Here is a 116,463-nt window from a genome sequence, read left to right as displayed (position 1 = left end):
TATTATTAAAAAAATTTCATTCCACTAGCTTCCAGTATATTGCATACCACCCCACACTGGTTAGCCAGCTAATCTTTTAAACAGTAATAATCACTGATTTTAGTTCACATTGTCCAGCCAGTGTGTGTTCCAGACATTACAGTTTCACATGAAATGTTTCTTTATATTAAGTGTGAAAATTAATTGTCCAGTTTTTTAGTTCTACATATGGTGTGTCTCGCTTCTTATCATGTCTTTGTCTAGACTCTAGACGTCAGTTCAAGATTCAGATGCAGGTGAGCAGCCGAGTTCAGGCACGCTGTGATCAGACTCACCCTGTTGTGCCTTGAAGCCCACCATTGATTGTCTGGGTGATTGTGGTCTTTTCATATTGATACCTACACTGATGGCAGAGCTGGCAAAAGATGCACTATTGATCATTTGAAAGTAAGATTGTCAAATTGATGAATGTCTTTATAAAGGGGTTTAACACACAGCTGCTGAAGCCATAAGTGGGTACAGCCTAAGCCATGATTTTAAATGAGGACCTGAAGACATGGGGTGTGTGTGTGTGTGTGAGTGTGTCTGGGGCGTATGAGTCAAGGTTATTTATTTAAAAAATCCCAAATTTTGAAGATGTTGGTTTCGCATGATTATATCACATTTCTTCAGGATGTTAACAGACATGACTATGCCTTGTGAAGGCCATCCACCAAACTGGTAAACAGGGCATTAGTTAGAGAAGCAATGAAGTGCTCAAGTGTAACCCTGAAGGAGCTGGAGAGATCCACAGCTCAGATGCAGGAAGCTGTTCAATTGACAACCCTAGACCAGATGCTGCACAAACCCAGGCTTTATAGAGAAGTGTGGAGCCATAAAGTCATGAAGTCCAATTGGGAGTTTACCAAAAGCCATGATTGAGACTCGCTAAACATGTGGAAAGAAGCTTCTCTAGAGTAAAGAGAACAAAATTGAACTTTTTAAACGTGGCTCAAAACATTTAGTGGAAACCCAACACTGCTCATCACCATGAGGACATCGGTGAAGTGAAGAATGAAGTGTTGGTAGCATCATGTTGAGGCTTGTGTTTTCAGTGACTTTAAAATAAACAATTATTTATTTAAAATAAATAAGGTTTTCCTTAGTACAGAGAAACACGTCAAAATTACTGAGCATTGTAATCGCACCTATGCTACAGAGGAAGTAGATAAAGATTAGCCTGGAAAACCGCTGGAGTATTCCTTTAATGGTTTCTTCTTTCAAAAGCCCAGTGTCAGTTTCCACATAGTCTGTACAAGTGATCTGAATCACATGATTTTTAGTGTATTGCCAGATTTAAGAAAAACAGAGGAATAACTTTTAATTAAATGAGCTTATACCGAAACATTCTCACTTCTCGCTTTGATATGCATCGTTTAATAGAATATGTCTTCAGGTCAGTAGTTTTTTGCCACCTGATTGGCCTACCAGCTGTGTGGCACAGATTACTCAGTCTGCTAATATGTTAACTGATTGCATTTCCTGATGTGGAAAAGAAATGCAATTATTAGTAAGTGTATGAGCAATGTGCTTGTTTCTTAGCATGATTAATTATGCTGTTTAATTCTGAGATCCACCGCAGCTCTGCTGTAATTTCCCAGTGGTCTTCTCATACTTATTTATTTATTTATTTCACTCTCATTTTGTAATGAGCCATGAATCCGAGCGCCAAGTTCACTCTTGGGACTTGGGAGTAGAAATGATTGCAATGACCAGATATTCAAAACACCAATATGGATGCCTGGCACATACTGTAGGATGCTATACTAAGAAGCACGGAGCAAAGAGAGCACACCTAGTCTTCTCTGAGACAGCTTCTTCTTCGAGTTCTGATTCTCGCACTTCTGTGCCTTCCATAGAATATTGAATAAGGTTGCCATGCTGTTTTGAGCTTATGCAAGCAGCGCCGCGCATTGAAGCGGTCCCTGCAAATGTCCTGCCTGGATTTCCAAAGCCCTTTGCACGCATGCACTTGACAGTTCCAGGTTAGCTTTTCTTTCCCCTCCTCTGGTCCCAGGGCTCCTGAGGAGGATAGAGGCGAGATCCAGGCCTTTGAGCCCCAAAGCCTGGCCTTAATCCCTACCATCGATCGCCCTGAGAATTTCCTCCAGGGCACAGTGCGCTGCCCATAGCTCCAAGCTGCACTGTACCTATGCACTTCTTATCTGGCTGACTTCTGATATAGTCTATGGACTTTTGCTCATCGAGCAGATTTTCTTTTCACAGCAACCTTTTCTCCTACACTGAGAGTGATCAGAATTTTACAGTCTGTTACAGTTTTACTGACTAGAAGGTATAAGATTGCACCAGCAGGCAAAGAACATTGTACATAGAATGTACAGTTGCAATTATCGTGTGTGAGTATTCATGTCATTTTAGAAAGCATTGTCAGTTTAAGTAACAATGTACCAGATGCGTTAGGAGCTTTCTTTTTCACAGTGCACTCACTGCATGCAGAAAAGACTTTATGTTACTTGCATGCCTAACACTAGCCTCTGCCTTGCTCAGAGATAGACGGTTAATAGTGTTTGTTCTATACTATATCCTGTCTCCATTACAACAAATGAGATGTATAAAGATATCAAGGGAAGTAACCCTCCTTGATATTTGATATTATCTTTACAGTTTAGGATGTTTTACCACACTGTTTTTCTTGTAGCAAGAACCAGCCCAAATGGGAGACAGTGGACCTGCATTGTATGCATCATGTGATTATATTGAGTTAAGTTGCCTTTATTTGTCACATATACATTACAGCACAGTGAAATTCTTTCTTCGCATCCTTGGAGGTTGGGGTCAGAGCGCAGGGTCAGCCATGATACAGCGCCCCTGGAGCAGAGAGGATTAAGGGCCTTGCTCAAGGGCCCAACAGTGGCAGCTTGGTAGTGCTGGGGCTTGAACCCCGATCTTCCAGTCAACGACCCAGAGCCTTAACCACTTGAGCCACCACCGCTCATATTCTGAAATGCATGTGAATAGTGTTCATATATAAATACAAAATAAAATCATGTAGATGAATAATGTGAAAATATTATGTGAAAAACATAGCATAATGTGAAGGAATATGTGTGGAACATAATATCATTACTCTGTGTTAAGTCTGTCAGGGAGAGAATGCTTCGATTAATCTGCTCTGATTAGTGATCTCTATATTGGGCTGTTAGAAAGGCCTCCTGCTATCAGTAAGTGATTCTTAGACATATTTAGAAACAAAAGGCTTTTAAGACTACCTGCATCTGCATTTCCTCATTGATCCACAGCCACTAAAGATCCACAGTCTGAAATATTTGATTCACTGTTGGTATGTGTTGTTGGTATTCGATATGGCATGTGTGGTGCAGTGTGGGTAACCAGTCAGCGCTGAAAGTTGCAAAGTTTTAAAATCATGTATGAAAAATTCTTTCATGTGGTATCATTACTGGTCAGCAGAATGCAGTAAATAAACTGGGCAGAATGATGATGCATAAGACTGCAGTGCTCTAAAAAACATACACTTTCTCCCATAACATTTTAATAATTCATTATCACACCAGAGTGCAAGGTTATGCTGGGAGAGTTTGAACTTAGAGAAACATACACATTCACCTCCAGATATGTTACACGCAAGAACCTGTACTCAGTGAAAAATAATGCAGTATCTAATCATAAAACTTCTTAACTTATTTACTTTTAACACATTTCAGTCCAAACTAGAGAGAACTAATCTACTGAGTCTGACATACCTGATTGTGAGTTTTGCAAATATACCTGGTCCAATTAGATGCTGTATCCCCCTCCCTCTTGCATCTACCTTATTCATTTATGCTGCTGTTATGCAGGCAGTGTGGCGGCGCTAATGAAGGCTTGTATGCAAATGAGGGTCTGAGGTCGTCTCCCGGGCAACGCTGCACTGTCTGACCTGACGACCTCCACCGCTGCTCTCTGACAGCCACAGGTCAGTGGCAGCTGTCAATCACCTGACAGGTGGAAATACACACACTCACACACACACACACTAAGCAAGATGCATTTTTTGCATACAGTATATGCTTAAACACACACACACAAATAGATGGTATATTAAAGACATCTTGCGGTTTCCTAAAGGATCACAAAGGTAAATGTGATTAACATTGTTCAAATAAACACATTAAGTATACAAAAGCAAATACACGTGCCTACACACGTCTTTCCAGTGGCACACAGGCTGTCAGAATCCTTTAAAATTGCATTTTAATTACTTAAGTGGTTTAGTATTTGAATGCATTTGAATATTAATCACCCTGTAATTTTATACTGCCAAAGACAAACATTAGCAGCACTACACTATGCATTCATATTGAATAAACCACGGAAGGTGAAGATTATGGTGCCTTTAGAAGGAAAGAAAATCACACTGAGGCAGCATCACGTTTTAAAAAATTTATGCTAGTTCAATTTTCATACACCACATTAGAACCACAAATTCGCCAGCTTTAATTTGGCTTACATTGGAATCATTTCTAAGCCCCACTGCAGCACAGAATTAGCAACATTAGGTTGTCCAAATGGTTTCCTATTCACTTTATGTGCTCACTGCATAGGGTGCAACATAAAGGTGTTGTAGATCCTACATACTGCCCAATGTGCATTTGATAATCAGCCAGCTATTATGATTCAGGTAAATATTTGTTGGAAATTGTTACCTTCTAACATGAAATATCACTTTTGCAACACGTTCTTTCATTTTGTTTTATTTAATTATTTTGATATTTTATTCTATAGCAAAGCCATTAACAATAATGTCACATGATATTTTGCCATTTTGTGTACAAATGCTTCAACAATTGTTAAGCAAATAAAAGTGGAACATGAAATCAGAACTATAGATTCGCTGACCTTTGTAAAAGTTAATAATGTGAATATTTGAATAGTATTTGAACAGTAAACTTCATTCTGCCAGACCTAACACACACAGGCACTAATAATTGAGAGCACGCTCATACAGACACAGAGTTCAGTAACACTCTTTGTCCTCTGCCTCTGCCCTAGACCTGCTTTCTTTAATGTCCCTAACAGGCCACTGTAGGGTTCTTAGAGTCTCACCCTGCCATTGTGAATTTGGCCACACTCAACGTCTAGCTGCCTTTAAGGTCATGGACCCACATTTCACTCACTGTGCATGTATTCTAATGCATTTGTGTGCTCCAAAGAGCTGTGTGTGTGTGTGTGTGTGACTGAGAGAGAGAGAACACATATCACCTCCTGTATCTCTATTAGCAGTACAGTGGGCACCCTACTCTTCATCTGCCGCTCATATCTATGCAAAGCCGGGGTCCTGCCAATCAGTGGCCCTGTGACACAGGGCTCCACCTCTCCAATTAGACCTGACAGGGCAGGATTAGGAGCAGGGCGACCTGCCTGCGTGTCAATCACGCGCAAAGCATCCGCCTGGCTGTTTACTGTCAGATCCCATCTCCGTCTGTCAGCCCGAGAGAGCTGCCTGGGGAGGGGGGTGTAGGGGGGAGGAAAAGATCTGATCGGAATTAACTATGCCTCTCCCTGCAGACCTTTTAATTCATGAAAGAGGGTGAGAAGAGAGGGTGGGAGAAAGGAAATAAGAAGGGGAGGAGAGCGACTAAAATCTTAAGCAGGCTCAGCCCCGCTTTTAAAAATTTGGGATCTGCTGTTTGAAGGATTTGGGTTCTTCGTGGGAAGAGCGAGGGGAAAAGTTAGTACTGTATGAGAGTAATTGAAGGTCACAAATCAACAGCTGCAAAATTTAACTTCTGACAGTGTACAATGGCCCTGCACATATATCTTGAAATCTTGTAATATGTAAGCACTCTGAATTCTTATATTTTATTTGAATCTGTGCCAGAGGAAGTCTCGCTTAGTAGTAACCAAATCAGAGAGCAAAAAAGTAAAACCGTGTTGTTAGTACAGCAATAAACAGGACTTTCATTACAGAAAATAGCACACAGAATCAACTTCTACTGAACAACCAGGCCCAGGTACACTGTATTGCCAAATGTCTCGGAACGTCTGCCTTTACATGCACATGAATGTAATATGGAGTTGTCCTGTCATTTGCAGCTATAATGGCTCCAGCTCTTCTGGGAAGGATGTCCACAAGGTTTAGGAGTGTGTTTATGGGAATTTTTGGCCATTCCTCCAGAAGCGCATTTGTGAGGTCAGGCACTGATGTTGGGTGAGAAGGTCTGGCTCACAGTCTCCGCTTTTAATTCATCCCAAAGGTGTTCTATCAAGTTGAGGTCAGGACTCTGTGCAGGCCAGTCCAGTTCCTCCATACCAAACTCACTCATCCATGTCTTTATGGACCTTGCTTTGTGCACTGGTGTGTAGTCATGTTGGAACAGGAAGGGGTCATCCCCAAACTGTTCCCACAAAATTGAGAGCATGAACTTGTCCAAAATGAGTTTCCTTCACTGGAACTAAGGAGCCAAGCCCAACCCCTGAAAAACAAAATGAACATGAATGATGTGGAGGGGTGTTACAAAACTTTTGGCAATTAATGTGCCAAATTCAAGGAAGAGGATGATGAGTGATGAGGAGGACCAGGTTGATATTGTGGCTTTGCTTTATTTGGGCCATTTTATGAAAGTTAACTTAGAAGGTAAGAGCAGAACTAGTGGAAATGGTTAAGGAAAAAAATGTCCTAAGGCCGCTGGTAATAAGGTGCAGGCTGCTGATGAAAAATTCCAGAGGTGTAGAAGTCCAGAATCCTGAAGGCCAGAAATGTTGTTAGTTTTTGCAAAAGTGTGTCTAATGATATTATGTTAGTCCACCTGAAGGGGAGCAACATCAGCATCCTAATAAAACTCACTCTTAACTCTTAAATCTACTACAGATTCTCCGTTAGCACAGGTTGTGATTACATATTGCCAGCCCCCTTGTAAGAACCTGTAAGAAAATGAAGTGATTCAGCATAATCTCAACATACTGTCTGATTAATTTGCTTTTGATGCCAAAACTGAAACACATTCCCAAGCAGTTGCTAGCTTTTCACATGGTCCTCTAAAATCACTCAGACGAGTATGTTATATTCAAAATGCCTTTTGGAGCATTAATAACATACATTAATTGTGTCTGATTACCATCTGATAATCTATTCCTCTTTCAGTATCAATTTGAATAATTATAAGGGTTTAAAAATCCATTAAATGTTCATTATAAATATAAGGTTAAACATACCCAACTAGTGAGTGTTGTAAAAGTTGCTTGTTGTTGTACCACTAGTTTTGGAGTTACTTTTCTAGTGATATGTTCTAATTCATTCTCAGATATCAAGCTAGGCAGTATATCTTTGTTGGGGAGTAGCTTCATTCTACTGAGTATTCTACTGAAAAGACAGGAACACTTTTTACACATTTTAGTATATTAGGAGAAGATATTCTACTACATCTAAATCATTTGGCTTTCCTGTGAAATGTAACCTTACAATAGTTTGTTGGTCCATATATGAACTATTGACCAGAAGGCACAATGCCACCACGTTAGCTGAATCAAAACTCACATGATAAATGTGGTCTAAATAAAATCAGTAAAATAATACAAAGGCGAGTCCTTACATTTTAGACGTTATGCTGCTGTATGATCACTTGACTAAAAACCTAAATATTTATTTATTACCTGTTCAGGTACCAGCCATGCTTCTGGCCTTATACTTAGTTTTCCTTTTCTTTTAAGGATATTAAATATATATGAGATATTTTGCCTTGAACTTTCAATTTTCTTGAACTTTCCAGATTTTCTGCCTAGACAGATGTTAAGCCTAAGTGGATAACTATATGTTACACACTGAGATTAGACAGAAGCACTTAAACCATCTGGATAAACTTGTTGTTGTTGTCCTTCAGATGCTCCCGGTCCAGGGTCACCGCAGCGGACAATCTTATCCGCATATTTTGATTTGGCACAGGTTTTACCCTCTCGTTTTATCCGAGTTTGGGACTGGCACTGAGAGTAAACCCCTCATTGGGTGAGTTCCCTGTTCTTTAATTGAACCAGGCTATGGCAATGAGAGGGCTGGATTCTGCCACTGGGCCACCAGGGAGTGACCACCTGGATAAAGTACTTTTTAAAATGTTTGACACGACGTGACATTTGTGGGCAACAGCTTTTCCCGGGGGTGGGGGGTGGGGGGGATTTAACAACCTACCGTGGAAGTCTTTGGACATCTTACTAGATGACCAGCAAACATGCTCCTCATCATAATTTGATTTTCATATTTTTACGGTACAAACCCTCTTTAAGCAGTATTGAAAGAACATCCATCAAGCAAAGACAATCAGTTTTCTCTGCAGCACTGATCCAGCAAAGTAATGATGTGCTTCAAAACTTCTGGCCTTACTTTCTGATGTCATGTCATCACTGGAGCAAGTCTATACATAATGCCTGCACATGACATCTGCAGTATAGTGGACAACCCAACAATTTGCTCATGTAACTGTATCTGACAAGACCATTTTGCTTTTACCACACACATGAGAGCAAAATATAACGAAAAGGTTTTGAAATAGGCGAAGGAATACAAGTTCCCATGTGGTACCTTCTCTCACATAACAACTTTCAATGTGGGAGAGAGGAGAATTTCTGTGTTAGGCCAAATTGATGCTCTGAGATTTATTTTCTCTTTGATATGTCAGATGAGGAGAGCACATCATAAACCTGCATCTCTTCTAAAGGTGTAACACAACGCCACTATGTGTATCTCAATATGGATTTAAACCTGTGGGCGTGGCTAAAACATGAAACATCAACTAAATGCCCTGTAAACCTTTCTTTCAAGCTTTCTAAAAAAAGAACCCAAACTCCTATTCATATCAATATTTGTATATATTTTTAGGACAAATTATCTGTTTATTCTGAATAATGTACATTATACAGCCAATAGTTTATGGACACCTAATCATTATACCAATGTGTCTCTCTTAACCCAACTGTTGCCACAAAGTTGGAAGCACACAACTGTCTAGAATGTCCTTGTATGCTTTAACATTATAATTTCACACTACAGGAACTAAGAGCTCCATGTTCCAACACAACAATGCCCCTGTGCACAATGCGAGCTCTGAGGTTGGTATGGAAGAACTTGAGTGGCTGTACAGAACCCTGACCTCAACTCCAATGAACACCTTTGGGATTAATGTCCAATAATGTCTTCTTGTCCAACATCAGTGTTCAGCCTCATATAAATAATAGAGATTATTATAATAGAAAAAAGTGCATGCATATTAAGTCCCATGTTTTTAAAAAGGTATATTCAAAAAAAGCACATCTGGTTGTGATGGTCTGGTGTCCATTTACATCATTAATGAAGAACATTCGAAGTGTTATTAGAATCTCTGTTTAATGAACTACGTAAAACATTAAAATCCTGGGAATAAAGCAGAAATAGCATGTAGCCTACCATTCACAGTTATCACAGAGTTGTGGAAAGCTGAACTGAAGCAATAACACCAGCTTAGAAAAGGACCTAACCTGGTGGTGCATGTTCCTAAGTTGCTAGCTCCAGCCTTTGTGGATTTATGACAACAGATAGCACACCTATCGCATCTTCTTTAAAATACTGGATTTTGATAAGACATCGAGAAATTCAAATTGCAACTACTGTGAGCAAACAGCAAAATAACAGGCTGTACTACATATAAAGTCTATATATGTAGTTCTCAGCCTGGATAAAAGTTAATGCTTAAGTAGGTCTGTGGGAAGCAAATTGGGCACCACTTTTTTCATATAATAGCTAAAGGCAGTTCTATCTCTATATAGAGTAAAATTACAAATGAGGAAGAGCAAAAAAGCAGGATAAGTGGGTTTATGCTTCTGCCCGTGCCTCTTTGTTCCCAACCTAAGAATAACTACCAGACAAGACATCAAGAGATTGAGAGACGTGATAGTAATTGCTTCTTTATTCACTGTTTCACAAAATAATAAATCAATTTTTAAAACTTTGGTCTGATTATTCATCTCATTTGGTTAGCTTCTGCTTATGTTGTCAAACTGCTGTGTTAATTGTTGCTAGACGTTATCTCAAGACAAGTGGGAAACAACATGCCACATCAGAAATTAGTCTTCTTAATTAGCCTGATTAATTTTGCAGCAGTTAAGTGCTTAAGAAACAAACTAAAGTGAATGAATCAGCAGGCATACTTTTTTAAAATGTTAATTTATTATCTCTTATAACCTTTTATCTTTTTATACTTGTAATTATATTGTTTGTAAATGTCTCCTTTACTCCAAAGGGACATGCAAGAATAAGCAATTCCATGCAAACTATTATATTCTCATCTTTCTTTTCTTGTGTTGTTTACATATGTTTTGTTTTATTTCTTTAATGCCATTCATCAGAATCTGATTCTTTTTGAGACCACCACCTGTCTTGAATATAGTGTATTTCTTTCAGACTATTCACAATAGATGATACACCCAGGGAGAATTGAAAAACAGTGAATTATGTTCTCAGATACCGTGCAGTTGCACAATATTTCTTTAACCTCAATTACTGAATGTGTTAAATGTAAAATAACAGAAACTCTGCTCTTCAGGCAACTTCCAGTATGGGCTTGAATATTCTGGTTATGTTCTGCTGTAACCTGGCAATATGTATATGTATGTAGGAATGCTGTGATCTCAGAAGGATTTTGAAACACCAAGAGGAATTTAAATTTTTTGCCTGCTCGGAGCCACAACATAGTAGGGTAAAGAACGGAATAAAAAATCAGACACCCCTCCTCCCCTTGATTTTATTTTTAATAATTTTAGCTTCACTTGAAGTGAGGATGAGAAATTACCCTCTTTCCCTCTTGTGTGATTCATAAGTCTATATGAATATGTATAATTATTTTAGATCATTATAAGCAACTATTCTCTAATGGCTATATAATATTTGACTATTTACTTTGACTATGTACTATTGGTTTATATACTAATGGCAAAATACAGAGGTTTCTATACACGTTTTAAACATCTTTACATTCCCCATAGAAAATTAATTAGCGATTTCTCTTAATTGTCTAGCTGCGGAGATAATGTAGTAGCCACTATTTGGAGGTGAACCATTACCACTAAGAACAGTTTACATATTAGCAGATAGATTAGATAGATTAATATCAGTACTGTTTTGATATTGTGGAAACATTCATTCTTGGGATAACTTCAAACTTCTTACAGGTTCCACTTAATTTTGATGTATTATAAGCATTTTGTGTTGCAAGGTTGTGGGTTAATATTGCTTAGTTGCTTCACTACACAAATCTCTTTCAGTCAACATTTCACAGACCCCCTGCCCCATGCCCTCTGTGGGTCAATGGGTAACCCTGGAGACTTGGTCCTATGCCCCCTACCCCTTTTCCTAATCTAGGAGCAGACCTGCATCAGTGGGGATTAGAGAGTGATCAGCCTCCAGCAGAGCCAAAGAACCACCAGGGACCAGTAGCACTATAACCTCCGATCTGACACACACACACAATGGGTGAGGAAAATGGGGGCGGGGGTAAGGAAGTAAGAGCCTGTATGGATATATTTTACAGTGAATGGGTTAGTGTATCTGTGGCAATACCATATATATATATATATAACTGAGGGCATGAAGCCTTTATTATCGCCACACATACACTATATTGCCAAAAGTATTCGCTCACCCATCCAAATAATCAGAATCAGGTGTTCCAATCACTTGCATGGCCACAGGTGTATAAAATCAAGCACCTAGGCATGCAGACTGTTTTTACAAACATTTGTGAAAGAATGGGTCGCTCTCAGGAGCTCAGTGAATTCCAGCGTGGAACTGTGATAGGATGCCACCTGTGCAACAAATCCAGTCGTGAAATTTCCTCGCTCCTAAATATTCCACAGTCAACTGTCAGCTGTATTATAAGAACGTGGAAGTGTTTGGGAACAACAGCAACTCAGCCACGAAGTGGTAGGCCACGTAAACTGATGGAGCGGGGTCAGCGGATGCTGAGGCGCATAGTGCGAAGAGGTCGCCAACTTTCTGCAGAGTCAATCGCTACAGACCTCCAAACTTCATATGGCCTTCAGATTAGCTCAAGAACAGTGCGCAGAGAGCTTCATGGAATGGGTTTCCATGGCCGAGCAGCTGCATCCAAGCCATACATCACCAAGTGCAATGCAAAGCGTCGGATGCAGTGGTGTAAAGCAAGCCACCACTGGACTCTAGAGCAGTGGAGACGCATCCTCTGGAGTGACGAATCGCGCTTCTCCATCTAGCAATCTGATGGACGAGTCTGGGTTTGGCGGTTGCCAGGAGAACGGTACTTGTCTGACTGCATTGTGCCAAGTGTAAAGTTTGGTGGAGGGGGGATTATGGTGTGGGGTTGTTTTTCAGGAGCTGGGATTGGCCCCTTAGTTCCAGTGAAAGGAACTCTGAATGCTTCAGCATACCAAGACATTTTGGACAATTCCATGCTCCCAACTTTGTGGGAACAGTTTGGAGCTGGCCCCTTCCTCTTCCAACATGACTGTGCACCAGTGCACAAAGCAAGGTCCATAAAGACATGGATGACAGAGTCTGGTGTGGATGAACTTGACTGGCCTGCACAGAGTCCTGACCTCAACCCGATAGAACACCTTTGGGATGAATTAGAGTGGAGACTGAGAGCCAGGCCTTCTCGTCCAACATCAGTGTGTGACCTCACAAATGCGCTTCTGGAAGAATGGTCAAAAATTCCCATAAACACACTCCTAAACCTTGTGGACAGTCTTCCCAGAAGAGTTGAAGCTGTTATAGCTGCAAAGGGTGGACCGACATCATATTGAACCCTATGGATTAGGAATGGGATGTCACTTAAGTTCATATGCGAGTCAAGGCAGGTGAGCAAATACTTTTGGCAATATAGTGTACATTACACCACAGTGGAATTCTTTTCTTCGCATATCCCAGCTGAGAAAGTTGGGGTCAGAGCGCAGGGACAGCTATGATACAGCGCCCCTGGAGCAGAGAGGGTTAAGGGCCTTTTTCAATTGCCCAACAGTGGAGCTTAGTGGTGCTGGGGCTTGAACCCCAATCAACAATCCAGAGCCTTAACCACTTGAGTCACCACTGCCCCAATATATAGTTCTGGAAAAAAATAAGAGACCACTGCCCAATCTCCAGATTTGAACCCTTATTGAAAACCTCTGGAATGTCATCAAGAGGAAGATGGATGGTCACAAACCATCAAGCAAAGCTGAGCTGTTTGCTTTTTTGCAAAAAGAGTGGTATAAAGTTCCCCAACAGCAATGTGAAAAACTGGTGGAGAGCATGGAGCCAAAGCCCAATCAAATCAGGGTTATTCCACCAAATACTGATTTCTTAATGTTATTTAGCCAAGGCATTAACACAATTTGTTTATAAATTATTTGCATTTTGTTTTATTTGAGTTATTAAAGCTCTGCAAATACTGCATGATCTTGGGTTATTTTGATGTGTTTTCATTTCCTTTAAATATACACTCTAAATAACAATAGTTATATTTTGAATGGAGGAGAAATATTATCAGCAGTTCACAAAAAAATGAAACAAAACTGTTCATCTCACCAATACATGAACCTGGAAGAAAATAACATAAGAAACTGATTATTTTGCAGTGGTCTCTTTATATATATATATATATATATATATATATATATATATATACAGTATATATAAAATATACTGTAGGTGAAATATGGTTGTATTTTTTATTAAAACCTCAGTAAATGAGTCATTCTTGTTATGCCATTTGGACCTCAAGATATTAGAATAAAATGTTTAATTCATTTATGCTATTATTATAATTTCTGATTTGAGAAGAACATGTTATGTGTTACGGAAGCACAGGCTAATAGAGTGGAATATAACAAGGAGAAATACAAAGGCATAATTAAGCCTGGTATCAGCAAAATTGGTCATTGTGGTAGAATAAAGCTTGACGTTCATCGTGGTTTTAAATATCCATATCTCGCATATTTAAGAATTTAAATGATTTTCTGTGATTTTGTATAAAATCTGTAAAAATTTCAGGGTTGAACACATGCAAAAGGAACCATTTTTATAATATTTTAGGCAAGTACAAATAAACATAGTGACTGGAAGAACTGGATTAAAAGAAACTGTAATCTATAATAATGAAAACTAGTAATACTAATAATGATATTTTATTCATATTCATTTAATTGTTTTCTTTATGAACACACAACTAAACAAATTTCAGAAAAAATAGAAATTATGCTTTACCATTCAAACCAGATGTTTATGTATTAGAATGATTGACCAGGAATGACCTGAATATCAGATATTAGAAGACATTTATGAGGCGGTAAATGGTTTCCCACATAATGGTTTGCATAAAATAAAAGATAAAAAATCGCTCAACACAAACACACAGCTAAAAACAAAAGGGGGAAAACAGTTGGGAAAACTTAAAGGCTCGAAAGATGATGGCATCTGTGGGTTACAGTGGAGTTACATCATGCAAGATATGCACAACCTCAATGCTTAGTATTTTATACCGAACATTTATATTTATGTAATGTACATTTAAATACACTAAAAGGATAAATTCAAATACTTCAGCCCTTATTCATCTTTTGATATTAATTCCAGTTAAAATAATGTTTTTACTCCCTTAATCCTCACTTTTACAGTAAATCCATCCAATCAAAATAACAAGTAATGGTTTTTAAATGAAAACATTTATATTGTTTTTGTATTGCCACAAAATCAATGCTGAACTATGGGCTGTGTAATGGAGCCAGAAACCCATTCTCACTGGCACGTTAAGAGAATGAATATCAGAGACGCGGATCTGTGGTTTCTTCCACGAAAGATGTTAACAAGTCACCACTTTAGAGTAGAGGGCAGAAAACAGGTCACATCTCTCAGGAACATTATTCTTCTTCTGTTTGTTTATCATTTGTTTGTCAGCTCTTTTTTAATCTAGCTGTGTGTTTTGCATGTAATTGGTCTCCCTTTGCAACAATTTGCTTACTTTATTATTGAACAAGACAGCCTTGGCCTAAAGGGCTTGGCTGAGTTCTTGTACAAATTAAAGTGTGCTTAGCTGTGTGATGTTGACATTTGATTGTACCGTAAAATGGCTGACTTAAATCAAATTTCACTCCCTCTGCTGGAATCAACCTTGAGATCATTTTCTGCAAATTAATGTTTTTTTGGGTTGTTGTTTTTTGTTTTTTTTTTTGCAAGAGCTTTCCTCTCTTTTGTGATGGCCTAATAATAGCTCCTTCATGTGCGCTGTCTGAATGTGTATTCTGTGTATGAGTCACTGCTCCAGTCAGGCTGGTAGCATTAGCCTGAGATAGGGACATCAAGTTAATTGCTTTGTATATTGCTAAGCAGTCAGCCATGTCAATTCGCATTCGCTGCATATAACATACAATCAAAGCAGCATCCCGGCCAGACACAATACAGCACGCAATGCTAATAATGACTCACGCAATGTCCTGTCCCCCTTTCTGTTTGGTATAATGTCTCTCCATGCTTATTGTGGGTCTGATTCATCAGTGTGTGAGTAAATATGCACGCATTTCAACATCTGTATACAAGGACACCTGGTCTATAGAGGCTATAAACGATAAGCCCCCTTTATAATCCCCTTTAAAAAAAAAGACATTGGTGTAAGGTTTTAATTTTTTTTGCCATTCCAGTACAGTTAGATTTCATTACAGTGTGGCATTATTATTTATTTGCTTTTTTGGTTTATTTGTTTATTTTTATTTTATTTTTAATTTTGTTTGCAACAGCACCACTAAATATATAAATGGTATGAAGAAGTTGGAGCTGATGTCTGACAAGCCCAGATTGTAAATTCATGCAGCCTATCAGTGACAGGTCAGGTATCAGAAAATTACACAGAGTGAAACGACTCCTAGATTCGTTATTTAAACAGATACTAACATTTACATTTACAGCATTTAACAGACACTCATAACAAGTGTGACTTAACTGCTGAGCTACCACTTCCTTACTCATATTATATAAATACAGACATTATTAAATATATATATATAAATATATAGAGAGTATATATCATGAAACATGATATATGAGAGCATGAAACATATATTTTTCAGCCCATTTTGCTAATACATTGGTAACTCAGTGATTGAGAATCCTTTTTTCCACAAAATACATAGCATTTTGTATAGCAATTTCCAGCAAGCATACATCGACCAAACAAAGTACACAAAGTACAAAGTACAATTTTTATGTTTACCATCTACCCATTTTCTGTACCGCTTTCCTACACAGGGTCATAGTGGATAGTGGGTCATAACCTGGATCCTATCCCAAGGACTCAGGGCACAAGGATCCTAGACAAGCTGCCAACCCATCACAAGGCACAATCTCAAACATGCTCACACACTCATTCACACCTATTCATACCCTTCAGACAATTTAGTGATGCCAGTCAGTCTACAGCATCTGTTTTTGGATTGGAGAAGGAAGCAGGAGTACCCAGAGGAAACCCCGAAACACAGAGAACCTAACAGTTTCTTTGCTTAGCTATTGATATATCTAATATCACAAGCAGCTGTCACTGTATATCACTGTATACCAACAAACGTCATAATCAACACTGCAACAACATCTCAGCTTTGTCAGTCATCTAGTCTAGATCCATCTCAGTGCTATACCAGAAGATATGGTAGTTTGGGGAATCACACAGCCAAAATGCTTGCTTGACATTTGGTTGAAGAGGACAGGCTATTGAATGAGGAATGATCTCCACAGGAGCAGTTAGATGGCTTTAGTTTAATGGTTCTGGCAGAAGTGAGGAAAGCTAAAGGAAGTTGTCATCCATCATGGTTTCAGATGTACTCTTTCTGATGGCACTCAGACTCTGTGATTGATGTGCAGAGAAAAGGGGGGAAAGAGGAGTGGAGGAGGATGGACTGAGAAAGACAGCGCTTTTTTCCCAACAGGTTAAGTGTAAACCCTTGATAATCAATTTTAATCTTGAATCTGCTCACCGTATAGAAGTTTTCAATTTTAGTATAAAACATTTAGTTTGCATAAATATATTTAACACATTGTATGCTGTTGTACACTTTCAAGTGCATACACTTGTCACAGGCTAGTTCAGACACAGCCTACATCATTGCACCTGAAAGAAGTACAGCCAAAATACATGCGCCCAAATTTCCGGTACAACCTTGAACAGAGCCAGGGGCATTATAAAACAGAGGAGCCTTTCACTTCAACAAGACTGTCTTTTAGCTGGCTAGCTAATGTTAAGCAAATTGCTTGTGATAATCAGTATCAAAGACAAAGAGACCCACTTAGAGCTTGTAAATTCACTCCTCAGGCCTGTTTGAGCAGCACACTGACTGATTTTTCCCTTCAGTGGACCTTGTTTTTTTTTTTTAGATGACTGGCTAGCATTAGCAGGCCAGTTGCTCCATGTTGTGTTCTTATCTCATATGAAAATGGAGTTAAATCAGCATCGGCAGCCAGGTCAGTGATTCACAAACAATGCTCTGGGACCTATTACACACAAAACAGCCGATGGTAGTGAGCTAGTGAGCTATCTCTAGTACTAAGTAACTGTGACAGTCACATTGTACTACCATAAATCAGTACACAATTGTGTCTATACTTGTTAGGAATCCTTTTAGAAAGGATAGAATTCCCAAATCTGAAATTTTATCGATGTTTGGAGTTGACATTAAAATTTATGACATGTTTTATTATCTTATCAGAGAAAAGGGATGTGTTTAGTGCTGGCTTCTTCATAGATGCATGTTTCTAATTGTATTTCTTTGAGCTGAAGCATTTGTCTGTGTCATTGTCTTTCCTTTCAGGCTAAACATGCACCCAAGTTAATTCTTCAATTAACGTGAGCTAGATATTCAAAAGAGATTGGAGGGTCTTGACAATCGATGTCTAATTAGCTAGGGCCTTTTAGCGTATGTGCATGGGGGTTGGGTGTAAGGCTGTGCCTCTAGTGGAATCTTCTCCAGCAGATGTTATGGATGTTGTGTTCTTCCAACAGACCTGGCTTGGAGGGAGCCATTAATCCAATGCAAATGCCAGATTGTAGATAGGCTCAGCCTCAGATGCTCCGCCCATGGGATAAGAAGCGCCTGAAACCTTTTGTACACTTTTCTGTCCACAACCTTCAGAATGTTCAACCTTCAGGCGATCTCACTTCAGTAGTTTCTGCACTTTTGTGTGCTGCATGTTTCTGTGTGAAGTAAAATCTTATGTTTGCTGACAGGCTATGGAAAAATATCTGTGATTGGTCATGTGCCATGTCAGGCAAATGGTCTCTTTCTGCCAAAGTAGGTGGGTCTTAAGCGTGTTTATTGATTAAGTGTAAAAGATTCTCTAGTGAATGCTAGAGATCTGACTTTTAAAAGAAGATAGTAGCTGACTTTGGGAATATAAGTGCATATGTGGAGAGAGAGAGAGAGAGCATGCTAAAATACTCCCATTTTCAGTTAGCAGAAACATCATTCATGCCTGGTATTTTTGCTGTAAATGAAGTGTGCCCATTTAGTTTCTGGTAAAATGTCTGATGATATTATGTAATCAACAAATATTGTTTTTACAGTGTAATGTATGCTAAAGTTTAATTTGGTTACAGTTCTTGAAAACAGAGAATTTCTCAGAATTTCTCTTGAGGGGTTACGGAGATGGTAGACCTTATAGTAATAGTATAGTAATGAGGTACCTGGTAACTCGTAGAGCCTAGTGAGCTAAAGTTGTGTGCTACATTTGACTGGCAGCCATACCTTGTGCCTAATTCCTGACCTCCAATCAAGAAAAGCCTAGAATACACCCCCCTCAGAGTTCCTCTGAGTTCAACAAGTGAGTTCAAATCAACATGAGATCAACATCACTTCTTACTTTTGAATTAATTATGCTTTATTTCCAAGCATTTGCTTTAGATTATTCAGCATAGATGTATATTTGCTTGCCAAATCTATAAAAATCTTCTACATTGATTGCTGATTTGAGGAGAAAAATATACATCATTTCAGTGAGCTGGCTAGCTTTTTGCTAACGAAAGAGGAACATGGAGGTATCTATGTTTTTTCCCACTTTGTAACCCAAATGAATGGAGACCAAAAATTACAAGATTCCCAGCATCGATTTCCCTTTTCTGAGGTAAGACAAATGCAGAATAAGACTCAGATACTGATATTTACTGTACACTTACATTCGATGCACTTCTGTGTCATTTTTTAACCCTCTCTACAAATAAATATATATTTGTTGGATTGAAAAAATGTTTAGACGTCTTTAAAAGTTAGATCAGAGAGAGTTTTATTCGAACCATTGACAGCGGCTGTTCATTTGGTTAAACATTTCATGACACAAAGTTCCAAGGCTAATAGATGTTAAGGTTTATATTTGTGTCTGCTGTGCGATGGTGGGGAACTAGCTATTGGGTGTGAACTGCCACTGACCAAAATTTGGAAGAAAACAAAGGTATTCACACTAGTTCTTTTGGACCTTAAACACATATTTAAAAATGTATTATGTTATGCAGATTATCTTCAATAGTGTGGCATTACATATTTCAAATGAAATAATTGTGGCATCTGTGTACAGTATATAGATACACACACATACAGATTTAGATAAAAAAGAGGTGGGTTTACTGTTTGACAGCTGGATTGTATAAATGTTTTCAGTAATAAAATAATATGAAGTTGTCCAGTGTTTAGCCATAGACACAGTGTCACTGGCAATCTCTGTAGCTGTCTGACGTATTCAGAGTGGCTGTCCCATTTATGTGGGAATGACATTGGCAGAGAGAGAGAGAGAGAGAGAGAGAGAGATTTTGTTTGTCTCTCACTCTTTCTCTACTGCCATAGGCACCCAGACAGCTCTTGCGTTCTGGGAATGCTAATTCTTTTGTTTCAGCTTCTGTTTTTTTATTCCTGTCTGGGAAGTTGAGGCCATCACAGGACATGTTAAAGGCACAGGCAGGGCGGTCAGTGGCGGACACAGCCCTGACACATCTCTCCAGCCTGACTGTGTGTGTGTGTGTGTGTGTGTGTGTGTATGGCCGAGCTGTCCTCCCCATCCGACCCCTCCCCCAGCCCCTTATTGCCTGCTCCTTTCTCCTCCGTCCTCATGGATGACATCATACATGTTTGTGAGTAAGTATCCATGGTGACAGTCAGGGCACTTAGGGCAGGTCAGCAGGGAGCAGACACTGGTGACCTTTTTGACCTATGCTGTCTGTGTCACTGGTTGTCACCTCTGACCTCTGACCTCTCTCCTCGGAAGTAGCAACAGCACAAATCAGGTTTTTAATATACACATATATGTTAATAGTTTTGATTATATAAAAGCAACATCATGCATTGCTTATAGATATTAATACCAACCATTTGTTTTTCCTCTCCATTTATTTTCGCTGACATAAGATCAGAAATAGAACAGCAGGATGGGTTTCTGTAGACGGGTTTTTTGCGCTTTGGTTTATTGGTTCTGTGAACATGTGAATGTGGAGAGAAATGGTTGCAGAGGCCTGAAGTGTGATCTATTTAGATAGCACCAAGTCTCCCTCTCTCTGTCTGTCTCTCTTCCCTGATAAGCATGAGTGACAGAAAGTAAATATTTGACAATGACAGTGGCTTTGGCCAAAACACTCCCTTTCTATTACTGTGTTTAGATAAACCCTGATTTTCATGTTTAAATAATAGCATTGCATTATTGTTTATTATACTGTATCTACTCACATCTGAGGGCCTGCCATTTATACTCAGTAATGTGTGCTTTGTCATGGAATTATGTGGAATTACAGTTTTTCCCTCAAAATACCATTACATTTCGTCCCTGCAGCCTGCTCGGGCTCAGACATTTTATTTTGTTCTTGTGTGAACTTAATTATTTTATGTGTGGTTAGTATTGTGCATTCATAGCTTTTTATTAGCTATTCCAGTCTTGTTTACTGTCTCTCTCATATTCCAGGCCCGTGGCTCCCGTGTCCCATCCTCCTGCTTTCTTATCTGTTTTCTTTTCCTCCCTGTTTTCCTTTCACCCCCACCCCTCTCCCTTCCTCCTCCACCTCTCTCTCTCTCTTCCATTCTCTCTCATTCATTCTCCCACTCCTCTCCCTGTCCCCCTGTGGCACACCGTGTCATGTCCCTAATTTATTTATAATTAGTGCTCTTTGTCAGAATGCAGGGGGAATGTTAAAGTACATGCTGCTTCTGCCTGAGTACAAATGGCCTAGTCTTCTCTCTCTCTCTCTCTCTCTCTCTCTCTTTCTCTCTCTCTCTCTCTCTCTCTCTCTCAGAGTATTTTCTTTTTGCACCTCAAGCGCAGCACACTTAAGTTTCTTTCTCCTCTTCTATCTCTTTCTAATCTTCTTTTTCACCTCAGTATTTCTTTTCTTGTCTCTCTCTCTCTCTCTCTCTCATATGCCCTCAGAATGTTGCTTCCATTTAAGGACGCAATTGAAACTCATCTTTCTTTCTTGCTGTTGTTGTCACGTTAAATATCAGCCGTTTCAAATGTGCACAATAATGTAGCATGTTGACTCTTGGTGTGATGGCAGTGCAACTACATGCTTAAAGGACAAAAATGTTAAGCTTCAAAAGGCTTTGGATAAAATACAAAAGCCGGGAGCCCATTACCTCATAGGCGAGTGTTCAAGGACAAAAACCTTTCATGAAGTACTCATTGATAAGTCATACCCTTTTCACTTTAATTTACTATGATGTTAAGTGTGGTGGAATGCCATTCAATGTCATAGCAAGTTCATCATCAGTGTACTAAAATACACATGACCAATTCTACCTTGGATTCTGTAACTATTAAAGTTTGGATGTGACTACATTGTATGTAAACCAGAATGAAATAAACCTGGGAGGGACTGTTACAGGAGGGCTTTTTTTTATAAATAAAAGATGGCACTTAATAAGGCAAGTGGCAGCTCAGTAGTTAAGACATTGGACTACTGATCAGAAGGTTGTGAGTTCAACCACCAATTTGCCATTCCTGGGCCATTGAGCAAGGACATTAACCCTCAACTTCTCAGTTGTATGAATGTTATTTGCATTAAGAATAGTCTGTGTTACGTTCAACTCAGCTTGAAGCGTTTTACAAACAGTGGAAAGAGCCTGTAAGGGAGAACCAATTTGTTGATATTTCTGGTGATACTCTACTTAACAGCAGGCAAATTTGATGCGGTGAAATTGTTCAGGTGACAATGAGAAAAGAAAATTGGCTATGGACAATTTGGCTTAAGAGCAGTGTATATGGCAGTCCTATATAAAAGCCTAAGCTCTTTATGAGGAATGAGAGAAACCTACATAAACATTTCTGAAGGCTTATTCCAACAGTTTTCAGCTGTCATAGACTTTTTTTTGACATTCCTGATGTTACACCTGATGCAAACGACAGATCTGTAGCATAATCGGCATATGGTTGTGTAATGACATGTTTGTAGTTTAATGTTTGGCCTTACGGCATTGTCAGTAATATTTTATTACAGAGGGGTGTTCATATGTGAGTCCTACATAAGCCATTCATAACAACATATCTAAGCCTACATAAACATCCATAAAGACTGAATCCAATGGGAATCAGCTATTTTTAAGACTGGTGTTATCAGTTTATTCTCATCCTTAACTATTAATATCCCAGAATATGTTTGTGGTTTACAGGAAATGGGGTTAAAACCATGTGCCCCATATTCTTGCACAAATGGACTTAAACACTGACTTGCTATACATTGGTCTTTGAACTATTAGTGTCTTATAAGCTACAGGTTATAAGAAGATGTGTGCTGTAAAACTCCAGAGAATCCATAAGTAAGATTCAAAGCATGTATGTTGTGCATCCAATTACCAATCAGTGGCTTGACTAACTGAAATCATCTCTTTGCCCTTGGAGTGAGGAATCACCTGGGTCTTCGCTCTGCTCTCCTTGTGATCTCTCTATTCGTTCTTGTGTGCTGCATCCCCCTGCCTACCCCTCTCTTCCTCTACTCCTTCACCATCGATCCCTTCATCCCTCGCTCCCGCTCTCCACTGCCCACGGCAATGCCGTCCTGCAAGCTTTGATCACAGGGCCAGGGAGGAAATAGGAAGTGGGTCAGAAAGTTGGGCTGGAGACTGCAGGAGAACAAGGCTGGCATATCGAGTAGGTGAACAGAGAGAAGGATGGAGGGAGGGATGAAAGGGAGGGAGGAAGGAGGAAAGAACGATGGAGGAGAAGGAGGGACAGGAGACACCAATCGTCAGAACACATGAAATGACAAAAATAATAAAACAACAGGAGACCGTGGAAAAATGTGTATTTATTTGTTTAGTTTCCAAGGTGGCACAAGAAGCATCACACCCAGTATCATGGCTGGCAAATCGATACGGATTTGATAGATGTGCCTCTTATTTAAGCAGTGATGATCTTGCAGGTTATGTATTTGGACTGTTTTCTGCCGCTGTCTGCATGTGCTGCCCGTCTCATTGAATTGCACATGTTATTAGTATTTAAAACAGCTCATTAATATTCAGAGCTCGTTAAACCTCCTGATGTCGTCAGCTAACCTGGGACCAGGTTTATAAGGAAGCAGCTATGGGAGCAGCCTGGTCAGGGAATGGTGAAGGGGGGCATTCGCATGGGAACATGGGGTTTGTGCTTTAGGTGAGAGGGGGATGAAGGGATCGAGATTAAGGGGTTCTGGGTCGGAGGTAATTGGACCAGTGGGAGGTTAGCCAGGTACTATCATGCAATATGAGCACACATTTATATGTGCATTCACACACACATACGCAGCTGGACACAAAATCACATAACACACGGTCTGGCATGTTCACTAAAAGAAGAGAGTAAATTATGGTGGTAATTACTTTTTGTGCTGACAGAGCTGGTGAAGGGTACGAGATGTGGAGCAGGACAGCAATGGGTCAGTGCTGAATAGAGAATGAGAAAGTGCAGGAGGGGTCTAAATTATTCCAAATAAAATGAATCAGAGGGAGAGTTAGCAAAAGTGCTATGTTAACGTGTAGGATTTTGGCTGCTTGGATGTTCTTGCTGTTTAAAGGATGTTCAGTATATTGGGAATAAGATTTCCAGAATAGGCACAGGACAGTATTTATGATTATAGCAGCAGTTGTTAGGTACAAATCTACAGCATCCAGGTGTGAAGGCTTAACAGTTTGCATTAATCACAGAAGACATTTGATTTGACATTCAGGAATACCATTTCACTGCAGTCCAGAACATAAAAAAAGAGTACATGGCGTACATTTTCGGCAGAATTGCCTAGAACATCTGAGTGTGGCTGATGCCAACTGAGCTCAGCTGCTGCAATGCTGGCTCATTAAAGTCTCGTTTGCACATATATGAACAATTGAGATATTGTGATAAGATATGGATCGACTGTTTAGATTATTATATTGTTTGGTTAGTTTGCAATTCTTAGCTTCCTAAATGGGCTTACTTAGAACGCTCTCTGATGAGGAAGCACTAAACGCCAAAAGATAAGGATTCTAGATGAAACCCTATTTACAGTGTAGTGAAAGTGTGTCAGTTTGGAAAGTAAAAATACTTTGAGTAACATTCTTTCTAGAATCTAATGCAGCATGCCTTTTAGTATTGTGCCTTCAAAAAATGCTGAAATAATGAATTCAATTAAAGACAAAAGAACTGTTATACAATATATAAAACCTGCTGAATATCACTTTTTCTTACTTGGCATATATCTTTACTTTTTTGTCTGTCAGTAACTGTTTAATCCTTGTGAGTGTTGCAGTGGAACTGGATCCAGCCATAGAAACACTGAGGGCAAGGAAGCAATACACACTGGATGCTAGTCCATCACTGGGTTACACAAACACACACACACACGCACACAAATGGTTGTCTTAGCACTTAGCCCTGTGAGTTCTATCTGTAGACAGGTATCTGTTATTCATGGGGTTTTGTGCAAAAAGAGAAAAGGAAATAAACCTTAAGGAATATCCTTGTCTCTTCTCTCTCTCTCTCTCTCTCTCTCTAATGCACTCATTCACCAGGTGCTCATCTCTTTTGATCCATCAATTTAAAGTAACTTTTTGAAAGCCCTGCCCATTGAAAGTGATCAGTTTTGTTATACTGGGCTTTCAACTGAACACAGTGTAGATCCTGATGATTACACCATAGTTCCTAGTTCCAAGTATTAAAAGTGTGTTGTTTTGTATTAAAAATGTGTGCAGCTCTGTCTCACAGGTAAAGGCGGAAAGATTACGCAGATGATAATGAGATCTCTAGACAGCAGTGATCCAAGGGCAGTGCTGAAAAAGTGCTGAGAGTATGAGAGTATCTTCTTGTGTCTCCAAAGTAGATGACTTACAGATCACATCGAAAACAAGAAAAAATAAATACAAATGTAAATATCAGCAAAATCCCTGTCCCACACATACATACACATTTTACCTGAATAGATTGGGCAACTTTTTGACAGTTCTTCCTAACCCCTGTGTCCGGTGTGTGATTATCACAGGCACAAATTTCAGTATGATTCTCTATATAGTAAAAAATAAAGTTTGCTCAAAACACACTAAGATCAGTTGTTGAGGCAATAGGTGTTTATGCAAAACCCATATTATGCAACAACTTTTAAACAATGTAATATGTATCTATATTAAAGTGTATCTTTTGAGCTGTTTCATTAATACATTTGGGAATTCAGGCATATACAGGGACAAATTCAGGGCTAAATTTGTAGTTCCACATAAACATGGATGTGTAGCAGTTTCACCCTGATGGCTCATGAATACCACAAAAATTAATTTGTATTGAATTGCTGAAGGGTGGCATGCTGGCACAGCGGGTAGCATTACTGCATCACAGCTTCAGGGTCCCCAGTTTGATCCTGAGTTAATTTATGGGGTTTCATGTGTTCATGTCCTCATGGGTTTCCTTAGAGGTTCTCCAGTTTCTTTTGACCTCCCAGAAGCATGCTATTAGGTGGATTGGCTATTCTAAATTGGCAATTAAAAATTTGTTGTCAATGTGCGTGTGAGTGGTTTCTGGTTCCCTGTGATGAATTCGCACCTTGTGCCCAGTATTCCTGGAATATGCTCCGGATCCACTGAGCAGGATAAAGCAATAATGAAAGCATGCTTATAATTATATAAATGCTTATAAAACTACATTTACTACATAAGATCAGCTTTCTCACATGTCGGTCTCAGCCTGTTTTAGTGAAACAGCTACAGTGAATTTGTGAATTTCCCTTTGGGATGAATAAAGTATCTATCTATCTATCTATCTATCTATCTATCTATCTATCTATCTATCTATCTATCTATCTATCTATCTATCTATCTATCTATCTATCTATCTATCTATCTATCTATCTATCAGTTTTAAATTTGTGTTATATTGTAGATCCATATTCTGAATGCTTATTAATGGAGACATAAAATTTCTCAATTTCTAAATTTATATCTCTGCTCCTTACCCATATACTACAGATTCAGGAGATGAACATTTCCTGGACTAGTGCTGGCCAATATGTTAATATAATATTGATCAGAATTCCTCTGTGAAATATTTTGCAATTCATTTATTTTTTTACAACTTTATGTTTTTATATAACAGTCACAAACTCTGATTGTATATACAGTGCAGACGTCCCTTTTTGTTTTGTACAAAATGTGTTTTAGTTTATGATTGCTTTTTTATATCCGCATTATTGAGTCAGTGCAAAAGAATTTTAGATTTCTAAATATTATTTTTCCAACAACAAAAAAAAAACTGTGACAGAAGAAAAGTGTTTGCATGTCAGTTGAAATAAAGCAAAATATTACATAACAGATCACTTTTCAGACAAAAAAACCATATTGAAGTCTGCTGCGTTTGCATGCAAGAAAGAAACAAGTGTGACAGGCGAAGTCTCCAGAAGAACTGTGACAGATTGTCCAAAATGCTCTGTAAAACTTCCTTATAAAACCACACAGGTTGTCCCTGAGAATACCTGAAGGGTTATCACACCAGATACTGACTTTGTTTAGTTTAAACATCACTGTTTATTATTCATTATAGTCATTCTTTTGCTCTTTTTATGTAAAAAGGTTTCATTTCATTATGTTTAAGACATCTTTGCTTTACAGCCTTTCTTTTATGTGCTTTTAAACTGTACATATAATATAATTGGGGTTTTTTAATTTCATTTTTCCCCTTTTCTCTGTTAAACAGTTTATTTATTTAATAAAACAACAACAACTGTGCCATTACCGGTGCTTTAATAGCAAGCCTATGTAGTATATCATCACACATGTCATGCATCACAGAAACATCTTTAAATATCAAGGTAAGTAAATTTTGTTTATATCACTCACCCCTATCTTAGACTATTACCTGGATGGTATGATATCTTTCTTTATGACCTCTAAAGTCCAAATCCCCACCCTTCCTGCTGTCCCAGTAATCAACAGGGTCTCTTCTTCATACCCCCTTCCTATATGGTTAAACCCATATTAGCTGCCTCTAAATTGAAATGGTACTTAACTGAATTTATGTTGAGCTCAGTGCATTAACTTCTGCTGCGTGTTCCAGTCTTTATGTTTCTTTGGGCCTTTTCATGATTGCAGAGAGAGTACGAAAATGAGAGAGAGAAAATTCGAAACCCAGACCACGAAGTAGACAGCCTATCAGTATTCAGTGGAGAAAGTGAGTGATGGAGAGAGAGAGAGGGAAAGAGAGAGATGGAGAAGGGTAAAAAGGAGGGGGCTGATGTATCAATATTCTGAGTAGTGTTTGAGGGCAAGGGGAACGAACGGGGGAGGAGAGAGAAATAGCTTTCGCAAAAGCCAACTAACTACCCGAGTGAGATTATTTGCTTATATGTGTGAGTGGGATTGGATCTGGAGATCCTCCGATTGATGTGAGAGGATGCTCACTTCTTTGCGTAATGTCTGAGAGATAATGTGAAAGTGGCAAAGGAAATGGTTTACATTGTGGTTCAATGTGATGGAATCCTCTCCTTGTTCTTAGGCAAAGCCCTCCTCTCTCTCTCTCTCTCTCTCTCTCTTTTACTCTGGGTGCTAATCAGCATTTGAAAGGCAGCTTTGACAGTGAGAAAGAAAGTAAGGGCCAGTCAGGAGGAGGAGGAGGGAGGGTAAACGAAAGCGAGTGAGAGACTGAGAAATAGAGGGAGGAGTAGAAGTGAGTGGAAGGGAGAGAGAGAGAGAGAGAGAGAGAGAGAGAGAGAGAGACTGAGGCAGGGGCTGTACAAGCATGCCTTTTATATTTACTAGCAATTGCAGAAGAGAGAGCGAGAGGCACAGAGAGCAACGAGGAGAGAGAGAGAGAGAGAGAGGTGGGGGGAGTAAAGAGACAACTGGTGTGCATAGCTTGCTTTCCCGAGAGGAAATAAAGAGAATAAGCTCCTGCTAGGCTAGGATAGGAAAGAGAGAGAGAGAGAGAGAGAGAGAGAGAGAGAGAGACTTTATCTTTTCCCTCAAGTCATATCTGAGAAGTCTCTGAGCTGTATGGTAGGAGGAAAAGTACAGAAAGAGGGAGAAAAACGACAAGAGTTATAGAGAGGGAGTGAGTGTGAGACGCGCAGGTGTCTCTGCCATTGCTACCGCGCGCACAGATGCAAACACACACGCGCACACACACTCTCTGTGTTGCGCTTGCACTCGTGGTGGATAGCGAAGTCTGAGTGTCTGCCTGGTCTTTTGTGTAAACTGGATTGTTCTCCGTCCAGTCTGACCCCTTGTAACCCCCTAGAGAGCGAGAGAGAGAGAGAGAGAGAGAGAGAGAGCGCGAGCGCGCCTATGCGCGTGAGGGTCCTGGAACGTGTGGGTCGTACGTAAGGTATTCGTCCAAGTCCAGGGGCATCCGAGGAAAAGGAAAGGAAGGAAGCGTGTGCTCCAGCATAGCCGCTCAACACTGGACATGCACATCAGGTTAGTCCACTTTTGGTTTCTGTTCTGGAAAGTGCACACACACACACACACACACAGAATTCAAGCACGTGCTGTTGGTTCAGATTCTGGCAAGTCACTGTTTAATGTGTGTTAAATATAACATTAGAACATTGCGCTCCTGTTCCTGAGTGTTGCTGACTTTGGGTTTCACTGTCTTTTGTGTGAGTCTCTGTGGCTTTGCCGTGCACTTGTTAGTAGCCATGTGCCTGAAGGTTTGATGGTGGGAAAGTTTGGGACTGTCGGCACACACACATACACACTGTTTTCTCTGTCTCAGTGCTGGAGGAAGAAGTGCGCCGGGATGGTGATGATGATGAACGCAGCCCGCTGCTCACGGCTATTCTACATTATGTCTCTGTTAATTAATGGATTTTATAGGATTACCTCATCTATAATGATGCCCCTTTCTGTGTAAGCTACTTACCAAGAGGGAGAGGATAACACGGTTTTGTTATCCGATGCCTGTGGATTTAATCACTTGGATTAAGCGAGACTATTGAACATATTACTCCTTGTAATGAACAAAACTGAACTTAGGTATTAAGCATTAATTAAGCATTTTGACTGTGTGAAGAGATGAAGGATTGCTGTCAGTGGAGAATGAGTGATTGCTGTTATTTTTTAATTAAAAAACTATTCAGATTCAGATCTTTTCAGTCTTCGCTGGTGTTATAAGTGACCTTATCCTTAACAAAAAGAGTGGCATAGTCGACCTTAACAACAAACAAAATGTATTATTATTATTATTATAATTATAATTATTTTTATTCCACTGAAACTGCTCCCAGCATGGGCTTCCTCCAGGTACTCCAGTTTCCTCCAACCTCAACAGCAAATAGGTGTATTGGCTACTCTAATAAATAAATATACATAGGCCATTTGTTTTGATCAGTATTTATCAGAAGCAACTATATTTATCTGTGATGCGTCTACCTTAAACATCAATTTCATCCTAATTTCCTTCTGAAGTGTTTATTGCCAAATTAATCCAGTTTCTTAATAAATATATGAAGATAAGACCTTTTTTTAATTCATCCCGATCAAAGTAATAAAGATGAATACCAGATAAACACTGCCACTTTGGTGAAAAGTTTTGTAAAGCAGCAGGCTGGAGAACAGCTTAGTGATGCGATAAAGACTTAAAAAGCTCAAACAGTTAATCTGAGATTAAAGTGTTTACTGATATGTGTGTGTGTGTGTGTGAGGGAGAGAGAGAGAGAGAGAGAGAGTCGAGACACTCTGTTTTCTTTTCTTTTTGCTGTCCATAGCTCATTTTTGTTTTAGTTTTTTCCTCAAAAAAAAATCTCTGTTTCTCCTAAGGCGTCTGATTTAATCCTAAAATCGTCTGCAAAATATCTCTTTTTAACCATTAAGGCTGCTGTGTTCTAGAGGACCTTAATTTCAGGTTAAATAGACTCATGAGGGTTTAGAATATTTTGCAATGTAATTTCTTCCATGCTTTCCTGTACAGTGAATGAGCGATACATCATATATGTACTTCTCCAACTCTACTGATCATACAGACTTCTCTGGAAATATTAAGTTGAAACTGTAGAATTGGAAAGGAAAATATAAACATACACACAATGATGGGGACTGTTGGAGTCTTAATGCTGTCATAAGCTCCCACACATTTGGAGAGACTGAGGTGAGAGAGCAATAGGACTGTTTACGGTGCAACACACACACACACATACACACACACATACATATGCACAGAACGCGACGGACAGGTTCAGTGACAGACAGTGTCAGTGGAGTGTCAGGAAGAGGCTGTTGGTGTCACACTCGGTTGACCTGATCTGTGGTCAGCCTGTCCACTGGAGCCCGCTGTGGCCCTTACATAACATCTTCTGCCATTCATAACCCACTCTGCAGGGACACACACAGATATTTTTATATACTTCATATACACAGTGCTGCTTCAAAAAAAAGTGGAAGCGTTGTTTTCAGCCTGGGAAATACATAAAAGTGGACTGAGTGCATACAGTGCAAACAGGTGCCTAAAGCTGATCAGTCACTCTCTCTTATAACTTGGTGTATAAAGATAGATAGATGGATGGAAAGATAGATGGATCCACATTGTATATTCAGACATATTTAGACATGGTATATAAATAACATATCTACATGATATATCTATCAAAGATCTAAATCACGTCTAAAATAACCTATTAATATTAAAACCAGTAAAAAAAAAAATCATAATTTATTAATAAATTCTGACTTCAGATTGAGATTCTGCTGTATTAAATAATGGAGCATGTGTACAGTATTAATGCTCGGAAATATACACACCATCCTTTCTGTGCTTCAAGGGAATCTGTTCTGCATGGAGCTGGGTGATCATTGCTATGTGTTGTGTGTAATTTGTGTGTGTGTGTGTGTGTTCTTTTAGTTTTTATTGTGGTTAAGTTCTTCATAACGATGTGTAAGAAAACTAAGTTTATAACCTCATCTACTAAATATTCCTTAATGCCTTAGCGAATATGGAAGGTTTCCATTGAAAGTGTTTCCTTTCATGAATAAAGAAAGAAAGAAAGAAAGAAAGGATCGACTGCATTAAATATATGCATTGTTAGGCAAAGTTTAAAAACATTTGCTTTTCTTTTCCTCTTTCACACGTAAACATCCGCTAATATGCATCTACACACCCTTTTTTTTCTTTGGTAGAGTTACTGTTCATTCATTGTGAGGGAAAAAGACAAGATCAGGAGCTCGACATGCTGATTGGTCTCACTCGCTGTCCATTGCTTCACCCTCATCATATCTGCAGCTGGTCAGGGGCGGGGCAGGGTCATTTTGATCTAATCAAACTGTGTATTGATTCCATTAGATAATTAATGGTGTAGGAAAAGCAAAGCCGTGAGCTCCAGCCCTGGAGAGATGAGGGGAACCTTGGAGGGGGGAATGATTGCGAACCGCCAAGGTCGGGCATGAAAAAACATAGGCGTTTGCTCAGAAAGACAAGAGGACAGACTACTTAAAAAAAGAGAGAGAGGGAGCAAGATGGACAGTGCTGACTGATCAGTAGTCAGAAAATATGAGACTTCACCTGAATTCTGAATGTAATTTAGATGAGGAGAAATTTTTTTTTGGAATATCTACTATATAATATAATAATAATAATAATAATATAATAATAACTGCGTGTGGATATACCTGACCATATAGCGGTTCTCTTTTTCAACTATTTACTACTATTTAGTAAATATGCAATTATGCATAAATCATTTGAAAATATTTGTAATTAAATATTTGTGACGGATCTTGGCAACTTTAGGCTTTACTTAAAGTTCCCTGCTCCTAGGCTCTATATGACAACTACTTTTTTTTGTAGAATTTTTTTATCTACTTAAATACAATTTTTTAACCATACACCTTTATGAAAAATGTGTTGAAGGTGATTAATCTGGCATGTACTTACCTTTGATTGGTAATGAGTATATCTTATATATATATATATAGATCCATATATCTTAATGCGACAGGGTTATTTACATTATTGCAAGCATATCCAACAGATATATAAACTATACAGTATTACCATGGATCATCAGATATACTAAATTTATACTAAATTTCTGTTCCATTTCTGATATGCTTTTCTCTTCTCACAGTCTGACCGTACTTCCTCCAGTCACCCTTATCGCATAGCTGGATAAGAAAATTGTGGTTTCTGTTCTGTCTTCTGTTTATCTGTTTTCACAGCATGGAAATCTAGCTAGAAGAAATTTGGAAAACATAATGTTGGTGTAAAACGTCCAGTTAAATAGTGACAGAACAGACAGCACACAAGAAAATGATGAGGGAAAGTGATAGGTGGCATGAGTATGAAGCGTCAAACAGGGTAATGTTTTGTTAGGGGCAGTGGAGTGAATGGAAACAGATGGGAAAACCATAATTAGTGATTAGTGGACAGTAAACTAAAACAAATATAAAATTAAAAAAAAAACAAAAAAAAAACATGGAGACCATTCAGGCGTTGGCAAGTATACCTGCTGAGTGGCTGCAAAATGTTTTTAATGACCAGTCACAGTGGGTCATGAGCTTAACTTTGCGCCATAGTGCGCTGTGAACAACAGCAGTAGAAGATCAAGAAGTGTTTTATTACAATTTAGCGTAAGCTCCGATGTTCATTACATTCTTTCGATGACTTTAAGTTTTCCGTAAAGTGTATATAGAGTAGCGAGTGAGGTTACTGAGAAACATTTAACAAGTGCCTTACTCCACGTGATCTGCCTGTACTCAATCAGCTTTTAGTGGTGAAATGACCACCTGAAGGTCAAGGTCCTGAAAAAAAAAAAAAAGTTTCCACAGCTGACTAGAAATCTGGTGGTCATCTCCATACAAGTGTGTGTGTGACATTTAAAAACAGAATGGCAACGTAACATCTGGCATGTAAATATGGGGTGAATAACACTGGGATTTGTGTGTGTGTGTGTGTGTTTGAAGCTGGATAGCTGCATTGTGTGCGTGCAAAGTGGCTTTAATGTGTTCATTTCCTTGTTTGGCCTCTCTGAGGGGTGGGGCGGAGCATGCTAACGAAGCTCTGACAGCTGGAGGCCCTAATTAATGATCCCTTCTGAAAACAAACAGCCCAAGCTCTGCCAAACATAAACCCTGGCCTCATCCCCAACCGTTGCCCCGTCCCCAGCGTGCTTCTGTGTTCCAGCCACAGTGCAAACCCACCAGCCACCAGAACCTGCCATTACTTCTCTCAGGGCCAAGAGTTTAAGGCACAGTGGACTTTGTTAGTCTTCAAAAAAAAAAAGAAAAAAGAACAGCTTTACACTTTATTGGACAAATCTCAAAAGAATAGCACAAAAATACCTTGGTATAAATTTATATATATAAAATGTACAGTCTTACAGCCTTAGATGATAATCTGGATCACATTGGTGCACATCAACTTTAGTCATGTATAAATGTTTTTATTATTATTATCATTATTATAATAATTATTAATATTTAAAAATATCAATAGTAACAATTATATAATGTTTCTGAATACCCAGAAATCAACCCTAGACATTTGCATGATGGACAAAATGATAGATTTTTAAAAAAAAAAAATTATATATCAAGTGGTAAAGCAAGAAAAAAACTGCAATGTAAATCATAGACTGAAGAAGCTGCTCAGGTGAGTAGGAAAACGTTTCAATCTAACTAAAAACAAGTCCAGTTGACATGGACACAACTTCCAGATGACAGAGAATCTTCACAGACAATGTAAATCATACACATTTAAAAAAAAAATTATTTTACGCAATGGTACAGAATGGTTTTATCACAACTTGTCAGGATTATATTTAAGTTAAATCATCGGCTGTGTAAATATTTTCTCATCCCACAGAGTGGAATAAAAAAGGGTACAACTGAGTGCAAAGGTTTATATCCTTCTTGTTTTTGAGTGGGAAAAAAAGGCAAATGTACCTTTGTCATTTATCCACAAAAAGAAAAGCAGAAGAAGAAGAAGAAGAAAAGTGCTGCTACATAGCAATACACAAACATAAGACATAATCAACTGGGAAAAAAATGTTTTAAAAGATAATTTGCCTTTTCATGATTTAAAGAAGGAAGACCGGTATAGCATAGGCATACTTATTCTGTAATAGACAATTTATATTAAAACCTTAATATTAACCATCTCCAGACTGATTTACAGGCTCTGACTCTGCAAAAATTAGCTCTCATTATGTTTGATTGGTAGAAATTCATGTTGTTCTAAGGGTGCACAAAATTTTGCACTTGTATTTTGTAAGCCGGCTGCTGAATCAGAATCACATCTAAACACTTGTTTATATTGCTAGTACAGAAGTGACACTTTTGACATCGAATTTGTCTTATCTTAGGTGACGAGCTGCTTCACTCTTTGCTCATGGGTAGGTCTTTGGGTGCGTCCATTTTTAAAGAACATGCATAATGTCACAAACAGCTACGGGTTATAAAGTTAATTAAATGATTATGGTGGACGGCACTCCGCTACGTCTAAAGAGTTAGTGAGGGTGGAGAGAAAGATTCTGATGATTAGATGGAGGAAGAGATAGACTAAATACCAGAGAGGACTTTGATAGGGTTGATAACATGAGAGAGAGAGAGAGAGAGAGAGAGAGATGAGCATTTAGGAGTGTAGCTTATCTTACTTTGATCCTATGAACATTCACAGAAGAGAGATGTCATAGCTGGTATTTTCACAGTGTATGTCTTTGTAGTTTCAGTGACTTTCAGTGAAGAACACTCAGATTTGGCTAGTAAATAGATAATGGTCTATCATCGACTAGCTATAAATTACATGGGGTTGGCCTACACTCTAAAATATGTTTGTTCATTTGTGTCAAAAGACACTTTCTTCACTTATGACACAAGCTCAAGCTGCCTCATTAAATATTCACTCATCGTAATATAATTATCTCAGCAATTATTCGCAAATTAGCTAACTACGTACCTTAAAAATTTAAATAAGAGCCCTGAGAGTGTTTAACACACAAAGGACAGTTACACACAGTTCTATTCTACTCACAGTTACATGTGTAGAAAGTTGCTTGAAGATATGATGCTAGCGAGCCACTAAAATGAACTAGAATGGTATCTTACTAGCAACAGCTAGCATGGTCAGTCCTCTTGTTTGTAGCTAAGCCACGCTTATTCCCCCTTTAGTTTCCATGTTTGTTTTTTGTCAAAGTATGGAATGTTCTTTCTTTCATATTTTCAAAAGAACTTTCTAGCTAGTAAGAAAAATAAGGCCTTTAAATATATTTTAGCTAGTTAGCAAAATGGCATTCACAAAGGTCATTAAATAACACACACTGATTCTATTTAACTTATAACATCTGGCAGATTGTCCGTCCACCCTCATGTATATTCTTTCTCATTGAAACAAAGTTTTGTTTTGTTTTTAACTTGTTTTGTCTAATAATTTTTTGTGCTCCATAAAGTAAATGCAGGATTTAAATCCGAAAATATATTTCTGTCTGATAGATATTTCTTCAGATTGCATTTTGGTCTCACATGCAGCCTCAATCAGGGGCAAGAATTTCTCATCCACAACGATTCAGTGGTCCCCAAGCAACTCTCCTGTGAAAACCTCTGGTCAGTTCTCTATCGGAAGCAGTGTATAAGCTGTTCTCAGGTCTGCTGACATCATTAACCACATCATTTCAAACCACATCATGTATATGTTCTTATTTAGTCCCTAAGCTTTCCTCAGTCACGATGAAGCGGATAGTCCAACGTTAAGCAGCTGCTAATGCAGGTTTAGCTGGGTTGAATGTCAGGTCATAGATTTCATCGACTCACACCAGAGGTCACACGGATGTCGGTGTGTGTCTATGCGTGTGCCAGGTAAGGTCAGAGAGGTGATGTAAGTCCAGGGCTTTATGCCAGAGTGGTTTAGATCAACGATAGTGCTGAGTGGCACCCAGGGCTGGCCAGAGGGTAGCGAACACTGGTGGGGGTGACACCAGGCTGCTGGAGGGCAAGCCAGCCCTTTAAATGTCATACAGACTAGCCAAGCACTGGGGATTCCACTGAAATGGCAATAGAAACTCTGGACACTGGACCAGATGAGTATGTATGGGTGTATTTGCATCATTCAGTGTGATCATTTGAGGGTTGCTGTCATTTTCAATAATTCATATCTATATTACAGACATTATGTTGAGATCATTTTGAGAAAAAGGTCTTTCACACATCATGTAAACCATGTTAAGGTGTTTTGTTTGTCTGATTCTTTAAATATTGTTTGTATTCCAAATAACAGGTAAAATATATATTATATAAAGTAATATAAATAAATTTTTTTGTATATATTTTGCAGTTGTATTTCTACAGAAGAGATTGTTTAGGACAAATTGCCATTTTGAACTAATCAACAAAACATGAGGGTTGTGACTTGATCTGCTAACCTCTCTCTTCATCCCTCTTGTCTTCTATCTCCTCGTCTCTTCAGCCCCTCTGCGGGAGATCTGGGTCTGACATAGCCTCGGCCGATCGCAGCCTGCATTAGAGGCGGCGGCGTGCGTAGTACAGGATGGCGGCCATGCCGTTCGTCAGCGAGGGAAAGTGTGTTAGTGTGGAGTGGGACTTCCTGCAAGGACTCCTCGCCAAGCCGCCCACCCTGCCCTGGTGAGACTGCGTGTTATACATTTCAATAATCATGCATGTGTAGAAACCATGAATATGTATTTATATACATATATCTGTGTCATTTCTGCTCACTATTACAGTTTACATTCACACAAATTACATTACAGCTTGTCCTAAAAATGATCCTTCAAAGAATTGAGAACAAAAGTTAGAGAGTATTTACTTAATTTTACTTTAGTCTTTACTTAACAAAAGTAAAGACTAAATTGGTTAAAGGAGGAGATGTTCCAAAAATATTCTCCTAAATAAACCTGTTATCACAAAAACATATGAAACTATAAAATGAACTAGCACGGGGAATCTCACCGGATTACAAACTCTAACTTTAGTCTTTGTCACTTTATAACTTTTTGTGAACACTGTGTCATGTGAATTGTAATGAATTTAGAAGCCTGAATTTTAATCAGTCCAATTATATTAATAAGAAGGTGAATAAAACAAAATCGCACCTCATCAAAACTGGACAGCAAGGAATGTCCGAAAAATAAATGCTCCAAACAATCAAAAAATCAAAACAAAACTAAATTTCAGCACAAAATGCACATAAATTAATAATCAGGTTTTGCTGCCAATCCTCAGGGGTAAGTTACTTTCAGACCCACACACCTAATAACACAACACAGTCAGGCTGAAATACACTAAGATATAGTGCACGTGCAGGGATAAACTTCCCTCAGTACGTGACGGACCGCGCTTCGTTCCATTTGTGAGACATTAAAGAAATTTCAGTGGAATTATTAACGTCGCCTCGTCTGTAGGTGGATATAAAACTCAGCGTAATCGATGGTGCCGTATTGATCGTGCCTCTCCAGAGACGTTCTGGTGTAATAACGAGATGTTTTAAAGGGCTCTTTCACACACAACACGTCTGTTTTACAGGCAGTGAGAGAACACAGCACAACTGTTATTAGTAAACAGAGAGAAGATTCAAGAGACTCATGTGCAGATTAATAGACACATATTCTTACTCACACACAGTTATGCACTTTACTTAAGGACAACACGACATATTTTTGTTCCCTTGTTAGTTCTTGGATTCGAGCTAACATGCAGAATTGATCAGCATGAGTCTCAGGAAAAACTACATATTGACATTTTCATCCTTCAGAATGTAATGACGTGTAAACCTCTATACATTGTCTACTGTATGTTTGGCGTGAAGTTATAATAAAATAATATAAGCCTTTGAAAACAATTCCTATCGACACTGCTCGGATCTCAAATCGCTTCTGAGAGGATTATTCCTCATGTGCAATTTATATAAGGAATAAAATTGGTGTAGGATAGTAATCAATGACAGGCTGGTGTGTCAATGAAATTTTCCAATAACAACACACCTTATGCAAATAGATAAATTTTAGTCCTTAGTTCTGCGTTGTCTTATGTAGCTCTGCGTCTGTGTAGCACCGGGGTCCAAGAGGATCGTTGTTTTATTCACTATGTACTGCATCAGCTATATGTAGTCGAAATGACAATAAAAACTTCTTTGACTTTTGACTTGACTTGACATCCTGGAGTGTTTTATTCCTCTTATACAGCAGCAATTTGCCAATGCTGAAAATGTATTTACTTAAAAAATGACAGGTCATACATTTTTATTGCTTTATAAAGTTAGTCACCTTACAAAAACACTAAATAAACGTCTTCTATGAACAAATTGCCAAGCAAGTAATAGTGTATCTTGTTACTGTAGAAATTATAACACATTAGAAACAAGTGCATTAATATAAACCGTGCAGCGTCGACTTGTAAGAGCTGCTGTTATAGAAAATTAATCAACCAATCAGCTTTCTGCAGCAATGTGGCATCAGCAGACACAGCAGTTCATATCGATTTAGGGCAATGTAGTATTAAACTCTAAAAGAAAGAACACCAGAAAGGCCTTTGTCCTGTATGTAATTATCAGATACCATACGTTAATGTGCTTTTTACCCGTCCTTTGTTACACGATGCTGTAAAATCTGGACACTCCGCTCACAGGTGAGGAAGAATAAATTTCCTTTCACAATCCAGTCAAATCCCGACTTCATCAAAATCTAACCTATCATTTCTTCCTGCCTGAATCACCTTACAGATCACACATATGCTGTAGCTAAGCTCCTAGCCACTATTTACAAATGAAGCTTTTTTGAAGGCTCATTTATTTTTCCTTTCTTCTCTATAGTCATACTGTGAGACACACGCATGCACACACACTTCTTTTCTCTTCGAATTCCTCCCCTTTCTCTTTGCTGTTACATATCTACAGCCCCCCAGAATGAGAATCAATGTCACAGACATGGGGTGTGTGTGAGGGGGGCATGTCGGCTCTTTCTTCCAGCACAGACACAAATTGTGGAGTCGCCGTGACAACATAATTCCCCCCACTCAGGCCCCACTGAGGGCAGGTCGATACCCAATCAGAGTGACAGGCTACCTGGCCTACCTCTCAGATGCTCCTTCTTCTCCATTGATCCCTCAATCAAGACTTGAGGCTTGCTACCCAGGAGGCAGGCTGTGAAAAGAGCTCAATGTCTGTATTCTTTCAAAGAATTAACCCCCTAGAACTGATCCAAGACCAGCCTTTTCTGCAGCTTCCTGGTGTGACATCAGTAAGCCCTAACTGACTAGACTGATCTCAGTTTAGTGCCTGCCTGGAACCAGGCACAGCTAATGGAAACAGGCAGAGAACAGGCTGATCGCTCCCTCGCTGCCACCGTAGGTTAGCTCTGCTTTCTCAGCCTCGACCTGCTCCTGAGTGCTGTAGTATAGAGGAATTGTAGTGGTGTGATTTGAAAGCACTCTCAAAACAAAGGCTGCAACAGCTGCGGAGAAGTGTGATACCACCTTCATGAGTTTTTGTTGTTGTTCTTCTTGTTATCGTTGACCTACTGAGTGATCTTTGAGTCATTTCGAAATAAAGCCAAGAATTTCTACGAGCAACAGGCTCACATACATTAGGAAACGTAAATTGTAAATATACATCTAGTGTTCTAGTGATGTGGAAAAAGAGATTACATTTCCTTTAAATCAATCCTGAAAAATGTAAGCTGAAAGAGAACATTATCCGAATTCTTAATGAGGTATTTAACAAGATCCGAGAAAGTTAGATTGTAACGTAATATTGTAGAATTATTATTACATTGTTCCTTAAAAACTCATCAGCTGCATTAATGGTTTGTTTCATAATGTACTCAGAATGTTGGTTAGACAAGCCGATCTAAATAGCTGCAAAAAACATTGTAGGAAATTTCTCCGCACACTTTAAAACCTAGTAGAGAGTAAGAGTTCCAAAAACTCAATAATTCCTTGCACCATGCTATTTAAAGAATGTTACTAGCTGCAAAGTCCAGCATGTTTTCTCATTAGCTGGGAAAGTCCAGATAATAGGTGAAAGTCTGACAAGAACTTTTTTTAATGGGCTTGAGGCATCAGTTTGTTTGTTTGTTTGTTTGTTTGTTTGTCTACTTGTAATATTCATTAAATCTGAGATGAATAATGATATTTGAACCATCTGAATTTAATCTTGAACGGCATCTAAAGCCTGTAAACATCACAACTAAGGTTTGTTCAGTCTCGGGTAAATCATAGAAAATGCCCTGGATTATTTGTTATAAGAGTTTTAACATTAGTCTGAAAAAAAAAACAAAAAAACAAATGAATGATTTTATTCTTCTGCCCACCGAAATCGCAAACTAATCATATCCTGTCTTCCACTCTCTCTCCAATCTCCTCTCAGTTTACAAAACCTGCGGAAGGAGAAGTCTCGCAATGCAGCTCGCTCTCGTCGTGGTAAAGAAAACTTTGAGTTTTTTGAGCTGGCCAAAATGTTGCCTCTTCCTGGTGCCATCACCAGCCAGCTTGACAAGGCCTCGGTCATCCGTCTGACCATCAGCTACCTGCATATGAGGCATTTTGCCAGTCAGGGAGACCCGCCCTGGAGCCCCCTGCTGGAGGGGGACAATAACTGCAAGGGTGAGCACTGACTGCAACTCACAGCTCTGATTTTCATTATTAGGAAATTTGTAAATATATATATATATATATATATATATATATATATATATATATATATATATATATATATATATATATATATGACTAGACAGTTTTGACAAGTAAATATGTTATAAAGTTTAAAACACAATTTTTAGTATTAAAATTACAGAAAATTACTTTGTAATAACAATTTATGAACCCTTATTTATACAAAGCTATATTGAAACCTGATTTATTTATTTTTTTAGATTTTATGATGTAATGCCACTTGCTTGTTTCATAATCAATTAAAACTTTTCTGTGAGGTTTTCAGCTTCATCTAATCTTCATTTAATCTTCCTTGATAGAGCTTCATTGCTCAAAGACAAGACTTCTACATCCAAGCTTGGTCATTAATCTCATTTCAACCATGATTTTTTTTTTATATAGCTTTTATTAAACCGTCTCAAATTAGATAAGCTCACTGGCAGCAAATGCTGTTTTTTCGACACAGACCTGCTCAAACCACCCGAAGTCATGTTCAGATGCATTTCATCCTCTGGCATCAATGTAGCTGATTTCCCTGTCAGTCTGAAACTCCATCATCCATCCATCATCCTCAGTGGTCAGAACCTGGCTATGAGCCATTTCTGAACTCTCTTAAGGAATTTATTTTGTCTTTCATCTTTTATCTTTCTTTCAGTTTTTGAAAAGAATAAAGGGTAATGAATCATTTGTATGTGCTGTCTTGCATTAAAATGAAGAAGAAATACTGCTTTCAGTAAAATATGTACATTCAATGCAGATATTTGCATTGAAAAAATCTTTCCGTGTGCCACCGTGTAGGGAAAGAAAGCGAAATGTAAATATTTCAGTGGAATTATTAGAGGAAAATACAAACAGAATTTCAACATATCTTTAAAATTGCCATGTGTATGAGGCCCTTATTGACAATAGCATCAATCAGAGAGCCATTCACATACGAGAGCGCTATTAACAGCGGAGGTGGCTGAGAGCAAGCTCCAGCCAAACTCAATTCTAACATGACAGTGGCAGGCTGTCGATGAATACAAATGCGTTATTAATTTAAATTATGAATTTAAATGGAATAGGCTATTATTGTCTTATAGGTCGCCTGTGTATGTCACCGGGGATACTTTCACTTTAAAAATTGCAGAGAATGTAGAGTGGGGAGATGGAGTTCACACACACACACAGACACACACACACACACACAGTAAGAAAAGTAATTGAGATTGCGCCACAGGAGTAATCACTTGCAGTCATGCGGAGCTAAATACGGCTCATCTGAAATAATGCATTTACTGGTTGACTCGCAACTTTAGGTGGCACAAAAATATATATCTAACTCTGTTTTTTTGGGAACAAAATCTACAGTCACCTTCATGCAGTGTTTTTTGTTTGAGGACTCATTTTTGAGACCATTTGGCATCATGGTCTCATCCGATTCAACTTATTGTTCATTTCATGCTCTGTAAAGCTCATCATAAATGTGAATTGAACAATAGATCTGAGAGCCAATTAGCCGCTTCCTGTGGGCGGATATTTCTCGGAGCCGGCTGAGCCGGACAAAAGAGGGAGAGTCCTTGCTGAAGCTTGTTAACAAGTGGCCGGACCAGAGGAGTCTATTTATGTGCAACATCTCTGTTTTACTCTGTGTGTGATCCTCATTATGTCTGTCGCATTAAAGTTCCACACAGCTGCTACAATAGCCAGGCGTTGCTTTCTGTCTCTGTCTTTCTTACTCACATGCGTCCGATCTATGCAAACAAAATGACTGGAGAAAAAGAGACAGCACTCCAAAGGAGGAGGAAATTATCTGTGCAATTTGTAATTACGGGCATTAACTATGTAACGAGCAGAGCATAATTACAAGGGTTGCTTAATTGCTATTATTACAGAGGTGTAACAGCTTAGCTACAATTAGTAGTCCGCTTGCATGAGTGTATATCCCAGTGTTTCTGAAAGAGGGAAACCCGACTGTGAGTTTCTGTGTGTGTGTGTGTGTGCGCGTGTGTGTGTGTGCATGTGGACGATTGACTAAAAACACAATGTAAGCTAACAGTGGTGGCTCACTTATCCTCATTATCACATACCTACCAACACTTGATCTCACAGTAAAAGGAAGCCATGCTTAAAGAGGCAAAACCCGGATTGCATGTGCTCAGTCACTATTAGAGCACGCTGCGCTTCATGTACACGCAGGGACAGAGGGATGGTTCCAGCACATAGGGGGCAAAATTTCAGCACCAGGCATACTGTCAGAGCTGCACACCACTTGGCCCATTTTAGTTATTCAGTTGAACAAAACAGTAAAATGGCTTATTGTTTACTGCCATAACACCAAACACATTTTCTCCGGTTGGTGTCTGGCTGAAACACAGGCTTATACATAACAGATTCAAGGTCTAGCAAAAGCCAATAATTCAACAGCTGAAAAGATGTAGTCTCCAGCAGACAGTACTCTTCTTAAAGCTTACTTGCTTGCCAATCACATTTGCCCAATTTCTTTGATCAGAACTTTTCTGTGGAGAGCAACTAATGCATTATACTTCTGAATAACAATCTTATACCTATAGTGACACAAAGGTTTATGTGATTTGTCTACACTAAAAAGCAATTGTCATCCCACAGAGTCACTAAAGCAACCTATAACCTATAGCAGACTGTGGTCCAGATGCAGACCCAGCAAAGCATTTCAGCAGAGCGAACTTGGAAAATGACTGTAGCAGAGCCTAATAATGTATGAATAATCTCCACAGCGCTACACATTTTCTAAACATGAACCAGCGCTGCTTCTGTAGCCGATTCTGTGTTGTGGCTTTTTTGTAAATTATTTATCTAAAGACAGCTACAGAGCTTGAGGCATTAGGTCAGTAAGGGGAGAGTTTTCACAGCCTTCCATTGATATTTCATTTTATTTACCCTCTCTGGTCTGATTAGTGAACTGACTGACTGCTTATTTTTAAAAAAAAAAGTTGATGATGAAAACAGAATGCGTGAAGAAGAACGGACAAAAACGTCTCATCTGTCCATGGTGCTGGTCAAAACTGGTAATTTGAAGCACCATTAAGAAAAAAAACTGTCTAATTTATATCATTAACGGTTAAGGTAAATGCTGCTCAGTCATAGTACTTGTTTATGTGGTCTTTGGTAAGAAATGAAACGATTATTTGGCACGTAGATTAACCTTCGTGAAAAATATGCAAATTGTAAAAATCCTTAACTTTTCAAGGTACCCATCCTCTTCTTTCCCTAAACCTGCATTACATGGCCGCATTTGCATATTAGAGCATGATAGGCTCTTTTCTTTTATGATGTAATAACCCTTCTGGGCAGCGCATTATTTTAGTGTTTTGAAATGATGATGCAGTATCTACATATTTCACTAAAATCTTATAAAATTAGTGCTGCAGAGACACCACCTACGACTGCAGCGAGATAAAGGGAATAGGATTTAAGCCGATATGACCTTTACCCCACGCTGTTATGTGCACTTAGGTATTTGCCCTCTGTGGTGATGTATTGTGATGTAGTGCATGGGTTTGCCAACAGTGTAGTGTAGGAGTGTTATAACAAATGGGACACTCCTGATGCATTCTTTTCATTCTCTGACTCAGGTTGATAAATTAATGCGATTGATTTATTGGTCTCTTATACACATTATACACTGATACACTGATTGGTCTCTGATGCACATTTTAGTTATCAAAAGTGTAATATATACATAATATTTTAGAGTGCAAGAAAAGCTCAAATTAGAGGATGCTGATGGGATGCATGCATCAGTCTGGATTTTGGGGCGTTTCTTTACACGTGTATGGTATGAATGTTAACATGGGCCAGTCAGCAGAATAGAGATAAGATTATGAATTATGGTTGTCAGTAAATGTAGGAGTGTTTTCATCACAGGAATCTTTTCAGGAACTTAAGAATTTCAAGCATGTTTCATTAAAGGAAGTAGGACTCATTTCTGGTCTATAGATACTAAAAAACATCCAGCTCCAGAAAAGATACTTTTCTGTGAAGCACTAGAGTAGAGCTTTCTCTATCAGAACATGCTCGGTTTCACAAACAGGCCAATTCTCTAACTCTAGCTAAAATCATAGGAAGCACAGAACAACCAACACCTTGGAACATTTCTGCAATGCTTTTATTAAAGCAGTAGGTTGAAAATATACCAGGGTTTCATAAGGGTATCTGTTTTTAAATAAGGAATTAAACATAATAGGTCATGCTGTTATGGGAAAATAATCAACAGCAAGGTGGTATAACCACTCCTAAAGTTGATTATTTTTCCAATATCAGCAGGTTCAGTTATGTTTTAATGAATCTGCATGTTGTTGCACTTATGGATCACTTGGTTAGACAACTGAACACTTGCTCCTTCATCCAAGACCACGAAAAAAGACCAGGATATGTTTTAAAAATCTTTTTTTTTCTCCATCGTCAGATGTTTGAGTGTTTTTGCTGAGTCTGTGCCCACTGTAACCTCAGATTCTTGTTCTTGCCTGACAGGAGTGGAACCCTGTCTTCTGCTGTTATAAGTCATCCAGCTCAAGGTTTGGTGTGCAATGCATTCTGAGATGCTTTTCTGCTTACCACTATTGTCAAAAGCTTATTTGAAGTTAACAAAGCCCTTCTGTCAACTTGAACCAGTCTCACTCTGATCTCTCTCATCAACAAGGAATGTATGGCTACTGAACTTTTTTTTTTTTTTGCATCATTCTGTGTAACCTCTAGAGAAAGCCCAGGAGATCAGCAGTTACTCAGAACTTGCCCCTCTGGCACTAAATCCATGCCACGGTCAAAATCACTGGGATCACAAACGTTTGATGTGAATGTTAACTGATGCTTAACTGTATCTGCACTGCAATGCTGCCATATGATTAGATATTCTCTGATGCTCGGGATAAGTAATGAGCAGGTGTACAGGTGTTCCTATTAAAGTTGTGAAAACTGAGAATCCAGTGGTGCTCTAATATTTATATTTTAACATCTTAAACAACAATAAAGAACAGCTCTATTTGCAGGCCGTTTTATATTTGTTGTGTTGCTCTGTGTGTTGTTTATTAAAATTATGATTATGATTCCTGCTGTTCATAGTGTAACCGCCTAACTTCAGCCAACCAGAAACTCCTCCAGAAGGCAATGTAGAGCAATGTTGTTCAGAACACTTTTCCATATTCAAAGGTTTAAGGATGTTTTTAGAAATTTACCTTTTCAATGATTTTTAGCTTTCGTAATTTTGGGTGAGGTATTCCTTTAATTTAGCTCATGAGTGTGTAATTGGACTTTCCTCATGGCCTGACACAGTGGAGGACCATGACAAAGCACAGCTGAGAGGGGACTGAGCGTGATGCATGGCTGTAATTCCACTGCAGGAATGTGGAATTGGGTGCAGCATAGCCCCGGTAGTCCCCTGGGGGGGTGATGTGTGTAGTGGTATCCCCCATCAACCTCATCACACCATGCACACACACACACAGACACACACAAACGCACACTGGTGAGGTGGGAGGAGGCAGAAAGAGTGCAGAGGCAGAGAGAGGAGGGGGAGGCGGGTTTGGGACTGGCTTTTGTCTGCTTCCCACGTTTCAAAGCCAGTCTTGAAAAATGAATAGACAGAGGAAAATCAATTGCATGACCTTCACACGAAGTGAGAGAAAGAGCATGAGAGAGAGAGAGAGAGAGAGAAGGAGAGAAAACTGTGGAAAGATAGTTAAGGATGAGATCGGGGGGGAACAATAGATGAGGAAGATAAGAGGGAAAATATTGTCTTAGATGTATAGAATTCTGTTTGTTGACTTCACACATATGTTCATGTTTGTGTGTCTGTAGATAGATAGATAGATAGATAGATAGATAGATAGATAGATAGATAGATAGATAGATAGATAGATAGATAGATAGATAGATAGATAGATATAAGTTTAGGTAATAAGCTTCTGATTCAGGATACAGAATTCCCTTGCAATACTTTGGTAGAAAAACATTTCTGTCTGTCGTTCTCAAACCACAGCTGATCACACGGTTAACTCATGTCACCCTTGCAGAGGACACCCATTCAACCCTTCCTCATCTTCTATTCATTCTTTTCAATCCACCTCTATCTTTAGTTGAATCTCTCTACTGGCTCTACAATATACGGCAGTTAATAAGGTAACCTGTTACCTGTTGTGTGGTAATCTGTGTCTTTTCTTCATGGAAAAAAAAAACAAAACATGAATACCATTGCCTTCTTTAACTAGATCGCATAGGAAGATGAATACAAACCGTTTTGAAAAAAGAAAAAGAAAAGGTTGTTCTGACATTCACACATTTGTAGCAATTTTCACAGATGCATGAAATATTAAAAATGTAAGCTTGGGCTTAGGGCTAGGATTAGCACTCATAACATTTCTACTTACAGTAACTTCTATGAAATTAAACATAAACCCAACTCATTGCCTTGAGATCAAAAAGGCTGATTCATGAGCTGTTATACATCACATTTTATATAGAAAATTACATTTGGAAGATTTTCTCATCTGGTAAAAGTGAAAGAAAAATTGGAAATTCGGAAAAAACTAATAGAAAAACTCAGAAACAGGTCAAAGATCCGATACTGATTTTTACTTATATCCATTTTTTTATTCCCAAAAGAGTTTAGCAGGAAATTTGTGCTTAGACGCTAAGCACTGCGTGAAGTCTTATGAGTTTGTAATGAGAGTGAACTCTAGTAGAATGTTATAAAAGATGAAATGGCTTAAAGCCAAATATTCTGGTTATTGAGAATTGCCTGCCTTCCAGTGAGCATTCATCAATGCTCTTACTTAAACTTACATACATTCTGTCCTTTGAGGGGAGTAAACACTTACTTTTCGCACAATTGTGCACAAAAGTGCAGAGAACAGAAAGCTCTAAAAGGGCCTTAAATTAAACAAACCTGTAGCAAAAACCAACAACCCTCCTTGTTCACACTTTTTTATATTTTCCACAGAAAACCAATAACAGAGCTCTGAATATCTGCTGACAAGGTGACAAGCTGTAACACAATTTCTGTTGTGTGCTAATGTGTGAGATCCATTTCCTGTCAATCAATATGATATGCAGATTGGAAAATATGTCAAACCCATTAACAATCTGATTTCTGATACTTGTACCTATTTAATCATTTGTATTATTAGCTGAAAGGCATTTCAACACTCAGCCATGCATCAGGTGGCAGGTTTGGCCTCACGATTAAGGATCTGATTGAAAGGTTGTGAGTTCAAATCCAAAGACTGTCAGAGAGCCACTGCTGGGCTACTGAGCGATCCTTTACCCCACAGCAGCTTGGATTGTATTATCTCTCCGGGTTTTTTTTCTGCTTTGGATAAAAGTCAGCACTCTAGGAAAACCCATGGACTATGTCAATGACTGAATTCTGGCAAAAAGCACAAAAAACATGTGCTTTAGTGAAACTAATATAAGCCTAATCAGTTCAGCTTATAATTAGGTACTAGGTGTCAAAATGTTTGTAATGCTCCAATCAAAATGGAATCTTCCGAATGCAGTTTTCTCCATTTTGGGGGTTTTACAATGTTATAACATCAGATGTGATACAGAAACATATTTCAGTACGCTATATGGCCAAAAACCTGACCGATCACATCCCATTCCTCCTTTGCTGTTATAGTAACCTCCACTCGTCTGAGGAGGCTTTTCACTAGATTTTGGAGTGTGGCTGCGGGGACTTGAGATTGTTCAGCCCCAGAAAACTTAATGAGATCAGGCACGGATGTTAGGTGAGAAGGCTGAGGGGAGCAGTCAGTGTTGCAGTTCATCACAATGGTGTTCAGTAGGGTTGAGGTCAGGGCTCTGTGGAGGCCACTTGTGTTCTCGGCAAACCAGATGTTTCAAACGTGAAACAGGTCTTCCAGTAGTTCCGGTGATGGGAAATTGTGGTGCTACAACATATACAAAGACATTCTAAACAATTCTGTGCTTCCAACTTTGTGGCAATTGTTTGAGGAAGAAGCAGACACTGTGTGGGTGTGAATGGTTGCATGTCCACAAACATCTGTCCTTATAGTATAGTAGAAAAGCCTGTAATAGGAAAGAGACCCCACCTTGAATGACTACGTAAGTACAGTATGAATGGTTTGTAGAAATCACTCATTTACCACAGCCAGTTGTAGCACCCTCTATCCTGGTGAAGTTTCTTTACTCATAGGCTTGAAGCTGTATACGACTGCCTGAGAAATACTTTGGAATGATCCGCATGGTGAGTGTGAGTTTAATTTTTGAATCTTACTTTGCTCCTTGGATGGACTTCCCCTCTCAGTTTCTCTGTGCTGTTTCTGACTTTCATCCATTCCCTTCTCCACACTCCTCCCCAGCACACACAAACACACACACACACACACACACACGCTTTAGATGCCCGTCTTCCCCTAATGCTCAGCGTTTAAAGTGGCAAAGGCTTTTAAGGGACGTTAATTGCACTCAAATTATGTTCGACCGCATAAGGAGTGAGTTTACGATGGAGAGAGAGAGAAAGCGGGGAGGGCACGAAGGGTGGCTGAATGAAAGCATAATTGCGCCAGAGAAGGACGTTGTGACTAGAGTCTCCCTCTCTCTTTCCCTTTCTCCTTCTGTCAGTCTCTTTTGGTCCCTGTAGTGGGGGTGGGTTGGGGAGGGAGGCGGTGGTGGTGGTGGTGGTGGTGGTTAGGGCATAATGAGCACCTCCCTGTAAAGAAGTTGCCAGGGGATCAGCCTGCGATTCCTATCAGCCAACTAGATTGAGCAAACTTAAGTGAAATAAAAGGCCAGTGTCACAGTTCCCATAGTAACCTCCTAACTTGGTTAATAGGATCTGGGCTAGAGGAAGGGTGAGAGAATGAGAGAGAGAAGACAAAGTCATATGGAACAGAAGAAATGAAAGAAAGAAAAGAAGCGCATGAGGAAAGAGAACATTCGCTATAGTTTACTAGATTTTTTACAATTTTAGGGTAGGTTGTTACAGATTTAGCAAGGATATTGTCATCTTATTGCTAACAATTTTTTAAAGCATGAGATGACCACTTTATTTTAATATTAAAGTTAACTGTTATGGTACTCTCATGACACTAGCACAGTATCTGTATTGCTGAAAATATTGTTTAATATTGAATCAATATTTGATATTGAAGGAAGACAAAACTATATTTTTACTGTTACCTTGGCCTCTTGGTAAAAAACAACAAAAGTTGAATAAAGTCTTTTAATGTGATGTTACTTTGGTTTGGAATTAAAGATACAATAACAAGTTTATCTAAATAAATTACAAAAGCTTATTTAGTGTGTCATATGTGGCATAACCTAATTAATTAAAATGATGATTATTATATAAATTATATGAATAAAAGTACCATAGCTGTGATGCATTATACAGTTCATATTTCATGATCAAACCTTTCTGCAACTCCACCCAAGTTAATCAATTTTGGTTTTGTATTCTATAAAAACAAATCCATGCTTTTCTTTTCTTTTCTTTTTTAAAAAAGGAAAACATTGTTCATTTCATGACTCATTCTAATCTCCTTCCTCCTCATCATCATCATGTTGATTTCCATCATAATCATTGCTCTGTTGTTGGTTGTCCTTTGCTAAACAGAGACTCATCCATCAGACAGCTTTCACGACTTATCCTCACCTCTTTATTTGTTATGTTAAGGCAGCATTGCTCATAGCCACAGCCCAAACTGTGTGTTTAGATCGAGGGTGCCTGAGAGCCAGAATGGGAACAAGTAGTGCTCTGTATAGCTCACCCCTCTGTACACACATCGAGGTTATCCTGGCCTGGGTGTGAAGCCCCTTTTGAGGCCTCTGAAAGGACCAGACTCATTGATATTCCTGTTCTCGGTTGAGGAGGGGGACATCCCACTCTGACACTATGGCTTTGTCCGACAGTCGTCCCTGTGCTGGATTTAAGAGTATAAATGTGCGTCTGTGTATGTGTGTGTGTGTGTGAGACATCCTATCTTGTAGCAAGAAAATATTATAAATGCCAGAGGTATCACGGAAACAGCAACATTGTCACACTGCAGAAGCACACTGTCATCCTGCACTTTGGAATAGACACACACACACACACGTCCCATTACACCACCTGCTGTGAAGACAGAAGCAAAGACAGAGCTTACACTTTGTAAATGAAAGGAGATGCTTGCTCGTAAATGTTACTTGTCTGATTTTCCAATTTGTTTGCAGTGTCATGACAGACACCCCACTGCAGCAGGAGGCTGAATAAGCATGTGTGTTTGTCATCTCAGTTAAACTCACTGACTCCGAAATACATTATCTTAGCTATCCCACTGTGTGTACATGACGTACAATGGAGGTGCTCTGTTATCTAGAACAGTGGTTCTGTTATCTGGGAAGTGGGAATCGAGAACCCCCAGGAGACCGTGACATATAGACAGGGGTTTTGTCATTTTATTATTATTTTTATTATTTTAAATGATGCAACACTGCCAGACATTTTGTATAGTTATAGATGTCATTTAACTCTTAAAGTTTTAATCTTTATTCTGGCAAGAAATCTACATTTTATTCCATTTTGTTTGGTTTCTGCTGCTGAAAAGTTCAGAAATAAAAAGTTCTATAAGGGAAAATCTAAGGAAATACTTCCATGTATTTTTGTAATCAGACATAGTTAAACAACACTATAGTGTAATAACCTCCTCCTCAACCATTACAGTAATTTCTTTCACTTGCTTTTGACTGCTGCATTTCTTAAGAGAAAGCTCTACTTGCACTCTAAACATTTTAAAACACTACATAATATAAAAATCATACAGTATATCTTTTTTAGCATCAGGCAGCTTGAATGAGATTTAAATCTGTTTATTGCTGTAAATCTACACGTAGTTGTATCATTGCTAACACCTAACATTTCTGAGATTATCAATAAAGCTGTTAGTTTAGTGGAGCCCTAATTTAACATCAGTAACAGAAATCAGCCTGTGATTTGAGGCAGATATTTTTTTTCTCCATGTATCTTTACTTTAAGTAAAGTTAAGAATTTCTACTTCTCTACTATATCTTGAGTGCATTTGAAACTGTACTTTAGTGTCTTACTTTTAGTAATTGTACTTTTACTTGAGTAGAGAATTTGGGTATTCAGGTCATCTGTCATTTTAGGCTTTAAAACTGTTGCTGTGATGATAAGCGATGATAAATTTAGTGCCAGAGTAGTTTGTAGCCAGAATGATGTTTTACGGCTCTGCTTAGTCAGGGTTGCGAACGTGTAAGCAAACTTATCAGGACGTATTTCTGTGTCTAGTTTTTGTACTGATCTTTGTCTCTGTCCTGCTGTGTAGTGCGGAGGAACAGTCACTCACTGGCCACTGATATATTTGAGCAGCACCTGGGAGCACATCTATTACAGGTAAACCTTCAACATGTCTGAATCTACTGATGTTTCTATGTGGGTTTATTTACCAACTGTTTAAATCCCACTGGTAGTAAGTCATCAGTCTTTATTTTCTCTTTGAAGGTCAAGAATTTACAAGGACCACTAAGTGTTATGCAGCCTGTTATAGTTATTACTGTGGCAGAAGGGAATATTAATATGTGTAGTAACTGTAAACCCCAGTATTAAAGTGTTCAGTAGATTGCTGTATTTGGATTACGCTAAATTTACGCCAGTTTACATTTTAAAGAAATCGACATTAAATGCCCATGAGCAAGTTCATTTAACTGGTTAAGAAATTCTAAACAAATAAGATAGCCATAGCCATTTCTGAGATAAATCAAGAATTAGGATTATTATTATTTTGACTTATTTCCATCCATCCATTGTCTATACCCACTTTATTCCTAATTAGGGTCACTGGGATCTGCTGGAGCCTATTAGAGGCAGGTGTACACCCTAGGGTCACCAGTATTTTGACCTATTTAAAAAAAATTAAATAAGTCAATAATATATATAATAAGTCAACATTTTAATGTTCTACCTTTTTTTCTCTTTTCTACTTTTACTTGTATTTTTCTTTAAATGTTGGCTTTTAAAAAAATCTCTAAATGATGTACTGCACTTTCAGATATTTTTTCATATAATTAATGATGCAACAATCATTTTGTTTGGCTTATCGAGAAACACACCCGACTTTACACGCCCATTTAACATAGATTCCAATTTCTCTCAAACCTTCATTGATGTTTAAGGCTAATCGTGAAGTAAATAACCTGTAGTTTAAAGAACCTGAAAAAATGTGTTGAAATAAAAACAAAAGCATAGCTCCTGCAAAAAGGACATGCAGCCGAGACCCCACAGAAATCAAATTAACGCTTCAGGGAGCAAAAAAAAGTGTGTCTCTTCCTTTCTCCTCCGTGTCCTCTGTCACTAATAACTACATAATTGCTCTTTATTTTTTTATCGTGCGGTTCAAGGCAGCTCGCCTATCCCACAATTCCTGACCACTCTCATTTGCATAGCGAACGAGTCCTATGCATAAATTACCGCCACTTCAAGAGTCGCCGCCAAAACAGCAGTCATTCTCCAACAAAGTGGCCACCTTCCTTGCTCACTTGTGGATGCTTGTTATTACGATTAATATTATTCTTTGAAGGAGTCTCTTAATGGGGTGGCTGTATACCTTTCAGTTTTTTTTTTTTTATTATTTGAGTCGCACACCGCCGTGCCTACTGCCACTTCTCTGAGCAGATTGCAGTGGGGGGGATTAGTGTCTGATGATTAGTCTGGCAAATGAATCAGACGTATGGGCCTCTGGTGTTTTCCATTAATTATTATATAATATTTAATTATAAAAATGTCTCTATCTTTATTTATATATTCAAGGGAAATAATTTGCTGTAGTAAGAAATGTTTGGTTTTGTGTTTATTCCTGAATGGTATCACGTGGGCAGTGTATGTTTTGGTGTCTGGAAATCTCCCTCTTCTTTTCGTTCTGCAGTCTCTGGATGGGTTTGTGTTCGTGGTCAGTCAAGAAGGACGTTTCCTCTACATTTCTGAGACGGTGTCAATTTACTTGGGCCTCTCACAGGTTAGACACACACATACACACACACACACACAGAAATGGTTGTCTTAACACTTAGCCCTGTGAGTTCTTTCTATAGACAGGTTTCTGTTTGGGTTTTGTGCAAAACAGAAAAGGAAATAAACCTTAAGGAATATCCTTGTCTCTGCATGCTCTCTCTCTCTCTCTCTCTCTCTCTGTTATGCGCTCATTCACCAGGTGCTCACCTCCTTTGATTGCCTGTGGCCTCTTGTACAGGGAATGTTAAGTCCTGCCATTTCGCCCAGATGCATAAATAATAACAGTAATTACTCGCACAGCAATCAAAGTGTTGCCCTAGCGAGCCGGGGTCTGTCTCGGGAGCAAATCGATAGGCATCTTAAAAGCTGCATTGATTGTAAGATGTAGAAACACACACACACACAGTCTGTGAGGGGGATGGGAAGACAGATAGTGAGAAATGTGGAGAGCCAGCGAGGGAAAACAGATATGTTTAGGAGGAGGGATTGAATAGCGTAGAGGGGAAAGAAAATAAGTGATTGCTCAGAGAGAACTTATTGAGTGGGCGTAAAAGGAGGAATGGCTCACTGATTTGGCTTTTCTCCTGTGCTTTTGTTTTAGTAATATGTGTAGGTCATCTAGTTGATAGCAGATTACTCAGCTGGGTTTTAGGGCCATGGCAGTTTATAGCTTTGCCATGCTTTGGCTCGTTTGGTTATGTTTCAAACAGCACTGTGAGTCTGGACATCTGCGAGAGCAGAATGCATTAATAGAATAAGCTTTTTTTCCCCTATTATCCATGTGCAGATGGCTCAAAATGAATGCGCCACTTTTCTCAAACATGGCAATCCCTCATCGGTATTTTCGCCTTACGCGTCGGGATGAGACAGAATGACAAACAAGCTCAGACATCAATCCATGTTGGATCTGTTTGAGTTGGAGACCTAAATTGATCATCAGTAAGCCAGGAACCTTGTATACTTCCCCCACTCATGGTTAATCCCTGTTGACCTTTTACTAGCCTGTAGGGTTCCTTAGGCAGATTAGGCCGGGTCAGGCACCTTCAGCTCTGGGCCACGTCCTCTGCTGCCTGTGGAGATAATTTGGCTGCACTTGGAGCCCAAAGAATGAGGTGCATAGGTGGATGAGCTCCAAGAAAGAGGTTCAGAGGTATAAAGTGGGGGAGGTGGAGGTCTGGGGCTGAGCTACTGCTCTTTTCGCATCTCCTCTCAGCCGTGCCAGGGAGGTGGAGCAGGCTGGACAGGGTGGGGAATTGATCCGGGCCTGGTTAGTATGCGGCACCTTCTCCCTCTTCTCCTCTCCTCTTCCTCTCCTCTTCCTCTCCACTCTCTCTCTCACTCCCTGTCTTTCTATCTCTCTCTCACCCTCCATCTCTCCCCCATCAGTCAGCGCCAAACTGAAAGTGTGTTGTGGACGACTGCCCGGACGCCTCATACATATTAAAGACACTGCTATTATTTATATCATGTCCCCCCCCATTCTAACCCAACCCCATCACCACCGCCGCCTTCTCTTTTCTCTCCTTATTCCTCTTACACTAACTAAAGCCTTTTCTCTCATCCTTTATTTCCTATTGTGTCTGTTACACCACCCTGTTTTCCTCTCATCCCCACTCATTCTCTGCTGCTCCATCTGTGAACGGCAGATTTTTTAACTGCCCCGTTGAGACACAGAACCTTCTACACCTAAACCACCTTCTCAAAGGCTGAGCAGGCCAGATTAAGTCCTCCAAATCAGCTCTCTCATGCCCACTGTCTCTATGAAGTACCTCCACCGTTTTACCTCTCAATTAGTGAACACACGCTTCCACAACTGTTATCCCTCTCAGACGCCCACTCCCCCATCACTTTTTTCTCTTTCTCTCTTTCTTTCTTTTTCCTTGTCCGATTTCACCCAACCGGCTCCTTTTTTTCGCGGGCATTAGTGTCCTTGAAGGCCGGCGGAAAATCCTATAAAATCCTTCAGTAAATGGATCTAATCCTGTAATAAATGGGTATGTCCCGCAGACAAGGGTGTGAGGGAGAGACTGGCTTTTTATCAAGATGGAATGAAATCTGACCCATGCCATTAGTTTTTTTTTTTTTTTCTTGATCCGGAAAGGAAAAGGGATCAACAAAAGTATGACTTTTATCATAATCTTACTCTTATCTTAAACTTTTGAAGCATTGCACTTTGCAATAGACAGAAAGTGGATGGAAGAATGCTTTAGATTTTATTTCAAGTGTTGGCTTTAGTTCAGTTCTTTCGAGCTGATATTATAGGAAATGTGGCAGGAGGTTCTATAACCCTGAGTTATTATGCGCTTTGACTTTCCTTATACATTTTGTAATGTGCAGCAAATAGAATATTACATGGAGGTCATGCTATGGTGTGGTTAATGATTTATGTGAGAGGTTGCTTTTATCTCTGATGTTAGTTGTCACTCCAGCTTAACCATGTGAGTGTGTGTGTGTGTGTGTGTATGTATTTTAGAAAATTTCTGTTTAAGGAACACAAACTAAACATGTTAATCTTATATTAATCATATACTAGAGAAGGCATTCTATGAAAACATTTTTTGAGGCTCAAGACACTGTAACTTGGCAAATGAGTAAGATTTATGTGTCTCGGAATGGTGTGTGATAGGCTGTGCCAGGTGCCATGGTCTCCGGTTATTAAGAACAGCAAAACTGATGGGATTTTCAAACTCAGCAGTCTCTCATACTCTTACTAAAAATATAAAATGCAACGACCTCAACGAGAGTTCATAAGAAATCCAGCCAGTGCAAGATAAGTGGTCTTAAAACAGGTCGCTGTTAAATGGTGTGAAAGAGGACTGACATTAATTGACAGGAAAGAGGTGTACAGTAAAAGGCTGGCAATGTGAACATATACACTGATCAGCCATATCATTAAAAACCACCTGCCCTCTCGTGCTGCCAAAACAGTTCTGACCCATCGAGGCATGAACTCCACAAGACCTCTGCAGGTGTTCTGTGGTATCTGTTACCAAGTTGTTAGCAGTCCTATAAATTGAAATCTCCGTGGATTACACTTGTTTGTCCAGCACATATTCAGAAAACTCTACAAGACCTGCTGGTTTAGATGCCCACTGACTCTGGTGTCTAGCCATTACAGTTGGCCCTCCTCCAAGTCGTTCAGATCCGTACACATGCCCATTTCCTGCTTCCAGCACATCAACTTTGAGACCTGACTGTTCACTTACTGCCTAATATATCCCACCCCTTCAAGGGTGCCATTGTAATGAACCTGTTACTGTTATGGCTGATCAGTGTAATGTTATAAAGCTCTGTGAACTCACTGTGTGTGTTTGTGTTTTTAGGTGGAATTAACAGGCAGTAGTGTGTTTGACTACATCCATCCTGCAGACCATGTGGAGATGGCAGAGCGGTTGGGAATTAAGCCACACCTCCGCACAGAGGCGGGCTGCCAGACTGCCCAGGAAAGTGCTTCAAGTTCCGCCTCTACATCCTCATTGGCTGGCACACCTGAACCAGGTAACCTTATCATTAGTGAGTTAGGTATTTTTTTGTTTGTTTGTTACTTTTCACTCACGTTGTGAACATATGGTATTTATGTGAGATGATATACTCTTCTGTCATTTCTCCCACAGCCCCCTCCAGTCCGCTATCATCCGGAGATGAACCAACAGAGCGAGGTTTCTTTGTTCGGATGAAATCCACTCTTACTAAGCGCGGCCTACATGTCAAATCCTCTGGTTATAAGGTGAGTCTAAGCTCTCATACAGCCCCAGTTTCCCAGAGCCACTATAGTCATTAAGAAATATACTGCCTTAACTCACAGTGGCTTTCTGTTTAAGTCCATACATTGCTCTTTATGTGTTTTTTGTTATCCAGCTTTTCCCAGATAATAATTCAATCCTTCTTAAGCCAGGTGAGGTAGAAGTGTAAAAGGGACAGGTGAAGGATCAAATATTTATAACAGATAACAGGAACATTAATGAAAAAATGCACACTATGTCATTTAAATAATTAAAAATAGGATATTTGTAGGTTATAGGAAAATTTTGGGTGGAAACACTCACTCCACTTCAAGTTAGGTCACATCACACCACCTTGCTGCTGAGTATTAAGAGTGTTCCTGTTGTATTTTAATCCTGACGTAGCATTGCTGAATTACTATTAGTAATTTTATCTAATGAAACACTGCCTTTTGTCCTAGTGTAGTAGTGTCCTCCATTTTAATATAATTAGTTATATTAAATGTCATTTTGAATTAACTTCCTGTCAGGTGATCCATGTTACTGGCCGGATTCGCTGTCGGCCAGCCCTGGTCCCAGGCTCTTCACGCTCACTCCATCGGCCAATGGGACTGGTGGCTCTTGCTCATACCCTCCCGCCCTCCACTCTCAACGAGGTGCGCATGGAGAGTCACATGTTTGTGTTTCGGGTCAACATGGACCTCCAGATCACCTACTGTGAGAACAGGTAATGTCTCACCACACAACACTGATCTGTCTTTGCTCTAAATGGCTGTGAAATATTAGATTAGATAATATACATGTAATGCATTGATTTTTCTTTACAAGCGCTTTTACAAGCACAAAGCCTGAAATCATGACTTAAATTAGCAAAACTAACTCTTTTAATGAGATTTTTGCTTATTTGAATGCAAAAATACCCATGAGGTACATAACCTTAACCTTGATATCTGCACAATCGACAACGTATTCATTCTTAAAAATATTTCTCACAGGTTCAACAAATTCATCAAATGAATTTCCCAGTAATTTATTTCTTATGTTACAATAAATGCACAGTGAAATCTTGTGCCAAACTTAAACCTGTAACCCTTAACCTTGCTAACCAGAGATTCCTTTACATTTATTTATTCTGCATCATATTAATGGCATTTTCCATGAAAATGTAAATTGCGGATAGATTCAAATTGACCTTTTTTGCTTGTTTTTAAGCTATACTCACACAACTATAAAACAGTAGGTTGTATAATAAAGATGTAAAAGATTTTCGGTTTTGTACCTCTAGGGTAACCTTAAAATTTAAGGGAGAACTTTAAGGGCTTCCTTTTAAAAGAGTGATCCAACATAGGAACATAAGCACACTATGAACTTTTACCTAAAACCTTTTTTGTAGAAACCATTTTGTAAATAGTGTAGTTAATGTAGATAGATAGCAGTAAATTGTGATAGAAATTATTAAAGAAAATAATAAAACTGAAGACCTCCTGGTTATATTATGCATCCCTGGGGGTTCCTGGACCCTGCTTGTAGAACTGCTGACATAGAATGTTAATAAAAGTCATCCTGCAGAAAATACACTTTTACAGTTAATTCAGCACCTGGGATTTTGCTGTGTGGACGATCATCATTGACTCAGCTTGGATCTAACCACAATTTGCTCAGGGAGTAGAGATTAGTCAGTTGCTAGTTGGCTAAAATCTGATTATTGTTTGCTTGGTTCAAGCCTTTGTCCTTATGGCATGTGTTAGCAATACAGACGGTTGATAAATGAACGGAAAACCCGACATACAGTCTTAGTAAGGTGTTGGGCTACCACAAGCCCCCAGAAGAGCTCTAGTGTGCCTTGGCATATTTTCTACACACCTCCGAAGTGTACTAGATGGATGAAGAGAGCTCTTCTAAAAGATATTCCCTTTAGTTAGAGTTCTGATAATGATGGCCATCTAACACGCCACACCAAAATCCCCTATAAGAGTTCAGTCGGCTTGAGATTTGGTGACTGTGAAGCCCATAGCATAGGCTTTAAATCATTTATGTGCTCATCAAACCATTAAGTGAACTTTGTGTCCTGTGGATGGGGGCAGGGTCATCCTGGAAGTGACCACAGCCATCAGTACAGAAATGTTCCAGTCCACCCTTCAATAGAAAGAAGATCAGTCAGAAGAACTTTGTATTGATTTGCAGTTACTGTAAGGGGAGAAGTGGACCCAATCCTTGGCAGCAAAACAAAATGCCCCCAAAGGATACATTTTACACCCTTGTGCTGCCCCTCTCATTTATCCCTGGTTTCCTTTCATTTGTCACCTGTTTGTATGTGTTTAATGCAGGATCTCAGAATACATGGACCTGAGCCCAGCTGAGGTGGTAGGACACACCTGCTACCACTTCATCCATGTGGAAGACCTAGATCTCATCCGGCAAAGCCACGAAGACCGTGAGCCTTTCTTTCTTTCTGTTTTCCCTTTCCTTTTCCCTTTTTTATTGTTTGTACATTTGCCAGAGTCTCAACAGCTTATAATTAGAAACTAATAAAAATACAGGGAAAGCAGAAAGCAAACACAAAGATCAATGAAAGTCTTTGTGAAGCCCGGTGTGGGATTTAACAGATGGGAAACGAAAGTTATTACAGCAAAGCAAAAACCGAAAAAAAAGTAGACAGATCACAGAAGATGAAGAAAAAGCTGACAGTTTGATTATACAAAGGCCAGATGCTCTCAGTCTCACTCGTTATCCAAAGCAATCCAAAGAGAAAGCGTCCAACAGCAGTTTTGTCAACAGCGCCCCCTAGCCATTATGAGTTGCATGTAATTTTCAGTCAGGTGCCTGAATTCTGTAATCCTGGGATGATTTCTGTGGCCATACCCTTTTTGTTAATGTGTGTGTTTCATCAGTGCTGAGGAAGGGTCAGGTTGTGACTGGTTACTACCGCTGGCTGCAGAGGAGAGGCGGGTATTTGTGGGTCCAGTCATGTGCCACTGTGTCCATCAACCACAAAGCACCCCATGAACGCAACGTCATCTGGGTCAACTACATACTCAGGTCAGCTCTCTAATGGCTTCATGGGAGATTTTTGTCTGCCCCTGCGTCCATTTTATTTAAGAAGAGGGTCACTGATTGCCCTCTCATTGCGTTTGTGCTTGTGTGGGTGGGTGGGTCTGTGTGTGTACGCTTGAATGTGTAAAAAAAAAATGCTAATAAGCTCAAACAACTCTTAGTCAGTTCCTCTGTCTCTGTGAGTGTATGTGTGCATCACAAACGCACACACACGCATACACATAAAGCAGACAATAACCAGACGAGCAGGCTGAATTACAATGATAATTGGGCTGGCGATATATAATTACACCAAATGGATGTCAAGATTTTCTGGCTGAATGGTGTTTTAGTTAATTAACACTGTAATTATGAGAGCTAATTAACTTCTACAGCACCCTGTTGGAGCAGCACTCTTAACAAGGGCTTTAAGTGTGTTTCTGCATGGAAAGGAGGTGTGTGTACAGTGTGCATGAGAGACAGGGTGGGGGAGTAACATGATTCAATCCCCTGTCATTTGCGTATACTGTGGAGAAAAATACACGTTGTCTATTAATTGCTCATAGCTGTAAATGAGTCAGTTAAGCATATTTAATCGAGTGGGAGCAAAATAGCACCTGTGCTGTAGCCTGATGTTCACATCTAACAAAATAATAATTCAACGCAGACTGTAAACAAAATGTACAGTTTGTGTGAATATAATCTTTCTCTTTATATTTCTCCTCGCTCAGTCGGACAGAGATGCCCGACATGCCACTGGATTTACTACAACTCCCAGAAAGCCTGAAAGCCGAGCGTCTTCGGGCAAGCTCTTCCACTCGAGAGATCTCTCCAAAGGCACACGGTATGGCATGTAGTTACAAATACATACATTTCTTTACTTCTGAGGCGTCCATTACCAGCATTTAATAATCTAAATGACAAACATTTACACACTTCAAGACCTTGGAATTATACAGTTTTACCTTCTATCTATTCATACTGTCTTTCACTGAGGTGAAAAGGTTTGGTATTTAGTAATGTTGTAGCAGATACAGATTTTCAAATTTATTTATTTATTAGTTTGTTTGTTTATTTATTTAACATTATAATTATAATAATAATAATAATAATAATAATTATTATTATTATTATTATTATTATTATTATTATTATTATTATAACACAAATATATTGCTCAAAATGTGTAGTAATAATTATTATTATTGTTATTATTATTATTATTATTACACATTTTGAGCAGTATATTTGTGTACATTTGTGTGAACATATATTTATAACATGTTTGTAACAAATATAACTAACTTATTTTTCTCAAAGCAATGCATGTATATATATATATTGATTATATATCACTTTTGTATGGAATGATTTTAACAGGCTTTTTGTGAGTACACTGGTGATATATTTATTTCACTGCATGAAACGTTGCAGTTTGTTTATTAAATAGTTAATGTGCAGTGAACGATTTAGTAGTCACATGTTTAGTTCATGAATAAACAATATATTACACATATAACTCTTATCATAACAGTATCATAATCACACTGTTACCAAACTGTTGAGTTTTTGTTCCTCTTATTTGTTTCTTTCCTAAATTCACTTGCTGGCTACTAAAACCAGTACCAGTTTTTTTGTATTATTATTATTATATATATATATATTTAAAAAGATATATACTGTACATCAACACTGCATTTTGTCTTTATTATGTAAATTCTCTCTACTTTCCAGGCCCGAATGGTGCCCACCCGACGAAAGGGGGAGTTGGACGAAATGAGTCTGAGCGCAAAGGGAGAGACTCTTTCACTCACCCTGCTCCTAACCAATCAGAAAACAGGAGGAAGAGGCCTCACCACTCCAGCCCTGAAAATACACCTCCACAAACAAGAAGACAACTCGAGGTGTTCCGGCATAGAGAGGACAGCCTGTCTGGCTCCTCAGACTCAGCCAGTGACAGTGAAGCTGATGAAGAGGAAGAGGAGGACAAGGAAGAGGAGTGGGAGCACAATGGCAACAGCAAGAGACTGAAGACCGATGTGGGAGCTTCTAAGAAGAACAGCGAGACGGGGAAAGTCCGTAACGGTCGTGCTGTAATCCAGCAGCTGAAGAGTGTAGTAACCAGCACTGCCAGCTCTAGCGTTAAAACTGAACAGGAGATGTTGAATGTTGGAGTTTGTTCAGTCACTGGAGGGCGTTGGAGTAACACTCAGTCCAATAGGGGTATAAATGGCAGCAGCCCCCCATCCCAAGATTCTGAGTCAGTCACCACAGAAGCTCCAGTTAAGGGTCTTTTCAGCCCTCCCTCACCCATTTCAGCTTCACCCCTGCCTAGGGAAGATCGTTCCCTCCACGGAGGCCGCACGCCTGATTACGAGCTTCTTCAGAGACTAGCTGCGGGTGGAGCAGCCGGGCGTGTACTGTTCCACCCTCTCGCTCTCGGCCCTCCAGGGCCTCAGAGTCTTTACGCTCCGAGCACCATCCGCTACGCGCCTCCGGAGCTGCCCACCGGCCATGCCGAGGGGCCACGTCTGGACCATGCCCCCAAATCACCCACTTTCTTTCCACACCTGCAGAGAATCGCCGCTCTACCACCCTTCAGCGGCTTCTCTCCTTCCGAGCCTCCCTTCGCTCCCTCTCTTCCCTTCTGCATGAACGGACTAAGAGGAGCAGCAGGGACAGATGAGGACTGAGAAAAACATAGACTGTAAATAAGAGAGAGAAGAAAGAGATCGGTAGCACAACACTGGAAAATAAAAACTAAAGGAAATGATAGGGAAGGGGTGCAGGCTTGTCATACAGTCTTCCCAGCATCCTTTCCGGGTAGCTCATGCGTTTGCACAGGTCTTCCTCTCTCTGGATATGCAGGAAAAGCCATACTGTACAAATGGAGCTCATCATAACAGACAGACACATTCATATAAAACTCCAGAAGGGAATATTTACATGAACTAAAAGAACCTTGGAGTGCATTGGAATATCAGGACATTTGCCAAACAAGAAAAAAAAAAAAAAATCAAGGCTGAAATACGAAAGCACAGTCCCTTCATGGAGTAATCACAACTAAGCCTCTTTTACAGATTTAAACACTAGTATTTTTTTTCTACAAAACCATGCAGTATTAGTCTCTTATTCTCATGAGCATACAGGAAATGAATAACTCCAGACAGTGCAACCATATTTAAAATATTTGGTATTTAAAGACTGCATACATGCAAGGCTCCAAAGCCCTATACACATATTGTGAACAAATTTACTGTCATGAACTTTAACTAACCTCTTATAGGGATTTAGGGTCAGTTGGGTGGGAGGGTGAAAACAACGTCTTTCATCATCATCTATCACGTCCAAGCACTTACGTTCAAGCGTCTGGCTTTGAATATATAGCACTTCATTAATGACCACACTTTCCATTTTTCTCTAGCGTATGAAAAGAAAAAAAAAGAAGTTGATAAGACTGTGGTCAATAAAAAAGTACTTTTTATAACAAAATGAAAAAAAAAAAGGAAATGTAAGAACACAGATGCGATCACTGAAAAGGGAGCATACCCAAGTGGTCCTTACAGTCAAAACATTCAGATAAAGGCATACTACACTGCTCAACTGATATTCTGTGTGCTGATTCTTTGTTAACAAAAGGGGTTACATGAGAAATCCTACCATTTTTATGTGTCTGTGCCAAAAGAATCATTTTTAAATGTAAATGGCCATAAGTTTTCACTCTAAATGATGCGCCTTTTGTGTTTTACTTATTAGTGCACATATGTTGTGAAGAGGTGAGTGAATGAATCACTGAGTGAGTAAATGAATCACTGAGCTAGTGAGACAGTGAGTGAGAATGAGTGAGAGTGAGAGAATGAGTCAGTGAATCACTGGGTGAGTGAATGCTTTAGTGAGTCAGTGAGTGAGTGAATGAATCAGTGAATGACTGTGAAAGTGAGTGAATGAGTTAGTGAATCACTGAGTGAGTAAAGGAATCAGTGAGCCAGTGAATCAGTGAGTCAATGAGTGCTTGAATGACTGAGAGAGTGAGTGAATGAGTCAGTGAATCACTGAGTGAGTGAATGAATCAGTGAGTCAATGAGTGCTTGAATGGGTGAGAGAATGAGTCAGTGAATCACTGGGTGAGTGAATGATTTAGTGAGTCAATGAGTGAGTGAATGAATCAGTGAATGACTGTGAGTGACTGAGCTAATGAATCACTGAGTGAGTGAAGGAATCAGTGTAGGAGCCAGTGAAACAGTGAGTTTCAACAATGAGTCACTGAGTGAGTGAGTGATTGAGTCAGTTAGTCAATGAGTGAGTGAATTAATGAGTGATTGAATGACTGTGAATGTGAGTGAATGAGTCAGTGAATCACTGATTAAAAAAGAAAGTGTGATTGAATGAATCAGTAAGTCTATGAGTGAGTGAGTCTGTGTGTGTGTGTGTGTGTATTATTGGGAGGACACACACGTTTTGTTCTATGTTTCATGAGATTGTGGTCTCTCTAACTTTTTCCATCACTGTGAATCTAACCTTTTTATGTTGAAATGTTTGTGAAAACACAATGGTATCAACAATAAATAAAAATGAAAATCTGTAAAGATTATTGTAATGATAATACAGATGACAGATAATAAACTCTATTCCTGTAGTGGAGTGGTTTTTTTTTCCTTGTTATGTTTCAATAAGTTTATAATTCCCATGTTCACATAAGAATAAACTCCAAGTTTCAGGAAAGATTTTTTTATAGACATCTGTACTCAGATTCTTACCAGAAATTTAGTCTTTACACTTTAACGACTTACCTGAAAGGAAAAGAAAGTATATTAAATGAACTAGTAGGAACACAAAATACCTAATTGTGATGAACATACTGTCTGATATTAAATACTGATTCACCTCGTACTTTGTCAACACAAACGCAATACTTTTCATCTTGATGATTCAGATCCAGCCAGAATTTGAACACACGTTAGTGCTGATTGATCAAACACTCCATACTTCATTTTCCACATCAGGGACTCAAATTCACACAAATCTCCAGCAGTCACAGGATCTCTACTGCCTCGCAAGACTGAGGCTTATGAAGGTTGTTTTTGATAAATGTGATGTGCAACAAATCAGAAGTAACCAGTAAGAGTAGCATCGTGTGTCCTTTCCCCTTCAGTGAACTGACTTTTCTACCCTGTTCATTTTCTTCCAGATTGATCTGATTGTTGCTTTATTTGAGAAAACAGAAGAGGTGTAGGGTTTTTTTTTGTTTTTTTTTTCGGTAGCTCCCCTGTTGCCATAGCAACAGCACAATAGATTACAACTAAACCACACATCCAGACAGGTAACAAATTAATGGTAAAACTTTAATAACTTTGTGGACAGAGTTTAAATGTTTTGGGGGATTTATTTTGCTGTGTTGGATCGAGTCCACGTAGAGAGAAAGGTCACTGCAAATCAATCCTCAATCAAGTTCCTTTGACTGATCACCTTTGATGGGAGTGGTCTCTTCCAGGATGATCCACAGGCCATGGAATTGGGGATCATTAAATATTTTGATGAGAATGAAAATGATATTTGTATGCTATGGCCTTTACAGTCAGAAGATATCAACCAAACTGGACCAGGGCTTTTGGAGTGATATGCAAGACAACATTCTTCACCTCCATCATCAAAAAACAAACTGGGATATAGATTTTGTAAGAATTTATCATTCTAGAGTCTTGCAGAATCTGTCAAGTTTTCAGGCTGTTTTCCTTTTTCGGTCACGTCTGTGTCTGTGAGCTCTTAGGATATCTGGATTGTACAGATGATCAGCTTTATTTATAAATACTACTGACGGAAGACTTCGTGAGTGTTTTACATGTTTATCGACTGTCCTTATGACTGCCTTTAGATAAGTGAATTTCAAGTAAATAGGTTTTTGTACTTATTTCAATACATGAAAATGTTTTTTCTGGTAATCATATCTACACTACAGATGTGCTATATAGGGTTGAAAAAAGATCCTTCAACAATATCAAGACATCAGAACATCAGAAAGAGAGAACATGGTAGTTAATTGAATGTAGCATGAGCGAACCAAAGTGGTCAGTCAAACTCCAGTCACCCAGCTCTAGTGTTTGTCATTTCATCATCCTCTTTATGACTACAGTGATCTGAACAGCACTGGTGGTAATCTGCATATAGATTTATAACTCTCAGCTTTGAAGCTCGCTCGGTTAGAAGCCCGCTGTCAAAGTAACGGGCCGCAGGGTCGAGACAAAAGGCGGACAGAGTGATTGAAAAGCGAGGCGTGCGAGTTATGGCAGCACTGTTGTGTTGTTTCAAGGAACCCCAGGGAGGGGCTATGACATTGAAGACGGGTTAAGTCCTGTTTTACATTCAAGTGGCAGGCCCCAGTTCATTAGTGTGAGGATCATTCCCTCCTGACGACTAAAGGAATTGCATACTAAAGAAGTAGAGTTGTTGGGTAGAAAAGGCGAACGACGTGTCACGCTGTGTGTGTGTGTGTGTGTGTGTGTGTGTGTGTGTGTGTGTGCGCACACAGACAATAGCCAGTGTCCGTGAATTCCTTTAGAAGAACATCCTCTTCACTCACACAGTGACAATCCACAATTGTCTTGATCAATAGGGTAAAGATGTCCGTTCTGCGATTCTGTCTCATTTTGTCCTCTCCAAGTTTCAAAGTGAGCCTTAATTTCTCTCTTCATGAGATGTTCAGGTTTTTTTTTTTTTAAACCAGGCTCCAGATGTAGACCCTCATCTTTTATGAACTCTGGTCAGGTACAGCTGGGAGTGTGAGGTCTGGCCAGAGCGTGTGTTTGGGTGCTTTGCCCTTTAGCCGTGTGGAGGCCCCCGCAGACACTCTGCATGTCAAACAGAGCTGCGCAGTCAGATGCAGCCAAGGGAGGGGTGAAAAGAGAGAGAGAGATATAAGAAGACAAGGCTGCGGGCCCAATGCTGCACTGAGACACTCCCAGAATCAGTAACGAACCAACTGCGCCAAAAGCAAGAAGTCGGACTTACAGGAGTTTTTAAGTGGGGAAAGAAGCAAAGAAGTGCAGAAGATTGAAATGAAGTCTGGTCAGCAGAACTGATGCTGTTATAACGCTACAGATCCTACGTGATAGGGTTCTGAAGATGAGGACTGCAGCCTGCTCTTCGCCAAGCTATGTTGGGTTTCGTTTTTTTTTTTCCCCCCAGACAACACTTATTAAATGATGTGTGAATCAACACAGGATATGTACATGTAGTCTGAAGGAGAATTTATGAAAGGCCAAGCTCCAAGCACTCCTTACTACTTTCATATGAAACAAAGCATCAAACGAGGTTTTCTCTCATCCTAATCATCTGTCATTTCCACTTTAACAAGTCACCCGAAATGATGAGGCCATCACACTTCCTCTGTTCACTCTATAGTCCCGTTTATGTACATATTCATAGCCTCATTATGTACAGCAAATAGCACTGAAGGTCATGCATCACCAGCTTGTAATCCCATGATAACCAGCACACAGAAAAACACAATGAATGTCATTTGGCAATCCAGTTTTAAAAAATAAGAGCTGCATTTTCTTTTTCTTTTTTTTACATTCTGCTGCGAATGAACTGTTCCATGAAAGTCACAGCAAGCATTTTTAAGTGATCGCTAGTGAACTGGAGTGAAAAAAGTTAACCATAAGCTGTTTTCAGTGCTGTGTCTATGGATGTACAATACATGATGGGCAAAATGCATGAAGTAAATACATGAATATGCAGTCCCATTTAAGAAAGAACTCAAGTGTCATATGCGGTCTCCTATAGGACAAATAAATAAAGGCTTAATTATGCTTCACACAAATGTCAGAGGAAAATTACACCTCAGTCACGGCATACATTCTAGTGGGGTGGTCTCCTTTACAATACCTGAACTTAATATTCCTTTTCATTCAGACGCGTCAGGCATTCTGAAAAGAGGAATAGACCTGTAAAAACAATATCAAGATGTCTAAAACACTTAAGTGAGTATACTTTTTAAGAGTATTATTTATTTATTTATTTATTTATTTATTTATTTATTTATTTATTTTTGATCTGACCGAATTGGCATGGCTTTGTTCCATCTAAACCACATAACTAAACAAAGTACATCTCCAAAGGATCCGGATCAAGACGGCATTTTTAAATGATCACCGATTTAATGAGCAGCAGAACAAACAGCATGAACTCTCAAGCAAGTGGAAGAATGCTTCCCTGATTGAATACCATCGCTACAACATGCACTATAGAACAATATGTAATGAAACTCTGGAGTAATCATTATATGCACCGAGTATCTTCACATGGTCTGCAGTCAGAGTTACCAGGCCCCCTGCAAAAAAATTTAAAAGAAATTCTCAAAGCCCTACTTCCCTTCCAAGGTAATAAAGCTACGTACGAAATGTGCAAGTAATTACGCTAGATTGACTATAAAAGAAAGAGGTACAACATTGTGGTAATGTATTCTATAAAGATTGATTCTAAGCCCACGCTCATAAAAGACTGACAAAAGGTCCGACCACTGTGTTTTGTCAGAGCAGTCTGTGTCACTTCCATTAACATACAGCTAATTGAATTAAATAAATTCAGCTCAGAGGAATTAAATTAACTGTTTGAAAGAATGTGTGCGGAAACGTATTGGCGAGCGTCAAATACGAGGTCAACTTCGGCTGAAAACGCCTGCTTAAACACCACAAAGGGGAAAAAAAAAAAATGCATGACAGAGCTTCGAATTGAACCAGCAGAGTGTTGTTTTCATTCTTTCTATCCGTGTTGTGTGTTTTAATGACATTAGAAGAGATACGTGTACAGTGAACAGGTCAAAACAGGAAGGAAAGCACAATAAATCTGTATGTACATATGCTTAAAACTGTGTTAACTTGTATATCCCCTTATAAACACTTTGTTTTTCCTGAAAAGGGAGAAAATCACATTGAAAGATTCAATACCCATTAACCTCATCTGCTGATGGAAACAACATTACTTCCACATTCTAATTAATTATATGTCTCAAATAAGGAACGAGTTCTCGCTTTGATTATCGGCATCGGCCTCCGTCTCATCACCTGAGGTAAAAATCACTCGATTGCAGCTTTTGTACATATCATCATCATCATCATCATCACTTCACCCGACTGATCTCTGATCATGCACACATCAGCGGGGAAATGATCACAGATTAATCCAGTCAGTGCTGTTCTGTAGATTCGCTTTCCTCTTACTGTGTAAATGTGAAAATGTTCTCTTCGCTTTGGAGGCAGTGAGAGCACAGAGGCATCATGAACAGCTGGTATCGGATTACAGTAAAAGACTAAGATTAGACTCTTGTCCATCTCACTATGACATGTAGCTAAACAACAACTTGATTATGTTATTTTAGACTTTATTTAATCTTTACGCAGGCTGACTGCATTTACCACCAGCTTGTTCAACTTGGGTCTTCACCTGACATGATCTTTGCAGACAAAAAAAAAAGCCTAGGCAAGGTTATGAAGGAGGCTTAAAAACATTTCAAGATCATTTCTGGTTTAACTGTTTTCTTAAATTTGAGATATTACTAGCAAACACCACCATTTTGGTCGCAAGCCAATTTTTCTTAAATCGTTTTTGAGTGTTTCCCAGAATATAGCTGGAAATATAGCTGGATACTATGGAAGGGAAATTGTTTTATTTCAAAGTCATAAGTCAAAGCCCATAAGGGCAACAACAGAAAGTCTACAGACTAAAGCAAGCAGCTATTAGAACCACTTTGCAACTACACTCTTAGAAAAAAATAGTCCCTAAAGGTTTTTCTGACAGCTACATGTTCTACATAGAAGTCTCTCTGAAAGGGAAACACTCTGTTGTAGGCTTCTGTAGGAAAGATGAGAGCGTCTGCACAGACGGATGAGACGAAAACCCTTCAGGACTTCCAGATTTAACCTTTTTTTTTCCCCCCAATAACAGTGTATAACAAAGCAAATAATAACCAGTGCTTTTTTTTTTTTTTTTAAGTGTAAATATTGATATTACCCTTGTAATACACTGTTTTCTGATTTGAAGAAACATTTTTTGTGTACTTTTATCATTTATTCTATTGCAACAAATACCTACAATATATACAGCACTAAAGCAAAAGACACAGCTTTTAAAACCCGCTTCAAAACTTAACTCGTGGAAGACATGCCGATGTCTTGAATCTCAAGTTGTTTTAAAGGCGCTGTCTGTAATTTTAAGTGTTTCTCTACGTTAGCATGCAACATATCCGAATAGTTTCTTCACTTCAGGCTTCGGTGTACGTTTTTTTCCAGCCTGGATATTAACAGAGGTGCTATCACCACTCCGCTGCACTTTTTCCTTAAAAGGCAACAGATCAGGCATGGTGAAGTGGGAAGTCTTGTGAGTGTTTTCACCACAGCTGCTATATCCAAAGCAGACAGTAGAGGTCTCTAAAAATGACAAACGGCACCTTTAAGGTAGATCACCTCTCATCCAAAACGTGCTGAAAGCCTAGAGGGCTTCAGTTCAGCAACAAAGAACTACGCAACTGCCTTAAAAGCTGGAACCACAATGAAATGATAGATTATTCCTTTAAGTTATAAGTGCTTCACATAGATATAAAACACCTTAGAATATGTATACACACCCACACTAATTTATCTATATTGCAAATAATACTCATGACCCTCGATCCTCGTAAACTCACACCAGGACAAAGACCAGTTTATAGTATAACCACTAAACCTCTGCATACTCTCCAACATGAAAATAGACTCTGTTGCCACTAAAGGTATGTTTTGTCTTTCAATATTTACTGAGAGGATCAGAACTCCGATCCTAGCGCAGAACTCCAGAGAGTTGGAGTCTCTTTATTACTTCTCCTGGCCTCTCTCGTGGCGCCGGTCTCGCCGAGCCTTACATTCTGAACACTCGCCTCCGTCGTTACCACCTTCCTCGTCCTCATCCTCTTCGTGGATGATCTCTACCTCGAGGCGGCCGATGTAGAGAGAGACGGCACACAGCCAGAAGAGGGCAACACTGGACACCACGGTTGTGTGAAGCAGCAGAGAAGGCAGAGAGAGCAGCATGATTCTCCTCAGAGACAGCAAACTGGCTACGTAGGATCCTCCACCGAATGACACACACACTCCACCCAGGATGAAAAAAGCTTTAAAAAAAAAAAGATGAAAATGCTAATCATACAAATACAAAATACTACTACAGATATTTTTTATACATTTTTAAGCTTTATGCAAGTTATGCAATATAATGAAAGCACAACGAGGATCTTTAATATCCAGCTATGTTGGGTTCTTAAATATTTATATTAAACTACTCGTGTGACGGACACTCAAATTAACGTCCATCATGCGTCAATGAGATTTAACAAAGAAAATAATAACTGGTGATACGGTGAGGCTTTCTGTAAGGAGATGTTTATTTAACATTCATGGAATAAATTTCCAGTGTCGGCGCTCTGTAAGTTTTTAAGCCTAAAAGGACAGCCTTTTCAATTCCCCAATAACATGACAGGCTGCATTTTTTACCTTATTAAACTTAACGGCGAGAAAAAAAAATGTCAGCAGTAGAACAGGAAAGGAAATGAGAGGAATAGGGGAACTAATAAGTAGTACCATATCCTGCTTCTCTTCCAACGTCACTCTGTACAAAGGCAATAACTCCGATCCCAGTAGCAAGCAAACCATTTCGGAACCATGACAGAAATCCTGAAATAAAAGACAAACTTTTAAACGCTCTTCATAAGACATACTATTTCAAGAACTTTTTTGAGATGAGATAAAGCTGAAGGCCAAAATGGCTGGATTTAACTACAAATTGGAAAACAGGTCTCAAAAAATTGAGCAATTATTATTATTATTATTATTATTATTATTATTATTATTATTATTATTATTATTATTATTGACCAATCAGGCATAACATTATGAGCAGTGAGAGGTGAAGTGAATAAGACTGATTATCTCATCATGGCACCTGTTAGTGGGTGGGATATATTAGGCAGAAAGTGAACATTTTGTCCTCAAAGTTGATGTGTTAGAAGCAGGATAAATGGACAAGTGTAAGGATTTGAGCGAGTTTGACGAAGGGCCAAACTGTGATGGCTAGACGACTAGATCAGAGCATCTCCAAAACTGCAGCTCTTGTGGGGTGGTCCCGGTCTGCAGCGGTCAGTATCTATCAAAAGCAGTCCAAGGAAGGAACAGTGGTGAAAAGGCAAAAGGGTCATGGGCGGTCAAGGCTCACTGATACACATGTGGAGCGAAGGCTGGCCCGTGTGATACGATCCAACTGACGAGCTACTGTTGCTCAAATTGCTGAAGAAGTTAATGCTGGTTCTGATTGAAAGGTGTCAGAATACACAGTGCATGACGGGTCAGGGCTGTTTTGGCAGCAAAAGGGGGACCGACACAATATTAGGCTTGTGGTCATAAAATTATGCCTGATCAGTGTAAACCATCAATACTTAAAAAATACTTTAATTAGCTGTGTCCTGCTCAACATATTTGAGATCAATCGCTCGTTTTACTTGTTGCGGTTTTGCTGTAAATGTAAATGTTGTGGTTTGGAATGGACCTAATCACCTGGCTGGAAGCCTGCAACAGAAAAACTATCCAAGTTCAATCCAGTAACATGCCATTATTGAGAATCTCTATTTTTCCTGAGGTTTAGAAAACTTGGGGGATCATTCCTAATAGCAGGCAAAACAGCAAAAAGCTAAATTCTAGCTAAAATGCTGAGCCAGTCAGTGGAAAGTGGGTTCAAACGAACAGGAGCCCATCTGAGGACATGGGTGGAATATGTACATGACAGAATTTGGTGCAAGTGTCTACTAGATTAAAAAAATAAACAGCCAATTAAGAATCTTTAGACAATTTTCAACATTACAAACCGTACTGTTAATACAACACTGGTTATGAGACTGACCAGTGCTCATGTTAGACAAGTTCACTCACCTGTTTCATGCGACTTCCTCAGCATCTGTGGAAAACAAAAAGGAAGAAAAGAAAAACATTAGACATGGGCAATCCAGCTTATCATGGCAGTTGTATGTTTGTGGCACTGCCAATGAAAACAGACCATGCAATATACTACACTACAAGACAGATACATAAAACAGCACCGATACGTAGCTTTCTGTATCTACAGTGTAAAACTGATCTTAATTAATCTTAATGAAAATACACAGTACATTCAATTGTTATACATCAAAGCAGGAAAGATATATGCATTCTTCACATTTCCATTTTTAATGATGCTTTTAGTAAAATATGATTCATAAAAAGCACCACTACTACATAGGGAAAGAACAGCAACAGATCAAAGTTAGGCCTCATAGATGAACGTGAGCCCCGAATATTATGACATACACAAGTTCCTGCATGTAACATAGCTGATACACTCCCTCACCTGTAGTTACCCTTTACCCGCTTTACCAGTGCGATGTTTATAGCAACAAACCTTTGAAATGTTAAGTTACATACATTACAATACATTCCCCAGGATGTCGACTCACATTACTAGATGTGTTTTTAATCCTTTTATTCATGTAACTATCATTTTTGATAGATTTTTTGATAGAAGTCACGAGGCACAAAACCTATTCACCTGCACCTCAGTATGTGTCTATTCACATATTACTCAGTATGTTTACATTCTGCTGCACATTACATGCTATATATTTGACATGTTTACATTATATGCAATGTTCAACTGTTGTGCAATAACTTATTTCTATCTACACAAGTAGTATTTACACCGATCAGACATAGTCTAATATTGTGTTGGTTCCCCTTATGCTGCCAAAACAGCCCTGACCCGTCATGCACTGTGTATTCTGACACCTTTCTATCAGAACCAGCATTAATTTCTTCAGCAATGTGAGTAACAGTAGCTCATCTGTTGGATCGGATCACGCGGGCCAGCCTTCGCTCCCCACAAAGCCTTGGCAGCCTATGACCCTGTCGCCGGTTCACCACTGTTCCTTCCTTGGACCACTTTTGATAGACACTGACCACTGCAGACCGGGAACACCCCACAAGAGCTGCAGTTTTGGAGATGCTCTGATCCAGTCGTCTAGCCATCACAATTTGGCCCTTCGTCAAACTCGCTCAAATCCTTACGCTTGCCCATTTTTCCTGCTTCTAACACATCAACTTTGAGGACAAAATGTTCACTTTCTGCCTAATATATCCCACACAATAACAGGTGCCATGATGAGGAGATAATCAGTCTTATTCACTTCATCTGTCAGTGCTCATAATGTTATGGCTGATCAGTGTACATACTTATTTATACAGTATACATCATTACAATAATCAACATATTTATCACTATGGCCTTGACAGCAGTTTTTTTTTATTATTTCATTATTTCTTTTGTAAAACAGATGTATAATGTGCACCACATCATATGAGAACTACACTGCAAGACCTGCTCTAATTTCGCTGTACTCTGTATAGTGACAATAAAAGAATCTTGAATCTTTATTATCAGCTTACGTTCCCACAAATCTCAAATATAACATATAGCATAGATTTCACTCCGAATGGTGGCATGATGGCACAGCAGATTGTGTTCCCACCTGACAGCTCTACTTGTTTTGATCCTAATCTCAGGTTACAGTACGTTTGGAATTTCTCATGTCCCAGTGTCCGTGTAGTTTTCTTCCTGGTTCTCCGATTGCCTGCCAAAAACATGCCAGCAGGTGGATAGGCTACAGTAAATTGTCCTGAGGTGTGAGAGAGTGTGTGAATGTGAACTGCAGTAATATTCATCCATCTTGAATCAACTAAATAAATAATAACACTGCAACTTAGTAACTTTGACCCTGGTGGATAAATATGAATGCAATAAATTGTTTTAATACATACATAAATAAGGCAATAGAGCATACAACCAAGTTTAACACATATGAATAGAAAGGGTTTTGGTTTTTTGTTCATTTTGTGAATACAAACAAACAGTGGATTCTGTTAAATTACACTATGTTGGCAAAAGTTTTGGGACACCCATACAAATCATTGAATTCAGGTGTTGGGCTTGGTCTCTTCATTCCAGTGAAAGGAACTCTTAATGCTTCAGCATACCAAGACAATTTGGACAATTTCATGCTCCCAACTTTGTGGGAACAGTTTGGGGATGACCCCTTCCTGTTCCAACATGACTGCACACCAGTGCACAAAGCAAGGTCCATAAAGACATGGATGAGTGAGTTTGGTGTGGAGGAACTTGACTGACTTCAGGTCAGAGTCCTGACCTCAACCCGACAGAACAACTTTAGGATGAATTATAGCAGAGACTGTGAGCCAGGCCAAAACTGGGACGTCTGCCTTTACATGCACATGAATGTAATATGGAGTTGGCCCGCCCTTTGCAACTACAACAGCTTCAACTCTTCTGGGAAGGATTTCCACAAGGTTTAGGAGTGTGTTTATGGGAATTTTTGACCAATCCTCTAGAAGCGCATTTGTAAGGTCAGGCACTGATGTTGGATAAGAAGGCCTGTCTCTGCTCTAATTCATCCCAAAGGTCTTCTATCGGGTTGAGGTCAGGACTCTGTGCAGGACAGTCCAGTTCCTCCACACCAAACTCACTCATCCATGTCTTTATGGACCTTTGCTTTGTTCACTGGTGTACAGTCATGTTGGAACAGGAAGGGGTCATCCCCAAACTGTTCCCACAAAGTTGGGAGCATGAAATTGTCCAAAAAAAATGTCTTGGTATGCTGAAGCATTAAGAGTTCCTTTCACTGGAGCTAAGTGGCCAAGGCCAACACCTGAATTCAATGATTTGGAGGGGTGTCCCAAAACTTTTGGCAATATAGTGTATGTCAGAAAGTCAAGCCGTGCGATCAGAATTAAACAATATTAAATATGCAGGTGTGTTGAACAACCCAGCACACACTACTCTATTATACAGTATGACCAGTGAGCGCCGCAGACTGACCAGCTGAAAGTTAATGAACAAGCGCCTCTATCCGGTCAGACGCAGGACATATACCATGACTCTGAATCCTGCCTTTCATCTTACAGATTCAAGCAGTAAACTTAAAGATTGCTAAATGTTTATTCATGCAATGTTTTCATTTATGGACTGCACATACCAGCGCGTCCGCCTTGTCCAGTTCGGTCAGCTGTTGTTGTTGTGTTTTTCCCCACACCCCTTTCTCCGTCTGCCAGCGGATCGGTGCTCTGTGGATCCGCCGCCCGGGACTCAACACACACCGCGGGCCGGTGATCCTCATCATCCCGCTACACAGCGGAGAAACACTCCGATACAACCGTCCACACGACCGCCAGCTCAGAGACACCATGACTGACCAAAGCACCACCTTTCATTCACCTCTGACCTTTTCGATTCCGTGCAAGAGGCGCGTGCTGAGTGTGTAACTCACCAGGAATACACACAGCTCCATCTACAGGCCCGGTGCTTATGAGTTTTACATCAATGCTTTTAATCAAAACCTTTTTAATAAAGGCCAAGTGCCTTAAGCAGTCATTCTTCCTCAATACACACAAGTAAACTGCTTATTATTGATATAAACAATTTATTTTTGTACCTTTTTCCCAATTCCATTAATTACTTGTCTTCTTGGTTGACATTTGACGTACACCGATCAGGCATAACAGGAGGTGAAGTGAATAACACTGATGATCTCCTCATCATGGAACCTGTTAGTGGGTGGGATATATTAGGCAGAAAGTGAACATTTTGTCCTTAAAGTTGATGTTAGAAGTAGGAAAAATGGACAAGCGTAAGGATTTGAGCGAGTTTGACAAGGGCCAAATTGTGATGTCTAGACGACTGGATCAGAACATCTCCAAAACTGCAGCTCTTGTGGGGTGTTCCCAGTCTGCAGTGGTCAGTATCTATCAAAAGTGGTCCAAGGAAGGAACAGTGGTGAACCGGCGACAGGGTCATGGGCGGTCAAGGCTCACTGATGCAAGTGGTGGGCGAAGGCAGGCCCGTGTGATCCGATCCAACAGACGAGCTACTGTTGCTCAAATTGCTGAAGAAGTTAATGCTGGTTCTGATAGAAAGGCGTCGGAATACACAGTGCATGATGGGTCAGGGCTGTTTTGGCAGCAAAAGGGGGACCAACACAATATTAGGCCGGTGGTCATAATGTTATGCCTGATTGGTGTATTAGAAAATCATAAGCATGTTAACTAACAACAATGCAGATATGTTTTTTCTGGGATTCTGTTGTTTAACTTCATTGGTGTCTATTCATTAATGCATATCTGCATTCAGTGTGATTTTTCCTACAATTTAATTTTTCAATTTAATTGCATTCAAGTTTTAGTTACGTAAATAGGTTTTTAATACAAACCAAGACATAATGTCCACTGTAATGGACAATAATATTAATGTTGATATTGGACCATGATACTAGAGTTTTTATTTTTCAATACATTATCAGTAATATTAGTGGTAGTAGTAGTAGTAGTAGTAGTAGTAGCAGTAGCGGTAATAGTAGTAGCAGTAGTAGTAGCAGTAGTAGTAGTAGCAGTAGCAGTAGTACCAGTAGCAGAACTAGCAGTAGCACCAGTAGCAGTACCAGTAGCAGTAGCAGTAGCAGTAGTACCAGAAGCAGTAGTAGTAGCAGTAGCAGTACCAGTAGCTGTAGCAGTACCAGTGGCAGTAGTAGCCGTAGTAGTAGCAGTACCAGTAGCTGTAGCAGTACCAGTAGCAGTAGTAGTAGCAGTAGCAGTAGCAGTAGTAGTAGCAGTAGCAGTAGCAGTAGCAGTAGTAGTAGCAGTAGCAGTAGCAGTAGTAGTAGCAGTAGCAGTAGCAGTAGCAGTAGCAGTAGCAGTAGTAGTAGTAGGTGGTCTATTCTGGTCATTATTATTATTATCATATGAACAGTTTGTGTATATGATACAGTTTGGGGAAGAAAAAAATTTCATTACAATAAACAAATGACACTGTTTATCTCTGGCGTTTATCTTGCCTTGAATTAAACAGCTAAACAGTTTTGTCCCTTTTTTGGACCTTATGTTTTTTAGAGTGTAGGTCAATCAAAATTTATCAGAGTGATGCTTTGATCATTGTTAGATATTGACCGTTCAGGTCATCACCCGGTCACATTACTATCTGAACACTACATTTGACCCTAGATAAGACCAAAAACACACAAAGATAAGACAGTGGCTATTTTTGAAGCATACGTGTTGGTTATTTTCAAAAAGAGAGAAAGGTCATAGGGAATGTTTGTGTCACTTTTAACCTTAAGATCTGTTGATTTGTTTGTAAGACTTTGTGTCTGTGCATGCTTTAAAAAACATTGTCTGGTGTAGCTGTGTGTGTGTGTGTGTGTGTGTAGTCCTTCCTGTTGGTTGGAGTTGCTGTGATTTATTTCAGTGTGTTGGACTTAATCATTAAATCCATTTTGATTAACAACAGATCTCAAATGGTTTTATATCTTTCAAAACCTTGACTACATACACTCACCATATAAACTCTGAGTGAGTTCTTTGGGTGGAAATGCTTCATTGATAAGGTCAAAGGAAAACAGGCAGATTGTTTCAAGCTGTCAGGAAGGATACAGTAACTCAAACAATCACTTTTTATAACTCTGGTGAGCAGAAAAGCATCTCAACATGCACAAAACAAACATTGGCCTTGTTGTGGATGTGCTACAACCGCAGAGGACCATGTTAGGCTTCACTCCCGTCAGCCATGTACTGGAATCTGAGGCTGTCATGGACACAAACTGGACAGCACAAAAAATCACCAGGTATTTAACTTCTCTGATTCTGAACTGCATAAATGAGCAGGTGTTCCTATTAAAGTGAGCCATGAGTGTATAAACCTATGCTATCAGTACCTCAAAAAGTTTTTCAACTCAGAATTTCGTTATTAAACAATATGTACACAAGATGGCGGTGTTTACCTGCTAAACCAAATAACACGCTCGTAGTTTAGCTGTAAAACCACATATCAGGAGTTTAGATAGTTTACTAGAAGTGTTAGGATTTTATAGTTATTTTCTTGTAAATAAACTAACCATTATTTATTAATCAAGCGATATTATAGTAGGGAAAATCCAATCCAAAGAGGCTACAGTGTTTAACGCTATACATTATTACCAGTCACTATGAGCCGGATCTCCTTTACCCCTAACATTGTTTAGCATTTTATGTCTTACTGTATAATAATACCTCAAATTAATACCTCATAAAAAATATCATGTTTATTCAATATTTCTTTAGACAGGTTTATTGTAAAGAATCTTTAACCGTTCTTTGAAAAATCTTTTGTCATGTTATGCTAAAAGCTTGAGCACAGCACATACGATCCACACAACACTACTGATGGAAAAGATTTCTCTTAAACTATACAAAATAATACAAAAAATATAAACTCCCAACAGAATTTCATAAAAGTGATTGTTCATTTGTGACCACTGAAATTTTGAAGTAGCTCACTTGTTTCCCCCTGTACATCAATTTTAATATACACAGTCATTATAATATGCAAAATCATCATTATAAACTTTATAAATGTGACTAATTAGAGTGAGAAAAACAAAAAGTTGCCTGATGAATATTATGGTATCTTGGTTTCTGTTGAATTTCCATTAGATTCTATACAGAACTTCTTTTTTTATAACAGTAAATATGTATTATCATGAAGAAACAATAAAGAAATGATATTTCCACACAGTTTTCTATTAAAAAAGTGTCTTAATTAATAGATAAATATTTGATTTCTAAAAATATTCTAAAAGTCGAGAATTTTGGTTTCTTGGTTAAGTATGCAAAATATATGTTTATTAATTATATAAATCATGTACCTTTAGGGGAGGAGGATTTGAATACAAAATATATTTAGATATATACAGAATATCAGCAATTAACAGATATATTATTTATATTAATTATATATTATATAACTCTAGTGTCTTGCCTTGAATTGAACAGTGGTTTTGACTTTTATTTTTCTTTTTGTTTTACTTTGGTTTTTTAGAGTGTAGGTCAATCAAAATTTATCAGAGTGATGCTTTATCATCGTTAGATATTGACTGTTCAGGTCATCGCTCGGTCACATTCCTCTCTGAACACTACATTTGACCCTGGATAATAACAAAAACACACAAAGATTAGACAGTGGCTATTTTTGAAGCATGCGTGTTGGTTATTTTCAAAAAGAGAGAAAGGTCATAGGGAATGTTTGTGTCACTTTTAACCTTTAGATCTGTTAGACTCTGTGTCTGTGCATGCTTTAAAAACGTGGTCTTGTGTAGCTGTGTGTGTATATGTGTGCGTGTGTGTGTGTGTGTGTGAGAGAGAGAGAGAGAGAGAGAGAGAGAGAAACCCTGCGTGTGTGTTTGTGTAGTTTTTCTTCTTTTTTTTTAAGTAAGTGTGTGGCTTCTTCCTGCCTGCCTCTCTGTACTGGAGCCCTTTGTCTCTGTCTGCTTCTTGGCGCTCTTTGGCCCCCACTCCTGTCCTACCTGATGATCCTTTAGCGTGAGGAGTGCAGGGAGGAAGTCAGGGAGTCATGGGAAAACAGTAAGTGTGTGTGTGTGTGTGTGTGAAGGAAAAGAATACACATCTTTGATGTGTATAGCTGTGTAACTCCCAAGTCGTATTCTACATTGTCACGCCACTGTGCAGGCCAATCACAGAGCACACAATGTATAGTCTTTGGACTCTTATTTCTGTGGGTCAGTAGTATTATGCAACTAATTCCTAGTAAAAAAAAAAAAAACTTTTAAAACTTTTTTAATTATGGTCTTGATTTTGCTCATGCTTTTTAATATATAATACAATACAATACAATATAATATAATATAATATAATATAATATAATATAATATAATATAATATAATATAATATAATATAATATTTTAATATTACATATTCATTGTTGCCCATTTGCTAAAATCCAGTCAACTTAAACACAGACAACCTGAGTCATCAGAACAGAACAGAAGCTTTCATTTCGATTGTTTCGATCTAATTTTTCGATCTAACTAGAAACAAAATCCAGTTGACATGACTCAACTTCCAGATTTGTCACGTATATATTACAGTGAAATTCTGACCGTGCATATCTCAGCTTGTTAGGACACCGGGGTCAGTTATGATACAGCAACCCTACAGCAGATAGAGTTAATGCCCAGTCAGTGCCTCAGCTGTGGCAGTTTGACATGAAACCTTAATCTTCCAGACCATAACCCAGAGCCTTAATCACTGAGCTGTCCTTTTAACACATCCATTCCCCAAGCTGATGCTCTTCTGACTGAATGACGCAGGCAGCAGACAGTAGAGTTTTTTTTCCACAGTAATTTTAGCCTTTAATCTTTTATTAACATGGATATCGGAGCAGTAGGGATGGTGTGGAGAGGGGAAAAGGACGGAAGCTGAACGACCTAGGCATTTATTCTGGTCTTAAGAACAGTATGTGACTGCACTTGTAACACGTCATTAGCTGCTCTCTCTCTCGTCCTCTCCCTCTCTTCGACCTCTCTCCAGTTTCTCAGGGTCTGCACATGCCCTTCCTGTTACTTGTATAACCAACGCGTAGCTGGTGCATTGGGGGGAAAAAACATTGACATTATAGTAATTCAACACAATCTGTTATTGTAATTTTGAATGTTACAGATGTTATAGAGTCACAGAGGCCATTGCTTATTAGCTGTTTTTTTTTCTCTACTGTGTTCACCCGGTTCTTCTCATGCATATTCAATATGTTTGAGGGCATTGAATAACATCCCCGTTAAAACCTGGGAAAGTACCTCGAGTGATCAGGCGAGGCCAACAGACACACACACACACACACAGAGTCAGCATGATGAAGGACCAGGAAATTTCCACTCACTGTCAGTGCTCAGACCGGATAAGGAAAAACACTTCCTGTTTGTTGACACATTCCAGAGGCCAAACCTCCTGCTGCACGCTACGGCTAAGACAAGCAGCATTTCACTCATTTGGAACTATCTCTCCCTAACTGTTTAATCATTATGAGTTACAAAACCTCCGTCTGTTTGAGTACGATGGCTCAGAGGAACCTTTCCTCTCATTTCCGTGAGGCAAAGCACCTAGTGCTTGACTAGCTGTGCGCTGCATACAGTATTTATAAATTTTAGGCCTAATCAAAAATCCTAATTATATCTGCTGGAGTGCAGAACCACATGATACTGTTACAGCTATTGCTCAGTTACCTACAGGCCGTAATGAACCCATAACAATCTCTTCTAAACATATTTAAAAAGAGATATTGTTTACCAAGTCCATTTACACTGAATTGACATGTTCTTAAGTCCATTTCCTTCTCCCAAGACAGGATTTAAACATTGCCCCCCCCCCCTTTTTCCCCTTAATGGAAATGACACTTTATCAGTTTTCTTCACATTTGTATTGTAAAACGAACGCTGCTGAAAAACAACCAGTGTATTGTCTGGCTGATGAAAACACTAGCTCTTAAATTCCTTGAAGGTTTATCTCAAGTTCATCTCTTCTCATCTATGTCTTATCTTCTGAGAAGACGAGGTAAACAACACCCCATTCCAAACACTCCAACCGATTTCATTCCTAATGATACCCGTTCATCAAAACCCCCAAGCCTTAAGAGAATTAAAAGCGATTTCAGTGAATGTAGGATCTGGTTCTTTTCTTTTTGTGAGCTGTAGTGAGCTTTAGTTTCTGCAGCGGCTGGTTTAATGGGAGATTTTGTTTAGAACATTCTGCTTTCCAGAGCATTATTCATTCATTTTCTTTTGTCTGAATCTGATTATTTTTGCTCAAACGGACAATGAGAAACAAGAAACAGACACACACGCACATGAGAAAGCTTCCGGCTGTAGTGTAAAACTGAGGACATTTGTCCTTTTAGAAATAAAGGTTCAGGTTAAAGCATCTCTACTCAGAAAGGGATTCTTCAAGAGAACGTTGAAGAGAAATGAGTTCTCTAAAGTGAAAAGGTTAAAATTGAAAACAAAGATTTGATGGAAATGTTTCCTCTTTCAAAATTCTTGCAGATGAACCTGCACTTGCACAATAAACAGATGAGCAAACTCCGTTTCCTTATTTACACACGCATTCATTATTTACAAAGAAAATGAAATAAAAAACGGTTCGAGCATTGTGACAGGTTTAGAAAGCATTATACAATATAAGGCACAGGAGTTCAAATGTACAAAATCAGACATGTTTTTTAAAATAAATTCCGCAAACTGAGGAAAAAAATAATACGAGCAAATTCCTCCGTGATTTGTATTGTGTTTCAAAATTGTGTATTGCGTTTTACTGACCATTTCCAACAGCGGTCATGTTTTAATACCACCATTATCTACAATAAAGTGCTTGTTAATGATTTCTCTGACTATCTGCTATCATCTTATGAAAGCCTACTCCATCAGAAAACTAGTCTAGATTTGCGATATGATCAAATTTAAGTTTTTAAGAGAAATTTATTTTATTCCTCTGGATAACAACCAAGGTTTGCAGTTTCTTAATCACATTCTTCTTCATCTTCTGTCATTTATAAAAACGTACACAACAGGAATGTGTTCATTTTGTAGTGATCGTGATATAACACATGAACTATTGATGAAAGATTAACATGTGATGCTGTTTTGTTTTTCTTCTTACGTTATGAATGAAAAGCAAGTCACTGAGACTGTATTGTTGGACCTGCTTTAGTTTCTACTCATTATTCTCACCTCGACTCCAAGGGCTAAGCAGGAAACGTCTCCAGATAGACCGATAGATACAGACAAATAGATAGATAGATAGATAGATAGATAGATAGATAGATAGATAGATAGATAGATAGATAGATAGATAGATAGATAGATAGATAGACCCTTAGATAAGGGTCTTTATCATTGTGCTGTTTCAAAGTGATTACAATTTGTATGTAATTTCATTGATTTTGCATTTTAGGAAATGACAGCATAAAACAGACAGACTATGTACTCTGTGGTCTGAATGAGTTGTTTCTTGATTTGTTTAATGAGAGATTGTCAGCTCCCTGTTTTTCGAAAGGTGACTCGCTCAAGTGCTTCGCCATTAAAACACAGAGTGGCCTTTTAAAGACATGCTAGCACACTTCACTCTGTCTGTGCTTTCTAACAAGAGAAGGCCGTTTAGTTTAGAAAAAGAAAAAGAAAAAAAACGTTACAGGCATAGCCGTGAAATCACAGCTAACATTCTCACTATAAAACACAGCTGTAAAAATCAGTCACTGAACCCTGGTTTGACCCTCCTGCTGTACAGCCAAGTTCCGTACCAACAGTCATAAGGTTCTCTGTTCGCTCGGAAAAACGTCAGGAGTGTAAAAGTTCACTGCGTTATTTGGGTGTCGGAGTGGGCGCAGTCCACTGGGGGACGTTAACACTGATCAATGCTTCACTTCGGCTTACAATACGGTCAGGACCGATTCGGCCAGTCGGTCGTCACTTCCTCTTCTCCTTCCAACCCCAAACACTACTGAAAAGAGTGTCTTGTCCAAGAGGAAGTTTAAGGAGCAAAGAGAATCTGATTTATTACTATGAAAAAAAAATACGGTACGTACAGATAAGGGCAAAAGTACAGTAGTGATCATTTTCTAATACATTTTGGCAATTTTATTTGCATAATATTCTCAAGTTTGAGCTTTTCAGTAGTGGCCAAGCTGAATCTGACTGAGAGTCACTGCTCCTCCATTCAGCGGGCATCTTCTGCGAACTCTTCTCCATCCAACGGCCATAATTCACATTAAAGTGTTTCTGATTGGTCAGTCCCGGGCTGACAGGAGAAGGGATTTTTTTTTTTTTTTGTTATTGTTGCCTGCATTGGCTTTACTGCTCGTCCTGCCCCTTGTGTCTTCCTATGGAATCAGTTTTTCAGACAGCAGCATGGGTAGGCACATACATGGAAGGACACACCGGGATGCCTGAGCTGATGACTTATTTACTTTCTGCTCGACTGACCGGCACTTCAACCCCCTTCTGTCCCATAGCTGTAAAGGAAAGAGATATGAATATGGTTAGCAATGCAGAAGGAAATACTTTTTTTTTTTATTTTTGGTTATGCTCACTGAGAATCTGGAGAGGAAATAAAAAGCTTTTCTGAATTGGATCTACACACTGGATGAGTTTTCTGCTTTCTGCTATGGTCTCACACATGTAGCATAATAATAATAATAATAATAATAATAATAATAATAATAATAATAATAAGCAATACAATTCTTTTTTAGTTATCATCATAAATAGTTATCATCATAAATAGTAAAACTTCAAAGCTGTATATGTCAGCAATTATGTTAATGAACACTAAACACTGGTATCTAAAAGCATTTCCAAATCATTTTAATATAACAAAGGACATTTCAGCACATGGCAAACATGCAACATGGAGAAAAACTGAATTAATCTACGGCTTTTGCTGTACTTAGTATATGAAAAATACATTTAAAAAAAAAAACTACGTTTAACTGATTTGTCTGAATATTTAGTTGAGCTTTGTAGAAAATAAATTTTTAATATACAGCTCTGGAAAAACAAAATAAGAGACCACTGCAAAATAATCAGTTTTTTTTCCTTCCAGGTTCATGTATTGGTGAGATGAACACTTTTGTTTCATTTTTTTGTGAACTGCTGATAATATTTCTCCTAAATTCCAAATCTAACTATTGTTATTTAGAGTGTATATTTAAAGGAAATGAAAACACATCAAAATAACCCAAGATCATGCAGTATTTGCAGAGCTTTAATAACTCAAATAAAACAAAATGCAAATAATTTATAAACAAATTGTGTTAATGCCTTGGCTAAATAACATTAAGAAATCAGTATTTGGTGGAATAACCCCGATTTGCATGTGTTTTGGCTCCATGCTCTCCACCAGTTTTTCACATTGCTGTTGGGGAACTTTATACCACTCTTTTTGCAAAAAAGCAAACAGCTCAGCTTTGCTTGATGGTTTGTGACCATCCATCTTCCTCTTGATGACATTCCAGAGGTTTTCAATAAGGGTTCAAATCTGGAGATTGGGCAGTGGTCTCTTATTTTTTTTCCAGAGCTGTATTATATTTACTAATACACTCTGACCATTTCTCTCATCAACAACAAGGTGCTTCCAGCTTGCTTTTAGCACTCTACTGTAAACTCTAGAGACTGTCGTGTGTAGAAATACCAGGACACACAGTTAAAATGTCCCTCCAGTTCCTTAAAAGGTGCCTGGAATGGACCCGCATAGATAAACGCAACAACACTGCTCTCCTAACACCAACATTGCTCTGCTTGTTGTGAGTAAAAACACACCATGGTGTCGTTTGTTTTCTCCTGCTTTTCTGTTTCACTGACTTGCATTATCATTTAGTAACCAATATAAAGAGTTTCATGCTGCGTAATATCCATGCACTATTATTTTTAGTAAAGATTTTTCTGGAACTCACCTAGTCTGTACTTTTCCTTGGCTTTGGCTCGCTCTTTCGCGTCGAAGTACCAAACTGTGATGGCGTATCTGTGATACAAACAAACAAACAGACATGGTGAGTCCTGTAATTAAACATTCCTGCTTGCCAGTGAGTAAACATTTCAGAAATAAATTTTAAAGTCTAGTTTGACAAATCTTCTTTTCATACATTACAAGAATGTGTTTGCTACACCGCCTTTGTATATATATTCTGCATGGGATGTGTGACTGGGTGTCCGATGTGATAAAGGCAGAGCGGAGTGTGAGGCAGAGCTGGCTGAGGTCTACACGCAGAGAGCTACGCTGCGAGGTAGGCTTAAATTTGTTAGGCTTGTTTATTCCACTCTCTCGCTCTCCGCTCTATGAGCTCTGCTGCTCACTCAGGAAAAGCGTATTTCCTGTGCCCTGCCTCACCCCCCAGCTGTCACCATTTCTTACACACGAGACACCTACCTTCTTCTCAGCCACCTCACTAGAAGTCTTACTGTGTTCTCAAATACTAAAACCTACACAATCTTACACAGCTAAAATAAAAAAAATGTAAATAAAAGAAGCACTACAAAATTAATGCCTTAAAAGAAAATTAAATGCTGCATTTTTTCCTACAAAACAAACAGAATATAGCTCGCTGTAGCGCTTTCGGTAAACGCTACTTTCGATCTGAAAGTGAAATTACTCTTAATTATTAAAACTGAAAACAAAATATATACACATATCTAAACACAACGTCAAGCTATGAAGTGAAAACAGCTTTGTCCACACAATTTAGCTTCTTCGTTCTTAAACACACACACACACACACACGCACACACTAAAACCACCAGAAGTGCACATATGCGACAGCATGGATTCAATTTCACATTATTACCTAAACTACACTTAAAATAAACACGACACTAAGCAGTTGCTCACATATGTATATTATCTCTACATCAGGAGACACTACACTTCAGTTGCTCGTGAATTTCACGAATAAGCTAGGAAAGACTGGGCTAAGTATTACATCATGTTCTTGAAACCAGTAACGAAGAACTGCTGGGCTCATTAACATTAGACTAACTATAATACTGTGTAAACCAATAGCCAAGATTGTCATCAAACCAGCTCACATTATGTTAGCCAAGGACGCAAGCCAGCTGGCTAATTTTCACTAAATTAACTAATTCAAAATGAAAACTGAAGACAATATATAAACTCGCACTTCATTAAAGAAAAAAACCTAAACTATAGCGACACTGAATCACCCACACTCCAAGGTCAAGCATATAACCCAAACAATATTTAATAGGACAAAATGAGACTTTGTACCTGAGAAACTCATTCACTTATATGTTTTCTGGAAAGGTTAACAGCAAAGTGGGTGAGATTTGGAACTCCAAGAATGTGTGTGTGTGTGTGTGTGTGTGTGAGAATTAGCATACCATGCCTGGCTAGGTAAGAGGTTATGAAGGACTTGTGTCAAGAGGAAGCGTGTGAGCATGTGAGCACAAAAAAAGTCACAGATTACAAGGAAGTAAGAAATGTGTGATATTGTGTGTGTGAGATGTCAAGCAGCCCTGATGGAGCTCCCTTCTGTTACTGCACTACAGTATGCTCACTGTAAAGCAGTGCAGCAGCCAACTCACCGCGTAGAGTAGGCCGGCTTCACTTCGTGAGGGTTTCTTCTGTCTGACCAGAAAACCAGCAGGCGGTCAAAGAACGGCTCGATGTTCGCCACCACGTTCCGGCCCTCGGGGTAGATCTGCAGTAATCCTCCGTGAACCTGAAATACACAGACAAATCCACGCGAACAGATCACAAACGCTGATAAGACTCAAAAATCACTAGGGGATTTGAATCGTCTTTATAATATGTGTGCCTATTTATTTGTTGACTGTGTAATGAAACTGCTTTTGCAGTAAAACAAGCAGGTCTGAGATAAGCAGCTGAAATTATACTGCACCTTCACATCCCAGTTCTTATTCAGATAGTAGATGCAGGTGATGCAGCGTCCATCTCCGTTTGGATTATCCACGTGACGCACGTATTTCGTGCCGTTGCCAGGGTAACACGCCACCATAGCCTGAGGAGGAAAGCAGAAAGGTCATTCTGAGTAACAGTAGCAGACTAACTGTGGGTGAACAAAACACCAACTGAGCCTTCTTATAATCTAATCTTTTCAAATCCTGCATTATAGTCTTTGTCTGTAATTGCTTTATCTACGGTACATATACATGTATATACACTGTACATAAAGGGACTGTGACACGGTTCGGTAAATCATTTAAAGATTCGAAGCTAAAAAGAAATTAAACTTCACACCTTATGGGCGCATTTTCAATATAAAGGTGCGATTTATATGCATTACAATTCACTCTTGAATGATAATTAGTGCACAAAATGACATATTTAAGACAAAAATTGAACTTGCAGGTCAATTTACTACTCAGATGTATTTATTTACCTAACATTAAAAGAACAGGACATTATTAAACATTTATAAATGAGGAAAACTACAGCAGGATATCGCTGTCACATTCCCTGGAAACCTGCAATCAAATTTCAACTAGCGGATCGATGCATATGATTATTATCAGTCTAATAAACAGCCTAAACCTTAATGGTTTTATATAACAAAAAAACAAAATGAACTGAAAGCAAATTAAATCTTCAACGACTTATAACAACCTTGGGTCACATTAATCATTTTGGTTGTATTTAGACATGTTGCAAATGCGTAATATAAAAAATATATCTGATTTTACTCAGAGTTCATCAGGTGAAAAGGGAAATCTGGCCAAGATATGTAAAAACATAGATTTTCCGACTTGCATCATGCAAATAAGAACTTTTTGCTTTCAAATAAAAAGAAAGTATTTCATATTCGATCCATAGAGTTCAGATAGAGTTCAAATTTTTTAAGCGGACTATACTTAAAGATCTATAATATACAGAAATGATGTAACATTACGAGTGTCATGAAAACACCATAGCATGTTATAATGTAGAATTTCCTTCTGCAGGACACCGAGTGCCTCGAGACTGACAGTTTAATTTCCCCAAAGATCCCAAAATCTGGACTGTGGTGTGTGTAGCTGCTAAACTGTCCTGAGAGCTGTATTAGTTTAAATATGGTTTATGTTAGCAGAGGAGATTAGCACACACATCAGTGCAATGGGCCACCCTGCCCTCTAATCCCAAATTCTCTCTCTCTCTCTCTCTCTCTCTCTTTCACTCTCACACACTTTTTCCATTCCTATAAAAGGACAAATGCAATCTAGACCTTGACGATATTGTAAAAAAAGAAAAAAAGAAAAAAAAAGGTGTGTTTTTTCATTTCTGAATATTTCTGATATTTTTAGTTCTTACTTACTGCATTTGAAAAAACTGTGGAAAATGTACATGTGCAAAAATAACACCATGTATAGCAAATACTCCAAACAATGGTTCTTTCAACCAAAGAAAAATTTTTTGGAAAAAAAAGCGAAACAAAACACAATGCACTAATTTGCTACAGATGATGCTGTTACTATTTGTGCACAACTCAGTGAACCTTTCTCTATCAACAGTAAACGGTGACCATGTCTTACGTGACGTGAAATTTCACTTGGAAGTAATCTTGGTGTCTCTTCAACTCTGAATTTACAGCGTGACATGACTACACACCTGTATGTATATATATATATATATATATATATATATATATATATATATATATATATATATATATATGCCTGTATATAGAAATATATATATATATATATATATATATATATATATATATATATATATATATATACACACAATATAATTCCCTCTAAATGAGTGACACTGGATGTATAAATACTGACTGACTATACAGGGTGCTGTTTGAGAAGGAAAATATTCATCACTCAACACAGGTAGCTGCCTACCATTTCACTAAAGAAAAACAAAAAGTGGGGATTGTCCATGTTTTCCACTTTATCAGTCAATTATGGCATATTTCTGACCAATTGCAGCATTATATTTTATAGACATTTCTGACTTTTCAAACCTGCACTTCTCTAGAATGATATTCTCTCCTATATTCATATTAACTGAAATAATCACGAAAACCAGGCACCATTAACACAAACACAAGCAGCTTTGGATGATTAGGTCTTTAAGTGTAAAGCCCTGCTCGTCCGCTTTCAGGCATCTCCATGTCATGAGAATGAAGAGCATGTATCGGACCTGCCTCGCTGCACGTGCGCCTGAGCTCTGAGCTAACACAGCCTTAAGCCATGAGTCTGCTGCTGCAGGTTCTACTGCTGTCTTTGCCAGTGGAGGCACTTAATAGAAACCCCCTCTTTCTGCCAGGAGTGCAATTCATTTAAGACGCTTTCAGCTTTTCATTTTTACTCTAAATGAGCGGGACCGAAATAAGACGCATTACCTGTCTCAAGATCGTAATCTATTGTAACCCTGCCGATCCGTTCCAGCACTTAGCCATTAAAGATGCCGTCTCTGATTTGTGTACTTTGTAATATCTGCTTAGCGGATGAACTCGTACGGGAATAAAACATAAAATGACATAACTCTGAGCACAACCAGAAACCTTTTTAAAAACGGACATGCATGATAGCTTCGTTGTTCTGGCATTAAAATGGGAGTTTAGTCATCAGAGCTATTACTGATCAAGAACAACTTGTGCTGCCAGGCACACGGCTGCAAATGCTGAGGTCTAATGCTCTAAAAGTATATTAATATAAAGTGTCTAGCAATTACGGGAACAATTATGGGATTTTTGTTGCATTTTTGTTATATATCCACAAGAATTTTCTAATACAACATTTTTTTCATTTTCACCACTTGTGTGTTTAATTGTATTTACAGGTTGGGAAATCGTAATTACGATGTCTGTAGCTCACTTTAGTGACTTCAGAGACTTCATTCACTACAAACAATACAGCAAGGCTTTTACTCTTTTTTAACTTAACCAAACACATGATATCTGAAATCAGCTTTGGAAATGAGTAAACATTTCCATCTGAACAAATTTACCCTGATTCCACTATGTTGTGGTGTTTAACTCGTGTTTGTAAAGCATTGTACCTTATATATAACATAATTAACATCCATGAGAACCCCCTTGTATGGTGCTAGCCCTTTAATCCATATTCAATTTGACATGGCATGCATCAGCAGGCATGTATGGAGTGGACTGATGGCGTGGTGCACTCTTAGGTAAGGGATGTATCATCGGTAAACTGAGCCATCAGGGTTCCTGCGTTAGCTGGCTGATTTGGAGATAGCGTCAGTGCTTTATCAAGCCCCAGAGAAAACGCATCGTGCCTTCCCCACCCAAACAAGCTCTCGCTGTTATTTTAGCTCTGATCACGTATCACCACCCTCTCTCCATGTATTGCACAAAACCTTCTGCTTTGCTCTATGCATATGGATTCAGTTCTGCTGTATGCTGTTTGCTCAAAGCTTGAAATCCTTGGAATTGAAAAGCCTTCGAAAGCCATTTTCTTCATTTAAAATTCTGTCATTGGGTACAGTGGAATTTGGGGCATGGTTTGCAGACTTGATCGTTTACAACGGCAATGGGAGGAGGACGCTGCGGTCAACAAGAGGCTACTAACACTAATTAGTCAGAGACTGGATTAAGGCTGGGTGTCAGGATGATATCATTGGTGTTGTATTAGCTATGACTAATACATAGCTAATACAACAAGCTAATAGCTTGACATACAAGAAAATAGCTCAGTTGTGTAAAAAAAAACACTTGGTAAAGAAAAGCTTTTAAACAGCTCATGAAACATTAGCTAAATACTGTGTAAATATGTTTATGTTTGTTACATGTTTATAACTGTGTTATATGTTTTATTAACATTTAATTACTCATCATAACTTAATAAAATCCCTAAATTATTAATCTAGTAACTGGCACGAGCTACAAGGCCACAAATATGTTTTTTAAAAAAAAAGGTAAAAGGCAGCTTATGAGAAAAAAAACAGACCAAAAAAACTATTCATTTTATAAATCCATTTACATTTAATGCCAAAATGTAACCTAGAAAGTCAAAACAACTAGTCAGGTACTTCCTCATTCTCTCCTGCTGCTCTGATCAGATTGTCGACGTCTGTGTTTTAGACCAAAGAAGCTCAGAAATAGTGTTTTATGTTCAAAGACAGAAGGGAAAATTTGTTTTAAATGAGGACGATGGAAGCAGTGCTGGAAAAAGACCGACCACAAGAAACATGTAATCAAGACAAACCCTGGAGCAAAGGAATATCAACAATTGTGGGTTGTTGCTGTTTTTTTTTAAAGAATTATTTTTAGATATCACTCAAGCCTGCACAGAAGCACTAAAAACTAAGAAAGTCATTGAAAAAGAAGTAGATCACTGGAGTGCTGAAACCCTTATGGGTCACAGTTGAACTATTAGCAGATGAGCTATGGCTTCATAAACATCCAGTGACATGTCGAGGTTCACTGAAAATACTCAAGAAATGCACAATACACTAGTGAGGTATGTTGTATAACTCCGCTACAAACAAAGTGATCCATCAAATACTACCACAGCTTGATGTTTGCATAGAGAGAATTGAGGCTAATAAGCAAACCTGCTCGTATCCCAGAAAATTTACAGTAAGCGTGAATAACGTGGTATATAAAACAGTTTAAAACACAAGCAGGAGAATCCTGACAGAACGACACGGTCTCATCTGCCCCAGTTCTGTCTCTGTTGACCCGCCATTTTGTGTACTGTTTGCCCACGTCACCCCCCTATTCCTTCCAGTTCTTCTCCATTTACCATGTTCATTAGTTTCACCTGTTGCCTTGTCTCATTCATCTTTTCGAACCCTCTGTGTTTCCCAGTGTGTTGATCATGTGATACACAGATTTCCTTTGTTCCTTGTGTCTCTCTGGTGTTTTTGTTCGGCTTGTCCGTCTGGACTCTGATTATAGATGTACGCTTGCTGTCTACCTGCTTTTTTGACCTCTGTCTGGTGTACAGATTACTGAGTACTGGATTAGCGCAAATAAATAAGCACCGAGTACACGCTTTCGGCTGGGGCTCTCGGTTACAAATGAGGCAGCATGTTTTGTGATAACAGGAGAAATCGCTTTAAATACATAAAATAAGATGAAAAACGAGGCTCAGCAGCTTCAGCCTTCACTTCAAGAATCAACACAGCAACCTAAAGATCATCGATACTGGCAGGTGACATGAATGGAAAACAGGTGAAAGGTGGTGTAATGCTGCTTTTGATGGGCTCACTGAATGGTTTAGGGGTTGGGGGGGGGGCTGCAGTGGGGTCTTGGGGGGGGCATTTAGTTTGCTGGGCTCGCTGAATGGTTTTGAGGATACTGAAAATGAGAGAGCACCACCGTCATTAAAACACCAATTTTTGGAATTCGTTTGGAACAGTGGTTCAGGTACAGCACCAGAAACTTGGAAAACCCTTACTGAAGTATTCTGAAGCTGTTCTGGCCCTTATTAAAATGAAGACTGCTTTTTTTGCCCCTTTAATCTGCATGTACGATTTAATACTTCATTAGAGAAAGCACCAATCTGACACCCAGTATCGGATCGATGGAGGATCAGATATCGGATCCTGTAACAAATACCAAAAGATCAGAAATGGATTGGGAAAAGTCATTTAGTTTTAGAACCGGATACGTTGACATAAAGAGACTTGACTGTTTTTGTTAGGATTGATTACTATATTCATACTCTTTTTATATATTTACAGTGAAATGATTTTTGTGTGAAAGAGAGAAGAGCTTCACTTCAAAAAAGCTTCAAAAAAAAAAATGGGACAGGAATCGATTTCGCCTGAAACTCAAGGTTTCAGCAGCAGAAAAGCAAGAGTGGTATCACACTCTTTCTCCTTTAAATAGATGTTCACTCAAGATGTCATATGATCAAAAGCTCTGACTCATAGAAAGCCTGAAAACACGTGCATGTGAGACAGAAAATCAACAGCTTTATCTCTTACTGGAAATGAATCCACTATTAATCATGAAAGTACTGAACGTTTTTAAGTAATAAAAGATTAACCATTCCTAACTTGACCATAACTACAACAGGCTCTACCATCATATTTATCATTTACTCTCTTGCTTAGCACAAGCTGTTGAACGAGGTGTTCTTAAACAGCGTGAGAAAGAGTAAACCACCTGAACGCAAACAGCTCATAACGCAAACCCCAAGTAGGACAAGAAAATTCATCCATTCTTAGACTTACTGCTATTCTTTTCTGAAAGATTCTCCTGAAATGATTCTTAAGGAGTCATAATAAGACTCTTTTTAAAATTCATTTTGGGAGTTTAATCATGAAGAAGCCTTTATTATTATCATCACCACATATACATTACAGCACAGTGGAATTCTTTTCCTCGCTGAGGAAGTACCAGAGTACAGGGGCAGCTATGCTAACCATAACCTTCTGATGAACCACCCAGAGCCTTAACCACCTGAGCCACCACTGCCCAGATACTGCAATACCACGTCAATGCATGGAGCGGACGGAGCAAGCCCCTTTTTCCAGCTCCCAGCTCTAAAAATCCATTTAATATAGAGTCCTCATTTAGAGGAGGTATCAGATATTAACCTGATAAGAACAGACACTACACTTGATTTTAGCCAAAAGGCAGAGAAGCGATCGTTTCAAAGATGCTGTATTTTCATGTCTCGTATACTCATGAGCAATTTTCAGAAACACCTCTCCGAGCCAAAAAGTCTTGAAAACAGGTCTTGCAAAAAAACTGGATCTTGATTTATTTATTTTTAATATGTAGACCTATGATTCAAACAGTATTCATACACTGAGATCTCCAAAATTCTGCTTGAAAACCAGTATGTAGTTGCACTAAACTACGCAATGTGACTTATAGAAATCATATAAAGTTATAAACTGAACTGAATTGAATTAGTGTATGATTCTAGAGTGTATGTCATGCTGGTGTTGTGTAAAGATAATCATTTACAAAATTTCACAAGCCCGTAAGGATGTACCACCTAGGAAGTACTTTCCACAGGTGTGTATAGATTTAGGCATGAAATAAGTACTTGGTACTAAGTACCAACGAACTTGCACGTGTGAAACACACAAACCCCAGAGCCGAGGTGTAAATGGGTGCAGAATAATCAGAAGTGAATGACTCTTTCATCTTATTTAGAACAGGGTGATCTTCTAAAAGAACCCTGACTGCACACATTTTGTGCTGTGATAAGAACAGAACTGCAAGAAAGAAGGACACAGGAATAAGATAAGACCATATAAATACAGGGACACGAGGACTGCTGCTCGGGGCAGAGCTAACGGCTCTGTACTCGTAGAACATTTCGAACCGTCAAAGTAAAAACAGTATTGAGAGTCCCAGGCTTTGTTAAAGGCTATTTTTCTCCTATCTCGTATGACTGGTGCTCTGCTTTGAGTCATCTTTTTTTATTATGCACTAAAATGCCATGCGTCATCTACTCTATTGTGTTCATTTAATACACATGACACCATTGACATCCGAGTCATATCTTTACACTCATTTCCTTTCATCCTAAAAACAAAATAAAGATGCCTATTTAAATAATATACTACATGGTCTAGGCAAAATTACTTTTTTTAAAATGCCACGCTTCACATCGATTTGTTTCTACTCCAGGACATTTTTGTTGTTTACAAGTTTCCTGTTATTATTTATTTATTTTATTTTTTTAAAGATATACACAGGCCAGGCAAAACATTATGACCACCTGCCTAATACTGTGTTGGTCCCCCTTTTGCTGCTAAAACAGCCCTGACCCATCATGCACTGTGTATTCTGATACCTTTCTATCAGAACCTGCATTAACTTCTTCAGCAATTTCAGCAACAGTAGCTTGTCTGTTGGATCGGATCACACGGGCCAGTCTTCACTCCCCACGTGCATCAATGAGCCTTAGCCGAACATGACCCTGTCGCCGGTTCACCACTGTTCCTTCCTCGGACCACTTTTGATGGATACTGACCACTGCAGACCGGGAACACCCCACAAAAGCTGCAGTTATGGAGATGCTCTGATCCAGTCGTCTAGCCATCACAATTTGTCCCATGTCTAACTCACTCAAATCCTTACGCTTGTCCATTTTTCCTGCTTCTAACACATCAACTTTAAGGATAAGATGTTCACTTGCTGCCTAATATATCCCACCCACTAACCGGTGCCATGATGAGGAGATAACCAGTGATATTCACTTCACCTCTCACTGCTCATAATGTTATGGCTGATCAGTGTATCAAATGTGTTGTGCATTTCCTGACATTATTTAAGGCATACATGAATAAAGTACTGTAGCTAACAGTTACAGTATTAGCTGAATTTAATAAACGAAATAATTAAGACCTACTTGTGTTGAAATGCACGACCTGAAGAACACTATAAATGTGTTTGTGCATGTTTGTGTTTGTTAACTTTGCAGCCTGCAAAGCAAATTTTAAACCTTTAACTTGGAGAGCAGCGTTCAGTAAATCAACAACGTTTAGGAACCGGCTGAAACGAAATTTTTGCTCATTTATGTGAACTTATATTTTGTGTTTCAGCAAATGTCAGTTAAGCTAATACACTTGTTAACTTGTGTTATTTATGGTGTATTAATGCTGACGTTTGATAATGAAATGTTAAGTCACACAGTAAATAAATGTTGGTTGATTAAACCTTATCGTAAAGCATTGCATAAACCATTATCAATACACATCACTGAATAATTGGCATGAAACTAATACAATTCTTCATTTTCTTTATTTCTTGTAATACCTGGACCTGAATTTTAGCTTTTACACTAGGGGGGAATTTCCCCCCTTACATGGCACACATGGGGATTTACAGACTTGAGGAATGGGTAAGTTTTGACACATTTATCAAAATGAATCATCTTAATTTATTTAAGTCTACAGGGAGTTTAAGTATGACCTGTGTATTTTCAGTTCTTCACTTTTGCCATGCTCTCCTCCAGACTGATACTAAGAGCTCTGTTTAATGCCTTTCATTTTTATCATTCAGTTTCAGTTCAGCTGAATTAAAGGCACTTTACTTTCCATTTGATTTCTCTGTGACTTAAATCCTTCCCCTGTCTCATTGTCAGGAACAGCTGGACAGTTCCCTGCCAGGCCCAGAGAGGGCGCTGGCAGGTGAACCTTGGAAGCCTGCTTCTTTGTGTGTCTTTTGTTATGCCCTTCCTATTGTTCCTATCCTGATTGTGTCACCTGTATCCCATTAGCCCTAATGTCTACCCCTATAAATAGGGATCCTTGTGTTTGTGTCGTGGTCCATGATTGTTATCTGTACCGTGGTTTCTGTTGGGGTTTTGTTTGCTAGGTTCCATGTCCAAGCTAAGGTCTAGGTTTAGTTTAGTTTAGTTAACCACGCAATGTCTTGTGTTACGTTTGTTTCCCTATGTCGCGTCTTAAATGTAATAAAAGCAGTGCTTCGCTGAATCCTGCGCATGGGTCTCATTACACCGTGTGCTGGCGTGCGCGCACACACCACGGGCGTCTGGGTCGAGCCCCGCATAGGGCGGGGGTCCCAGACGTTACACTCATCCTCTTCATCAGTTTTGATCTGGCCAGTTCATTTTCTGCAAGGTAAGTAAGCACATTTAAGTAACCCCCTTCAACTCCTCTTCTCCCTGCAGCTGGTCAGTTTGGACAACAACAGAAACGGTGACACGGTACAGCCACTCATGCACTGCAATTTAATTCATTTTTAATGATTCAGATAAAAATTGTACATATGTGACTTCGAGTTGCTTTGATTGTTATGCACTGAATGAATAAGGAAAATCTCGGCCTCCTAAAGATATAATTTTAATAATTTTTTGTTTCAAAAACTTTACTTATTTATTGAAGAAGTTTTACAAACAATTTTCAAACAAATTCTTACAAACATAATGCTTTAAATATAAATATAACACGCAAGATATACACCAAGCTGTTGGCGTCTTCCTGCAGTTAAAATATGATTTGGATCATTGGGTGTTTTTATTTGTCTGATTCATTTGTCTCTTGCCACATCACACAGCAAAATAACATTTTATTTTATATAATAAATATTATTACTATTTGTTATTTATCAAATCATAATACAGTGTGTAACATGTCTATGACAGCGAGTGGCTGAAATTTGGTACAATGAAGGTGTATTGCATATTTACACACTATTCTGTAGTATAAATATCGTGTGTTCACAGACAAAATTCCAACAGGAAGAAGCGCACTGCAAGAACCCAGATGATACACTTATTCACATGAAAAAAAGGAAGTGTGAAATGTTGGACACTTCATGCACTCAGTGGTGGGAGTCATCCTAAATATGTCTTTCTTAAATAAGCCCACATTTGTTCCATTTGAGACAATACTACCTCTAGAAAATCCATACGCTAGGTGGTAAGGTCAGTAGTGTGTTATAGTGTACAGTACGGAATTTGGGACACAGCTTGTGTCTGGTCTTGTGGTGGTCTCATTTTCACACGCTTCTCACAGACTCAACCCTACATGCCCTACAGCCTCCAAGACAATTTCACAATTCCCTTCAATTTTTGGAGTCAGTTGGTTATTAGCTCACAGTTGAGACCGTGGTGTGGTCGAGGCTGTCAGAGGAGGAATCCCTGTGACTCAGCGCAGCCAAAACCGCTATAAAGTCACGCAGCCGCCCTGCTTTTTCTATCCAAACATCACAGATATGACTCAGTCTTATTCACAGTACTAGATTCATTGCCTCCTACTTAATACCGGAACCCGGGTTTCTCTCTGAAGCTCACTGCAGGCTTAACGAGGATGAGGAGGTTTTATGAAATATGCAGATCTTCTTGTGAAGTGTGAAAACTGACATAAATTCTAAACTAACAGTGTGGTGACATTTGAATGCTTAGACTACCGTGCTGGCGTTAATGGAGTTTAATGACATCACCTCTGTTCTTGTTGTTTCACTGACGTGTGTGTGTGAGTTGGTTGGTGTAACATGCGATATAATTGACAGTATGCAGCACTCAGCGAAGTGGGAATGGGAAAAAACGCTCAGGCGGTGTTTCTTAAAAACAAACTCCCTCTGTCTGTCTCTCTAACGAGACCCCCCCCCCACTACCCAGCATCCAACCATCCCATTCATCTGCTATGTTTTACAGTCACATAAGCGGGGGGGGGTCATTTAATAGCGTCTTTGTGCTAAAGGTTTAGCGTAGGCAGAAGGTGGGACGTGGCATGGGCATTATTCAGGGTATGGCTACCCTCATCACAACCTCACCTTCTGCATGTCTTGTTGCCAGGGAAACACAGGAGAAATATTTTTGCCAACTAGCAGGAAAGGACTTGATAAGGCACCAGAGCGCGCAAAATGGGGAAGGGAGGAGGATCAAGCGGTTAAAAAAAAGAGAGAAGGATAGAAAGAGAGAGAGAGTCAGGGAGAATAATGCAGGAAGGAGAAGGCAACCGCTTGCAGGGACTAGCAATTCTGGTACAATGATATTACGGATTAAGCCACAACACTATCAGATTTTCTCATTTTGTCACATGCGCTTGACCTCCTTTTCCTCTCTCTTACACTCAGCAGAGATCCCAGGCCGAGGGCTTTTAAAATGTTTGAAGCCAGAAATCGTTTTAAGTGTAAATTAAATGTTATGGAACAACTCGGAGCTGATTTAGTCCATAAACATTATTTTATTTGTTTATGTTTTCAGTTGCTGAGCTTTATATTAAATCCATTAGAAGGCATGTGTCCAGACAAACAGGCTAAAATGAAGTCTCCAGAAGTTAATCAATTGAGGTAGAAATTGTATTAACTGTGGTTTACCACAATTATCATTTACTGGAGAAAAAAATACCAGTTCTTCTATAGCCGTCTTCTACTTGCCAAGTGACAAATTATTGTCATTTTGTGTACCAGGGCACAGATGTATTATAGCCATGGTATTATTATGTCATTTCTCCTGAATGACAGAAAGCAGCCTTTTCTTACGTCTAGTGGGTCATAATACATGTAACATTAGGAATGGGAAAATCCATTGTTAGATGCCTTGTAATTCTCTCCCGAATGACCTGACTGATACGGAGTATTAATACTGTTATCAAACTTTTACATAAGATCCAGCACAACTCATTTCCCTGCTCTAATACAATGCTACTAAACCCCTCACATGCTGCAAAGCAGTTTACAAAAAACTGATGCATTATTTTGGAACTTATAGGACGTGCTGTGAATATGATACAGTGCCCCAATTCAAGTGATACTGAATGGCTTTTTGTTTGTTTTTACGTTCACACTAGAAAGTGACAGACGATCATTCACTGACAGCGTGACAAGCAACGTCTGAACTGAGATGTTCTCAATTCTATGCTAATTAAGGCAGAACTGAGTGAAGCAAACGACTGGTTTGAATTCTTCCTCGGCCAAATCCTGTGGACTAAAAGTAAATCCCACCTACTGCTTAATACGCACAAATTTAAGAAAAAATTTGGGTTCTTGGGAATTATGGGTTCAGAAACCTTACTGTCAAGCTTTGGTTAAATGTGTGTAGAGAAAAATGGAGCTTTGAGCAGAGATCATATGGCCAAAGGTATGTACACACCTGGTCATCACACCCATACCTGCCCTAAACTGTTCCGATTGTTTCCGATATCCTTGTGCTGTAGCATTGTGAATTTCTTTCACAAGATCTAAAGAGCTTAAACGTGCTCCAGTATAACAATACACCTGAGCACAAAGTGAGGTCTATAAAGGCATGGTCTGCTAAGGAGGAACTCAAGTGACCTTCACAGAGCCCTGAACAAGTTTGTGGATGAAAAGGAAGGCTGAAGCCTTGCGCCCAACATCACTGTCTGAACTCATTAATGCTCTTGTGGCTGAACGGGCAAATCAACACAGCCGTGCTCTGAAATCTAGCAGAAAGCCTCCCCAAGAGTGTCAGTTATTATAACATCAAAAGAGGACTAAATATATAACACAGTGTCCAAAAAGCAGGCTGGTCAGGTCTCCACATACATTTGGCAATATAATATAGCTAGAACAATTTACTAATTAAAAAAAACTATTGCAAAGCCTAGCATGGAACATGTAAATGAACCAGTACATGTCCACTACTGCGGTCACTATATGCCCACAAGTGTCAAAGTGACGAGCAGTTTGTCACATAGGGTTGAACATAGGTTTATTATTAGTTACTGTTGGGATGTCAGCAACCATGGTGTGTATATTTTAGAGAATTATTATTATAATTATTTAAAAACCTTACATAATTATTTAAAAATTTATTTTTGTTCAAAATAAAATGTCAATTATTGTGTGTAATTCAATTTAATTTGATTTGTATAGCAAATTTGTCTCAAAGCAGTAGTTAGCCCTAATGAACAAACCAGAGGCAACTCAGCGGCACAGAAAGATAACCCTGAGACGAAAATTACAAAGAAACCTTGAGAGGAATCAGACTCAAACAGGAAGCCATCCTCATCTGGGGGACACCGGAGAGTGTGATTATTAATCATTTCCCTTCTATAACTGTATATAGCCAAGTGGAATTGTGTAACCGGGAGTTTTTGAGCAATTTATAAGTATGAGTAATGCTAATGGCCATTTATATCAAGGCGCCAATAATTGTGCAATGGACTGTATGCCTGTCAAGTGTTCGAGGAATGCAAGGTGGGCATCATGGAGAAAAAAGAACCATGCGTACTGGCATGACACGACTAGCTCAAATAGCCGGACCTGCGTCACCGGAGCAGCTCTGCTCCTCCCTGTCGATGTGGGCTGACTGGCATGGTGGAACACTCACAGACTACATCTGGGTCAAATACGTCACCGTGCATAGCACAACCTTTCTGAGTAAATGTGTTTGCTGTTTGGCAAGCGGAAAGTGCAATAACCTTCAACTGCACCGTGTTTGCAACATAAAGTCAGACTTGTTTGCTTTATGAGATTACTACAATGACCACTCTACAATGTTTTTCTGAACAATCTGTAATATGTGGTTTCTTTTCCAAAGGACAGTCTCGTCTACAAGTCAAGTTTCGATAACTGTTTACTCCAAGACACAAATACACAATGTAACACAGCATGACAAAATACCAAAACACGCTCACTTGTAGGTTGCAGCGGCAGCAAGAATGCATTGTTTTGGTACAGGGTTGCAGGTAGATACTGACAGAAATCTCTACAAAACCTGAAGCTCTGATCCTCAGAGCTGATAGGATAGCTGCTGTGACACTACAGGCTGCTCGCTGAATAAAGAAAAACATTCAGAGCGCTAAAACCAGTGGACTTGATTACATCATTTCTCCCTGCTCATAATTTCCTTCCAACTTTTCACAGTCAAGATTAAAGCTTTGATGTCTGCCATTGTTTACGACAATCCGTATTAGTTGAGTAACGCATAAATAAAAGCTTTGTGTCTGGGTTATGAAAAAGCACTGCAATACAATAACTCATTAAACCACTGATCCTTTCGCATTAGTTTCATCAAGACAATATCCTGGAGAGACATCTGGGCTCTAAACGGCCCACCTCTCCTAATTAGCCTCAGTGTAGAACGAACATGGGCATACATCTTCACCATCACAATTTCGGTAATGAGGCAACTAGGACTGCACAAAGTAATAGAAGATATGCGATGAGGCTGCTTCCCTTCACAAGCCAGCCACTACTGACTATTATAATTACACACAAAATCAACAAGCACAGCTAGATAATAAATCTACAGGTTGTAAATATCCAGTCAAAGTAAAAATAATAGAGGCAGATATGAAAATGAAACTGAATTGAAACCACGTACATCACATTTTGGTCCAATGTATCACTTGATGACAGCCAGTATAAGACTCTGTGTATGTGTTTTCACGGCAGTAGACTATGAAGTGGAAACCAAAGCAGAGCAAAACAGAGTTATGAAATAACTGAAGTCTGGAAGAAAGACCTTGCTTGAAACTCCACCTTCTCCCTAGTTAGCCAACTTCCTATAAAATCTGATTTCTCTGTCTTTCTCCATGAGTGATGATGTTTCTGCATGACACTGATGCGCCGTCCACTTTTCTCATTTATTTCAAAACTCAACACGTCACACAAAGAACTTTTCAGCCATCATCACGCTCCATCTGAATTCTTTGCATAGCTCTGTGTTTTAGCCTGCAATAAACAACCACACTCTCAAAAGCAGCAAACCTGTGCATTCACCTTCCTCCTCAATGCAGTCTTGTTCTTTCTGCACTCACAAAAGTCCTAAATCAGTCTAAAAATCCATTCTGGTAAACAACACTAGGACTAGACCTCTACAGATAGATCATTTTGCCGCCCTATGTGGTTTCTCTCTCATTCCTCCAAGCTTCTCTTCCCCGTTCGTCCAAAACACTCCCTCACACTTATTATAACACCCTTACCTTCATCATTCACCAGAGTCTTACAGCTGGCCACTCCACTTCTGCAGACAGTTTATAACACAGTTTACAACACTAACATCTCACCCAACAGAAAAATGTCAAATATACAGGTTTACATCATGATACTGCACCAGCAACTTTATGACAGGTTTATGATCCCTTGTGGGCACGTACCATCCTGACACCTTTCAAGCTCCTGATTCCTCTTCATCAAGAGACACTCTATACCCCGTATACTGATATACCTCTATACTGCTAAATTATACTGATCCCAGCCACAACTAGAATTTAACCATTTTCCCCTAAAAGCTAAGATAATTTCCTGTTTCAATTCACCATCATGTCTCAGCATTATCCAAGACAATTCTGATACACAAGACTATAAATTAACTCCTGTTATTCCTTCAGCCATGTACACGCCGTCTTCTCCTCCACACTTCAACTCCTTCACCTACCCAGACATCTAATGCACGGATCTCTAACAGACATTCCAGCAACCGCCTCTCTATCCATTTTGCCAAAATCACTCTCTTGAGTAATGCGAGTCTTTGACACATAGGAGTCAATGCCTGCTGTCTTTTGGGGACATGAACGACCCTAAAGCCATTACTTCACTACCACACGACCTCAAGTCTCGGCTTTCACCCTACCACTCTACAAGTTCGTCTGGCTGCCATTAACCTCAAGTAGGTCTTTAACGAGATCCCTTCATGCCTCTTCAAAGCACTTGATCACATTTCCAGAAAGTAACATCCCCAGAAGTTTATCTCCAAGGCACACTACAGCTACATCCAGACCAAGATACAGAGACTCGAAATTGCTCTTCATATTTGTCTGTCAGAGGACATGCTCTGCACTTGCATGCAAACATACAGCTTCATGATGTCCTACACAGTGAACCCGGAAGCCATCTGACGTTTGCACTGAATCGAAAGAAGCTGGATTTTAGTTGGATCATGGGAGCATATTACTGTGTAAAAAAAAAAAAAAAAAACCCTGAAACATCATATCGCCATTTACAAATGCTTAAGTCATTTGTTTGTCTGGCCTCTTAAATCTGCGAGAAAAATGACATTTGAAAAGACTGAGAAACTTTGGCAGACACTACACTGGCCTACTGCTGAATTATTTTGTGCCAGTAAAGAAGTGATTCCAGCCAAAGACATTAATCAGGAAGTCTGTGCGATCAATCTACTGGTCACAGCCACAAAAAGACACCATAAGTGAGTACAGACTTGCATTTGTTTTTATAAACGGCAAGTATTTTTCTGGATATTGTGTGAAAAGCAAGCACATCGTTTAGATTAAATTTCATATCAGAAACTATTTTATCTGTAAAATACAGGAAAAACTCAGGTAGTAATGGGTTGAGCAAAGATATAGCTCTGAATTTCTTGAACAAAATTTGCAAAAAACACGATATAGAGCTGAGCAAATGCAAAAGGTGTGTTGTAAATAATATATAAGATAGAACCTTATTAATCCTAAAGGAAATTCATGATACTATAATTTTTAATACTAAATACTATAATTAATAAACATAGAGAGATTAAGTATATGTAATTGTTCCCTTTTGACTTTTCAGACACTCTGCAGTGTCCAAGTGACTTATACAACCAAGTCGTCTCATTTGCCTAACTAAACAATGTTTAAGAAAAATAACAAGCAAACACAGCTGACTAATATTTACAGGAAAAAACAATTCTTTCTAATCTTCCCAGCTATCTGGGCTAATAATTTCTTTGAGCAACCACACCACATGTATATCTATAACGGTTCAATAAAGAGAATAATAACATTAGCAGCTGTTACTAACTAATAATAAAAATATAATTAAAACTGTAATAAAGTAATAAAATTACTGTTATTAACTAGTTAAATAATTTGTGCTTTAGTGCTGCAATTGGATGTTTGTGTGACTTTCAGGGTGAAAATCAAATGATTATAGAAAAGCTTATTTTAAACATTGTCTACAAAACTAGAAACAAGCATCATTTCTATTAAAATTATAATAATTATATATATATATTTATTATATATATCAATATATAAATAATATACAGGGAAAAAATTAATATTAATTTTATACATATATATATATATATATATATATATATATATATACATATATATATATATATATATATATATATATAAGATATTTTTTCCTTTATATTATATATGTGTTGATATTAATTGAGGGCCTTTCTGTACTTCTGTACAACCGAACAGTAAAACCCCACAACCATGAAGGGGAATTATTTGGTTTCAATGGTCTGTTCATCTAAAATACAAGCTCACAAGGCTAACTCCGGGTTCGTGACGCAGACATAAGCCCACATCACTGCGGTAGTTCTGCTGCCGCACTGTTTTACTATAACCTTTGTTCAAGGCTCTGAGGAATTGGTCTTGATCAGAGCACCAATATACAGCAGGTATACCAGGTACATCTTGTGAGATGTTTGTTTTTTTTCACATGAATTCATACACACAAACACGTGTGTGTATATAACATGAAATGCTATGATTTTAATCAAATTTTTAATTTTAATCTAATATTAACGTGGAATTTTCCACAAATGTTCAACCATGATCAAACCACAAAGGAAATTTTCAACACACTACTATCTACTGACGTAGGAGAATGGAACAATTGTTCACTCAACATTCACATATAATAGAAGGGCATTTTTCATTAATTCTGTCATTCTTTCCATTCAAACATGGGACTTCTTTTTCAGATAAAAGAATTTATGCAATTTACTCTATCCTCCGTTGTTCCAATGGACAAACGTTACCTAAAACTACATAAGAACATCTTCAGTAACACATTTTCTCATGACTGTTTCTCCTTTTTTGTTAGGCTGTAACAATTTTTTTGTTGGATTTTATTTTGTAATATAGTTAAATATTTTATGAATTTATGACAAAATCTAACATCTACCCTTAGGCTTTCATTATCAGTGAGTTTTCAATAAACAAGTTTCTCTCAGGTCAGGGAAATTTGTAAAAAAAAAAAAAAAAAAAAAAATTTGTCTGTGATAATCCGCTACAGATGTAGTGGATGAAGAATACGTTGAAAACCATAACAGTATCCCTGTAAGAAAACTAGGTGTAATCATGCTCTGGATAGGAACAATCATAGCACATCACAGGTCTCAAGCCAGTGACCTAGTGTGAATCCAGATGACTTCCCACATTCTTCATACCAAAGTGGTTTAATTGCATATTGCACATGAACAAAAATGAGATGCAATCACTGTGCACATGAAATGCATAAAGGACTGGATTGCTCTCTATCCAGACACTGATATTTGGTTACTGATACACGCACGGGCCTAGAACTTACCTTAGTACGGCCATTAATAACATAATCCCCAAGCTGTCCGTTTGCTGAACTGTGCATGACGGCTTCGTCAACATGAGCCATGAGCATGCCAATGGCCTCACAGCCAGGTTCTCCTCCCTCCACCCAGGCTATCTGATCTCCGCGGATGTTCTTGGATGGGATGCTCCTCTGACTCACCAGCTGTCCTCCACGAAACTTCCCACTGCGATTCAGCATCTCCACCTCCTGCAGCACCCGGTCACCAAGTTCTGGGCCCAGGAAGTTATCTTTAACACAGATGCCATAGTATTTCATACAAGGCACTATGTAGAGCTGGGCAATACTCTCCATGGACCAGCTGGACGCGACTCCACCCGCCGGCGGGACAGAGGGCACCCCAGGTCGTCCTGGGATCTGGGTCACCACACTGTGCCCGTTCTGGTGGACTCGTCCAGGAGAGGACACATCGTTCGAGCTGCTACAGTGATTCTGGTGCTGGCTGTTGCCCGCACAAGGCCCTGCAGACTGTGTGCTTTTCACGTTTTCTGTTTTCGAGTCATTTTCCAGCCGCCTCCTTTTGCAGTCAGGAGGAGGGCTGAGGTCTTCGAGGCGCTTCGGTGACCCCAAATCCACTCGGGCTTCATCTGAAACCCCAGAGACAATCTCATCATCTCTCAATCGCTGACTTCTGCATTTCAGATCTCCGTTTGATCGCTTCACCAGGGTGGAGTTGTCAGCTGGCCGCAGGGTGCTGACGGCTGGGCCGTTGGGCGTCTCGCTCGGTCCATTCTTCTGCCTGCAGGAATCAGCTTGTAAAGGAAATCTGTTGTAATTCTCACCTACAGCAGACAGTGATGATACCACCTCACCGTTGATCTTCGGTTCCTGCTTCAGAGCGGAGACTCCGGATTTGGGCGTTATACCCCCCAGGAGCTCGTCCGCGGCAGACGGGCTGCAGCAAGTGGCCAGGCCCATGGTCGCCGCCGCAGAAGTGCCGCAGGCCGTTTCCTTCCGCTCGGGACAAACGCTATCGGGTCCGTGAGACGAAGAGCTTTCTTTTAACAAGTCCCTACTGTCAGAGCTCTCCATTTCATCTCGTCTGCTCCCGGATGCGCACGTAGCTCACGTCCGATCCTCATTTTCTACCCAGTGCTTCGTGCACATAGCCGCTTGCTGCACAACTGGCGGCGCTGTTAGCGTTAGCTCGGAGCCACGGGACCGTGGCCAGAAATTTCCTTCACGCTGAATGAGAAAACATAAAACATATTTAGTGCGTCACTTTGAAATATTCGGTAACAGTTACGGGCGAGCGAAAATGACACCGAAATGCGGAAAGGGTCAACCTTTCAATCGCACCTAACTTACTTTCACCATCAGTTCATGTCTCTCCGCTCAGTTCGCAGGTGTGAAAGTCGCGATAAATGATATTTTCCTACACGAACTTCTTGCATTTAAAGCGCATTATGTCCCTTTTGTCTTAGTTACTCGATTAGACAAGTTTACAGTAATTAATAACTAACAAACACACAGAGACCAACAGTCAGTGACCAACACCAAACTGTGATCTGTAAAACACAGACATTTACAGGAAATATTTAGAGAGAAGATATACTGCAGGTTCTTCTGTAGGCATTATGTCCAAGATATTATCTCACTCACTGATACTGAACTGTATTTATAGCATTACATAAAAAAAGACAAAAAAGTGAGATGTGTACTATTTATCTATATATCTGAGATCCATTTAAGACTTCTCATGTGTTTGAAAGGAGCACAGATATACCCGCTTACCTCCACACATGCGCTGCTGTATAAACGACCACCCGGCTATCACACAAGATAGGGCACTATAGAGACATTTCACGGCTGTCCTTTTAGCACTACGTAGTGCACCACATAGGGTGTAAATGCAATTCTTTCTCGCCCTATGTAGTGTACGTATACCACGAGTAAAGACTAGTTAAAGATAGAGCCGGCGCGCGTGTGTCTCTCCCTCGGCCCCTCCCTCTTTCTCTCTCCATCAGCGCCTCTGCAGCTCACACGTGCGCACCGATCACGTGACAGAGGGCCCGCGCGACGACAACAACAAATAAATCTTCATACTTATAATAAACTATAAACTTAAATTCGCTCAGCTGAACAGGGTAGAAATGTTCCTGGCCGTAAATATAGTTTTATGCAGTGGTTCTTGGGCCAGAATATATTGCAACCAACAAAATTCAAGTAAAAAAAAAAGAAGGGAAAATGAAAGGCACAGTTCAACTCTAACAATAAATAACACCTTAACTAATGCTTCATTAAAACACATTTTGCTTGTAATAGTACTTACTTAAAAAAATAAAATAAAAATGCTCCAGCTTCCCAAGGGATCTCCTGTGTATACCTCTCCTCATGCCATTTCACAAGTTGATAGGATTTAGATCTGGGATCTTACAAGGCCATTACAAAATGTTGATCTTCTTCTTCTGAAGCCATTGTTTTGTTGACCTGGTTTTGTGCTTTGCCGTTATCATGCTGGAAGATTTCTTCATCTTCACTTGTCTAACAGAGGTATGCAGGTTTTGTGACAAAATAGATTGCTATTTCGAGCTATTCATGATTCCCACTATCTTGAATAAAGTCCCGGTCCCAGCTGAAGAAAAGTAACCCCATAGCATGATTCCGCCACCACCATGCTTCACATGATTTATCTTGGTTTTACATTTTAAAGAATTTCCCTCATGGGATCAATTATCTATCTATCTATCTATCTATCTATCTATCTATCTATCTATCTATCTATCTATCTATCTATCTATCTATCTATCTATCTATCTATCTATCTCTCTCATTTTTTTACATCACAAAAACCTGTCATTTTAACAGGGGCATGGAGATGTTTTATAGCTGCTGTAATAGAAATATAAATATAGTTCAAGTTCAATAAATATAACTTGTTTATAAGTTAAAAAAAGGCCAAAAGCTGAAAATGAAATATGGCGTATCCAGCAACATGACAACTTTCCAACACAAATAGAAAATATTTTACGAAGAACCGGAAACATTAGAGGTCTGGCAAACAGACCTGAACTGAAGAAGGCAGTGTCTGGGACACTTGTGGCATCTGCTTTTAACAGATATGTCGGCTAGAATGTATTGTAAATATAACAGCTGAAAGCTGTGAACAAGTTATAACATACGTGAACATGCTAACCGAATGTGTACTGTTGGTTAAAATAAATTTGTGTCTTCATCATGGTTGGAAGCACTTGAAATTAGCTTTACCAAACTGTAATAAACATGGCCATTAACAGCTAGTTGTGTTGGGATCAAGGCTGACACTAAAAATATGCAGAGCAGGGGGACTCCAGGAGGTAGGACTGAGAAACAGTAATGCAGGTCAAATATCAGTGGCTTCCCTCTCTCTCTCACACACACACACACACACACAAACACACACACTTAGCCGACCAATCAAACTAGTCACATCATATTCAATAGGCTATTTGTGTGATATGAAGCACACACACCCTATGCCTAGCAGCATGTGGCTTCCTCTCTGTCTTTTTCCTCTATTGTGCAAAAATAAATCCATAGAACAGAGAAAATGTCGTAAGACAGTGCGATGTTGGACACCCCCTCACAAACATATCAATCGTATCTGTACAGAGTTAGATTTATTTCTGACAAGACAGAAGTATGTGTACTTCGTGTTGATAATATTTCATGGATAGCCTTACTGCTTCTCAGAAATGTTGCTCAGATAAGAGATATAATGTCACTTCCTGATGCAGAAAAAGTAGTTTTGAATTATTGTAATGTCTTACCATCTGTGTGTTCCAGTATGCACATAAACAAGTTCCAGTCCTTACTAGACCCCAGAAGATATGAGCACATCGCCCCTATCTTATCCACTTTGCATTGGTTCCAATATACTGTAATTACTGAACGATAAGGCACTGAATGGTTTTGTGCTGCAGTATCCAATTAAACTTTTGGTCTTATGATTTGCCATGCCTTCTATAATCAAATGGCTTCGCTGGTACCTCAGATATGGATGCTACATCATGGCAGAGCTTTCTCTTACAAAGCCTTACAGTTATGGAACCGACTTCCAATTACTGTTCTGGATTCAGACACAGTTTCAGTGTTCAAGTCTAGGCTAGTCAACCCTTTTGTGATTAGTCTTTTCTTTTTCTGTAAACAAATCTAGAGGGTTCACTGGCATGGTCGTCCTTAACCATTCCAAGACAATCTCTCTCTCTCTCTCTCTTTCTCTCTTTCTTGAGCTACACACACTTCTGGCTTGCTAATTAGGGATACAGTTATACATTTTAAAGCAACGTTTTACAAAGATATCATTTTTATGAATTTATAAAGGAAGAAAAGTGGCTTTGAGTGATGCACTGTAAATGAATCAGCAGAAATTTGCCTGCATAAACAATATAAACCTCACTGTTTCCTGCCTTGGTGTCTCCCTTACACACAAACCTGATTGCTCAGCATAGTGAGTCAATTGCATACTCGGTTCCTGAATAATTTTTTTTATATATATAAAGAAAGTAGAAGGAAAGCCGAATGAGAGAGAGAGAGAGAGAGAGAGAGAGATAGGGTTGGTTCGAAGGCCAAACGTCTCTATTGATAATATTGATGTGAGCTGTAGGAAGGGAGATATGATGATCATAAACCTACCCACATAAAACATTATAAAACACATAAATAACACATTTATAAAAATGTTTATACAAAATGCATATGTTTATTTAAAAACACAATTTCAATTACATGTCAAAAAAGCAGCCATCTCTTATTTACCTATGCACTATACCGACATTTAAGAAATTACCAAAAGAATTTAATACAATAAATACAATTTAATACAGCAGCTCGTGTGATATTGTTGGCAAATATTGTTGGCACAGCACTGGCACTTTGTACTGTAGCAAAAAACTTTGGATGTTTGTAACATTTCTATAACAGTATTGTAATGATATAGTGGATACCTTATGCTACATTATGATTAAATTGGGAAACAGGATACCATTTTTTCAATCTTGTCTAACATGATTTAAAGTCCAAATGCAAATTATAACCAATGTTCTATCAAAAACTGAAATCTCTGACTGATAATTAGCTAGATTCTCGTTACATACTTCACCTGGACAAAAGCTAGCGGGTGAGGTATGATTAATTCCTTCTGACACACACGGAAACGTTGTAATACTTAGATAACTAAGGCAGCTTGCTACCTGGAGAGGAAAAATTAGAAAAGACAAGGTCAAGATAGCTTTATTTCTACATCATGTTTAAACGACAGCAAGTATCAAGCAAAGTGCTGCACATTCAAATCAAATCAGTATTACATAAAACAAAATAAAATAGATAAGAAAATTAAATAGAAAACAATACAATTAAGACAAAGAAAGCAATAGAGAGACAGCGAAAAAGAAATAGACCATCAATAACCAGATAAAAACAAACAGATTGACTTGGAAGGACTCATACAAGGACTGTCTCAGAAAATAAATATGTTTTCAAGTTGGAGCCGGGGGGTGATTTTATACCTTTATAAACAGTGGTCGTCTAGTCTACAATCTAGGAGCAGCAAAGAAAAGGCCTTGTACTTCCTCTGAGAGTGTGGATTGGTTAAAATCTGTTTAGTAGAAGGAGGTGGAAATGGAGCAAAGTGGGTTAGATGTGTAGCTTGTTGCAGTGCCATATAAAGCTTTAAAAACCAACCATAAAACATTGAATTCAATTTTGTATTTAATTGGTAGCCAGTGGATGAAGGCTATGACTGTGGAAATATTTTCCTTTTTACTTGTTAGAAGAATTTGTTGGAAGCCTAGCTGCATTTTGCACCAGTTACAAGCATGACAATGTTGACTGGCCAATCTCAAACAAAGGGAATTGCACGAGTCTATACAGGAAGAACAAAGGACAGCTTTCGGATCTTTATAATGATGATAAAATGCCTTTTAAGTTAGCAATGGCTCAAAGCAAAAATAGATAGAATATTTATTTGATCCAAACGATATCATATTGCAATTATTAAGAATCATTTTGAGAACTTAAACTTGCGAGCATTAAACTTTTGACGCAATTATACTTCTCAATTTGCCAAAAAACAATATCAATTTTAGATGTCAGGACTTAATGGAGTTGATTCAACACAATAATTTTCTCAGTTCTGGAGTCCAAATGAACAAGAAAAAGAACTCACAGAAAATGTGATCTTTTAAAATAAACACTGCAGTGCTATTTTTTGGATATTACTAAATGATATTACTATAATTGATCAAATCAACAAACACGTGATCTTGACACATTCATTAACTTTATGTGTGCTGCCGAATTAGTTGAAACATCAGTTGAAAATATCTGTCTGTCTTGTAGATTCGTTTTGTACAGATAGGTGATTGTGCTTATGTGATGTTTTTAATTAGAACCAAGCTACATTTTTTAGTCTGCAGCAGTTGAATACAATCTTTAATGTGCATAGGCCACAAACCTTATAGTGAAAAAATCCACATAAAACAGTTTAATATCTGTAAATGAATTTATGCTGAATTGATTTCTATAGAAATACAAAGACTTGGTGCATTAGATTAAGGGAATTGAATCTTTTTTTTTTTTTTTTTTTTTTTTTTATTTGGAGAAACTCCCAGCCTTAGCTTTAAGAGTATTTTATTGCTGAACCTTCCACTGAAGCAGTTTCACTGAATTAAAAGATTTGATGCATTTTGTATCAAATAAACTGCAAGCTTCCTAGTATTTAGATAGAATTAAGGTTTTAAGTTTGGGATCACTCAAGAATTTGATTGTTTTCCAAGGAAACACAAACGAAATTAGTCTGAATAGAAAATATAGCAAAAGAACAGGAATTGCTGACATGTCAGCATTAGAAATAATGATTCTGGTGGAAATGATGAATGTGTTCTTCAAACTTTGCTTTCATCAAAAAAAAAAAAAAAAACACCTTTTGCAGCAATTACAGCCTGGGCATTCTAGTGGTCAATTTTTCAAGATGATCTGATGAGATTTCACCCCATGCTTCCTGGAGCATCTCCCACAAGATGGATTGACTTGATGGAGTCTTCCTCCGTAGCTGAAATCAAGCTGAAATATGCAAGTGATCCCAAACTTTTGAGCGGTAGTGTTTGTCAAATAGGCAATAATAACTTATTAATAACAATAATTTGTAAATAAATATAACCAGGACCGATTATGATCTCCACCATATACTTCACTGACGCCAGATTAAGAACCACTGCACCGAAGTAATCCTTTCGTGAGAGACTACAAAGAGTCAAATTCATGTATTACACTCATTTGTTCTTTAAACTGAAGCTTCACAGTAACAACAATCTGTGTGTGTGTGTCTCCGATGTGTGTTTCTTTTGTGTGGAGCAGTCTTTTTTTTTTTACACTCTCCATTGATTCTGCGAAACAACAATGGATTTTTCTTTGTAAGTTCAGACAAAAAAACAGATCTTAACCTGATCTCTAAGAATGACTGTATTCCAGTTCCAGGTACAACAGTGACTCATCCCTCGCCTGAAGATAATTTAATGTATGTAAACTCGCAGGATTTCCTGGCAGTGCCTGGGTCACTGAAGCTGTGGAGAAGACAACTTTCAAACACAGAAAGCAATTGTATGGTCATCTTCAATAGCAGCAGTGTTTCTACCATCAGTTACATGAGATATGTACGCGATTGAAGCTGATTTATTTCTAAAGAAATCTCTGAATGCTTTGTGAGCATTGCATGTGCAATGAAAACATTATGAATATAATTCAAACTTTATTTCTCCCAAAGGAGGCAGATGGGTGACATTTACATGAAGTATTCTTATTATATTAGTAACAAAGTAAAATATATATTTACTTTTGTTCATCTGGCAGACATTAGCCAGAGTGATTTGGAGAATCAAAGACAATCCAATCATAGAGCTATTAAAGAAACTGGGACGGATACAAATGTTATAAAGCTTTCACTAATTGACCATAAACAAGATCACTGTAAAAAAAAAAAAAAAAGAAGAAGAAGAAAATAGATAAACCTTAAGTAAGATTTAAGTGCTGGTACTCAAAAGTGCCATAAACACTAGTAATAAAACAGTCAGTAAATCTACCAGTAAGTTTAAAACAAGCATAATACAACATAAAACCATAAGAAACACAGCTTTCTAACAAATAAGTAGCCACTTGTCTGAAGAGAAAACATGTAAAGGTGGACAAGCTGAGAATAGATCTAATAATGTCATGTTCATGTTCTTTATTTTACATAGACTATTACTGCATTCAAAAGCACAAATATTCACACGGAAAGTCATTACATCACAGTATGTAATCTTTTATTATTACCTTTTAATTATTTAACCTTAATTATTACACTTAAGTATTAAAAAACAAAAAAACCTAATGAAATTTACTATAATACATGTATAATAAATGTTCTTTTGCACACATCTTTTGCACATTTGCAAGAACATTAGATAAAATAATTTAATAATAAAAATAAGAAGAAATAAATAGCAATAAAATATGAGACTTACACTGACCAAGCATAACATTATGACTACCTGCCTAATAATGTGTCCCCTTTTGGCTGCCAAAACAGC

General features: G+C 38.8%; 3 protein-coding genes and 1 non-coding gene across 5 annotated transcripts; 1 reads left to right on the top strand and 3 right to left on the bottom strand.

The window, feature by feature from the left end:
• Window positions 1-28,217: 28,217 nt before the first annotated feature.
• Window positions 28,218-65,426, top strand: npas1 (neuronal PAS domain protein 1). Its single transcript, XM_058413711.1, has 12 exons — window positions 28,218-28,866; window positions 36,839-37,014; window positions 40,754-40,989; window positions 52,341-52,408; window positions 53,937-54,026; window positions 57,346-57,520; window positions 57,637-57,749; window positions 58,275-58,471; window positions 60,072-60,178; window positions 60,636-60,783; window positions 61,509-61,621; window positions 62,512-65,426. Exons 2-12 carry the CDS (start codon window positions 36,920-36,922, stop codon window positions 63,468-63,470), a joined length of 2,301 nt encoding a protein of 766 aa, XP_058269694.1. The 5' UTR covers window positions 28,218-28,866; window positions 36,839-36,919; the 3' UTR covers window positions 63,471-65,426.
• A 4,096-nt stretch (window positions 65,427-69,522) lies between these two features.
• On the bottom strand, window positions 69,523-77,142 carry tmem160 (transmembrane protein 160). Its single transcript, XM_058413712.1, has 4 exons — window positions 76,877-77,142; window positions 73,728-73,752; window positions 72,387-72,479; window positions 69,523-71,920 (listed from the first exon to the last, which is right to left on the bottom strand). Exons 1-4 carry the CDS (start codon window positions 77,084-77,086, stop codon window positions 71,625-71,627), a joined length of 624 nt encoding a protein of 207 aa, XP_058269695.1. The 5' UTR covers window positions 77,087-77,142; the 3' UTR covers window positions 69,523-71,624.
• A 7,564-nt stretch (window positions 77,143-84,706) lies between these two features.
• Window positions 84,707-109,866, bottom strand: egln2 (egl-9 family hypoxia-inducible factor 2). 2 transcript variants are annotated; one of them, XM_058413666.1, is made up of 6 exons: window positions 109,652-109,866; window positions 107,882-109,102; window positions 89,126-89,245; window positions 88,809-88,945; window positions 87,164-87,231; window positions 84,707-85,723 (listed from the first exon to the last, which is right to left on the bottom strand). In XM_058413666.1, the coding sequence occupies exons 2-6, from the start codon at window positions 108,947-108,949 to the stop codon at window positions 85,671-85,673; spliced, it is 1,446 nt and encodes a 481-aa protein (XP_058269649.1). In that variant the 5' UTR covers window positions 108,950-109,102; window positions 109,652-109,866; the 3' UTR covers window positions 84,707-85,670. The 2 variants fall into 2 exon arrangements, with proteins under 2 accessions (XP_058269649.1, XP_058269650.1); XM_058413667.1 differs by lacking the exon at window positions 109,652-109,866 and adding an exon at window positions 109,226-109,583.
• On the bottom strand, window positions 95,616-95,803 carry LOC131368605 (U2 spliceosomal RNA). Its single transcript, XR_009207174.1, has one exon. It is a non-coding gene; the product is annotated as a U2 spliceosomal RNA (small nuclear RNA).
• Window positions 109,867-116,463: the final 6,597 nt, after the last annotated feature.

Source organism: Hemibagrus wyckioides, linkage group LG17 (genome assembly GCF_019097595.1).
Source record: "Hemibagrus wyckioides isolate EC202008001 linkage group LG17, SWU_Hwy_1.0, whole genome shotgun sequence".
Classification (NCBI taxonomy): Eukaryota; Metazoa; Chordata; class Actinopteri; order Siluriformes; family Bagridae; genus Hemibagrus; species Hemibagrus wyckioides.
The sequence above is the reverse complement of the archived record's forward strand: the minus strand, read 5'-3'. Positions and strand labels throughout refer to the sequence as shown.

What these genes read in the sequence shown, in the direction of transcription:
- npas1 (XM_058413711.1), top strand. Translation starts at nt 36,920, where the DNA reads ATGGCGGCCATGCCGTTCGTCAGCGAGGGAAAGTGTGTTAGTGTGGAG. An exon ending in AAGCCGCCCACCCTGCCCTG is followed by an intron (nt 37,015 to 40,753) that starts GTGAGACTGCGT and finishes ATCTCCTCTCAG; the next exon opens with TTTACAAAACCTGCGGAAGG. An exon ending in TGGGTCAACTACATACTCAG is followed by an intron (nt 60,784 to 61,508) that starts GTCAGCTCTCTA and finishes CTCCTCGCTCAG; the next exon opens with TCGGACAGAGATGCCCGACA.
- egln2 (XM_058413666.1), bottom strand. Translation starts at nt 108,949, where the DNA reads ATGGAGAGCTCTGACAGTAGGGACTTGTTAAAAGAAAGCTCTTCGTCT. An exon ending in TTATTAATGGCCGTACTAAG is followed by an intron (nt 89,246 to 107,881) that starts GTAAGTTCTAGG and finishes TTTCCTCCTCAG; the next exon opens with GCTATGGTGGCGTGTTACCC. An exon ending in CAAGGAAAAGTACAGACTAG is followed by an intron (nt 85,724 to 87,163) that starts GTGAGTTCCAGA and finishes TTTCCTTTACAG; the next exon opens with CTATGGGACAGAAGGGGGTT.
- tmem160 (XM_058413712.1), bottom strand. Translation starts at nt 77,086, where the DNA reads ATGGTGTCTCTGAGCTGGCGGTCGTGTGGACGGTTGTATCGGAGTGTT. An exon ending in TGGACAAGGCGGACGCGCTG is followed by an intron (nt 73,753 to 76,876) that starts GTATGTGCAGTC and finishes TGTTTTCCACAG; the next exon opens with ATGCTGAGGAAGTCGCATGA. An exon ending in GAGGAAGTCGCATGAAACAG is followed by an intron (nt 72,480 to 73,727) that starts GTGAGTGAACTT and finishes CTTTTATTTCAG; the next exon opens with GATTTCTGTCATGGTTCCGA.